Source organism: Macrotis lagotis, chromosome 5 (assembly GCF_037893015.1).
Source record: "Macrotis lagotis isolate mMagLag1 chromosome 5, bilby.v1.9.chrom.fasta, whole genome shotgun sequence".
NCBI lineage: Eukaryota > Metazoa > Chordata > Mammalia > Peramelemorphia > Peramelidae > Macrotis > Macrotis lagotis.
In genome coordinates this window covers 219549827-219694005 of record NC_133662.1, presented here as the reverse complement: position 1 = coordinate 219694005, position 144179 = coordinate 219549827, and the positions used below count along the sequence as shown (strand labels likewise).

Below are 144179 nucleotides of genomic sequence, written 5' to 3'. Positions count from 1 at the left end.
AAAAACATAAAAATTCTCTAAAGAACTCAAAGTATCTATCTAAAAGTAGATTTAAGGGGTAGCTAGGTGGCACAGTGGATAGAGCACTGGCCCTGGAGTCAGGAGTACCTGAGTTTAAATCCAGCCTTAGGCACTTAATAATAACCTAGTTGTATGACCTTGGGCAAGTCACTTAAGCCTTAAATAAAAAAAAAATTTAAGTAGATTTAGCCTAATAGAAAAGGCAATGCAAAAGTTCCTTGAGGAAAATTGTTTATTTTTTCACATTACTACAATAGACTTGTTGAAAAAGTAAACTTAATCCCCCCTTCCCCCACAAAGACAGAGAAACTTCAAGAAAAATAAAGTGAGAGGGGGAAAAAAAAGTGTGCTTTAGTCTGTATTCAGATACCATCAGTGCTGTCTTTGAGATGGATCTTTATCATAAGTTCATCAGAGAAATTGCTTCAATATATTTTTCCCACAGTTACTATTGCTAGCTGTATTTCCCTCCATCTTATTCCTCCATTCTACTCTCTCTTTCCTTTCACCCTGTCCCTCCTCAAAAGTGTGTGTATCTAATTATCCTCTTCCATGATCTTCCCTCTCTTCTATCACCTACACCCCCCCTCCTCTCCTCCCCCCCCCACCATCCCCTTTCTCCCATCTCTTTCTTCTCCTTTTTTCCTCTAGGGTAAGAGAGATTTCTAAACTCTATTGAGTATGTATGTTATTTCCTCTCTGAGTCACTTCTCATTCTTTAAGACTTTTGCAAGGCAATAGGGTTAAATGACTTGCCCAAAACCACACAGCTAGGTAATTATTAAGTACCTGAGGCCAGATTTAATCTCCTGACTCCAGGGATGGTGTTCTATCCACTGCACCACCCAGCTGCTCCTCTGAGTCACTTCTGATGAGAATGAGGATTCACTCATTCCCCCACACCTTCCAAAAATGAAATAACTTATCCCATTCTACCTTTCCTTTCCCTTCCTCCCAGTAAATTCCTTTCTCATCCATTAATGCCTTCTTTATCTATTATATATATAATATATATTATATATTATACCTTTATATTCAGCTCCCTTCTGTGCCTTGTCTATATATATATATATATATATATATATACTCTTTATATCCTTTATTTTTCTTAAGAATTTTTAGTCTGTCTTAATAGAATGACTCATGGGGAAATGTGTTTACATGAGTCCACATGTGTAACATGTCAAATTGCTTTCAAAATTTGAAAAATGTTAAAATTATTTTTACAGGTAATTAGGGAAAATAAAATATTTAGAAAAAATTAAAAATTAAAAACCTATCTCCTTCAGAGATTTATTTGTTTAACTTATCTGGATATGTATTATCAACTATTATTACTATTATTTATTGCATATATTCAATCAATCAATCAACAACTATTTAGTATGTGCCTAATATGCATTAGACACTGGGCAGGAGAAAAAAAAATGAAGTTGTTTCTGACCTAATGGAGTTTAAAATCTAGGTAGATGAGGCAATATGGGCATATGTAGTTATATACAAAACAGATACAAAGGATATTTGAGGGGAAAGTACTGGCAAGCCAGGAGGATCAGAAAAAGTTCTTGAAGGGTACATTTGAGATGAGATGAGCTTTACCAAAAACTAAAGATTCCAAGAAGAGGAGACATGGAGGGATGAGGGAGCAGCTAATACAAAGGACAGAGAGGTGGGAAATGGAATAGCACATATGAATGTCAAGAAGGAAAACCACTTTGCCTGGATTTTAGAATATATGAAAGGGAATAATGTATAAATATACTGAAAATGTAGGATAGGGCCAAATTGTAAAGGGTTTTAAATGCCAAACAGAATTTATATTTAGTTCTTGACAGATAACCATTAGAGTATTAGGAGAACTCTGATATATAAATGCTTCACATTTATAGAGTCTATTCTATTTGAAAATAATTCAAATTTTAAGCATTTCCTTATTCATGAGTTTAGTATACCAATGAAATCATGGATACAGTCCCTGTCATTATCCTTTTAGTGAAAATACAATTATATTTTGTAAAAATACAATAATTTTAGTAAAGATAATTATACACTACTTATGAAATTAATATTAAAATATAAAATTATATTTGTAATGTATCTAAAATATATATATATAAATATATAAAAAAGAAAATGTGAAAAATAGAAAAATAATTTGCCCACATAGCTTCCATTTCTGGGTAGCAAAATTTGTTCTCTGATCTTTAGTAGATGTCTTATTAAACTTTTACTGCTTTATATGACCTCTCTATTACTAGATATTACTTTTTTGGTTTAAAGACATGAGCACAGTATTAATTGTACTCATAGCAACTGGTATTACCACAACTCAGCAGCTAACATCCAATATGTTTATAATCTTGTGATAAATTATTAAAACCTTTCCCATCTTAATTTAGTGACTGCATAATACCTAGGTATATGTTCATAGAATTAAGTGCAATAACTAAATGAAACAGTCACCTGGCAAATGAAAATGTAGGAACTAAGGAATTATGTATTTGTATAATGGAGTTAACTTTTCCTTATTCTTCATCCCTACTTCATATACCAGACCCAGGAGAGTAGGGTCCCTATAGTGAATTTAGGCCAAACTGATCATGCTTTTCTGATCAATCCCTCTTGTGCCTATCAGACTGTAAAAGCACATTATAAAGCTGGTTAGTGTCAGACCTAAAAGGAAAGAACTCTTAGAGATGAAGTAAATCTCTAGAGGGTTGTGAAATATATTGCAAAGATAGAGACTTCAAATCAGGAAAAAGTTTCCTATAATTAGAACTTTCCCAAAATGTGATGGATGACTTCTGGAGATGGTGCATTCCTTTTCTCTGGAGACCTTAAAACCAAGTCTGGACATTCACTCTGACATAGGAGAGGATTCCTGTGCCAGCATAGATACATGAGTCTTTTCTGACTGACAGTCTGTGATTCTACAAGGCAAAAAAAGGGACTTTTATTGCTATGTTAGGGACAGATGGCATATAGAAGACAGAGTTATTTAACTCTGAATTGAGAGAGAGAGAGAGACAGAGAGACAGAGAGAGAGAGAGAGACAGAGACAGAGACAGAGACAGACACAGCGATAGAGAAAAGGATTTCTAAAGTGGAAGAAATAGGAAAAATGACTTACAGAGAATTGAAAGCCCATAGAGGCATTAAGGTAAAGTAGATAGAGACCAAGTGATTTTTTTTTAAATCACCAAGTGATTTTTTTAAGCTCTTAACTAAGCATCTGCTCTGGGCCAGGCACTGTGTTAAGCTCTTTGTAAATATTATCTCATTTGAACCTCAAACAATCTTATGATGCACTTAGAAAGGGATTATGTGATCACTATGAACCAACCTGGGTTCATTATGTACAAGTCATGCATGTCAGACTAATTTCATTTCCTTTTTGGTAGTCGGAATCAGGTGGACGCTGTAGAAATAGCATTTTGAAATTCTTGGTGTTTTGCAAGGAGTTTGACAAAGCATCTCACAATATGCTGTTAACAAAGAGGAATATATAATGAATGATAGGATAACTAGCTACCTGGACTCTGAACTGGTTGAATGACCAACTCCAAGGAATGCATTGAAGTCACACATTGTCCCCCCATCCCAAGAGAGATGTCTCTGCTGCAGTCCAAAGAATAGACTTTTTTTTTAAATCTCCCAACAAAGAGACATCTTTAGAAATTCCTTGATTGAAAGAACTAAAGAGATGGAATCATTTTATTGTCAAGTAGATGATCTGTGATGGGGCCAGGCATTCACTGATGCTTGTATTGATTGGGGAACAAAGTCCTGGAGAGGAGTGGTACTTTTATGTATGAAGAAGGGCTTAGTAAACTCTTCAATTAAAGATAAGATGACCATTTGATGGGGATATTGAGAATCCTTATTCAAAAATAGATTAATCTGAAATGGTCTTGATATAATAGATGACCTGTAGAATCTCAAAATCTGGTGATAGCTGAAAATTGGTCATCTAAACTACACTGGAATCATTCCAATGACAATCAATTTACAATCTTCCAAGGAAGCTCTAAATGCTCTAAGGTCTAGAGAGTTATTTCATACATTATACTAAAATCAACCTCTCAGAAACGTTTACTCATTTCCACATCTGTTTTCCAGGCCAAGCAGATCAAGACTGATCCTTTCCCTATGTAGCAATAGTAACATCCATCATCAAAGAGGTAAAATCCAGGTATGGAACTTATTTCCCCTGATGCAGATTGGCAACTCATCAGTAACTAAAGATTTGTTACTTGCATGACCTAGGTCAAGTTACTTAATTTCCATGGGCTTCAGTTTCACAAATTTATAGAATCTTGAACCATTAAAGAATTGCTTGAGAGCATTGAGTGACTTGTCCATGATCACAGATTAGGATATTTAATAATGCTTTATTAAATTGAATTAAAGAGGAGACTCAGAGTTCATCTATCCCTATCACTTCAGTTTTGAGGCAAGAAAACTGAAGGAGAAGTGTGTAATGAATAAAAACATTTGAGAGACAGAGTTTCTGTCCAAGACCAACAGGTTATTAATAAAAGGATAGGCATTTGGTTGTCTCTCTTAGATCAAAGACCATTATGGTGATGGGGCTCACAGTTTATATACCCTTCTTAAGAGTTGCTGCTTTTTGTCCTTCATTTTTGAAGAGCATTATGACAGTAGATAGGTGATGCCATGACAAGCAAGGGAATTGAATTTAAGTGAGAGAGAGCTGTGAAAAATCACCAGGCTCAATTTCTCTTCTGGAGGGATCTGGATCCAGTGGCCAGATATGGATCAAGATGACTGGAAATGAGGTGGCTAGGTGGCTAGGTGGCAAGGTGGCAAGGTGGATAGAGCACTGACCCTGAATTCGGGAGTACCTGAGTACAAATCTGGCCTCAGACACTTAATAATTACCTAGCTGTATAACCACAGGCAAGTCATTTAACCCTGTTGCCTTGTAAAAAACAAAAAGACAAATAAAAAAAATGACTGGAAATGACTCTGGATGCAGTAGAAGACCTTGATATTTTTAAGTTAAGGTCTTCAACAAGTCTCAGTTTGACTAAGAAAATGCCTATTCAGTGATTAGGCTAGGTAAGAAAAAAAATGAAGCAAGATTGGCCTGTTTATCTTTTTTTTTTAAGATTTTATTTTGAGTTTTACAATTTTTCCCCAATCTTACTTCTCTCCCCCCACACCCCACAGAAGGCAATTTGCCAGTCTTTACATTGTTTCCATGGTATACATTGATCCAAATTGAATGTGATGAGAAAGAAATCATATCCCTAAGAAAGAAACAAAATAAAAGAGATAGCAAGATCAGACAATAAGATATGTTTTTTCCCCCTATATCAAGGGGAATAGTCCTTGAACTTTGTTCAAACTCCACGGCTCTTTATCTGGATACAGATGGTATTCTCCATTGCAGACAGCCCCAAATTGTCCCAGATTGTTGCACTGATGGAATGAGCAAGTCTATCAAGGTTGATCATCGCCCTCATGTTGCTGTTAGGTGTACAGTATTTTCTGGTTCTGCTCATGTCACTCAGCATCAGTTCATGCAAAACTCTCCAGGCTTCCCTAAATTCCCATCCCTCCTGGTTTCTAATAGAACAATAGTGTTCTATGACATACATATACCACAGTTTGCTAAGCCATTCCCCAATTGAAAGACATTTACTTGATTTCCAATTCATTGCCTGTTTATCTTGTAAGAAAGAAAAAAAGGAGAGAGAGAGAGAGAGAGAGAAGAAGAAGAAGAAGAAGAAGAAGAAGAAGAAGAAGAAGAAGAAGAAGAAGAAGAAGGGAAGGAAGGAAGGAAGGAAGGAGGGAGGGAAAGAAAGAAAGAGAGAGAGAGAGAGAGAGAGAGAGAGAGAGAGAGAGAGAGAGGGAGAGAGAGATCATCAGTAAATTTAAATCAAATGTGGAGGTAAAATTGTGGGGTTCCTTCCCCATTAAGAAGTGAATTCAAATTTAAATCTAATTCTTTCAAATGAAAAGACCCCACCCGAATATTTGACCAAAAGTAATATGCTCAAAAAACCTCATATTATTGTGTGCAGTCATAATTACTTTCAGGACCTCATGAACAATTCTTTTCACTTCTTTTCACTAAAGTGTGGTAAAGAGAGTTATTTCACTTTCCCATAAAATAGTGGTTCTCTAAGTGTGAACTATGGGATTATCTCTTATAGTATTACTATTTGTAATATGTTAATGCTTATACTTTGGTTTCTTGCATGGTATAACTCACATATGATAATTAAAAACATTTTCATTGATATTTCCCAAAATCTCATTGGCATTTAACAAAAAAACTACATCAATCTTCACATTCATTCCAGTGAATGGTAGCTTTCTTTGTTAAAGTAACAATTGGAACTAGATGGCAAAAATAATCCTTGGGGATTTTGCCTCAATAAAATGGTTCATATTTCTGAAAAAATTTCAAGCACTATTATCCAAAAGTATATCAAACACTAAACTACTAAGAACAAGAAACCAGAAAAAAAAAAAGAACATAGATCTGGATTTAGAGGGCAATTAAATCCAAGACTAAAACAGAATGGCAAATTCTTCACCCTCTGCTTTTAACTATCAATCTGCCTTCAAAAAGAATGATTCTCATACTCTTTTCCACTTTCTGAACTTGGTGCATATAATCAAAGGTTGAATGTGAACAATAATCTACAATTTTAAGAATTATGTACTTTTGATCTGTAGGCAGATGATAGATCTTTTGACTCCAAAGACAATTCTACAAACAATAAAACATATACAGAAATTTTCCATTATTTCATAACTTCATCATATTTTCCTCTTTACATGACTAAACAAAAATTACAAGATCCAAAAGATCCTGAGGTCAAATTTTACCCTGAAAGGGAAATCAAATAAATGGAATTTTTTTTGGTCTCCAGAATCACAGCTCTCTCTTGATTTTGCTCATTTTTACTGACTCTTAAGATAGTCTACTTTTCTTACTTCTCCTTTGACCTGTAGCAACCGGACTGAGATGTCATCAGAGAATCACTTCTTGGTTCTTATTCTATATGTCACAATCAACTGTCTGAGGCCAGATTGGAATTCAGGTCCTCTTGATTCCAGGTCTGGTGCACTATCTACTCCTGCTCCAGATGTTTGATCTTGGCCAAGTCATTTAATCCTATTTGCCTGCCATCCAGAGCCATTTCCAGGCCTCCTGAATTCATATCTGGTTACTGGATCCAGTTGGCTCAAGAAGAAAGTGAGTCTAGTGACAGCACAGCGCTGTCCTAACTCAAAATTCACATACATGTCATGACATTACCTCCCTGATGTCAGGGTCTTCTTCCATAAATGAAGGATAAATATCACTGGGGACAAATTAATCAATCAGCAGGGTAAATCCTCTAATTATCTGCTTCAAAGTTCTACAGAGAAACCATCTCAGACCACCCTCAAACTTGGGTTAGCTAGACAAAATAATCTGTCTCCACCCAAGCTTGAGTAGAACACAATGGATTTCCCCACCTTAATTTAAATTCTTTTTAAGGTTGGGTAGGATCTGACCAAGCTCTGGAGAGTGAATGCAATCTAGCCATCAATAATGTCCTTCAGAAGACTAACTTTTTAAAATCAGGAATTTGGAAGAAGAGCTTCTGAGTCTCTCCAAGATATTAGTTACTAGTAATCATTTTTCTCAAGGGATTAAATGCAGGGAAAGGATTGGAACCTAGATCTTTGGATTCTGAACTACCAATACAGATCCTGGCATCAATGATGGCTACACTTTTTTGAAAAGCCTCTCTTCATTAGATAGTCTGGTTCTGTAAGGACAAACATCCACTCCATACCTGGTCTGATCCTTGAACTCTTACTAGATGAAAATGACTTTTATCAAAATCTGGGAACAGACAGCAACTGTCCTCCAGGATTCCCTCCTTCCAAATGGTCATGGAACATTAAAGGAAGATTTCTTTGTATTCATGTCACTTTGGGGAAGATCTTCAAACTTAAAAGATTTGATTTTCAATTTCTTTGAGTCATTAATCAATTAAATATGTATAACCTAAATGACTTAAAGTTTTTTTTTTAAGAATAGCCTCCACAAGGCGGCTAGGTGGCACAGTGGATAGAGCACCGGCCCTAGATTCAGGAGTATCTGAGTTCAAATCCAACCTCAGACGCTTAATAATTACCTAGCTGTGTGGCACCTGGGCAAGCCACTTAACCCCATTGCCTTGAAAAAAAACTAAAAAAAATAGCCTCCACAAAGACTTTTTATATCCTAATATTCCAGAAAACCTAAATTTGACACCGTTATGCTAAATGATAGGTTTTTCCTTTTTGTCTATTTTTTCTGATCCTTAATGTTGCCTGTTATATTGACACTTTAAATTTTACATTTTATTATACATATGCACATATGCACACACACACACACACACACACACACACACACACACACACACACACACACCCTCTTCTAAAGCTTTTATCCACAATATTAACTATGTAGCACTAATAAAATAACTTGACTTCATGCAGATGTAAATGAATGATGTCAAAGAGCAAGTTGTTTTGATTAATATAAAGGTTAGAAATATATTATTCAGGTAACATCAATTCAATATAATTAAGAGTTCTGAGACTGTAGGACATTAAGAACTCTGCCAGCAGGTCAATCATAGGTCAGAATATGGAAATGAAGAATGAGAGAGAACAGGAAAGAGATAAGAGCCTGGCATGACTGGAGTCTTAGAGGGAGAACTTTTGAAATTTGTCAAACCTAATAATATCCTATTATACCTAGGTTTTTAAAAGACCAGTGAGCTGAATTTTGTATCTACCAAAGTCAGAGGTGGATATAAGGCTTTTTTTTTCTTCCTGGAGTGGCTGCAGTGAAGGAGAGCACCATGAAGAAGCTGGTGTCAAATTTTGCATCAAACTCAACTTTATCCCATTTACATCCAGGATTCAGAGACTTCAGATATAGCTAGAGGAAGAAGTTTATTTCTAAGAATAAAGAACTTACAAGATAAATTCTACTGATTTCTTTGTATCATGAACCAGTCCTGCCCACCCTTTTTTCTTCCAAGGATAGATTCAAATTATCCTGACACAATCTACATACAGTTAGGAAGAGAAAAGGCAAAGGGTAAAATCACTTCCTTTAAACCTTCCATTTATATTATCTGGAGTGTAAAGGTATTCAGAGAAATGTGGTTCCTCTGGTATGAGGGCTTGCTGAGATGTTTTTCAGGGCTGTTCATCTACCTTTGGTATTCACCAGCCCCCCAACTCTTCCCTATGCCTTCAGCAATCTCACCCCAGGAAAGCTGTTGTGGATAACTGAGGGATCTTAAATACTTCAGTGAGTTATAGAGGGGTGTCTACCCCAAGCATGTGAAGTCTTCCTGATGGAATGGGCAGATGAGATCAATTCATTCCAATGGCCATGAAGGCAACTAAACCAGACACTGTGGAGCACTTAGAGCTTGATCAGACATCAGACAGCAAGGTCATCCACCACATCCTGAGCCATCTACAAGTTGTCTTGACTTTTGTCTCTTTATTGGACTGATGACTCTGGAAAAAAGCTAATGACTTGATGCAATCCTGCCGCACTTAAGTCCAATTTATGCATGAATCAAAATATATCACCCATACCATTTCACCATTTTTACCTATCTCAATATCCTGTGGCAACAGGCAAGTCACAAAGCAATAGGTGCAGATATATTGAGATATACTGTAGTCACAACTCTGCACACAAGTGACCCAGGCCATGGGGTCATCTTCTCACTGGACTGAAGCAACAGTGGGATGTGGTAGCCCCCTGAAGGTTTGAGGAGCATTTTTAAAGGATTTATAAAGGATCAATCTGCTTACCTTCTGCTTGTAAGGGCACCAGAAAAGTGCCCTAAAAATTGTCTGCTTCAGATAACCGAATCCTGATCTACTTTCTGGGGCAGGTAGGAATCCAACCATACAGTCAAAAAAACCCTACAAAAACTCTTGCAAAGATGATTTCATTCACCATTTCTGCACAGAATGTGCTCATGCGTATGGACACTACAAAATTCAGTAGATCTGAAAGATAAACATCTCTTGGTGCAAGAGAACTCAGTAGGTATTGCAATCAAAAAGCAGCCCTGTAGGAAGCAAGGTAGGCAAATGAAATCCAGTTTACCAAAGTTAGTGGTGGATATGGGCTTTTTTCCTGGAGTGGCCGCAGTGAAGGGGAGCACTGTGAAGCTGGTATAGGTTTCACAATCTAGTCAACATTTGTATGCCTCCCAAAAGGAGTGAACAGCAGGTTCAAGATAAGTACAGTCCAGTGCCCATGTCAGTTCAGTGCCCATGCCAGTATAGTGTCTGTGCCAACATCATCAGTACTAATGAGACCAAGGAAAAATTTATCAAGACCTGGAAACTCTCATCATCGTTGTACCAAAAGAGGACAAGTTTATAATTCTGAGTGACTTTATTGCAAGAGTAGACACAGACTGACAAATACGGCAGGGAGTTCTTGGAAGGAATGGAGTGGGTGTGTCATGAACTCATCACCAGCACTATCTTCCATTTACCTAATAGCAAGAAAACTTCATGGATGCACCTTTGCAGCAAACATTGGCACATAACAGACTACATCATCGTAAGAAGACGGACTGGATGGGAGAGTGATGAAGGCAATGTATGACACAGTGTTGAAGTGGATATAGACATCCTCTCTAAGCTAAATTTTCGAATTCAACAAAATCAGTGACCCCCAGGCAAAATGACTACCAAGACTACCAGATTTCCTTCTCTGTGAGTTAACAGACTATTTAGTTGGAGAGAAAGCTTGAGCCAACATAGGCTTGGCAACAGTGGAGCAGAAATATGGGCAGCTTATAGTGATTTGGTGTGCAGCTTTGCATTTACTCATTTGGGCCAAAAATACTCAAAAATTCAGGATTATTGGAACAAAAATATTGTGGAAATTCAGAAGCTGGTTTACCAGCAGAATGCTCGATCTGTCTCTAAGAAGGTAGCATTTAACTCCATCAAAAGCAAAATGCAAGAGAAACTTGCAAGAGAGGTGCAGGATTCGTGACTTGATAAGAAAGTAGATGAGATTCAGTTTTATGCAGAAAATAACACTCCAAAGAGTTTTTTGTGATACCTGGATCAAAGACCTCTAGTGCTTCTTAAATACCAGTACTGATGGAGCCACATTGATTAGGCTTGTGGATTAGGACTTGATCCTGGAGAGATCACTGAACACTTCTATAGCATGACCATAATCAATCTATGCTGAAGTCATTGACTATAACTTGGATTGAAGTCAGTCCTTCTATGGCCAAACTTCCAACTGAAGAGGTTTTGAAAACCATTAGGCTCCTTTCAAGCAGCAAAACACCTGATATTGATTCTATTCCAGCTGAGATTTACAGGGCAAAGGATACACTGTACATGCGAAAGCTGTCTAAAATCTTCCAGGTTATATGGCAAAAAGAGCTTATCCCCTAGGAGATCAAGGATGGCTCCATTGGCCTCTCTATAAAAGCAAAGGAAATGGGAAGAGGATGTCATGCTGACAAAATTCTTTTTTAATTTTTATTTTATTTTAAACAATGAAGCATTTCTATAACATAGCAGAATAGACTGTACACCAAACTGCAAATCTATTGTACACAACTTGCTATTTCTTTCAGCCATATAATAAAGTTATGTAAATTTTTTATTTTTTATTCCTTCCCCCCCATTCTTACTCTAGAGATGGCTACCATTAAATACATGTATATATGTTTCATGCATGTATGTGTGCATACATACATACATACTTCTGTTCTTCAGGTCTCTCTCTGAATACATAGTGTTTTCCTTCAAATGTTCTTTGTAGTTCATTTGGGCATTTGTAATAGTCAAAATGATTTAGTCACTCAAAATTGTTCTTAAAACAATATTGTAGTTACTGTACAATGTTCTCTTGGTTCTGCTCATTTTACTCTTCATTATTTCATACAAATCTATTCATGCTTTTTTGTCATAACCTATTTTATTTATCCTAATTCTATTAATGCATAAATTATCAATAAGATGAGAGACATTAATGGCAACACCACAGGTAAATACTAAATTAAACTTAATACTTTTTTTAGCTAATTAAATGATGGCTTCCTAGAAAACCCAGAGAAATCAGAAAAGAAACAAAGTAAAGTATTTGGATAAAAAATAAAAGTAAAATTCACAAAAAAAATCATCACTATTTCTCTATGTAACAATAACCAAATCCAGAAGGAACTTATCAAAGGGCATGTCTCATTCGAGGTAGTTGTGGCAGAATAGCTGCTATTCATGCTTTTAAAAAATTATTGAATGCATCATTTCCTATTGCACAGTAGTATTTCATCACAATCATGTATCAAACATTTTTCAGCCATTTCTCAATTGAAGGGCATGCCTACAATTTCCAATTGCCATCACAAAGAGAGCTACTATAAATATTTTAGAACATATAGATTCTTTTGACAGTTTGATAATTCTTTGGGCATAATTTCATATAGGTCTCAAAATGATTGAATAAGTTCATAACAGTGAATTAGTGTCCCCATATTTTCACATCCCTGTCAACATTTTCTGTTTCCCTTCAATCATTTAGATAATTTGATAGGTATAAAATGATATCAAGGTTGCTTTAATTTGTATATCTCTAATCTATGATTTAGTGCATTTTTCCATATGACCATAAATTGTTTTGATTTCTCCCTTAGAAAAATGTCTGTTTATATCCTTTGACCATTTATCAATGAGGGAATGACTCTTATTCTTATAGATTTGACAAAGTTCTTTATATATCTTAAACCTTTATCTAAGAATTTGTATATAAAATTTCCCCATAATTTTCTGCTTTCTTTCTGATCTTGGCTACCTTCTTGCCAGATTAAAATTAGATAAGCTTTATTAAGACAAGATTCTTACCAGAGTCCTCCTTAATAGGCTGATTCTTCACCAAGAAGGCAGTCATCTACCAGCCACCTTCAGAAAAGGCCAAGGAATGGTCAATATTGCTGCCCAACAACTCCAGGAGAAATGCCAGGAACAGAACAAGAGGTCTGTTGACAGTGCTGACTGATCTGACCAAGGCATTTGATATTGTCAGTCTTGAGGGCTTAAGGAAGATCATAGCAAAATTTGTAGGCCTAAGGAAGTTCGTCAATATTGTATACTAGTTATATGACAATTTGCTAACATAGGTTCTCGATAATGTTTTCTCAGTCACCAATGAAGTGAAGCAGGGATGTATGCTTGCTCCCATACTTTTTAGCATGATGTTTTCTTTCATTTTTCTTTTTAAACAATATTTTATTTTTTCAACAATATGCAAAGATAGTTTTCAACAATCATTTTTTGGTAAGGTTATGAGTTTCACATTTTTCTCCCTCCCTCCCTCTTTTCCTTCTCCACTCCCCCTTATAGAAATCAATCTAATATAGGTTATACAAAGAATGGTGTTTTCAGAGATATTGTAAGATGCTTTCATGAACCAAGTAGTATCAAAGTCAGCTACCACCCTGAAGGTAAATAATTTAACTTGAAAAAATTACAAACCAAAACTAAAGTGGAAAGTGAGTTAGTGCCACTTTGTGTTCTCAAATGATTGTGTACTCAATGCAGTTTCTGAGGCTTGAGATGCAACAAAATAGGAATCAATTCTCAATTGCTTATGCTAATTTGGGGCTGAAAATTAATACCAAGAAAACACATTCACCAACCAGCACCACAGCAAATGAAGAAATTTTTAATGCTGTGGATAAGTTCACTTACTTTGGCAGTGAACTTTCCCAGATAAAATATATGTATATATGATATATAAATAAATATATACATATATGAGATACATATATAGATGATGAGGTTGATACCTGCTAGAGTCAGCTCAGTGTTGAAGGAAAAGTGGGGGAAAGAAAAAGTATTGCACTGCCTACCAAACAGAAGGTCCACAGATCCATGTTTCTGATTTCATTGTTGCACACCAGCACCATGTCAGGAAACTGAATTACTTCCATCTGAATTGTCTTAGGAAGATTCTGATCACCTATCAAGATGAGGCACCAGACACCGAGGTCCTTTCTCAGCTAAACTGTCAAGTATTCAAAGCCTACTGAATAGAGAACAACTCCAGTGAAGTGGTCATGTTCAAATACAAAAAACACATTTGCCTAAGAGACCTCACTCAATAAAAGGCTCTAGGAAGATTAGAAAAATGGATTTAAGTATACTCTCAAAATCTCGCTGAAGGCCTTTGAAATTGTGAGCTATGGAAGACATAGAACCTTGAAATTAATTGTGAGATATGGAAGACAGGTCCACCATGCATAGTGAGCCTTCATCAAGGAAGGTGCTTTGTTCTATGAGTGAAGCAGAAGAGTAGCTCAAAAGAAACATGAGATGTACATATTTAAAGGCTATTTGTCCTGCCTGACCTTATGGCAGAGCCTTCCAAGCTCATATTGCTCTGATCAGCCACTGTACCTTGACCCAACATAGTGATGTCATTTTGGTTCTCAACACACAAAGGACAGTAACCATTACTGTATATATCATCTGGGTTATTTTTCACATATTCTGTCTCCCATTAAAATGTGAACTCCTTGAGGGACAGGACAGTATTTGTGTCTTTCTTTTTATTCTAATTGCATATCAATTCCTGGTGCCATGTAAATGTTTATTAAATGCTTGTTGACTGACTGATGTTTAGGATTTACTCAGAAGTTCATTCTCAGAACCAATAAAAGGGATGATTTAATCACTTCAAAATGGAAAATTCCTTCAGTGTTGGGCTATTTACCTAAGGTGGGTGAAGGATGAGCAATACATGGAGTAGATTTCAATCCAACCCCATTTTTTTAAATTCTTAAAAAAAATTTAATGTAATATTTTAAAATTCTGAACACAAAAAAATTTCTATATACAGAGGAGAAAAGAAATGCTAAATGAAGCAAGGAATCTCTATTTCATAACTGCTTTATATATTATATGATATATAATTATATACAATTATATAGAATCTAATTTGTACTTACATATATATTAATACAATTATTAAACAGATATACAATTATATACTATATATTTATAGAGATATATCATAAGTTCTACATATTGCTTCCAAAACTGTCCTGCTTGTTGTTTCCTTCTAAACTTCCTTCCATTCGCTCCCCATTAAAATGTTTTGTCTTTTGTTTTTTGACGTGACTGTCTGTTGAGTCACTTGTTTGTTCTCCTCAAGAATGTTAGCACTATATTATTTAGTCTCTTCCATGTTGCCCAAGTACATTTGCCTTTCTGAATTTGTATTTTAAATGCTTGAAAGTCAGTCTGCTGTGTGATTAAAGATCCATTTTTTTTTCTCTTGTAGATTTCTACTCAGGGCAAAACCCACCTCGTACCTTGTCACCCATGTTGGAGCTTTCTCAAGGGAGCCCTTCCCCCTTTCTGCCTCATCACTCTTCTCTCATTGAGTTGGTATTCTACATCACTTGAAAAGACCCCTTTTCCTTTCTTATGACGGGCTTCTGAATGACTATTTTTGTGCAGTTCTGGCATGGAAGATGTTATTTACTGTAGTTTCTCATTGAATTTCTTAATCATTTGGTCTGATGGAAACTTGAGGTTTTTTCTGGAGAGGGCTGTATGAGTGGCCCATCTTGTCTCTGATTTAGGCAGCCTTCTAGCCAGGAATTTCTTCCATCATCCTAGTTTTAAAAAAAAGTCAATAGCCTATCCACATGATCTATGGTTACAATTTGTACAAAAGAATAATGTTTAAAGAATTTAAAATTAAAATCACTCAGAAGACAATCAACAGGTGCAAGGCAGTGAGTAAGCTGCAAAGAAGTAGAGTGAACAATGATGTAATGGGAGTCTAGACTCCCATTACATCATTGTTCACTCTACTGCCAAACTATATTTTTAGCTAACCCGATGGGCAAAGCTGACTGGTGTTAAAAAAGATGGTGCTCAAACTGAAAAACCAATGGAGAAAAGAAGCTGTGTAGCAACCCAGGACCAGTAGATGGTAGCAAAGAGCAACTTTCAATGACATCTTAGAGCAAAGAGATAAAAGCAGCCACTCAGGGAACGTCATGTGCAGAAAAGCAGGTGGAGAACTTATTCAGTCAGTCATCAAATATTTATTAATTATCTTTTATTTACCAGGTACTAGATTAGGAGCTGGGGGGGAGTTACAAATATTAAAATAAAATAGGAATTTACATTTTACTAGGAAAAAACAGCATAGTTTATAGTTAAATGCAAGATAGCAGAATAAGGGTGGGAACTGAGACTGAGTCAATCAGTCAATCATCCCACCTCACCTAAAGTACCTGACTAGAGACATTGCCTCCATAGCTGTGTCAATGAATTGGTGGTGTAAATTAAACGCGAGTGAAGTCTATCTCTATCAAACAATTAAAGATTAACATTAGGTATTAAAAGTTCTTGATCAACTTAGAAGTCCACAAATGTAAACTGTTTGGCTTTTAAATTCCTTTATGATCTGTCCTTAACCCATTCTTCCAGTTTTATTATGGATTGCCACCCTATCTCCCTTTGTTGGTTGTCTTCCATGTCTCGAGTGCCATCCCTCCTCCCTTCTGCTTCTTAGAATGTCTTGCTTCCTTCCAACCTCAGACTTTTATGAACCTCCTAGGTGTCAGGAAGTAGCTAGGCAGCTCATGGATAGAACAATAGTTCTGGAGTCAGAAGATGTGAGTTCAAAAATGGCCTCTGACCCTGGGCAAGTCAATCAGCCTCTGCTCACCTTAATCCTCTAGAGAAGGAAATGGCAAACTACTCCAGTATCTTTGCCAAAACATCTCCATGAAAAGCTGGTCATGACTGAAAACAACTGAACAATAATTGTGTATGTATTTTGTTTTTATTTATATATGTCTGTCGCACAATTGAATGCCAGCTCCCGAAGGACCGAGACTATTTCATTTTTGTCTTTGTATCTCTGGTACATAACAGCACCTGGAAAATAATAGTTGATGAATAAAGGCTGGTTGATTGTTTTATTGGCATAAGTAGAGAGAAGGGGATAGAAGCAAGAGATATTGATGAGTTAGAATCAAAAAGACCTCCCAATGGATATGGTAATGTGGAGTGAATGAATGAGACTGTGAAGAGTTTAGGATAAAGGTTCCAAGGTAGTAAAGCAAACCTGAGTGAATGAACGAATAACCAATGGGAACAGACAAGGTAAAATGAGATGTGAATTTAGAGGGAAAGACAAAGTTCTGTTTTGCATATGATCATTTTGCTTATGATACACCCAGGTAGAGAAGTCAAGAAGGAACTAAAGATGTGGAATTGGAGTTCATGAAAAAGTCAAAGGTTCAGTCGATAGATGTTGGAGTTGTTTTTATAGAGATGATAGGGTAATCCATGGAAACTAGTTCTTGTCCTTTGTTATCAAAGAAGAGCAAAGGGGCATTATTATATTAGAGACAAATTAAAGTTTGTCCAATTGAGGCTGATCTGACAATACAAACTCAAACTGCTCTACCACAGGTCAGATACAAATAGTCAATGTAAACATCTAAACTTACTCTAAACTTATATCTCCCATTTCCCGTGAACTGCTTTCATTCTGCCTTGCTCATAGAGCTCAGCACCCTCTCTGATGAGGGCACACCATACTGAATCATCTCCCCATGGTATCTCCCATGCTGTCCAATTCTAAAATTCTGTGTCCCTAAATCACTGCTTCTAACCTGCTTGTGAGAACTTGCCCTGTGTTAGTTCTCCATAAAATGGTCTTTTTGGCAAGCACAAGTTTGGCATTCTAACAACATGGTCAGTCCGACATAGTTGTACTCTCTGTAGTAACAATTGGACGTTAGCAGTTCTGAGCAGACACAGGAAAAGAAAAGGGGAAGGATATGGATGATAAACCTGAAAAAGATTTAAAGAAGCATGATTTTGACAGATAAGAAAGAAATCACATCATTGTCAGGAAAACATAAAGGAGAAAGTATCTAGAACAAGGATTTCCATTAAGAACTTTGTGAGTCCCTTTGAAGTTTATGACCTGATCCACAGGTTTTGTGCTAAAAATGTAATTGCCCGGGGCAGCTAGGTGGCACAGTGGATAAAGCACAAGTCCTGGAGTCAGGAGGATCTGGGTTCAAATTTGATCTCAAACACTTAATAATTACCTAGCTGTGTGGCCTTGGGCAAGCCACTTAAACCCATTTTGCCTTGCAAAAAAAAAAAAATCTTAAAAAAAAGTAATTGCCCCATTATGACACATATTTTTCCTTCTATGACAGACATGTACATGTTTGAAGCATTTTAGGTTTGTTTCTGTAGTGATTCAAAACAGTCATGAACATTGCCACATTTTTTTATATTTGTGCAATGAATGCATCCAATTCTGATTCTTCTGTTTCTAAGTGCAATGTATTCTTAGAGTTTCCCACCTGTCATTGAGTTGTTTCCAAACTTACACAAGTATTTGACATTCACACATAAACCAATTCCCAACAGATTATCATATACATATACATTTATTTGCACACTACAATCCTCTCTGACCTAGTGATTTGTACTTAATTAGCTAAGTAATCATGTGACTAAGACGTTATGAATGCTTGTGTTTTTTACAGCACAAATGTCACTCTTTTTGAAAAAAACATGATTGCTGGGCACACACATGACCTTGCTTGCTTGAAATCATCATTGACCAATTACAAATGCTCTGCAGAAACATTCACAGTTGTCACTGCAGTATTGATTGTTTTCTGATTTAAACTGATTGTTTAGTCAATTAGTAGTGTCCTTGGCAACAAGGAAGTGGTTTGCCATTTCCTCCTCCAGTTCATTTTACAGATGAGAAACCTGAGAAAAACAGAGTTAAGTGACTTATCCAGGATCACACAGCTAGTAAATATCTGAGATCACATTTGAAATCAGATCCTCCTGACGCCATGGCTGGTAATTCTATCCATTTCTTCACCTGGTTGCTCCGATTTAAACTTATTTTTCATTTATTTTATTAGTCTATCTGAAAGATGTTCTGATTAACCATTTGGCAACACTGCTCAGTCTTTCAATAAGTTTCTCTAAGTAGCCAGAGTGCAAATGGTCAAAGAGAAGAAAGTCACTTCTAAAGAGATTTCTTTTTTGAATAGTATTTTGTTTTTCCAATGGCATGTAAAGACAGTTTTTAGCATTCATTTTAAAAGAAAATTTTGAGTTCCAAGTTTTCATTCTCCCTTTCTCCCCCACTTCCTCCTAAAACAGTAAGCAATTTGATTTGGGTTAAGATGATATAAAACATATTTCCATATTAGTCATGTTATGATAAAAGAAGCAGACCAAAAACCCCAGAAAAATAAAGTGAAAATAGTATGCTTCACTCTGCATTTGACCTCCATTAGTTCTTTCTCTGGATGTGGATAGTACTTTCCATCACAAATCCCTTGGAATTGCCTTAATCATTGTATTGCCAAGAAAAGATAAGTGATTCATAGTTGATCATCTCACAATGCTACTATCATTTTGTACAATGTTGAAGAGATTTTTTTCTTTACAAAGCTTTATGTCTAAGCATTGTTTTTAAAATGAAGTAATATATATGAAATTGTACTTTAAATACACATCATTTAATAGAGCAATTTAGCCAGAAGAAAACTAAATATTTTATTTCTTATCTAGTTATTCATTTTTGTGTGTGTGAATTTAGCTAAATTTTTTAAAAATGAATTTCTATCTCCTGTCATTTTCTACTATTTGTGTCAGTGAGCATTTTCACTTTATTCTGGTTGTAAATCAAAATATAGTAATCAATTTGATGCAAAATCTGATTTAAAACTGTGTTTATCTGGTCTTGAGACAAATATAAATATGTTCAACATCAAAATTAAGTTTACACATTTATCTACTTTATGTTCATTATAACCATATATTGTTTTTATATTATTTCATGTTAAATGTGTTCCAACTTGTAGTTTCTTTTATTAAAATTTATAAAATTTTCAAAATTCAAAAAATTTATAAAATAAATTTACTATGAAGTCTTGCAAATAATAGTAAACATAGGTCTTTTTGTACTATTTTTTATTCTTATAGAATATTCTAAATAAAATATAATTATTTTATACTTAGTTTCATGAATTTATATTAAAATTTTCAGGTAAAATAAAATTTCATATAATTATATGATGTCAAATTTAATTTGGTACTTTTGGTAGCAAAAGGTATCACTATTTTTTATAAGCACTTAATGAATAAATTTAAAAGAATATTATGAGTAGTATATTAAATCACTCGAAGATTCACAACACATTTTTTACAAACAGTTAATGGAACAAAAACCTTTGGGAACTACTCATTCAAGAGGAGTCTGTCAAAAGTATCAAGCTCTCGAGAATGATGAAGAGTTGGGGCTGTATTTTTAAGGCTTTTAAATTTAGGTCTTTAGTTATCCTGCAAAGTGTAAAATCCACTGAATGAAGAGGTTGGGAGTCAGACTGCATACCACTGGTGAGTAAGTGGCAGAAGTGAGAAAAAGTAGAAGCAACTAGCATAGATAGCTTTTTCTAGGAGTTTAATGGTGTGAGATATAACATGGTATCTTGAAGGTCTGATAGTTCAATTCACCATAGATTTGCAGGTTGGGGTTCTAGGATAGTTATATTCTCAGATTCAAGTCACACTGTGACCTGGGGGGAAAAAAGACTAGCTTTAACAGGCCAAGGTCTCCTACTGCATCCAGGGTCATCTGGACCCACATGACTCCAAAAGACCTTGCACCATATCTCCTCACTTAAATCCAATTCATGGCATCATCTCCTTGATGTCATGGTCTTCTTATAGAACAAAGGATAAACAACCACAAGCAGACATTTTACTCGAAGCACATTTTATTCATTGACTGCGAGGACATAAGGACAATTGAAAAACATTTTCTGCATAAACTTGGGGTACATTCCCTCACAAATACACATTTTATCTGTGGGAAGAGAAGACATATTTTGAGAGCACTGTTAATGAGGCACTCAAACTCTACTACAGAGAGTGTAACTGCAGTGGGTCAAATCTCTGCTTGCCAAAAAGACTGTTTTATGGAGAACTCACACAGGGTAAATGCTCACAGGGTAGTCAGAAAAACGTAATTCAAGGACACTCTCAAGGTCTCTCTCAAGAACTTTGGAATTGTGTGACACTGGCACAGGACCACTCAGCATGATGTGCCCTCATCAGAAAAGGTGCTATGCTCTTTGATAAAAGCAGAATTATACCAAAAGAAATATGAGAGGCACAAATTTGGAGAATCCACCCCAAATGTTCGTATTTCCTATTTATACCCAACCTGTGGCGGAGCCTCCCAAGCTAGTACTGATCTGATCAGCCAAAGTCAGATACACTAACTTGATTCTAGCATAATGTCATTCTGGTCCTCTTTGAGAAGGGTAACAACTAGTGAGGCACAAACATAGAATTGTACCCAAGACCATTCATGGTTCTGGCAGGGTCCTTATAGCCTTGCTCTTCTCATTATGTTCTACTGCTTGCTCTAGGTTCAGTATCCCTGTTCAGTGCAGCGCTCCCTAGATCTGCTCCTCTCTGAAACCCAATCCTTGACTTTCAGAGATATTTCCCTGTAGAATATACGATACAGTTAGCATTCTTTTCTACTACCAGAAGTCACACTCCTTGAAGCTGAATCCTACCCTTGACTTTAGATGTCTCTTCCTCTTTCTGCTTCCTGCTGAATGTGGTATGGCAAGGTTTCAGTAAGTCAATTGCCTTTCCAATCCCATGAAGGAAACAATATTTTGTAAAGGGGCAAAGATTCTTGGATTACCCTTCGTTTTAAAATATTAGCACCTCATCTCTCAGTTACCTGTCCTTTTCTATGAGTATATCAACTAGAAGAAGATACAGGAAATCAATCCTTCCTTTTCCCTCTATTACATTAGTCTCAAGTTTTTTATTTTGTTTTTAATTGTAACAGTTCTAGCAATGCTTGGGAATTTTACTTCTTCCCAACTTGAGAAGAGAGGAAGATAATTTTGGATCAGAACTAGAGAGAGGGGTTTTTCCTCAGCACAGAAAAATTTTTAGATTCTGCAGAGAAAGTTTTAAGAGGACAAAGAGGAGGAGATGCTATTAGTCATTGGACCCATTTTATTCTATTTTAATATCCCTTATTACCTCAAATAGTTGTTGGCTTCTAATTAGTCCATTCTAATTTTTAGGGAGTTTGTTGCTTGAGGAAAGTTTTGTCCCCTTTGTACCAAGCTGTTAATTCTCTTTCCATCTCTTTTTTTCCCCAATTTTTCTCCCCAAGCACTCTCATTCCATTTATGGAAACATTTTAAACTTCCTTTTTTAAACTCTTGCTTCCTCTCTTCCAAGAATTCTAGTTGAGTTTATGCCCAAGCTATGTTTTCTGCTAAGCATCATTTGTAGATGTTTTGGAGCCATTTTCTTCTGACTTTGTGTCTTGAGCATCCTGCCAATACAAAAGCTCACAATGGTGGGATTCTTTGGTTTTTCCTTTCTTCTAGTTTCCTTTCTGATTTGATGTTAAGCCAGGGTTCTATGGAACTTCTGGAGAAGAGTTCTAGTTGTTCCTATAGTTGCTTTTGACCAGTATTGAAGAGTATATTATTTCAGGAACCCTGGGACAAACAAGAAAATTACAAGTTTTCGATGCTCCCAAAGTGGTCTGATCTAGGGTAGTTTGTTGCCCTCCTGATTCTGAAAGTTCCTGACTTGGGGTTTAGGCATATAAAAGACTATTGATCTCCCATCAGTCACATGGGTTCACAGTGACAGAAGTGTAGGCTCTTTTTTTGTCTGGGATTCCTGCCATGGTTTTTCCTATGACAGACTGGGCTAGACACTGTGAGAACCCACTCAACCACCTGGGGTCTGAACCATATCACTATTGTTATTGGCTTCTGAACTTTTCTTCATATTCAGCCCAAAACCTCTCTACCCTGAGGAACAATTCTGCACAAGTCTCCTTGGGCCTACAAGCTAGAACTGGGTAGTGGTACCTACATATTTGCCATTTCACCCTGTTCCTGTCGAGTGACTTGGTATGGGTCTGGTGGTGTCCATATGGATCTGGGATCTCCTCATGCGTTAGTGCACAGACATTCCTTGGTTGCTGAGATGCTCCCAGCATGCTGTGCTCCTGGTCCAACCCTGTCTGCAGTGTCCAGACTTCTTGGCCAAGCTGGATGTGACAAGTAACTTGTGGGGTTTTTTCTGCTTTTCTCCCTTAAGATTTGATCTGGTCCATTTTCTAAATATGTTTGCAGGAGAGTGTGAAAAAACGGTCTTCTGTTTTCTATTACTCTGCCATCTCAACCATATCCCTACCCCCCTCTGTTCCCACATAATAAATTTGATATGCTCTTGCCCTGGTCCCCAGTCATGTGATTTATAGATTAGTAAATATTTTTCAAAATTTTGAAAAGTTGCAAGCAAATTAGCTGATTTATCACAATACACCATGACCAGTAAGTGCTCTTTCTTCACATAGGTCTTTTTATTTGAGAGGAAATTTTCTCTCAGGTCTTCAAAACAGTCTATATTTCCTGAACATTTTTATCTGAGAGTTTGTATTTCTTTTCAGGCTGATTTTATCAATATTCTTTCCACAAATTTTCTTTTGCTGCATCTTTCAGCAACCAAAATATCCTTTTATGAAAATATGAAAAGATAACACAAGGTGAGCTTGGAGTACCAGAAACGACTTCATTCAGAGGATGCTGTTTGAGTACCTTGAAAGAAACAATGGATTCTAAAAGGTAGAAGTGATAAGAACATTCCAGGGATGAGGGCAAGTCAATGAAAGAAGGAACATGGAATTATTAGGTGTGAAGAATAATAAAGTCAGTATTCTTTCCTATATGCTATGTGGAGGGAAGTAGTACATATTATGGTTGAGAAGGTAGGCAAGGATCATGCTAGGAAAAATCTTAATTGCCAAGAATTTTTATGGGAGGTGGTGATATGGTCAGATCTGCACTTTAGGAAAATTACTTTGGCAGTTGTGCAGAAGATAGATTGGAGAGGGAAAAGATGAGTCAAGAAAACCAATTGCAATGGTCCAGTCAAAAGGTGCTTATGTGAGTGGAGAGGATATGTCAGATGCTGTAAAGGCAGAAATTAAAACATTTGGCAACTGATTGGATATGTAGATTATTAGGTGAGGAATCAAAGATAACATCAAAGTTGTGAATCTGAATGACTAGAGTACCCTCATTATTATTAGAGAGGTTTAGAATAGGATTGTTTTGTGGAGAAAGATAAGTTGTTTTTGGCAAGTTGAATTCAAAATATCTATGGGACATACAGTTCAAAACATCCAACATTCAAAACATGAGATTGGAGTACAAAAGAGAGTCTAAGGGCTAAATGTACAGAAGTGGGAGTTATCTACAAGGATATGATCATCGAACCCATGCATATTAATGAAATCTACAGGTGAATGTGTAAAGAGAAGAGGGAACTAGAAACTTGGGGCCCTCCCATTATTAATGAATATTCATGGATGATGACTTGGCAAAGGAAATTTAACAGTCTTGATAGCGAGGAGAGAAATCAAGAGAGAACAATGTCAAGAAAATTTAAAGATAGAGGTATATCCAGAAGGAAAGCGTAGATGATGATATCAGCTACTGCAGAGCAATAAAGGATGATGTCTAAAAAAAAAAAAATCATGAAGTTAACAACTCAATAATAGTATATAAAATATTTTACTACTTATTTTGCAGTCTATTTGACTTTTACCTAGAGGCTTAGGCCTTCATCCCTACTGCTAAGAATATTATAATGGTCTCTTTTACTGGTCACTCTCCTCTCAACCTCTACCCTTTCTAATACATCTTCCACACAGCTAATAAGTTGAAATCCTTAAAATATAGATCTCTTTCCTCAACCCACTCAAATATCTTAAATGACTCCTTATTGCTTCTAAGCTAATTATTTAAAATTCTCAACCTGGAATTTAAAACTCCATACACTCTAGATTTCCACCTATCTTTCTAGGCAACATATCCAATAAATATTTCCTATTACTTTTCTTCACACATTCTCCATTCCAGACAAATTAGCTATTAGCTATTCTTTATGAACTACTGGCCATCCTTCCACTTTCAGTTCTATATACCAGTTCCCAGATCAGGTACTGATTATAACCTTACCTCTACCTTGACCCCAAGAAGAATGTCAGTCCTATAAGAGCAGAAATTTTCTTTTTTAAAAAAAAATTAAACTCTGAACTTAAGAAAGGATAGCTTTTCCATATGCACAGCACATCACAGAAGAAAGAATTCTGTGCGGAAGCAAGAATCTTTGTGGGCACTTTGCAAATATATACATATATGCTCATACACACACACACACACACACACACACACACACACACACACAAATACATGTTCCTTTCAGTACCATCCAATTTATTTACATTTCCTTCTGAACATTGTTCTGTTTTCTCCTGTGTATTTAAAAAATGTTAAGATGGCTTCTTTTGATAACATTGTCAATTTTCTTTTATTATTTTTTATTGATTTAACTATTAAAAAATTTAAATATCTCTTTCTGTACCTTATGTTCATGACCTTTCTGCCAGGACATAGTTAACAAAGGAAACAGTACATTGCATTGATCATTTTGTGTCTTTCAAAGTTGTTTTTCTTTACTTTGTTCCTGGGTCTGCTCATTCCACTGGGCCTCAGTTCATATTTTTCACATTTCTCTGAAATTGTCTTTCAACAAGCCTTATATCTCACAATAATGTTCTATTACATTCATAATTTATTCAGCCCTTCCCCAATTGGCTAAGAGGGATAGAAATACTGTAATGAGAATTGATGCTTAATACCAACACATGAAGCTAAAGTATCTTAGAAAGATATATTTGAACATTTGGAATGGGCTCTTTGATGAAATGGTGCTAATATTCTAATGTGGGGTCAAGGAACAACTATTTCTTCAGCAACTTAAAATCTTCAAAGGATCCTGAGGAAGTTAAACAAGGAAAGCAGTGGTTCTGTTGGCAGATTGGTTCTATTCTCAGAAATTTTAGAAATGGGGAGGCAATCTAAACATTCACTTCTTTTTCTTTTTTTTTTTTTTTTTAGGTTTTAGCAAGGCAAATGGGGTTAAGTGGCTTGCCCAAGGCCACACAGCTAGGTAATTATTAAGTGTCTGAGACCGGACTTGAACCCAGGTACTCATGACTCCAGGACCGGTGCTTTATCCACTAGGCCACCTAGCTGCCCCTCTTTTTTTTCTTTATCTTTTAATGTCCCTATCAGAATCTAATAGTTTGTTTTACCTGTGACTACTCCCTACCTAGTATTACTCTCCCTTCTCACCACCTCTGCCTGTTTCCTTATTGGGTTTGATACATCATTTTTCTTCTTCCCTAAAGTTATTAAGGATTATTCCGGGACAGCTAGGTGGCCTAGTGGATAAAGCACCGGCCCTGGAGTCAGGAGTACCTGGGTTCAAGTCCGGTCTCAGACACTTAATAATTACCTAGCTGTGTGGCCTTGGGCAAGCCACTTAACCCCATTTGCCTTGCAAAAAAAAAAAAAAAAAGGATTATTCCCTTTTCCCCCATTTTAATTTTCCTGCTTTAAGGAAGTCCAGGAAGTGTTTCTAAGTCTCCAAACACCCTGGGTTTTGAAATACCTAAGAATATCACTTAGAGTATTTTTGAGGCAGTAATTGACAAAATCAACATCCTTCTTCCCTTTAACACTAACATACCATGTTTGATTCTCCTTTTTTTTCCATCTATGAATTCTCATAATAGAGGCAATCTGCCAACAGGAACACTATTTTTCCTCTCAGTACCTTCTGAAGATTTTTAAGGTGCTGAAGCAACATGTGTTCTTTCTCTCTCCATTAGAATGTTAACATCAAACCATTGCAAATGCTCAAATTTACCTTTCTAGGATACTCTAAGGTCACATACTTATTTTAAGCATAGATTTTCAATATCTACACAGTACTTTGCATAGTACAAATGTCTGATATATGTTTGCATCCTCTCCTTGAGGGCTTAGGCTCTATAGTTTCAAGTGGGAGGATACCTATATCTACACCCACACCTTAAACCTGGGAGGCATGTTGGGGGAAGGTACCTGGGGTGTTACTTTGCTGCCCTTCTATATAGATGGCTAGATAGACAGACAGATAATAGACAAATACACACATATATGTATGTATACACACATTATATATAACTTCAATAATATTTTGTGATTTTCCATCTATTCATCATTTAACTATATTCTTGATTTATATCTTTTTCTAAGAAATTATATTCATTTTCCTCTATAGAATTTGAAATATAGTATTTCTTTTTGTTTGTTTGTTTTTTAGGTTTTTGCAAGGCAAATGGGGTTAAGTGGCTTGCCCAAGGCCACACAGCTAAGGTAATTTATTAAGTGTCTGAGACCAGATTTGAATCCAGGTACTCCTGACTCCAGGGCCAATGCTCTATCCACCGCGCCACCTAGCTGCCCCTGAAATATAGTATTTCTAAAACAATTTAAATGCAACTTCTGGATTTGCATGACTTTGGGGCAGCTAGATGGTGCAGCGGATAGAACACTGGACTTGGATTCATAAAGATTCATATTATTGAGTTCCTAGACATTTCAGCCTCTGACATCTCCTAGCTATGTGACTTCAACAAATCACTTAACTATGGTTACTGTATCATTGCTAAGAAAATTCCAAATAGACTCACAGTCAGATATGACTGAACAACAATATACCATCTTAATCCAATAACACAGTAGTATGGTACTGGACTATTTTATTTTCCTTACCAGAAAAAAAAATTTGTTTCCCCTTATGTAGTATAAATAAAAGTTTGGAATTTGTATAAAACTTCTTAAGCCTTTTTTGTAGTTTACATTTTGTACTATGTCTCATTTCCACACAATTTCTTGTTTTATAATTATTACCCAATCTTATGACAAAGATTCATGGTCATAGTAAACAGAGCATAGTTTTAGAACCTAGAAGATGTGGGTTCAAACCCTGTCCCTGGCTGTATTACTCTAGTTAAGTTACTTAAGTTGTCAGTGTTCCAAGCTATTCTTTTTTAAAAAATGTTTTATTTTTATTATGAATTTGACAAATATCAACAAACATGAGCAATTTCATGAAAAAACAACAAAGATTGCTTACGACCCTGTTTCTGTTATGTATAATTTTTAAAAGTAGAAGTTAAATTTAACATAGTAATTGTAAATTACAGAATCAGTAGATTAATAATATATTTTATTTTTAACATAGCTATTACTATTTAACATAATAATTCTAATACTTCTCTACTTTTTTTAATTCTGAATTTAATAACTCTAAATAAAACAAGCATTTCCCTCTATGAAATAACAGAAAAAGAGGATTGAACACAAAATGCTGTAACATAGAACTATATAATAAAGTCCTGGGTGGCTAATGTACAATAGGGACTCATAGATAGATTTGGAAGTATTTTTAGCACCTCTGGAAAAAAAGAGTGGATTTCCACTTTTGTGAAAAATAGAGGGGGCAGCTAGGTGGCGCGGTGGATAGAGCACCGGCCCTGGAGTCAGGAGTACCTGGGTTCAAATCTGGTCTCAGACACTTAATAATTACCTAGCTATGTGGCCTTGGGCAAGCCACTTAACCCCACTTGCCTTGCAAAAAAAAAAAAAGAAAGAAAGACAGAAAAGAAAAATATAAGTGGCTGGGCACTCTACTTCATTCTTCTCTTTTAAAGAAGATAAACAGACTTGAATTTATAAATTTCACAATGGATATCTGAAGTCTTGAGCAGCAGTTCTTTCAGGGTCAGGATAAAAGTCACTTTCCCTGATCACTAGGGTTAGTTCTACCCCAACCTTGGAGGTTAACAGTAAACACAATCTAGATTCTTCTTCCCAATAAGGTTTATTATATAGAAGACAAATCATCAGATAGTAAGCAAACATACATATCTTGCACACAAGAAGCCAGACAGATTAGTTTAGGTGAAATTAGAAGGATGTAATCTTGCTAAAAGATTTGAGAAATTAAGACAACTATTCACGTTTATATAAAGAGATCTTTCTTCATAAAAATTCTATGAAGTGGATAGTACAACAAGCATTGTTATAATCATTTTACAGATAAGGAAATTTCTGAAGCACAGGGTTTGGATGCTTTACCTATGATCATAGATTTGAACTTCAATCTTGACTTCAGTGTTCTTTTCATTACACAACATTGCCATCTATTAGTCATAGTTCATCCTGGGCTTGGGGAAGAGATTCAACTAGGTTAATGTGGAATGTCAGGAATGACCTGTATGCTTGCTTGTGTGTGTGTGTGTGTGTGTGTGTGTGTGTGTGTGTACACATATCTAAATCTCTATATCTATCTATCTATCTATCTATCTATCTAACTATTATACGTGTGTGTGCATATGTGTATCATAGAATCTTAGATCAAGACCTGGAAAGGATGTCAGAGTCCTTTCTCAGTCCAACCTTATTTTACAATTAAAGTTACAATTTCTCTCCCAATACTCAGGAGGGAAATTAAATGTCCAGTCCACATAGTGTCAAAGGCAGTTTTAATACTTAGTCCTCTGACTCCAGAGTGTTTTTTTTCCTCACTGGTTCATATGTTTTAAAATTAGAAGGAACTTTAGAGATCTTATAATCATGGATCTGGAGCTTGAAGAATCAAGGAAAATACAGAAAAGTTGCCCTAAGGTGGGATTTTAGCTGGACTTGAAAGCTAGGGGAAACTGAGGCATCAAAGCACTCCAAACAAGGGGCTGGCTAGTAAAAATGGAGTTTCTCATCTCAGATATATTGAGGAGGGAGTAGGCTACCAGGGCTGAGTTAAGAGGGTAACATATTCAGATATGTCCTTTAGGAAGATTACTGACAGAGGAATGGAGAATGGGCTAGAGTGGGGAGAGGTTTGAGCATGGTGGTGGTGTCTCAACAGATGATGAGTTCAGTTTTGATCCTGTTGCATTTTAATTGTTTAAGACATCAAGTTTAGGATATCTAATAGGCAGCAGTAGACAGGAACTAGAGATCAGAAGAAAGATTAGAGTTAGAAAAGTAGATTTGAGAATCACTGGAATAGATATGCTAATTAGAATTCTTGGAAGCTGATTATCAAGAGGGAGAAGAGAATTTAGAATTCTTGAATATATACAAAATTCTCTCAGAAATATCTAAAAAGAAAAATTACTTAGATTATTTTCACATAATTATATATACAGTAGGGATTATTTTTATATGTGTAAATATTATTTATATGAATTATTTATATATGCATATAAGAATCCTAAAAACCCATATAAAGTTATGTGAGAGATTTCTTTGTATGACTAAATAATCTTTCAACAATTAACACTGTAGAAATGCATAAAGTTTTTCCAGAATGCTATTCTCAAAAAGTTTAAATTAAATGTTGGACTGGCTTCACAGAGCCAATAAGAACTATTTATTTATGGTCAAAATGATTTCGTAGTAAAGTGTGAAACAAAAATCAACAGAAAATTGCTGTTAACAGTCTTCTAATAAAACATTTGACAACAATAATCTGAATCAAGATTATATTAATAGTTAACCTGTATTCAACAACTTGAATATAGTTACAACTTTTCAAGTAATATGGAATTATTTACACTGGAATTTAAAATGTAGCAGAGGAAAATTAAAGAAATGAATTTTTTTATGCAAATGCAAGTCATTTGAAACTTTGTCTATGTCTAGAAAACCTACAGCCTAAACAGAATTTATAAAGGATCCTCCCCCCAAAAATAAAATCTATAGCAACAAATTTGACATTATTTAACTACTTAGTTCTACTATCTAATTTTTAAGTAAATAACTTTTCTGCTTCCTTTATTTTTCTTTTCCTGTCCACTTTAGAAACTGCTGCCCAGCCATCTTCTTTCATCTTTCTTATAGCTGCAAATTTCAATGCTGATCCTGGAGTTGTTAAAGATAAAGGTCTATCATTCTAGAATAAAAATAAAATCAAAAAATGATTCTGTTTGATGAATAAGTTCAACTTTTAAAATTTGATTTCTGAATTAAAACTCATAATTTACCATCTTTGGTGTTGTGACACTTCGATGAGAAACTTGAGGATAGTTCTTGTGTGACTTTTGAAATTTCTCTTCATCTGAAACCATGCTCTTTAAGAAAAGATAATACAAAGGTAATCAAAGTTTTAAAAAAGTTTCTGTACTATCATAATCAATATTAAATTATTATATTATTAACATTTTATTATATTCACCACAGATTTCTTCTAATTTAAATACCCCCAAAATCATAAATCTCATATTTTCAAAACTTAAACCTTATTCAGTACATTCTAGAAAGGTTATATAATATAAAGAAAACTGCATTGTGTATTATATTTGTCCATTTATTTTATTAATTTCAGAGATGTAGTCTGTCCAAAATTTAAGATAAATTATAACATGAAACTAAAGCCATCAAAATGAGTTACCTAAGATGCTTTCCTACATTATACAAAATTTCTATATAAATTAGCAAATCTCTCCTCCTTCCCTTTGGTCACATAAAAGTTATTCCTACTAATTAAGGATAATCTCTCAATCTCCTTTTTTTCTTTTTCCCATAGCGTTTAAGGTTTACATTGCACATTTTAAAAAATTCAAAACTTAAAAACCAACTAGCATTTCCATTTATAGATAGAACAAAAAAAGAAGGTTTCACATGAAAATGGGAATCTTCATTATAGAATTAAATTTAGACATGGCCTGACAAGGATGACAATCCAAAGAACTGTCACCTCTCTTATTCTGAACACTATGCATCAATTGATATGTTTTATGCATATATGAGGTTTTTTAGCTGCCATGTTACATTTTTTTATTCATTTAAGTTTATGGCTCAATAAAACCTCCAAATCTTTTTTACATGCACAGTTGACTAGTTATATAGCTCTAATCTTGTACTTGATAAAGTGTTTTCTAAAAGTGAAAGATAAGATATTACATTTCTCTGTTAAATCATCTTTTTAAACACATCTTTTCAAAGTCTTTTCAGCTACAGATTCTGCTATAACATGCTATCATTCTGTGTCATCTATAAATCTATAAGCATATCACTAATGCATTCAACAAAATTATAAATAAAAATATTAAAATAAAAATGGACATATTCCTAGGTATTTCATTAGAGATCTCTCCCTAGATATCAACTCATTAAAATCTATTCTCTAATTTTAATTGTCAAACAAGGCCAGAATACAACTATTATTTAATCTAACCCTCATCTCTTCATCTTCATTTTTATAAGGATGGCATCGAAGAATTCATCCAATATAGGTTGAAATTTCTATAAACTTCCTATAGAATTCCCCTTATCTACTGGCCAGGAAGAATTTCCTCCTAAAGGGACAACCCAATCAGCTGGATTATTTCAGATTCATAGAATCTCAGTCAGAAATCTTCTAGACTAAATATACTTGCAAAGGAATCTTTTCTATAGCATCCATAAGTGAAATAAAGTCTTTACCTAAAGACCTTCAATAAGGGAGAATTTACTATCTCACTAAATATTTCATTTTTGATAGCTCTCTTAATAACCTTTTATGAGAGAATAAGGGTATCACCCATTTAGACTTATCACTTTTTAACAGACCTTTTTAAATTCAGTTTTATTTCAAGGGACACAATATCGCCAAATCTGAATATGGTGTGCATGGCTATGCCATATCCACGTTAGATCTGGATATGGCATATCCAAATCTGTGTAATAATGAAGCTCATTATACTAAGATTCAACAGATTTTCATTATAATAATGATAGCTGCTTCATTAAAATGCAATACATGCAAATAATTTAGAAAAAAATGCAGTACAAGAAACCCCATATCTAAATAATAATATGTTTACCAAAAGGTCAGCATGTGATTGATCTGAACTTTCTGAATTTGTATCAAACTCAAACAGCATTTTTCTTTTTCTAATTATTCCTTCCTTGTATGGATTCTTCTCTTCATTCTGCAGCATTTTCATTTTTGTTGGTGTCTTCACAGTATATGCCTTTAGAAAAGAAAAAAAATTTACAATGATAAGTATTTATGCGTGTGTATATATATATATATATATATATATATATATATATATAATTTATGAAAAGATTTAAAAGAATTTTCCAACAAGCAGTTTTTATTCTCTAATTAATTTAATTAATTAATTAATTAAAAATTCCTTTTGCAAACATTTATCTTTTTGTTTTAGGGTTTTTGTGAGGCAAATGGGGTTAAGTGGTTTGCCCAAGGCCACATAGCTAGGTAATTATTAAGCATCTGAGGTCAGATTTGAATTCAGGTACTCCTAACTCCAGGGCCTGTGCTCTTATCCACTGCACCACCTAGCCACCCCTACAAACATTTATCTTAAAAAAGAATTTTTAAATAAAAATTTTCTCTTGATAGGTTCAGCAATGCAAATTTTGAAAACTTCCTAACAAAAGTTATCTGTCAGTTAAGAAACATGTCCTGAAAAAAATTAAAAATTAAAATGAAGCTATCATTATAGAGTGACAAAGTAAGTCTAATAAACACATTAAATATAATATAAATAAATATTAAAAAGTTTCAGAATATGAACCAGAAGGTGACATGTGTTGCCATGATGAGAAAATGAACTTTCATCATATATTTTCTTTCTAAATTTTGTGAGTTTTCAATATTATGCAACTAATTCAAATACTAGGAAATATGGAAGCTATTATCTTCATATATTACCCCAATATTTTACAAAATAGGTTGAATTTTTTCACAGTTACTTCCTGTAAATTTGGCATATGGAGTTGTATTAATTCTTCCAAGTCATTAAAATGTCATTTAGTACCTGAAGGAATCAATGCTCTTCCCTTAGGATCTAATATAACCAGAAAAATAGATTAAGTAGAGAATAATAGATTACTAAGTGTTTCCCTAAAGATCTGAAAAGTATGAAAACTTGAATTGCTCTCAAGAAAAGTTTTAGGTACTGGTTTATAGTATAAAGGTAAGATTCCTCCTTTAATCCAATTAATCAATCAATCAACTTAATAAAACTTTAAATGTGTAATCAGAGCCTTTTGTTCCCTGTGTTCTCTTTAATTAAGACAAAAAATAAAGAGGTGTGACTAGCTGGGAGAATCAATTGTCCTCACTGAATCTACTCAAAAATGTCAGTCCATCAGTGAACTTAAAGCCAGAGGGGTCCATCCCAGAAATGAAAGATTTCACTCTCCCTTCCACTTATTATATCATTGAAGAGTAGGGACCAAAAGAAGACAAAACAACCAGTCTTGAGTAGAGATATGCCATAGCTGTTGTTTGTTCTTCCTTCTTAAAGACCATGACATCAGGGAGGTTATATCATGATATGCAAGTGAGTTGAATTTAAGGGAAGAAGTGCTGTGCAAAGTCACCAGCCTCACTTTCTTCTCCAGAGCCAACTGGGTCCAGTAGCCAGATCAGAATGACTGAAGATGGCCCTGGATGCAGTGCGAAATCTTGGGTTTTTTAAAGCTGGATCCTTCCTAGGTCACAGTTTGACTTGAGGTACCCATTCAATTAGTAAGGCTAGATAAGAGAGATGAGGCAAAGAAGAAGAAAAAAAATTGCTGGGAGGGTAAGAGATATATCAAGGACAAACACAGGTACATAAAAATCTGAAAGGGAGCAGAATAGCTTTCAGGCTTGTGGTCCCTTGAACCAGAAAAAAATAAAAGAGTTATTAATTTATTCTTTGATATCATGAGTTGCTTCATGACATGTGTGTCTCATCATCACTGTACTAGCCTTAAATCAATCTTCCTATGACGTTTGTGATTACTTGTGAGAGACTATGCCCGGGATTTTTGTAAAGCAATATTTTGTGCCAACTGATTGCCCTCTGCAAACCCAATTTGTCAATTAGTTGGGAGAATGTGTTTTTGGGTAGGGTTGTGTGTGTGTGTGTGTGTGTGTGTGTGTGTGTGCTGTATAGTAGTTTATTATGTAACATATAATATGTATTTAATACTATTCTTAATGATTCAAACAAATTTAAAAGTGAAGGATAGTTTTAATTACAGTTAAATTTCTGACATTAAAATTATGCTTGTTTTGCATACACTTAGCATTTCCAAATAATACCATATTGGACCAAATACAAGGTAAGAGTTATTAAAGAAAATTAAAATGATAAAATAAGACTTGCTTCCTACTACTGTGTAAATTGTGAACCTATGGAAGATTCTACGGCAGACAGATTCTAAGGCAGCTAGATCCTTTTGAGACAAGTGACACTTCAGTAACAGGTACTGCTTTTTCCCATTGTCAATTTCTATTGCATATATTTTATAAACAGTACTTCTCAAAAGTCCAAAGTACAATGTCATTAAGGAAAGATCAGAGAGATGGACTAAATAGGTATAAAGAAATCCCCATAAATCTCTGTTGCTATAATCCTATAAAATATTTTTTTCTTGTTTTAGAAGAAAAGTAATAGAGGCAGCTAGGTGGTACAGTGGATAGAGCACACACCCTGGAGTCAGGAGGACCTGAGTTTAAATCCAGTCTCAGACATTTAATAATTACTAGTTATGTGATCTTGAGCAAGTCACTTAACCCCACTGCCTTGCAAAAATCAGAGAGACAGAGGAAAAGTAATATGGAAAGAGTATTAGAATGGATTTCAAGTTCAGAGATTCAGGTTCAAATCTCAACTCATTTGCAGATGTTGACATTATGGTGACAATAAACAAATCATTCAACCTATTTGAGATTTATTTGAAAGATAAGAATATTACTTAGGCTCATGAGGAACAACTAAGATACAGCATGTAAACTGTTCGGGACTCTATAAATGTAAAGTACCACCTTTATTTAGAAAACTAAATGTAAGCATCTTAACTCCAGGTCACATGTTTTGTAAATAAGCCCATTTTATCCATGTTGATATAAGGCACAGTAATCAATGATATCTAATGCTTCATGTGACAGAATGCATTTTTGTAATTAAAAAAATTTTCTTGAAACATGTTACCTTATTGTCAGGTTTATCTTATATTTAGACCAATGCAAACAAATTGAATCTGAGACCCTAATCAATGTGTTTTACTAATTTTCATAAATACAATGAATTAATATTACATGCAGACTTATGCAGACATTATATGATTTGTCTAATATGTAAGAACAAGCAAATATTAAAAAATAGGAACCAAAATGCCAATTCTTAAATATCTTTCAATAAATAATAGCTACACAGATATTGCAATGATATTAATCTTACCAACACCATAGGGTTTTTAAAATTATATAACATCTATAATGTTGATATCCTTTTGAAAAATTAAGCAACTAACCTTTAATGATGATATAGGTAAGGATTTTTTGGCAGGTGTCCAAAAAGATTCTTCTTTGTCTTTTGATTGGACATGATCAACTGTTTTGAAATTTAATGATGCATTTTGTGAAGCATCAATTTTAGAATCAACTTTCCAGTTTCTAGTTTCAGGAGTTGCCAAAACAGATGTTTGTATTTTCTACATTGAATACAAAAACATTTAAAATAATCAGTAAAATCATTTTTTAAATGTATTTAATTAAAAAGAGACAATTACTGTAAAGAATAATGTGTTAGCACCCAAGAAGACTGATTTCTAGCTTGTATTCTATTATTGGCTTTTAGATTATGAGCAAATAACATTCAATCTCAAGGGGAGCAAAGGATAAGAAGATTGGAGAGGTAGGATGGGGCCAGATTATGAATATCTACAATCTAAAATATGTTCATTTTGCTCACAAATCAGTCAAGAAAGGAAAGAAATAAACCAGATAATTTGAAGATTGTAGATAGTTGGGCAGTCTTGTAAAGGAAAAACAAATAGGAATAAAGGGGAGAAATGGCTGCAAATAATGGTGTATAAAAATTTAAAAATTAGATTGTACTTAAATAATTAAGCACCTTCTACAGGCAAGGCACAGTGACAGTCACTATGATACAAAACCAAAAATAAAAGTCATTGTTCACAAGGAGATAACAACATACATATGGACAAGTATAATACAAGCTAAAAGAGGCAAAAGAAAAATATCAGAGAAAATAATATAGGTGATTAGCATAGAGGTTGGGGAAGCATAGGTAGATTTGAGAATCAAAATCGTAGAGATGGTAATTAAATCCATAGTATCCGATGAGATGATTAAGTGAAGTAGTATAAAGGGAGGAGAGAACAGGGACCAGGACCCTATGAGACCCCTACAGGTAGAGCATGACCTGGAGGAAGATCTAGCAAGGAGACTGAGAAGTAGCAGTGGATTAGGTAAAAGGAGAACCAGGAGATTGATATCCCAAAACCAAAGAAAATAGCATCTCAAGGAAAGAGTGATCAAAAAGGTCAAGGAGAATGAGGATTGAGAAAAGGTCCAAGAATTTGGCAGTTAAGAAAACAAGAATGACTTTAGAGAGAGTATCAGTGGAATGGTGAGGTTGGGAACTGGATTGTAAGGGGTTAAGAGAGAGTAAGGGGGCAGCTAAGTGGCCTAGTAGATAGAGCACCCATCCTGAGTCAGGAGTACTGGAGTTCAAATCCAGCCTCAGACCTTAATACTTAATGACTCTGAACAAATCATTTAATCCCATTACCTTGCAAAAATTGAGACACCTATTATAGAAAGATTTCTCAAGGAATTTAGCCACAAGGGGTGATAAAGAGATAAAAGATAATTGGTAATAGGGATAGAAGAATTAGGTGGGTTTTTTGGTGGATGGGGGAGATCTGGACATGTTTGTAGGCAGTAGGGAATGAGCCAGTAGACCAGGAGAGAATGAAGATAAGTGACAGAATGGGGTCGAGAGGGGGTAATTTGTTGGAGAAGACAGGACAAAATAGGATTGTTTGACCTTGATAAAGAGCAGGGTCACTTCTTCATGTGAGAAGAGGAGAAAGAGGCAGAAGGCATCTGAGTGGTGTAAGATGAGGAAAAGGGGCAAAAACAGGAAGCTCAAAGAAAATGCTGGGATCAGCTAGATGGTACAGTTGAGTACCGGGGTCCACAGGAGGACCTGAGTTCAAATCCAGTATCAGATACATAATACTTACCCAGCTGTGTGACCTTAGGCAAGTCACTTAACTCCACTGCCTCACAAAACCCAAAGAAAATAGCTTTATTTTTATTTTAATTTTTAAAAAAAAATTTCTGTAAAATATGAGGCAAGCTTAGAAGATGGAGAAAGAGAAGCTATGGGAAATTTGAGGAGGGATGAATAGGTTTGGAAGAATCATTGAAAAGCGTATGGGATCTGTATCCAGATAAAGAACCATGGAGTTTGAAAAAAGTTCAAGGACTATTCCCTTTAATTTAGGGGAAAAAAACTGAAATCTTATTGTCTGATCTTGTTATCTTCAAACTTTATGTTTCTTCAGTAAGGATATGATTTCTCTCTCATCACACTTAATTTGGATCAATGTACAACATGGAAACGATGTAAAGACTGACAAATTGCTTTTTGTGGGGGGAGGGAAGTAAGATTGGGGGGAAAATGGTAAAACAAAATAAATAAAATCTTTAATTTAAAAAAAAAGAGTATGGGAAATGTAGGAGTTGCAGAACACAAATTTGTAGTGGACCCAGTCAAAATGGTTTCATGATTTTTTTTCAATTTTGTTCAAGAGCACATATTTCGATGGTGGTGAACAGTGGAAGTCATTGGAGACTGAGCTTAGCAGGGAACAATCAGATATATAAAAAGAGAGGCAGGAACTCAAGAGGACAGTGAAAAGTTAAACCAGATCACCAAGGGATCAAGATGAGGAAAAGGAGAGAGGAGATAGAGCCATGATAATGGCTTGGAAGAGATTTGAAGATCAAGGCATTAGACATCTAATGATAATAAGGTCTGTTGGAGAAAGGCAGAAGGAGAAGCAGAAAGTCATTAGTTTATGGTCAAATAATAGGACTTCAGGATTCTTGAACATAAAAGTGGTACACTTGTGAAGGGTAATGAGATTAAATTTTATAGTCATCTTTGTGCACAATTGAAGTTTGGTACAGAAGTAGATCATAGGAAATGATGGGGTTGAAGAACTGAGTGATGAGGGTGTTTGAAAGAGTCAATATACATGACAAAGAATTCTAATGTGAGGGCAAGAATTAGGAATGGCCACACGGAGGAAGACCAGATATGTTTTGTTTGATTGCAGAGGGAAGAACCAGAATAATGTTTCTTTGCAGAAGTTGCAAAGGGGGGAAATTTAGGCTTGATGTCAGGAAAAATTTAGCTCTAAAATCATCCCTCACTGGAAATCTTCAGAGACTGGATGACCACCAGTTGTTGGGAATATTATAATGGGGATTTTTATTTAGAATTTGGATTATTAGGTAGCTGATCCTTCCAATTCTAAAATTTTGCAAGTCTGAAATGCCTTACTGAAATCTAGGCACATTATACCATCTCTATAGCTGATTTACCAGTACAGGAAGAGGAAAAAGCCCTTCCTGTCAAGAACAACACTTTTACTTGTACCCTTGACCATATTCCCTACCCCTCTGCTCCAAGAATTCACCTCTAAAAACATTTCCTCCTTCCCTTTAATAATCTTAAAATGTTTCCTACTTACTGGCTTCCTCTCTAATACTTAAAATATGTCTAGATTCTCACCCACTCCCAAAATATTCATTCCACTCTGCCACTCCCTTAAGCAACTGTGCTATATCTCTCTCTTCTACCTTTTATAGTCAAGTTCCTAGAAAAGATTATTTATATGGGGAGGCTAGGTGGCACACTGGATAGAGCACTGGTCTTGGAGTCAGGAGTACCCGAGTTCAAATCCAGCCTCAAACACACCTAGCTGTGTGGCATTGGGCAAGCCACTTAACCCCATTTGCCTTGCAAAAACCTAAAAAAGGTAATTATTTATATTAGCCTGTCTTTTGTTAGCCCTTTGGCCCCTTGAAATAATTTCATCATTTAACTGCTTTCTTCAAAATTATTAATGATTTCTTAACTTGCAAATTGATGGCCTCTTCTCAGCCCTCATCCTTCTTAATCTAATTGTAGCATTTTATCATGTTAACCAACCACTCTCCTTCAGGATAATCTCTTTGGGTTTTGGTGACATTGTTCTCTTTTGAGCCTTATTTTGTCCATGTGGCTACTCCTTGGTTTCTTGTCCTGAATCAATATCCATATACCAACCCCTAAAATGTAGTTTTACCCAAAATCTGTTTTGTTTTCTTTTTCTTTTCTCTCTTGTCTTAAGATCTTAATTCAAATTTGACTTTGGACACTTAACTGCTGTGTGTCCCAGGTAGGTTACTTAACCTCTGTTTGCCTCAATTTACTTATTTGTGAAATGGAGAGAATAATAATTATACATACCTCACAGGGATTTTGTGAAGATAAAAATTAGATAATATTTGTAAAGAACTTTGCAAACATTAAAAATATGATATAAATGCTAGCTACAATTATAATAATTATTATTACCTCATAAGCTTCCATAGGTTCAACAATCATTGATCGGCACACAACTTCCAAATTTATATTATCTACCTCTAGCATCTTTCCTGAGTTGTAGTTCCACATCACTAACTGCTCATTGGAATTTTCAAATTGATGTCCCATAAATATCTCAAATTCAACATGTCCAAAATGGAAACCATTATTTTTTTGCCCAAAACTCTTTCTAGTTTCTCTATTTTTGTCAAGATGACAGCAGTCACACAAAGTCTCAATCTTGGAATCAGCTTTGATGCTTTGCTCTTCCTCAGCCTCAAATCTAATCAATCAGCAAGTTTTAAAAATTCTGGATGAATTATGGCATATAATAGAGTACTAATCTGTTGAAGAAATGATGAAATTAGACAATTTCAGAAAAAAATTGAGGTTTTTCTAAATTTATGCAGAATCCAATCAGAAAAACCAACAGAATGATTTCTACAACAATTTTTGTTATAAATATTTTTTTAGATTTTTCAAGGCAATGGGGTTAAGTGGCTTGCCCAAGGCCACATGGCTAGGTAATTACTAAGTGTCTGAGGCTGGATTTGAACCCAGGTACTCCTGACTCCAAGGCCAGTGCTCTATTCACTGCACCACCTAGCTGCCCTACAACAATTTTTGTAAAGATGAACAACTTTAAAACAGGCCAAACCAAGATTCCAGAAAAGTAATGCAGCAATAATATCCAATTTCCACAAAAGTTATTGGTCTCAGGGTGCCAAATGAGACACATATTTTTGGACATAGCCAGTGTAGGAATGATTTTTGTTTGACTCTGCATTTTTATTTTGAATTATTTTTTTTCCATAGGGTTAGCTAGAGGGGAAGGAAAGAAACTGAAAAAGATGAAAATTAAATTTTAAAAGTAATAGTGTTTTATATGATTTCACATGTATAATAGATATCATATTACTTATCTTTCTCAATGAATGAGGGAGGGGCTTAAATGAAGGAGAAAATTTGGAACTCAAAATTTTTTAAATGAATATAAAAAAATAAATATGATTCAGGGAAAAAAAGGATAGTTTGTATTATCTAAAATTCTAGGTATTTGTCCAAAAACCTCAGAAGATAGATTGGTTATGAAAACAATTATGAAAATAGAGAATTTTACCTTATCCTTTTTCTCCTTGAGCAAGGCCATTTTCTCCTTTGCTTGTCTTAAAAGTCTTTCCTATAAGAATATACATAATAAGAATTCTATTTGTATCTTTTCAGTTTGAATAATTCTATTGTTATAATCACTACCACCATAATCATATAGAATTTATCAAACACCCTCATATGAATATTATATTATAAAGCTATTTGTAACTTCTAGAAACTTGTAACACAATGAAAGTGAAAAAAACTGACATTTCTTTCTATTCAAAAACAAAAGAAATGGACACACCACAGCACTGTCTCTCAACAATTTTTCCTTTCAAAAAGGTACATGTCAATAGAAGTTGTGCAAAATCTGGAAAATAATTCAATCAAATAATAGGCACTGCTTTTAAGCTGCTCAGCACTATATAATTATTGCTTTATTTTTCATCTTAAAAGTCAGATTGAGGCAAAGCACAGTTTTGCCAAACTTACCTAATAATACCTATGGGTCTAAATTTCAATCATGGAATAAAATTCATCAAAATATAAAATAAAATCATTTTAACTTGCTTTTGTTCAAAAGTGCACATTAACAGTGCTCAAGGAGAAAAAGGATAAGGTAAAACTGTATTTTTATAATTGTTTTCATAACCAATCTATCTTCTGAGGTTTTTGGATAAATAACTGTAATTTTAGATAATACAAACTTTCATTTTTTATCAAATCATATTTATTTTACATTCATTTTAAAAATTTTGAGTTCCAAATTCTCTCCTTCATTTTTTGTTTTTGCAAGGCAATGGGGTTAAGTAGCTTGCCTAAGGCCACACAGCTATGTAATTATTAAGTGTCTGAGGCTGGATTTGAACTCAGGTACTCCTGACTCCAGGGCCTGTGCTCTAGCCATTGCACCACCTAGCCGCCCCTCTCTCCTTTACTTAAGCCCCTCCCTCATTCATTGAGAAAGATAAGCAATATGATATCTATTATATATGTAAAATCATATAAAACACTATTAATGTGCACTTTTGAACAAAAGCAATATTGTCTTTGGGTTAGAAACACCATACCCCCACAGGAACAAATCTTGGAAAGAAAAGAGTCACTTCCATATTCTCTTCCCAATTCAGACAGTAATAATAGACAGGAGTATACTAGAACCACATGAGAAAATCTTTCAGTTTGAACATTTATACCTTAGTGAAAAACTGATTTGTTTTGTTGATTGTCTAGACTTAAAAAAGCAATGGGAAAAATGCTTAACTTAAAATGAGTCTAGCATAATTTTTCTTCTAGACAGATGACTGTTAAAACATTTACCAGCACACTGCTGATCATAGACTAAAAGATTTTACAACATATAAAAGCCAGTTTAAGCTCATTTGATTAATTGAATTTTCTACCATTGTGTTAGGCAAACCATTCATGTATGGTTATAAGTAGATAATATTACTGTACCTAGTTATGATTTATATGATTTATATTTTTCTCATTTGCCTTTTTTTACTATGACAGATCTCAAACCTTGTTTGCTTCTGAGGATCTTATGAGAAATAAAAGACCTCAGAATACAACCACAAGGGTTATCTTTTCCATTGTATAGAAGGGGAACAGTTGAGTTTACCTCTACTCTATTACATAATCACTATCCTGGACATTATTTCTGAAACACATTCACAAATGGAAGCATACACAGAAATGCACACACACAAATATACATGCACACACAAACTAGATAGCTTATATTCTTCTTTTTATGTGCAGATTATACTGAAACTAATATCCTATTTCTTCTGACCCATTTGCCCTTGACAGTCATGGTATTTATTCTTTATTAGAGGATTTTACAGGAAGAAAAAAGTCAAAAATAAGTTACATTAAAATGCAAAGATGATTAATCTGTGAATTCTCCCTATATAATAACAAAAACTTACTTTCTCCTCACTTTCTGTTTTAAGCTGAGTTTCAACAGATGAAAGTTTGTTTTTGAGGTTTGATACTTCAATTTCCTGAAGAAAACAGAGAGGAAGATAGTTAATATTTCAACACAATGTTAAACATCTCAAAACCATGCAAATAAATTTCCATTTTATGCAGAAACACGTTCATCTGTAAAACATACTGCTAATTAACCATAATTCTGAAATCTTTGTAAAGGAATTTTTTTTGCAAATATCTATAAGAAAAAAGTATAAAGATATTAGTAATAATATACCTTCTTTGGGATAGAAATCTTCCCATGGCATTATTTGCTTTGCTGCTCTTTTCCCCACTACTCTGTGCTATGTACATTTTCTGTTGTTCTGTTTTCTTGCTTACTCTCTTTAATCTGCTACCCAACTACCTATTAGTCTCACGATCCAGAACAAATTCTCCTACTCTGTTTCATTTTTAGTATCTTTAAAAATACAAAAAAATTTATTCTCCTTATTCTCCTTTTCTGATATGAGTATATCTGAATATCTCTTAAACATTATCCTTCTCTCATTCTTTGCCAATTTTTATTTTCTGTTTTGTCTCTGTTCTCTTTGGAATTTTCTCTGGACTGTCTATAAAGGTGAGCAACAAAATTTTTGCTGTTATAAAGGATTGTTTCCCTATTATTTTTGTATCTTTCAGTCTAATACATTAAGTGGCACAGTAGTTACATAATAAAACACTATTTGACTTGTTGATTGATTGAAGACAGATGTCAAGGAATTAAAGACTGAGCACTAAAGAAGTAAAGTCAGAGTACAAATTATTTTTATTAGGTGCAGGGCACTAAAGATAAAGAGAGCAAAAAATGTGATAGTGGATGGAAGGGTGGGTAGATGGAGGGTTGTAGGACTGAAAAGAAAAAAAATTTGTGGGCATATAAAAAAGAACCCATAAAGCTTATATTTTGTAGAAAACCAAATTAGCATAGGTTCATAATTGCTATTATAATTTCCTGTCAACAAATTGATGGGAGATTAGAACTTTAAGAATCTATTTCTATTCCTTAAAATGTCATATAAATTTTTTTCTAGATCCTTTATCATTATAGGGAACATAGACTGAAGAAATATCTTTTATCAATTCAGATTTTAAATTGATCTGTTGTCTTAGTGAGCTGTCTGAGACATTAAGAGGGAGTTATATGCCCACTATTATGAGACTATTATGTTTGAAAAGCAAGTATAGAACTCACATTGAGGCTATCTGTCTATCCACAATGCCATATTGCATTTTTTTCTACTCTGTACCTTTACCACCCTAAAGAACTCACTTAACTCAGCATAACTACTAGGCAATTCATCAAAAATGAATAATTAAATACAATCAAATAAAGAAGAAGCAAAAAATAAATTTGTATAAGAGTTATGGTGGAACACCTAGGTGGTATAGAGCACCTGGAGTCAGGAGGACCTGAGTTCAAATCCAGCCTCGGCTACTTAAGTGCCTAGCTATATGACCTTGGGCATGTTACTTAACCCCATTGTCTTAAATAAAATACATTTTTTAAAAAGTATATGGCTATAAAAAGCAATGATAAGAATTATATAGATTTAAAAATTAATTAATCAAATAACTACTGATTTTTCTCTTTTCAAGCAAATATTTTGGCATTATTAAACATATATATATATATATATAGAGAGAGAGAGAGAGAGTGAGTTTACCAAAGATATTTTCTTCATTGACTGCTCTTGTTCTTTGCTCTTATACAGTGCTAATTCTGTGTCTCTTTCTTCAACAATTTTATCATATTGATCCTATACAAAACAGAAAAGTCATATATGTTCTGAAAAAAAATCAAAATCTAACATATTTTATTTGCTAGGCCTTAGGTAACAAATGAAAGTTAACACTTGTAGATCATATTGCTTTAAAATTTCATAGACAAATGTTATTGTCTTTTAAAAAATTTTCACAAAAATTCCCAGATTTCTGGTTTATATGGTTCCCATATTGCCAATCCAAAATACACTAAAGAGTAAGTCATGGCCAACTCATATTGAAACTGAACAAAAAATTAAGAACAAATAATTCTTTTATATAGAACAACAATTAAAAGATGTAATTTAGAATCAAATTAGTTTTTGTTCTATTGCATACCAGAGTAAATTCCTAACTGTAAATGGGTGGTGTTTGTCCTTCATTCTCAAAGACCATATCATGAAAGGAAGTGATGTCATGACAAACACGTGAACTGGATTTGAGTGAGGGCTGCTGTGCTAAGTCACTAGCCTCACTTTCTCCTCCAGAGCCATCAGGGATGAATAGCCAGATATAAATCAGGACAACTGGAGATGACCCTGGATGTGAGGCAATCACAGTTAAGTGACTTGTCCAAAATCACACACTAGTAAGTGTTCATTGTCTGAGGCTGGATTCAAACTCCTGTCCTCCTAACTCCAAGGCCAGTGTTCTATCCACTGTGACACCTAGTTGCCCCAACTATAAATAGGTAAAGAGAGGCAGTTGGTGGCACAGTGGATACAGCATTGGCCCTGGAGTCAGGAGGACCTGAGTTCAAATCCAACCTCAGATACTTCATAATTTTCTAGCTGTGTGACTTGGGCAAGGCTCTTAAACCCATTGTCTTGCAAAAACCAAAAAGTAAACAAAGTCAAACCAAAAGAAAACCTTAATGGTTATTATAGAATAGCTGAATTAACTTTTAAAAGATTACTAATTGAAAATAATACTAAAATATGATATAAAAAAGAACTGTTGCATGGATATGGTAATTCTCATACAAGTATTTTCACTCTTCTTAATGCTACAAATTAGTACTAGCTTGGTCCACAATTTGAGACCTTTAAGGTTCTTCATGTAGGTTCTACACTGTCTCTATTGAATGAATTAATTAGAACCCTCTGTATATAATGTTTCTCTGAGATTCACCTGACACTACTAGACTGTTCTTCAAGTTTATTATGGTATAAGAAAGAGATATAGGAATAGATAGGAAGTAGCAGCTAGTTGGTACAGTAGATAGAGCACCCGTCCTAGAGTCAGGAGGCCCTGGGTTCAAATATGACATAAGACATCACCTACATAACAAATTCAAATTTAAAATCAAGACAGTCAAGAAGATAAGAAAATTCATTAACTCTGCCATGTTCCTACTTTTATTATGAAGTTCAATTATTTGCTTGAGGTAGGTTTTACTTTCATTAGTTATTATTATATAAGTAAAACAGAAACAGGAGTAGATAGGGAGCAGCAGCTGCTAGCACAGGCCATGAGTTCAAATATAATTTAAGACATTTAATACTAGCTATGTGACTTTGGCAAGTCCCTTAAGCCCGACTGCCTTGAAACCAGGACTATCTCCAGTTGTCTTGATTCATATCTGGTCACTGGATCCAGATGGTTCCAGAGGAGAAAATAAGGCACAGCATTGCTTCACTCAAATTCAATTCACTTGCTTGTCATGGCATCAACCCTCGATGTCATGGTTTTTTGAGAACAAAGAACAAAACATCATCAATGTCATATATTTTAAACAAGTATCTCAAAAGACAAATCTAAATAAATCTAAACAAAAAAATTACCTTATGTTTTTCCATAAGTGCTACCATTTCAGCAATTTTATGCTGACATCTTATATCAATTTCTTTTTGTAGTTTCACAGCTTCATCAGCTACTGCCTTTGCTTTTTCAACCTATCAATTAAAATGTATAAGCAATAGATAAATTTTATTTGAGCAAAACCACACAATAATACATGTGTTCTATCTTCTACATCACAAATTTAAAGTCAAGGCAATCAAGATTAGAAAATTCATTTATTTGCCCTGCTTCCATTTTTATTATGAAGTTCAATTATTTGTTTAAGGTAGTTCTTACTTTCATTAGTTTAAGTAATTATGTATTTGTATTTTCACTGAAAAACAAGATTCAAAGGTCAACTGACATTTTCGATATAACAGTGTCTATCAATGCTTCATAAATGAATTATAAAAAGTACCTCTTTTCATGAATTTACTAATAGTCCTTCAGAGTACATAATAGTTTTAATATGCTAGCCATTAAATATATTATTGCTATATAACATTTAAGGTTAAAATTGGAGTTCTTTTTTTTACAATTTGAATTCACAGTGCTTGGGTTTTGAGAAAAACCACACTTGTTATTATAAACCAACCTATTAATTGAGCATATTTAAAAATGATTTAATTTACCTAGGTTAACAATAGGATACTATGAGTAGCCCTTTGAAAAAGAAGTACTACAATTTAATTTCTATACAAAAATCAGGTCACAAATGATAGAAGTTATACTTTCAATTACTATAAAACTATCACTTAATAGCCCCAAGGAACTACCTTATTAAATTTAATATTAAATTTATAAATTATTTCTATTATCAGTTTCTCACTTTTATTAAGAATAAACTGAATCCTTTCCATTGAGAGCAGGAAGAAATTACATCATCTTAAGATTTTTTTTCACACATTTAGTTTTTTCCTACCTCTCCCAAAAGATTTTCTTCTGATATGTTTTTGTTAGCAATTTCTTTTTGATAGTTGTCAGTCATTTCTTCAAATTTTTTGCTAGCATCATCTAGCTCTGATTTTAATTTATTCACCTTATAACAAGAAAGAAAATTTCTATTGATAAGTGTTACACATGCCTTCTTTGGTGAGAGTTCACTTTTTTTGGGTTTTTTTATGAATTTTGTTTTAAAATTAATTAATAGATAATTGCTAAAAATTTTTAGTCTTCATAGTCTATGAAAACTATCATAATTTCCATTCCTACAAAAATTTGTATTTCCCATATGCTATTATTTAATATTATATAAAATCCATCTTTTAAAAACTATATATTTATCTGAGCAATTTTTGTTTTCCCCTTCTCTGAAGATGGTATCATAGAATTTAAGTTACTCAGTTTCAGCCTAATATAATTCAACTATTCTAGTTGAAAAGGACACTGTGTGGCACAATAAAAAAGAAAAATCTAAATGATTTTAATTTGCTGTCAAATAATTTTCATTTGTATTTTGCTTTATGGACATAAATCATTTGGGGTATATTATTTCTTTTGATGCTTATAATACTATCAGATACTTAGTTTACAGAGGGAGAAAAATGATCCTTTAAAAAGTTAAAGGTTTGCCTTTAACCAAAAAATTACAAAGTTGAACCAGCAGCACAAGCTCACTACGTTTCCCATTAATTTATGTTGTATTGCCATGATTTCTCAAATAATGTCAGGATTTCTATATATATATACCCTTAATATAATAATTATAATTTTGTTTTCTGGAAGACATGATACATTGTGATTAAAAGGCTTAATATGATTGATTAGGATTAAAGGTTTCCCCTAGTTCCAAAATAAAATTTTCTTTGAAAGATAGGTAGCGGAGCAGCTAGGTGGCGCAGTGGATAGAGCACCAGCCCTGGAGTCAGGAGTCCTTGAGTTCAAATCCAACTCAGACACTTAATAATTACCTAGCTGTGTGGCCTTGGGCAAGCTACTTAACCCCATTGCCTTGCAAAAAAAAAAAAAAGGATAGGTAGCAATATTATGAAATATTGGTCAGAAACCGTATTTCCCCATGTATAAGATGCATCCTTTTTTGAAAAATTTGGGGTCTAAAAATTGGGAGCATCTTATACAGTGGTTGTAGAATTTTTTGTTTGCATTTTCCACTTTTTTGCACTTGTCTTTACATTCATTGTTTTGCATTTGTTACCAATATGTTAGGTTACATTTTGCCTCTTTCTGCCCAGAAACAGCTCAGAAAGTATTTTTGTACAGCGCTGAATTCAAGTTCAAAGTGATCCAGTTTGCAAAAGTGAATGGAAATTGTGCTGCTGAACATCAGTTTAGTCCCTCTCCAACTGCGAAAATGATCCGAGACTAGCTACAGGAAGAAGAAACCCAACTGAAATATGGCAGAAGGCCATGAGAGGCAAGTCAGTCAAATAGCCTCAGAGAGGGAACTGAAGAGATGGATTGAAGAGCAAAGGGTCATTGGAATTCATGTGTCCACAAAGATGGTTCAGCAGGAGAAAAGAATTGCTTATGAAAAAGAAGTGACTTATTTCAAAGGACACAATTTGTGCTTCAAGTTCATGAAGCAGAATTGATCGAGCATGTGTCCATTCACCAGACTTGCCTGGAAAGTGCTTGTAGTCAACCACAGACCACAGCACAGGCAGGAGAGCAAGACAGTGATTCATCATCAAACACAGATAAGAACAAGCTCATGGATGGGAGTTTTGACAGTGATGAGGAGTTGTATGAATTTTATGATGACGAAAATTTGAGTTCAATAACTTTATGCAATATATTTTTTTAAAGTTTCAGTCCTCAAAATTAGAATGCATCTTATACATGGGAGCATCTCACACATGGGGAAATATGGTATGTGATTCCATTGTGGAAACTCTCTTCAATGAGGCAAAGCAAAAATTCTCTACAACCAATTCTTTTATAGCTGCCTGGGGTACTGAAAGGGTAAAGTAACTTGTCCCTTCATGAATCTTAGGTTTCTCTGACTCCAAATGTCTATTCATAATAACAAGTATAAAATATTAATTATTTTAAAAGATAAAAAATTTTTAAATGTAATATGAAAACCCCAAATACCTTTATCTCATAGGCACTCAACTGTTTGCACTCTGCTATACTTTTCTTTTTTAAGGTTTTGTTCTGGAAAATGTTAAAAATAATAAACAAGGTTATGTTTACTGATGTCATTATTTTATACTATCCTAAAAATCATGGGAAATAAAATATTATTTTTAAGAGTTTGTGATAATATTTAAATTTCTAAACTGCCTATAAATTGAGCATACCTCTTGCTGTAGTTCTTCGAAGGATTTGTTTTTAATTTCCATTTGTTTTTTTAGATTGTTAAACTAAAAACAAAAAGACATTTTAGAGTTATTTTCTATCTTTATTATTTATTACTTTCTAGACAATTACTCTATTTTGTTTTTTCTGTATGAAACACTGGTTAAAATATATATCTCAAAGAATTCCTTTAGATAACATGAAAAATTAATTTCAAACATCAACTTTACAAGTACAGGATTAGGGAATGTGTGTATGTTAACACATATTTTTATAAAATTATGTAAATACATGTATGATATAGTATTGCTGTTCAGCTATTTTAATTGTGTCTAATTTTTCATGACCCCATTTGGGGTTTTCATGGTAAAATGTGGTGTGCCATTTGTTTTTCCAGATCAATTTACACATGAGAAAACTAAGGAAAACTGGGTTAAATGACTTTCCCTGAGTCACATAGCTACTAAGTGTCAGGTCAGATATAAATTCATGAGTTGTCCTAACTGCAGGCTTAGCACTCTATTCTACCACCTAGCTATCCTAGACACAAATATTATATGTAACATATACATTTTATATGCATATATAATATATAATATGCATACATAAGTGTGTATATGTATATACATATGAAATACTAATTACCAGTTGCCTTCCTGCTACAGTATGTACAATATGTATTTTTCATTCACATCATTTTTCTAATATGAATATTTAGGTTGATATCTTTTGAATTACACTGAGTTTCTCCTAAGGAGGTTCTTTAGTATTCTGAGTATACATGTAATCAGTACAACATTTCCATCAAAAAAACATATTTGGAGAATGTTACCATCAATAGGGACTCCTATTTGGAAGCATATGTCTTATGTAAACATATATATGTCTCCTTGCTTTATATTTCACTTTTATTTGATAAGAAGTCACTAGGTGAATAGTTATCTCCATTTAACAAACGTGAAAGAATATTATATTTAAAATTTTAATATGTAAAAGATACATTATTTGAATATAGCTTCCAAGACTGCATTTTGTTTTACCTAGGAAAAATATTTTTATACATAAAAACAAACTCTGTTATATTATATTCTCTAAAACTCAGCCTAATTTGTAAGTATGAAGATATGGACTGCTATAGAAGATCATCTGCAAAAGCCTGCCTGTTCAACCCTCATTTTCCACAAAGGAGACTTTCAAGAGAATACTAAGATTTTATAGATTTTATAGAAATGAAAAATTGGGGGGGGGGGTGGAATCAAGATGGTGGTGTGAAGACAAGAATTCCAGAGGCTCTTTCCCAAAAAACTACATGTCGTAAAATTATGACTCTAACTAAATACTAGAGGGGCAGAACCCACAGAAAGATTGAGTGAAATAATTTTCCAGCCCAAGACAACTAGGCAGACCCATGGAAAAGGTCTATTACACTGGAATTGGGTTGGAAAGAGCCACAGTATAGCCCAGGCCACAGGCCAGAGCAAACCAGCTCCAGCCTCCTAGGAATAGCCTGCAGGTGCCTGGTTCTCTACGGCACCTGAGTCCATGGCAGTGGGAATGGTTTCCAGACCTTTTGACCCATGGATTGCTGAGGACAGCTTGGAGGATCAATTGGAGAAGTCTGCTATACCGAAATGAGCATGGAGCACAGGCCAGCATCAGCCTCAGGGCAGCCCTATGAACCAATGGAGCCACGCAGCAGCTGCTTCCAGAGCACTCAGTCCACAGATGGTAAGGGGGTGGGGAGAGAGTGCAGAGGTCTCTCTGCTATCCCTGGGGTCAGGACTCTGTTGCTTTGCCCATATTCAGATCCAGGTCACAATCTGGGCCCCCATACCACCATAGAGGAGCAGGGACCCTCCTCACAGCTCCAGGGCAGAGGGGAGAGCCTGCGGTCATCCATAGACCAGAGTACAAGACAAGAGAGCAGTCAGAGTCTCTCAGCAGACTTTGAAGGAAGTAATGTCCCTGGGGGATGTATCAAAAACCCTCAAAAGCTTTGGAAGTATAGTAAATCAGGTCATAGGCTGAGGAAATGAGTAAATAAAAAAAAGAATCTGACCATAGAAAATTACTTTGGTCCCATGAAGGATCAAAATATACACTCAGAAGATGACAAAGTCAAAGCTTCTGTAACCAAAGCCTCCAAGAAAAATAGGAATTGGTCTCAGGCTATTAAAGAGCTCAAAAAAAACTTTGAAAGAAAAATAAATAAATAAAAATAAATTAATAAATAAAATAAAAAATACAACTTTGAAAAGCAAGTAAAGGCAGTAGAGGAAAAATTGTGAAGAGGGATAAGAGTGATGTAGAAAAATCATGAAAACCAAGTCAGACTTTGGTGAAGGAGATACTGAAAAATACTGAAGAAAAAATAACATGTTAAAAACCAGTTTAGATAAAATGGAACAAAGTAGTACAAAAGGCCAATGAGGAGGAGGAGAATGTCTTTAAAAAGCAGAATTGGCCAGTTGGAAAAGGAGATAAAAAAGCTCTCTGAAGAAAATAACTCCTTCAAATGTAGAGTGGAGCTAAAGGAAGCTGATGGTTGTGAGAAATCAAAAAACAACAAAACAATGAAAAATTACTAGAAAATATCAAATATCTCATTGAAAAAACAACTAATCTGGAAAAGAGATCCAGAAGAGATCATTTAAAAATTATTGGGCTACCTGAAAGTCATGACCAGGAAAAGAGCCTAGACTTCATTTTTCAAGAAATAATGCAGAAAAATTGCCCTGAAATCCTAGGATCAGAGGATAAAATAGGAATTGAGGGAATCTACTGATCACCCCCAGACCAAGATCCCCCATAAAAACCTCCAGAACACCCAAATCAGAGAGAAAACAAAAGTAGTCAGAAAGAAATAATTCGATTGCTGTGGTGCTAACAGTCAGGATCACACAGGATTTGGCAGCATCTATATTAAGGTATCCTGGGGCTTGGAATATGATACTCTGGAAGGCAAAAGAACCAGAATGCAACCAAGAATCAACTATCCAGAAAAACTAAACATCCTCTTTCAGGAGAAAAGATGGACATTCAATGAAATAGGGAACTTTCAAACTTTCCAATTGAAACAACCAGCATTGAGGAGCAGCTAGGTGGTGCAGTGGATAGAGCACTGGCCCTGGAGTCAGTAGCACCTGAGTTCAAATCTGGCCTCAGATACTTATTAATTACCTAGCTGTGTGGCCTTGGGCAAGTCACTTAATCCCATTGCCTTGCAAAAAAATAAAATAAAAAATAAAAATAAACAACCAGCATTGAACAGAAAGTATGATCTCCAAGTATAGGACTTAGGTGAAGTATACAGAAGGTGGACAGGAAGGTCAAATTCTGATTTAATAGAGTTGAATTTCATGTATTTCTGCATAGGAAGAAGATACTGATAACTCATATGAACCTTCACATTTAGAAGAACAGTTAGAAAGAGCATATATAGACAAGGCACAGGAGGGAGTTGAATATAATGGCATACATAATATAGGGGGAAAGGGAAAGCAGAAGTAGAATGGACAAAGATATTTCAGGTAAAAGAGTCAAGAAAAAGTTTTTGTGACGGAGTGGAAGGGGGAAGGTGAGGGGGAATAAATGAACCTTTATTCTCATCAGAAATGACTCAGAGAGGAAATAACATATACACTTAATAGGGTATAGAAATCTGTTTTACCCTAGAGGAAAGGGATGGGAGAAGGGGATAAGAGGAGAGGAGGAGGGAGTGTAGGTGATAGAAGAGAGGGAAAATTGTGGGAGAGGGTAGTCAGATATTGTGGGAGAGGGTAGTCAGATACAACACCCTTCTGAGGGTGACAGGGTGAAAGGAGAGAGTGAATAGAATAAATGGCACTGGGGAGGAACTGAATGGAGGGAATACAGTTAACAATAGCAACTGTAGGGGAAAAAATATTGAAGTAACTTCTCTGATGGACTTATGGTAAAGAATGCAAACCATCCCAGAAACAGAGTCAATGGTATCTGAACACAGACTAAGAGTATACATTTTTTTCTCACTTCATTTCTCTTGAGGTTTCTTTTAGGGGGGAAGGGGTTTTATGCTTATTTTCACAATAATATTATTGAAGTAATGTGAAAATAAATCATTAAAAAAAGAAATGAAAAATTAGCATATGGGTCACAATGAGCAAATATGTTAAACATAAATATACATGTACAACTTTTACCAGATTGTTTACCACCATGGGAAGGGGAGAGGGAAGGAAGGGTGGTAGAAAAATATGGAACTCATAAATTTGGATAAATGTTGAAAACTACCATTGTATGTAATTGGAAAAATAAAATAAAATTTCAAAGAAAAAAATGAATCACATAAGTGATTCCATTATTTGGAATCTTCTTCTTGAAAAATTAATGAATCTTCAAATGTCTTTAAAATTGAGAAAAATATAGAAGTTGGGAAATTATATGATTTTTTTAAAATCAGTTTTATGTGGAAGGTATTGTGCTAAGCACTAGAAAATAAAAATTGAAGCAAGTTTGACAGTCCTTGACCTCAAAGAATCTACATTCAAATAAGGGAAGATCACACATAAAGTACATAAAATAGAGGGGAAGAGAAGGTATTTGTACAGGAAAAAGATGAGAAGACTGCAGGATTCAAGAAAGATTGATTCCTCACAAAATATGGCAAAAAAGATTCACCTATAAGAACAGAAAAAGCCAGGGATGGAGTTCAAATTTCTCAGAGTAGAAATTGACTAAGAATAGATCTATGGCAAAGAGACTGAGTGAAATTTCTTTCTTTTAATACCCAATTCAATGACATAGCTATTCTGACTAAGCTAAATAAGTTGTCCTATGTCAGTTTTTTTTAATGTAATAATTCAAAGAATTGTACTGTTGTTTCCACAGATGAGTCTTTCAAGGAGTAAAGTCTGAGACAGATTTTCTTTTAATACAGAATACTCCAGAGGAAGAGAAAATAATTCAGATCTTAGTCCTTGCATTTCAGCAGAAAATATCTGGGACTATGGGGATGGACATAGGCTCTCTGTTTCTGTTTAATCATTTAGTTTAGCCGGGGGGGGGGGGTGGCAATGGTCAGAGAGGATGAATAGTCTTCTCTTGCCCAAGAGCAATATCCTTCCTGTCCTATACTGGCAAACTATAAACATTCTCTTTTGTCCCATGTAATACTGTAATGCTAAAATTAATTATTCTTCAAAATAATAATTTTATTTTTAATTTCCCAAATATTTAATGGAATAATTAGAAATTCTTGAAAAGGTTTAAAACTTTAAAATGATAATAGACTCTATTCTCTAAAATCATACCTTGTTTTCTAATATCTTTATTTGCTTATCTTTTTTCAAAATTTCACTTTCAATGCTTCTGGCCTGAAAAAAAAAGTTATAGTGTTATTAAGTATAGGTTAGCACACTTTAGTAAAAGACATTTTTCTATTTGCAGCTTCTGACTTCTAGTTTATATAATCTCAGTTCAATATTCAACTTTATTCCATCAATTTTCCCATTTTTCTTTCTATATCCTTTAAAAAAACTTTCCCTCAAATTTTTTCATGTTCCTTGAATAAATTATCTTTTAAAAATTTTGCTATTTAATTCAGTCAGAAAAATTAAATTTTTATGATACTGTATGAAAAAACAACCACTTTCTTATTATTAGAACTCCTCTCTTATTATTACATATATTTAAAGTATTACTTTGATTTTATAAAACTGAAATAAGATTCTGGAAACCTCTTCTGAGAAGACTTCTAAAGAACAGAGAAATTCTCTTCATCAAAGACAATCTAAAAAATAAGGGGTGCTGATTTGTAACAATCTGAAACCAAAAAGCAACCATTAGGTTCAAAACCTTTCAGTCAATTATTAAAAAAATAAATTGGGATACTTCAGACTGCAAAGCAGGACCTAATTAAAAGTCCAATAGGTTATGGGAGCTTTAAAACAGGAAGAGATTTGTCCTTTAGAGGTAAGCATCAAAAAGTAGATAGATTTTAAGGAATGGGGATCAATATGGCATGTTGTACTAGGTCAAATAAAGAAAGATATCAACCTAGGGAAAACGATGATAGAGAAGTACTCATAAAATCTTGCTAGCTTCAGGCATATTATTTAACAGCATAGAGAGAGTCAGAATGTACCTTCCTAAAACAGATACCCCGATCAAGAAACAAAACAGGATCTAAAAGAAGCCGAAAATCCTAGTAACTTTGAAAACCTAAATCTAATAATGATAATTACTATCAACTAGCATGTCTATATCATTTTAAGATTTGAAAATCATTTTTTAAAAAATCTCATTCCGGGCAGCTAGGTGGCACAGTGGATAAAGCACTGGCCCTGGAGTCCGGAGTACCTGGGTTCAAATCCGGTCTCAGACACTTAATAATTACCTAGCTGTGTGGCCTTGGGCAAGCCACTTAACCCCATTTGCCTTGCAAAAAAAAAAAAACAACTAAAAAAAATCTCATTTCATATTTCCAGTTCTGCAAAGTAGGTGCTACTATTTTTATCATATTGCCCATAAGGAAACTGAGATTCAAAAGTTAAATTATTTATTCAAAGTGATAGAATCTGCTAAAAGTGGCATCCAGACCAAGTAAGATTGAGCCAGCTAACTCCAGAGACACCAACAAAAGTGACAATGGGTCACAGAAAAAAGATATCCCAAAAAGATCAAGACCTAGTTCCCTTTATATTTCACTAAAAACTAAGACTACTTATTTAAGTTTTTGAAATCTCTTGTAATTTACTCCTTCTGTTTATCTGCAGATTTTGGTTGTAATTTAGAAACCAAATGAATCATTGCCTTATTTCTGAGCACAGGTAATCTAGACAAAAGGAATAATGGGCAGAAAGGATAATAGTAGTAAGATAAAAAGCAGCAGGAAAAAATAGGGCAAAGGGAGCTAACCAAAGACCAAGTAGTATTTCCAGTATTTTAACACTGATGAGAAATCATGTAAACATTGCAAAACTGAAAAAACTTTAAAAAACTTAGGCTACATGCAGGACAACATAATGGATCTAGAAGATTGGACAATAAGTCCAACTTATGTTAATCAGAATTCCAGAAGTCAAAGAAAAAAAGTGGAATTCTCAAGGAGAATTTTTGAACCACAGAATTAGAAAAATCTGAATTGCATGTATCCAAGGATTCTGTTAAATTTCAAATTATGAAGAAAAAAGTTTTTAAAAAGAAAAAAGTAATTACATGTCAGTACTAATTACTACTGTACCATATATGTTTTGAAATCAGAGAACCTGGGTCCAAATCTTGTCTATCATTTACCATCTGTGTAACTTTGGGCAAGTCACATAACATCAATGGGTCTCAGTTTTCTTATTTGTAAAATGGAAAATTGAATTAGATGGCCTCTTTTATCCTTATAATGGAGATACCAAAGAAGTATTTGAATGTATCCATTGCTCTACCCTCCATGTTTGACTCATTTAATTTTTATTATTTATTTCTCCAGTATTCTTTTTATCACTCTTGTGCAATTTTTAAAATTTATGTGTTGCAGTCAACTCCTGCCTACCATGAGTTTCATTGCTCTCTGATTACCATTCAACTTCAGATACCATAGTATTATATGATTTACAGTCATACTTGAATCACCAGAATAATATTAATATTAAAAAAGGGGCCTTGACAGCTAATGGTGTTGAATAAAAACTGAAGCAGACTTTGTTTTAAACTTTGTGGGTTTTTTGGGGGGGGGCTGTTTTCTTTTACATTACTATTATTAAAATGTTCTTCATAACTACACATTTTTAACTTATATCATCAAACTACTTGCTTTCTCAATGAGGAGGTGTAGGGTAGGAAGAAGGGAGAGAAATCAGAACTCAAAAGTTTTAAAAATGAATGTTTTAACATGTAACTAGAGAAAAATAAAATGATAAAAAAAATTATGGACATTTCAGGAAGTTTAGAGTCTTTCAGAGAACTTTTAAATTTCCTCAAACAAAATATGCAGTTTCCTTCTCCTGTTTAATCTTAGGCCCTGAGTACTGTTCAAGATATAGATGAGTTTTTCTTGTTAAGAGTCAGTCTAGGGGCAGCTAGGTGGCACAGTGGATGGAGCACTGGCCCTAGAGTCAGGAGTACCTGAGTTCAAATCTGACCTCAGACAATTAATAATTACCTAGCTGTGTGGCCTCAGGCAAACCACTTAACCCTATTTGCCTTACAAAAATCTTTAAAAAAAAAAAAGTCAGTCTAAAGAGTTTTTGGATTGAGGGCAGCTAGATGGCACAGTAGACAGAGCACCAGCCCTGGAATCAGGAGGATCTGAGTTCAAATTTGACCTCAAACAATTAATACTTACTTAGCTATGTGACCTTGGGCAAGTGAACTTAACCTCATTACATTGCAAAAAGCAAAAAAAAAAAAAAAAAACAGTTTATGGATCTCATTTAGAAAGCTCTCGGTATAGAGAGCGGAGGAATAAATGGACTGTTCCTTAGAATAATTAGCAGTATCTATCTGAAACCATCAACAAGTATTATATTCAATGGGGAGAGGCTAGAGGCATTCCCAATAAGATCAGGGGTGAAACAAGGGTGCCCATTATCATCACTACTATTCAATGTTGTATTAGAAATTTTAGCTTCAGAAATTAGAGAAGAAAAAAGAAATTGAAGGAATTAGAATTGAGAAGGAAGAGACAAAACTCTCACTCTTTGCAGATGACATGATGGTATACCTAGAGAATCCCAAGAAATCATCCAAAAAACTACTGGAAACAATTAGCAATTTTAGCAAAGTTGTAGGATATAAAATAAACCTTCATAAACCCTCAACTTTTCTATATATGACTAGCAAGATACAGCAGGAAGAGCTAGAAAGAGAAATCCCATTCAAAGTAACCTCAGACAATATAAAATACCTGGGAGTCTATTTGCCAAGGCAGACTCAGAAACTTTTTTGAAAACAATTATAAAACACTTCTCACACAAATTAAACCAGATTTAAATAACTGGGCAAATATCAACTGCTCATAGATAGGTAGAGTTAATACAATAAAAATGACAATTCTACCAAAACTAAACTACCTGGTTTAGTGCTCTACCAATCAAAATTCCAAAAAATTAATGAGTTAGAAAAGGTTGTAAATAAATTCAAATGGAGAAATAAAAAGTCAAGAATTTCCAGGGATTTAATGGAAAAAAGTACAAAAGAAGGGAGCTTAGCTCTACCTGATCTAAAATTATATTACAAAGCATCAGTCATCAAAAGTGTCTGGTATTGGCTAAGAAATAGAGTGGTGGACCCGTGGAATAGACTAGGTGCAATAGCAGGAAATGATTATAGTAATCTGCTGTTTGATAAATCCCAAACATCCAGTTATTGGGATAAAAATTCTCTCTTTGATAAAAACTGCTGGGAAAATTGGAAGTTAGTATGGAAGAAACTTAGGTTAGACCAACACCTCATACCCTATACCAAGATAAGATCCAAATGGATACAGGATTTAGACATAAAAAACAATACTATAAGCAAATTAAAAGATCAAGGACTAGTTTACCTGTCAGATCTATGGAAAGGGAAGCAGTTTATGACTAAGGAAGAGATGGAGAACATCACTAAAAACAAACTAGATGATTTCAATTACATTAAATTAAAAAGCTTTTGCACAGATAAAACCACTGTAACCAAGATCAAAAGAAATGTAGTAAACTGGGAAACAATCTTTACAGATAAGGATTCTGACAAAGGACTCATTTCTAAAATATACAGAGAATTGAGTCACATTTAAAAAAAAGCCATTCCCCAGTTGACAAATGGCCAAAGGATAGGGAAAGGCAATTTACAGATGAGGAGATCAAAGCAATCCATAGTCATATGAAAAATTGCTCTAAATCATTAATTATTAGAGAAATGCAAATTAAAGCTTCTCTGAGGTACCACCTCACACCTCTCAGACTGGCCAATATGACCAGAAGGGACAATAATAAATGTTGGAAGGGATGGGGGAAATCTGGGACACTATTACACTGTTGGTGGAGCTGTGAATTCATCCAACCTTTCTGGAGAGAAACTCGGAACTAATCCCATTTTGATCTGGCAATAATACCACTACTGGGTCTATACCCTGAAGAGATGATGAAAAAGGGTAAAAGCATCACTTGTTCAAAAATATTCATAGAAGCCCTGTTTGTGGTGGCAAAGAATTGGAAATTAAGTAAACAACCTTCAATTGGGGAATGGCTTAGCAAACTGTGGTACATGTAGTACATGCATGTCATGGAACACTTGTTTTATTAGAAACCAGGAGGGATGGGAATTCAGGGAAGCCTGGAGGGATTTGCATGAACTGATGCTGAGTGAGATGAGCAGAACCAGAAAAACACTACTAACAGCAACATGGGGGGTGATGATCAACTTTGATGGACTTGTTCATTTCATCAGTGCAACAATCAGGCACAATTTTGGGCTATCTGCAATGGAGAATACCATCTGTATCCAGATAAAGAAAGGTGGAGTTTGAACAAAGTTCAAGGACTATTCCCTTTAATTTAGAAAAAAGAAACCTGATATCTTATTGTCTTATCTTGTTATGTCTTATACTTTGTTTCTTCCTTAAGTATATGATTTCTCTCTTATCACACTCAATTTGGATCAATGTACAACATGGAAACAATGTAAAGACTGACAAATTGCTTTCAGTGGGGGGAGGGAAGTAAGATTGGGGGGAAAATTGTAAAACTCAAATTAAATAAAATCTTTAATTAAAAAAAGAAAGCTCTAGGTATGAAATAATCAATACACTATCACTTATAAAACGGGAGCATCTATAAGATCTCATCATCCCCTTTCAACTTGGACTCTGGCTGACTCACCACCATGATAAAAGCAAACACCTTTAACAAACCTATGTATCTCCATGTTTTAGCCTACATTTAATAATCAGGGGAAGGTTAAACAAAACTCTAATATTCTATCTTTCAAGTTTTCTTGTATAATTTTGGCATCTGCATGGAAAAAAAACCTTGACTGAGAAAAACCTTTATTGTTTTGTTCTATTAAATCAAATGCTTTTTTCCACAGTCAACAAATAGTAAGCACAATGAAATTGTATAGTATGTCTTTCAGTCAAAGGTATAAAAGTAAAGATATCTAATTTGAAATATCTGCAAAAGCCTTCCTGTTCCCTTCTAATGCTTTCATCAAGGATGTCCCAGCTAGATGACACAGTGGATAGAGCACTGGTCCTGGAGTCAGGAAGACATGAGTTCAAATCCAGCCACAAGACACTTAATAAATGTGTGACCTCAGGCAAGTCACTTAACCCCATTGCCTTAAATAAAATTTCAAAAACAATGTCTTTAATGTATGAGCAAATTTCCATTAATTTTTATATACACATATATAAAAGTATATGAGTATATACTTATATATATATATACATATATACTTTTTCCCATATGAAAGTAGCCATATGATTTGAGTAGTTATTGATGTTCTCTTAATTGCCTTTGTTTGGTAATAATGTCTGATAATTTTTCCATATATATATATATATATATATATATATATATATATATATATATATACTCTCATCGTCCTTATAATTTGAGATTCAATCTTGTCAGCACAAAAATCCTTCACCTAGCAGTTTACCTTTTTTCTTCTGTGTCATTTCTAACTAGTCAAGAAGCACATCTGAAACTATAATGTTAGATTTCAAAGGTTGCGGCTCCACTACTGTTCAAAGTATAAAAAATCTGCAGTGAAAACCTTTAAGGATATTCTCCCTTTTTTATTTGTCAGCATTCTTTCAGTTTCATCCTTAAATCCCCTTGATTAATAACTTTGCTTTGAGTCTTTGGTCACATCTTTTAAAGACTGATTTTGTTCTAATATGCTTCTGTTTTATGAGGCAATGTTTTTCATAAACTCCTTCCTCCTTCTTTTGGAAAGGTAATTGCCTATTTGCTGACTTAAGTACTCTTTTAGGGTATGGTTTAGACCAAGTGTGTCCAACTGCATGTCACATTCATGCAGCATTACTATATTTTATTATTATTATTATATTCATTACTACTATGGGTTATATTGTTGTCATTAATATTAAATTCTATAGACAGCCTTCACAAGTTTTTGTTAGGTAATGTAGCCCAGAAGAGCTAAAAGGTTGGACATCCATGGTTTAGACTATATCACTACTGAGGCACCTTCTAATTATGAAATTCTGAGATTCTATGATCCAAGAACTATATGCACACAAGAACCAAAACTATATGTATTTGTATATAAAAAAAGAAGAAAAGAGGAGTGATGCTCAACAAGAGAGGGATTCAAAAAGATAAAAGAGATTCAAAACTAGAGAAGGTATAAGAGAAGAGAAAAAAATGATCAGTCTCACTTGGACCTGGAAAGAGACCTGCAGGCCATTCAACCTATGTAATCCTAAAGGGGGGAGAAAAGGCAGAGAAACATGTGTATCTCAGGAATAACCTTTTGCAGTATCCAGAGGGAAAAAACATGACCTTGTAGAGGGAAAGGTTGCTACATCCTTTTGGAAAGTACAGGAGAAATATATTGACTATCAAAGGATTCAGTTTAAAATCTTGTTGGGTTGAACCTATCTTCTGTCTCATTTTTTAGTTTTAATGTTAGCAAAGGAACTAAGAGTTCCTGAGACAAGTACTGATTTTCTAAGTGGAAACTCTGTCTGACGACAAAAGACAAATATTTTTACTTGAAAAGGGCCCCCAAAGTGAGCCCAGTCTATCATGTCATGGGCTAGGCACCAATTGACACAAATATTACAATTGTAACATACATTTTCTTCACTCTCGTTCAATTTACTTTCAACTTCTTCATTTTTTTGTTTTAACTGCTCTTTCATAGTTTCCAGTTCCTTCCTGTAGAAATGAAAAGATAAAATTGCAATCAGAATTCAATTTACTATATTAATAGGATTCTTTACTTGTTTGTTTTGGTTTTATTGGTTTTGTTTTGCCTAAAAATCAGGCTTGATGGAAAAGTTTACTTTTATTTTAAATTAGATTACATTAATTTTTTTCTTCTATTATGTCAAATTGAAAAGCTAAAAAAAAAGAAAGCATTCTTCCAGGAAAAAAAAAGATGAGCATCATTCTCTCTTATTTTCATTCAAAATTAGTTATTATTTTAAAAACATGATTATAAGTTCATGATTTCATAGGAATGAATTAGGATTGATTACTAATGACTTTAAAGTATCATCTCTTGACAGTAAAGATGCTATTGACGGAAAGATGTACACTCAAAACTATTGTTTCAAAATCACAACAGACTATAGTGAGCCTCTATCCTTTTCTTTGTACTACAATTCTCTTACCCAGTCAATATGGTCAACATATTTAATTAGCCACTAATTTATCTTGTCATAATAGATTTTTTATTTCTCAAGGTCATTCGTCACTGTCAAGAATACTAAATAGGTGAGTTGTCCAAAGGCAACTGGCCACCAATATGAAGATTAAAGTTGTAGCCTTGGCAACAATAGTGCTGCCCTCTAACCAAATGAACATCCATGCTTTTAAAATGGTGATGTTTCTATTTCAAAAAATATTTTATGTATTTTTGCTTTCTGAAATTCTTTTTAAATGTTTTTTGAAATATTTTTTCTTTCTCATTTTTTCCCTTTGTTCTGATTCTTCTTTTATAACATGACTAATATGGAAATATATCTATCATGTCTATACAAGTATAACCTACATCAGATTATTCACTGTAATGGGGAGGGAAAAGAAAGGGAGAGAGGGAGAAAAATGTGGAACTCAAAATCTTACAAAAAATGAATGTTGAAAACTATATGTATAATTGAAAAACATAAAATACAAATAATTTAAATATATTTATATCAAATTACTTATTTAGCTAAACATTATTTGGATATGAAAAAAAGAACTGGAAGAATATAATTCAAATTATTCCAAGTGAAAAAACAAAGAACAATGCTATAAATTAACTATAGAATTTAAAATCTATTTTCATATATGAAAGAAAACTGCAAATTACATACTCTATAATTTCAATTAATCCATGTTATGTGTAGTATCAGTAAACAATACTGGAGTTTTACTGTTTTTTAGAATAACAGTCATTTCCAATGATATACTGAAAGATTTAGGGTTTCCAAAATTCTCATTTTGAAATGGATTAGAAGGATTCAGGTAATTCTAAAATAACCTACATAATTATATGTCTAAGGTCATAATCCTTTATACACAAATAATAAAACAAATATTTTACTTGGAGAACAGGTTTCTATGAAAAATAATTTTATTTCTGAATTTTTTTAACATTAAACCGTACCTCAGTCTTACTCCAAATGCATCATTGTAGTCATCATTGTAGTCTTAAATGACAGAAAAGCATGACATCTGACCAGAATGAGCTCCAATGAAAATCTGATTTTTTTTAAAGTGTTGAAGTATATTTCATATAAAATTAAAACAAACTAACTGCAGTATATTAACACAAGTTATGTTAACTTACTATATTAAAAGATAATAATAATAGACCCAAAATATTTAATTAACCACTCATTTTCCTTGCCTCAATAGCCCTTTTGTTTCTTCTAGATTTTCAATTTGTTTCATCATCTTTTCTTCTTGCTTTTTGTAATCCTAAACAAATAAATAATTGATGTCATTCAAATAAGTTCACATAAAATTATAATATAAAAGTTAAAAAAATCAACATTAAAATCAGTCTTATTTGGTATAAAATGAACCAAATTCAGGTCTATATCAATCTCCCTTTTTAACTTGTTCTTATTTCCTCTACCACCCTGCTAATTCCCTGAAACTCTACCTATCTGTTAAAATCTCTTCCAACATTTCAAATGCTACCCCAATTTGCCTGGAAAGTGGAAAAGGAAGAAAGTAACATAATATTCAAAAGACTGGGTGCTGTCAAATTTTAAAGAATCTTTAACATCAAGGAATGGAATCTAAACTTTATTCTGTAGATCTACTAAAAATTTTGAACAAAGGCACAGAATGGCCCAATCTATGTATAAAACAGATGACTGTCATAGTGGTATGAAGAATAATTTGAAGGAGGAAGGAGCTAGAAGCATAAAGACCTGTTGGGAGGCAATTACAATAGTCCTAGGGGACAGTAATAAGGACTTAAACTAGAATTGTTGTAGTAGAAATGAGGTAGGTATGAATAAAAGAGATAATGTGAAATGAAATCAGCATGACTTAATTAGTCATTAATTCAATAAGCATATCAAGTGCCTGCAATACACCAGACATTATACTAGGTACCAGGTATATAAATATATAATCTATTCTGGAGTATGAAAAACAGTCTCTGCCCTCAAGGAGCTTACTTTTTTTTGAGGAGAATCATGCGCACAGGTAAATAAATACAGGGGGCGGCTAGGTGGCGCAGTGAATAGAGCACCGGCCTTGGAGTCAGGAGTACCTGGGTTCAAATCCAACCACAGACAAAATTACCTAGCCATGTGGCCTTGGGCAAGCCACCCATTGCCATGAAAAATCTAAATAAATAAACAAACAAACAAACAAATAAATAGATAGATACAAAAAAAATTTAATGATTTCCATGGGAGAGCACACTAATAACTAGAGATAAACAGGACAGACAGGCTTCCTATAGGAGGAAGCACTTGAGCTGAGACATGAAGGAAGCAAGAGAATTTACAAGATGGAAGTGAGGATTGCACACCTGATGTGCAGATCATGTGATATCACAGAAATAGGGGATAGAAATATCCCATACTGCAAACATCAAAAAGGTCAGTATGACCAGATCTTTCAATATATGAAGGAAACTAAGATGCAATAAGTATAGAAACATAGACTAGTCAGATCATGAAAGACTTGAAATACCCTTCAAATGTGATCTTTGTGGAAGCAACGTGAGAGGGAAAGATGAGGGAAGAGTCAAAGAAAATCTTAAGGTTATGAACAGGGGCAACAAGAATGAATAATGGTGTCATAGAAAGATGTAGTGAAATTAGAAGAAGGAAAAATTTAATAGTGTTTTCTCTCTGTTAATTCTATCCAATTTCTCCCATACACAATTGTTTGCATGATGTCTTTCCTATTATACTGAACTCCTTGAGAAAAGGGATTGTCTTTTACCTTTTTTTGTATCCCAACTGTTTAGAGCCTGTCACATACTAATGTTTAATAAATGATGACTGACTTTTACAATTAGATTAGAGATAAAGCAGAGCAGAATGGAGAGAATACTGAACTTGGTCTCAGCAAGTACTAGTCTTAATTCTTGCCTCTAAAACTCACTGACTATAGGATTCCAGACACCTAATGCAGTTCACTATGACTTTTATTAAATCTTAGATGAATTTAGATCTGTGGTTAGGGTTTCTCAAGAAAACTTAGATCCCTGATCTATTAATGTAAAATTAAATTTATCTTATCTGTAGATTTCACCCAAATTTTTTGCCTATTACCAATGCCAATCCTAAAAGTATATAAGTATATATGTTCAAGGTTTTTATAAGTATATAAGAATTTTTAGGAGAGATCTTAGAAATAATCTACAACTCCATCTTTAAGATGAGAAAGTAACTTTTACTTATCAACTTACATGAATATCTTCTTGCTGTTTCTTGGATTCTAGAGCTGTAGCCATTCTTTCTTGTGCCATTTGTTTGTTTTCTAGTGAGAGCTTATTGAAATTCACAGTTAATTCAATACATTTTAGCCTATTGAAACATAAAATGAATTAAATGTATTATGTACTTTTATTTTCCTACAATTTATTTTTTCACCCAATTAAAAAAACTAAATAAAAACAAGTTTTTCTCTCCCATGTAATTTTCACTCACTAGCCTATTTTACATTTAATTTTTATCTCAATTAGATATATTAATTTTCATTTTTTTTAAATTGTGGCTTCCCAGTTCTCTCCATCCCTCTTTCTTCTTTGTCCCTGAAAAGGCAATCAATTTGATATACAGAGAGAATACATTTGCAGTCATGTAAAACATTTCCATAATACCCATGTTGCAAAAAAATATCAAACAATAATAATAATAATAATAATAATAATAATAATAAAGGTTTAAAAATGATGTTTCGATCTACATTCAGACTCCATCATTTCTTTCTTTGGAGGTAGATGGCATTTTTCACCGTAAGTCCCTCAGAATCATTTTGAATCATTGCATTACTGAGAATAGCTAAATCATTCATAGTTGATCATCATACAATATTGCTGTTACTCTGTACAATGTTCTTCTGATTCTAATTATTTCACTTAGCAACGGTTCATATAAATTTTCTCAGGTTTTTCTGAAAGCAAGTCCCTTTCCTTGATTCTACAAGTTCCCCAAATTATCACCTCAAGAAAGAACAGTTTGCATTTAATTCAAGTTTTATATAACTCTAAAAACTCAGTATCTCAGGTTCAATGTGGATATTTGGGAGTAATCAATTATGAGCTCATAATCTAATCCTCAATTCAGTATATTCTGTTTTGTCATATCACAAAAAGATGGATTTATCTAATCATAATTTAATTAAGATGTAAAAGAAATGAAAAGAAAGAAGAAAGTAATAAAGTCATTTTCTGATCTCACACACAAATGATTGCTATCTCCTATATTTTTCCATTTAGACAAAGGATATAAGAAAACTGTGGAAAAATTATAGACAGGAAAACTGGTGTGCAATCAATTGAGCTCTGATCTTCTCTCAACATACTATCAAACAGAACTGATAAATGCTAATTTCTCAAGGAGAAAGGATAGAATCTAGAGAAATACCTTGGTTTGGCTATGGGGGTCATAAGGTTTCTACCTGGATTGTTCTCCATCCTTCCTCAATCCCCACAGCTCTGACTGTCTCTAACTCTTTTTACTTTTATCTCTAAGTCCTATTCTCTTCTAATAGCTTCTCTTGAATGCTCTGGACTTCCACAAATGCTTGGGTCAGTTGCCTATTCTCTCTATTCTCCAAGTATACCTTTTCTTCCCTTTCTAAGTCTTCCATCATGGTACAAGGGGGAAAACAACACAAAACAAAACCTTGAACTTGGTATCACAGGATCCAAATCTGAATCCCAGGTCTGCTACCTGTCTGAATGTGGTATTGTCATTTAATCTCTTTGAGTCAAATTTCTCTATCTGTAAAATAATAATAATAGTTACATTTACATAGAGCTTAGTATTGTCAGATAATGTGCTAAGCACTTTACACTTATTTTTCACTTGATCCTTAGAACAACTCTTGGATCTGGGTGCTATTTACTATCTCCATTTTACAGACAAGGACACTAAGACACAGAGCTGAAGTGACTTCCCCAGGATAAAATAGCTAAGAAGAGTCTGAGTCTTGATATGAATTCAGGACTTGAAGTCTAATACTCCAGGTAGCTAGATGATGCAGGTGATAGAGTCTGGGTTTATAGTTAGGAAGATCTGAATTTAAATCCAGCCTCAGACACTTAATAGCTTTGTGAAACAGTTATTTATTTCACTTCTCTCCGTCTCAGGTAATTGTCTCTGAACTAATCCTGACAATGGGATTTTGTATTACTTTGATTGTTCAATCATTTCCCAATTGTTGAGCATCCCTTTGATTTCCAATTCTTAGAAACAACAAAAAGGGCTGCTATAAATAGTTGTTTAAAACAAAAAAGAATAAAGCTAATTTTTCTTTTGTGAATTCTAACAAACAAGGATATCCAAGACCAAGAGTCCCAGGTTTAAAAACAAAAAAAACAAACAAAAAAACTCTTCAGTGGATCCAGGCAAATACAAAGGAACCACAGACTATTTCAGATGAGTCTTCACAGTGCAGCACTCATTCTAGGACTATTTCTCCCAGGACCATTTGCATTGGTGGGTCAGGTCCCCAGATGCAGATAATTGTTTTTCATCAGTATTCGAGGGATATACTAAAGGGACTAGAGTTTCTAGTACTGATATTTATGGGCTTTAATGAGAATAACTGCCATTGATAGTAATTTTACAAGTATTTTATTAAGTACCTACTATGTGTATTGCAAGCACTAGGAATACTAAAGCAATGACAATAATTGCCTTCAAGAACCACATACTCTCTTGGGGGAGAGTCAATACCTTCAATTATATTTTGGAAAGAGTATTTACTGAAAAAGTATAACGTGAAAATAGGAGTTGTTTTTTTCCTTTCTTTTTTAAATATTTTATTAGTTTTCCAATTATATACAATAATAGTTTCTACCTATCATTTATGTAAGGTTTTGAATTTTACAATTTTCCCCTCCCCCATCCCCACAGAAGGCAGTCTGATAATCTTCACATTGTTTCCATGCTATATATTGATCTAAATTGAATGCGTTGAGAGAAAAATCATATCTATGAGGAAAAAAATATAAGAGATAGCAAAATTATGTAGTACATAAGACACTTAAAAAATTGAAGGTAATAGACTTTGGTCTTAATTTATACCCCACAGTTCTTTTTCTGAATACAGATGGTATTCTCCATTGCAGGTACCCTAAAATTGTTCCTGATTATTACATTAATAGAATGACCAAGTCCATTAAGGTTGATCATCAGCCCCCTGTGTGGCTATTAGGGTATACAATGTTCTTCTGGTTCTGCTATCAGTTTGTTCAAGTCTATGAATAGTAGATTTAAAAAGCTATTCTTCCCCAAAATAGGGAGAGACTTTGTCTTTCATATATAAGGTCCCTGGGTTAGAGTGGGCTCAATATTAGAATGCAACAATAATAAAAGACAATTTTATAAGCAAACTAGGACATCAAGGAATAGTTTACCTGTCAAATCTATGGAAAAGAAAGCAGTTTATGACCAAGGAAGAGATGAAGAACATCATTAAAAGCAAGCTAGATCATTTTGATTATATTAAATTAAAAAGCTTTTGCATAGACGAAAGCACTGTAACCAAGAACAAAAGACAATTTTTACAACTAGTATTTCTGACAAAGAATTCATTTCTAAAATAGAGAACTAAGTCAAATTTATAAAAACAAAACAAAAACAAAAACAAGCCATTCCCCAATTGACAAATGGTCAAAGGATATAGAAAGGCAATTTACAGATGAGAAAATCAAAGCAATCCATAGTCATATAAAAAATTGCTCTAAATCATTACTGAATAGAGAAATGGAAATTAAAGCATATCTGAGGTACCACTCATACCTCTCAGACTGGCTAATATGACCAGATAAGACAATGATCAATGTTGGAAGGGATGTGGGAAATCTGGGACACTAATACATTGTTGATGGATCTGTGAACTCATTCAGCCTTTCTGGAGAACAATTTGGAATTACACCCAAAGGACAATAAAAATGTGTATGCCCTTTGATCCAGCAATAGGATTACTGGATATATAGACCCCCGAAGAGATCATGAAAAAAGGGTAAAAACCTCACTTGTACAAAAATATTCATAGCAGCCCTATTTGTGGTAGCAAAGAATTGGAAATTGAGTGAATGTTCATCATTTGGGGAATGGCTGAACAAATTGTGATATCTGTATGATATGGAACACTGCTGCTCTATTAGAAACTAGGAGGGATAAGAATTCAGAGAAGCCTGGAAGGATTTGCATGAACTGGGGTTGAGTGAGATGAGCAGAAAAAATTGTGGACTTTAAACAAAGACCAAAGACTATTACCTTTAATTTTTTTTAAAAAAAAAAGTTATCTTGGGGGTGGCTAGGTGGCACAGTGGATGAAGCACCGGCCCTGGAGTCAGGAGTACCTGGGTTCAAATCCGGTCTCAGACACTTAATAATTACCTAGCTGTGTGGCCTTGGGCAAGCCACTGAACCCCACTGCCTAGCAAAAACCTGAAAAAAAGTTATCTTATTATGTAATTTTGCTATCTCTTATATTTTATTTTTTCCTTAAGGATATGATTTCTCTCTCTCAGCACATTCAATTTTGATCAATGTATAGCATGGAAACAATGTAAAGACTATCAGACTGCCATCTGGGGGGAGGGAAGAGAGATTATGGGGAAAATTATAAAATTCAAGAAACAACAAAAAAATTTTAAAAAAGAATGCAACAGTAATGAGGCACATATGGAAAGAATATATGACCAAAGGATAAACTCACAACTCCTGGTTATTGGAAGTTCTTTTTTCCCTTTCTGGAGTCCTCATGAAGTTCTTTTTAGTTATAATTCTCTACTGGAGAATTACTGTCCTTATTCTTTTTTTTTTTTAGGATTTTTTGCAAGGCAAATGGGGTTAAGTGGCTTGCCCAAGGCCACACAGCTAGGTAATTATTAAGTGTCTGAGCCCGGATTTGAACCCAGATACTCCTGACTCCAGGGCCGATGCTTTAGCCACTGCATCACCTAGCCACCCCCTTATTATTTTTTAAAATTATTTTTTTAAGAAAGATTTTATTTATTTTGAGTTTTACAATTTTTCCTCCATTCTTGTTTCCCCTCCCCCCCCACCCTGCACAGAAGGTATTCTGTTAGTCTTTACAATGTTTCCATGGTATACATTGATTTCAGTTTAATGTGATGACAGAGAAATCATATCCTTAAGAAAAATAAAGTATGAGATAGTAAAATTACATAATAATATAATGAGTTTTTTTCTAATTTGAAGGTAATAGTCTTTGGTCTTTGTTCAAAGTTCATAATTCTTTCTCTGGATACAGATGGTATTCTCCATTGTAAATAACCCAAAATCGTCCTTGGTTGTTGCACTGATGGAATGAGCAAGTCCATCAAGGTTGATCATTGCCCCATGTTGCTGTTGGGGTGTACAATGTTTTTCTGGTTCTGCTCATCTCCCTCACCATCAGTTCATGCAAATCCTTCCAGGTTTCCCTGAATTCCCATCCCTTTTGGTTTATAACAGAACAATGGTGTTCCATGACATACATATACCACAGTTTGTTAAGCCATTCACCAATGAAGGACATTTACTTAATTTCCAATTCTTTGCCACCACAAACAGGACTGCTATGAATATTTTTTGTACAAGATGTTTTTACCCTTTTTCATCATCTCTTCAGGCTATAGACCCAGTAGTGGTATTGCTGGATCAAGGGTATGCACATTTTTGTTGCCTTGTGAGCATAATTCCAAATTGCTCTCCAGAAAGTTTGGATGAGTTCACAGCTCCACCAACAATATATTAGTGTCCCAGATTTCCCCCATCCCTTCCAACATTTATTATTGTCCCTTCTGGTCATATTGGCCAGTCTGAGAGGTATGAGGTGACGCCTCAGAGATGTTTTAATTTGCATTTCTCTAATAATTAGTGATTTAGAGCAAACTTTCATTATGATTATGGATTGTTTTTCCAGCATCTATTGATATAATCATATGATATCTGATAGGTATGCTATTAATACCATTATACTAACAGTTTTCCTAATATTGAACCAACCCTGCATTCCTGGGATAAATCCTACTTGATCATAATGTATTATCCTAGTGATAAGTTGTTGTAATCGTTTTGCTAAGATTTTATTTAAGATTTTTGCATCTATATTCATCAGGGAGACAGGTCTATAATTTTCTTTCTCTGTTTTAACTCTTCCTGGTTTAGGTATCAGCACCATATTGGTGTCATAGAGAGAGTTAGGCAGAGTTCCATCTTTACCTATTTTTCCAAAGAGTTTATATAGAATTGGAACCAATTGTTCCTTAAATGTTTGCTAGAATTCACTTGTGAATCCATCTGGCCCTGGAGATTTTAGGGAGTTCAATAATGGCTTGTTGAATTTCTTTTTTCTGAAATAGGGTCATATTTAGGTTTTTAATTTCCTCTTCATTCAATCCATTCTTTAAAATGAGGTTATATTAGTTCAATTAGTTCTGGATCTATAGCTCCCTGGCCCAGTATTACATATGATTTTTACTGAATTATGATCTGAGAAACTATATTCACTATTTCTGCCTTTCTGCAAATGATTATTAGGTTTTTATGTCCTACTACACGGTCAGTTTTTGTTTAAGTGCCATGTACTGCAGGCAAAAAAGCATATTCCTTTCTATCCCCATTCAATTTCTTCCATAGGTCTATCATATCTAAGTTTTCTAACAATCTATTTACCTCTTTAACTTCCTTCTTGTTTATTTTATGATTAGATTTTATTGTCCTTATTCTTGTCCTTCATTATCAAAGAGGATCAAAATGACATCACTATATTAGAGACAAATTCCAGTGTGCCTGATTGTGGTTGATCAGATCAATACAAGCTTGGCAGGCTCTACCACAAACAATCCATGTGAAACAAAAGAATAACACAAAAATTCGTGAAGCATTCTCTTTAGCTATGAAAGATTGTCTTTCCACATCTGACCTCAGGCATTCCTTCTATTATGGCTCTAATGGCTACTGTTATCTCCTCCAGTAACTCTGGGGATCTCTTATGTTTCTGATGACTGTCCCAAGTTCACACAATCATTCTCTTCTCCTCCCCATGCAATTTTTCTCTTAAGTTCTTAATTAGAGTTCCTTCCCCTATAAGACTGGCATATTTGAAATCCCAAACTGGCTTACTATTTTTTAGAGAAGACTAAAGGTATGTATCAAATTCTTTCAGCCAATGAAAAATATTTCTTGTATAACTATCCAATAATCAAAGCACTTTATTCTTCCAAAATTGATTAAGAACTTGGTTGCAATTAATTTATACTTTTTATTTCAATTGTGTTGTCTAGGCTTTCTATGACTTCCTATGAGAAGTGCAGAGTTCCACTTTTTCCTTGCAAGGCAATGAGGTTAAGTGACTTGCCCAAGGTCATACACCTAGGTAATTATTAAGTGTCTGAGACTGGATTTGAACTCAGGTCCTCCTGACTCCAGGGCCAGTGCTCCATCCACTACACCACCTAGCTGCCCCAGAGTTCCATTTTAAAATATTCTCATTTTGAATTTAAAGTCTTCTAGAATCTAGTTCCATATTATGTACCTAGTTATTACCTTTCTTTTGATAAAATTGTGTAATAAACATTTCCATAATGTAAAAAAGATGATTGTATATGAAACTACAAATCTATCATCTACAACTTGCTATTCCTTTTAATGTATAATAAAATTATCATGTAAATTTATCTTTCCCCTTTACCTCTACCCAACCCCTCTTGCCCCAGAGATGTTTACATTTATACATAGATATATATATACACACATGTTTATAGACATATAAATATATATATACATATACACACAGATGTAAAATTCTTATATATATGTATAAAATATTTTTTTCTTTAATAGGTCTTTCTCTAGATGCAGATAGTGTCTTTCTTCATATGTCCATTTTAGTTAATTTGGGGATTTATAATAGTCAAAATGACTTATTCACTCAAAGTCATTCCTAAAATAATATTTTGTCCCTGTATACAAGGTTCTCTTAGTTGTGTTCACTTTACTCTTCATTATTTCATCAAGTCTTTCCATATTATTCTAGGATGACTGAATTCATGATTTTTTATAGTACAGAAGTACTCCATCACAATCATTATAACACACATTATTCAGCAATTCCCCAACTGACAGGCAATCCCCTACAGTTTCCTGTTCCTGTTCATCACAAAGAGAGCTGCTGGAAATATTTCAGAACATATAGCTTCTTTTCCTTTTTCCCTAATCATCTTGGGAAACAAACCTAGCAGTGCCAATGCCTGGTTCAAGAATATAGACAGTTTAATAACTCTTTGAATATAATTCCAGATTGGTCTCCAAAATGATTTAATCAGTTCACAATTCTACCAACAATTGCTGTCCCAATTTTTCCACATCCTCTGCAACATTTGTAACCCTCCCCTTTAATCATTTTAGCCAATCTGGTAGATGTAAAATGACATCTCAAGATTATTTTAATTTGTATTTCTCTAATCAATAATGACTTGTAACATTTTTTTCATAAGATTTGTTTTGATTGATTCATTGGAAAATTGTCTGTTCACACATCCTTTGACCATTTATCAGTTGGGGAATGACTCATTCTTATAGATTAGACAAAACTCTATATATTTGAGATATAAGACCTTTATCTCAGACACTGTCTATAAACCCCCCCCCCAATTTTCTGTTTTCCTTCTAATTTTGGTTATATTTGTTTTATTTATACAAAAACCTTTTAATATAATCAAAATAATCCACTTTACCTATATTCTCTACCTCTTGTTTATGCATAAATTTTACTCCTAACTATAAGTCTAATAAGTAATATGTTCCATATTCTTCTAATTTTCTTGTAATATTTCTCTTTATAAGTCATGCATCATTTTTTACTTTATTTTGGTAAATGGTGAAAGATATTTGTCTATCCTATATTGCTTTCAGTTTTCCCAATAATTTTTTTTATCAAATAATGAATTCTTACAAGTTTATCCCATTTACATTCAGTTGTAAACAAAATTTGTGAATTTCCTTGATCCTATTCTTACTCATGTTTTCCCTCTCAGTCTCCCTTTTGACCTTATCCGTTATCTTCTCTCCTTATGCTCCTATTCCTTATTTTACCTACGCCTCTAAAAGTTCCATCCTTCTACCTACCATCTGCCTAATCTTAATTTTAAAAGCCTTCTAAAAGTCCCTCACCCACTCTGTCCCCAGTTTTGTCACCTCTCAACAACTTCAGAAAACATCTACACCTCTTCAGATATACATACTGTTCCCTTTTCAACCCAGTTGAGAATAAGGTTCCAACATTACCAGCCATCTACCTGCTTCTTCTGTATTAGTTTATCCTTTCAAGTTCCATATTTAGGAAATAATTGCCATTTTTTAACCTTTTACTACCAAATTTTGTTTTTTGGAATCATGCCATCATACACCACTCAATACTAAACTTTCTTTCAAACTATCAAATAATATTCCCTTTCTTTTTAAAAATTTTTAAATTTAATGTTATTTCATTTTTTCCAATTACATACAAAGATAGTTTTGAACACTCATCTTTTTCTAAGTTTTTCAATTCCATATTTTTCTACCACCCTTCTTTCTTTCCCCTCTCTCCATGGCAGCAAGCAATCTGATATACACTGTACATGTACATGACACTATTCCCTTTCAAACATTTTCTATTATAAGCAAATTAGATTACTCAGAATTCTTACTTTTCATCCTGTTCTTTTCTACTTCTGTATCTTTGTTCATACTATCCCCAGTGTCTAGAATGTATTCTCTATCTTTCCTCAGTTCCAACATTCATCTACTAAAATTCTTCCCTTCCTTTACCATCAAATGCCATCTGCAACGTGAAGCTCTCCCTAATTCCTCTGACTGATATCTCCTCTTTCAGATTTTATATTTACATGAACCTTTCCTTTGCTATTATTTTCTATTTGCTATTATTTTCTAATTTATATTATAAATTTTTCTGTGCATATATTCCCTACTAGATTGTAGACTTTATAGAACAAATAACTAAGTTAGATTTCTTCGTTTAATTCCCAGTACTTAGCAGTCTCATAACACATATTAAGTGTTTAATACAAAGCTTTTATCAAAATGGAACTGAATTTAAATGAACTGAAAATCTCTGTTGAAAAGCTAATAGAAAAATTATTAACTGCAATTCGCCTCTCTTCAGCTGCTCTTAAAATAAAAGATTGTAAAACTACATAAAAAGTCTGTTAGTGTTAGGAAAAGCAGCATGGTTTCATGTGCTAGGTTAGAGTGAATTTAAGGGCACCTATCTCCTCCTATACTTGTAGGAAGTATCTTAACGATCACTGTCCTTGTAGCATAAGGAAATAGTTGTGGGTAATTGAGATGTTTCATTACTTAAATGAGAAGAAAAAAATATATATATATATATAGCTCAGTATTCATTTAAATATATATTATTGTAAGTTTAACAAGATTGCAATTTACAAGAGCTATCAGAAAAGAGTGGAAATATAGCCTTGGAGTCAGGAAGACCTTCATTCAAAGCATATCTCTGACCTATTCTAGATAAATGACCCTAGGCAAGTCACCTACCCTTTCAGTGCCTCAAACAATTATCTAAGATGATAAGTTGCAAGGTAGGTACACATATGCATTCATAAAGTTTTTTTTCACCCCAAATTCATAATGAACAAAATCACAGGTCCAATTCCTCCAAATTTGGGAGAGAATAATCCATTTGATTTATAAGTGAAAAACATACCTCTCTTGTTCAAGCTCATTTTTAAGTTCTGCAACCTGCTGTAAATTATTTTGTTCATTTTCAACAGCTTCATTAAATTTTATTTCCAAATCATGTAGTTCTTTCTGAAAAAGAAAAAGTATATAAATGTGATATGTTTTAAAATTTTTTTCAACAATAAAAAATTATTATCCAAGCAATACAATGCAACCTCATCTGATTAGTAGTGACATCACTTCAGTTCTTCAAAGCCATACAATGCATTTAGAATAGGTATTTCCCTCCACTGATACACATCGCAATCCCTCTATACCTCAGCATATTATCATTATGGTTGTGGCAGATACATTAAATCAGTTTCTAACTAAGCTGACAATTAGTTTCTTTAAAAATTATTTGTACTCTATTTGAAGAAGTATCCATGACAGCCATTCTCACTTTTCTCCTGATTCTCTGGATTTTTACACCTCCTCTTCCCACACTCTCATTCCAAATTTTTAGCTGCCTTTACATGCTGTCTTTTCCTCTAAATTCCTTGAGGGTAAGGACTGTTTATTCTTTGTAACTCATTTTTATGTTACCAGCACTTAGCACAATGTCTGATATATAATAAGAATTTAATAAATGCATTATCTATTCACTTGGGCTGGTCTTTGGACCACCCACATATAATTCATCACTAGGCCATGCTCAAACACCTTCTAGCTTTGCACCATCTCCCAGAGATTGTGCTAATTTAGAACAATATACAAACAGTTTATGCTTCATCCTATAAGGCAGTGTCGTCAGTATAAGTTGTGGATATTGTAGAGTTGTCATATGAGATTTTATAACTATCTTAAAATTATAACTTTGAAGAATATATTTATGCAAGGTTACTTTCACTGAACTGAGCTGGTCAGTGCTCTACCAGTACAAATAACAATTTCATTCATGTCTTTCTTTATGCAGTTCAAATCTCTTGCCAAATATCTTTCATATAAGATCTTCTCAACATACTGTTAACTTTCCTGAGTTCTAAGATTAAAAGACTGAAAATGATGCACATGAAGAAAAAGGAAATAAAGGGTAACATAAAGAGGAAATCAAATGACATATTTCAACCACTATATAGGCATTAGAGATACCATAACTTAAGTGAAAACAGTCCCCACCCTAAAGAGTCGATATACTATTGGGGAAAAACATAAATGAATATAAAATAAATCCCCCCAAAATTTTAATGATAGAGAAGGCACTAGAGATTAGTGTGAAAGATTTCATGTCGAAGGTAGCACTTCAACTGTGCTTTAAAGGAAATTAGGGAGTCTAAGAAGTAGAAATGAAGGATTTTCAAGTATATGAGTCATTCCCTTTAGATTATGATCTCCTGTTTGTGGGTTTACAGTGTAACGATTATATATATATATATTATCCCTGGAATACTGCAAAAACCTTTTAAATGATATCCAAAATAATTCAAAACATTCTGACCCAACTATTCAACTGGAAAAAACAATTGAATTAAGAACCTATTGTTGAAACTAGGATAAGGGGGAAAGCTATAGTGTTTATCCAACAAAATATTAATTTTGGACAGGAACTAAGGATGTACAATGAATGAGGTTCACAGTTGAACAGAAGGAAAAGAATTGGGAAATCATGTAGTGTTTTTAATGATACAAAATCTCTCCCTAAAACAAAGGACCATAATCTTTAATATCAATATTCTTTTTGGTGATTCTATATGGCTATGAAATAAATAGTAAATACACAAACCTCTTTGATTTGAAGAGTCCCATTTAATTCTATTTCTGTTGTCTGTAGTTTTTCAATAATCATCTCTAAATGTTTCTTTTCATTTAAAAGTCTTTGATTTGCCTCCTAATTAAGAATATAGAAAAAAGTCATGAATTCCAAAGTACAAATATTCAAAAATTAAGAAATCTACAAATAAAAGTTGTGAACAGAACTATAATTTCAATAAAGATGCTTCCCTTTTAACTACAAAATACCTATAAAATACATCTTTATTCAATAAATAAATAGATAGATAGATAAATAAATAGGAAATGAGGAATAATTAAAAGGATTGGAGAAGGAGTCAAGAAAACCTAGGCTCTAGGTGTTAGCTACACTGTTAACTAGAATTGTGGACTTAAGCATATCTCTAAGTCCTTTTCTGAATTTAATTTTCTTCCATGTAAAAGGAGTGATTGAACAAAATTATTTTGTAAGATTCCTTCTAGATCAAAAATTTTATGATTCCTTGAGATTATTTCTAAGTGCCCTTCTATTTCTACAGATTTGATTCTGTGAAAAATTATCAATTGTTAAAACAAAGAAAATGAAATTAAGTTTGTATACATTACAGTTTCATGTGCTACAAAGATCATACATGGAAAGGAAAGTTTAGGAAATCTCATTTTAACAAAACCATTATAATTTCTGAACCTATATAACAAAAGGCTCATGCTCATGATCATGATAGGTATATTTTGATGAATCAAGTTTAAAAAATTATTTATAACTAATAAATATCATTACTAATTCTTATCCACATAGGAATCAATCTCTATAATAAAAAATACTTTAGTATTTACCATTTGTTATATATATATATATATATATATATACACATATATATATACACACATATATGACAGATATGCTATCCTTAAATTTTAACAGGTTTCACCAAAGGGTGTGGTTGCAGTTTTCAGTGAAGGCATAAGTAAATAGGAGATTGAAGATCTGATGGTTCTCAAAGTGATGATAAAAAACAAATAAGGATGGAATAGGTCCTGGGCCACAGTTTTCTATCAGACATTTTTTAAAAAATCAATTTTCTGAACCTACAAATAATATCATCTATATACCATAAAACTTAAAACCACAAGCAAATAATTATATCTTTAAAAGTTCATTGGGGATGGCTAGGTGGCGCAGTGGATAGAGTCTGGCTTTGGAGTCAGGAGGACCTAAGTTCAAATCCGGCCTCAGACATTTACTAATTACCTAGCCCAGTGGCTGTGGGCAAGCCACTTAACCCCACTGCCTTGAAAAAAAAAACTTTAAAAAAAGTTCATTAAAATGGAATTAGACACAATAAACCTATATATTACTTTCCTTTGTAAATATTCATATACTAAAAGAATGAATATAATTTCCAAAGGAGTCTTATTTACAACCATAAAATGTCACATTCAAATTAATATAAGATCATAGTTTTAGAACTGAAGAGATTTTTGAAGGCATCTATTCCCATTCTGTCATGAGAGATGAAGAAATTTAAGCCAAATAATATTAGATGACTTGCCCAAGGCAAGCTTTAAATTTATAATTAGTTTTTCTGATCTCATAATCAGTATTCTTTCCATTGTACCATGGTAAAAATTATCGATAGATACATATGACAGTAAGTTGGACAATTGTGTAATTAACTCTTTTTAAAAAAGAATTCTAAACAAATTAAATTTTTTTTATCCATTAAGAACTGATGAATTAAAATAATATAGGCAAATATGAAAAAGCAGGATTATACATAATTATTACAATGTAAATGGAAAGAACAACAACAAAGACTTCACACCTGAGCACTGTATAATTATAATCAAGTTTGGTGCTAAGAAAAGAGTAGAATAATAAATAACATCAGACTTAGCTTATGTATTCATTAATTTTCCTGAAATGCTTTTTTTTCCTCTCTCTTTTTCATTTTTTCTTTTAAGAGATGATTATAGAGAATAGAAACAGAAGGAAAATCTTTGACAAAGCAAAGGTATAGATTTTGTGGGGGGGTGGAATAGGACCTAAAACAAGTATTGTTAAATTCTAAAAGTCATAATAAATGCTAGACAAAAGCAACCTGCTAATATATATATATATATTTACCAAGATTCTTTTTAATTCTTCAAGTTGTATTTCTTTCTCCTTTTTACATAACTTCATATCTTCTAAAATAAAAAACATAAATATATTAAAAGTAATTCCAAAATAATGAGGATGGAAAAGAAGTAAGTGTATTTGACTAGTAAAAGATAAGCTTGGTAGCACAGTGAATACAGCCCCAGACTTGTAGTTAGAAGACTTGAGTTCACTTGGTGATTACATGAGCTACTATGGATTAAATTATCATCTCTATGATGAAAATTATCAGATCTATTTTTCCAATCCTAACTCCTTACTCCAGACTCTCCCAACTCCATACTCTCCTCCAGCTGTCTATTGAACATCTCAAACTGGGCATTCTTAAACTCAACATGTCCAATATTGAACTCATCTTTCCCCAAAACCTTCTCCCTTCTAAAATTCCTTATTATTGTCAATGACACTAGCATTCTCCCAGGCAACAAGACTCAAATAAGACTTAGGTGCCATTCTCAACTACTAACTCCTTCTAACCTTCCCCCCTCATATTAAATCTATTAATTCCTTTCTCTCCTCTGATAATGTCACCACTCTGGGGCAGGGTCTCATCACCTCATATCTTGGCTACTACAATTCATGTATTCTGTTGGTTTGTCTACTTGCACAAGTCTCTCCTTATTTTAGCCCATCCTCCATTCATCTGCTAATGTGATTTCTCTAAAGCTTTGATCCAACTGTGTCCCATATACCCCTTATTCAATAAACTCCAATGGCTTCTCTAAGTTCAAAATAAAATCTTCTGTTTAGCATACAAAGTCCTTCATTATTAATTCCCTCTGCTATCTTCCCAGTCTTTTTACATCTTTGTAAGAATGAAACATTCTTTTTATCTCCAGTGGGGAACACTGTGTCTAGTAACATAATAGAATACTTAATAAATGTTTAATGAATGACCTTAAACCTCCCCACAGTACTGGTCCCTGGTAACAAAACTCTGGAAATTTTCACTGGCCATCTCCCATGCCTCCTTCCTTTAAATCTTACCTGAAATCCCATCTTCTACAAGAAAACTTTCCCAGTCCTTCTTAATTCTTTACCTGTTGTCTACTTCATAAAGGGTTATCTCCCCCTGCTCCTTGAGGGAGAGGACTACCCTCTCACCTTTCTTTGAATCCCCAAGACTGAGTACACTACCTGCCACAAAGCAGACCCTTAATAAATGCTAAATGGTCAACTGACTAATGATCCCAAGGGAAAACCAGTATAAGGGTACAAGCCAGAAGTAGTAATTTGTTAAGAGGCCCTCAAGAAAACCTATTACCATGTAATTCAGAGCCTTTGGCTTTTGGTCATAAATTAAAGATGAAGTCACTTTTGGATGTGTAGTCTGAGGTGCCAACAACTTATCCAAATGGAGGTATCCAGGAGATAATTGGAAATTTAGGATTAGAGCTAAAGATAGATTTTTGGAGCTCTCTGTATGGATATGTTAATTACAAGAATGAGTGGAATGCCTTGACATATGTAGAAAAAAAAAGGGAAAAGGGTTCAGGAAAGTAAAAAATAGCCACCACTACAATTCTGTGAAGTAGATGCTAGAGATGTTATTATTCAAATCTTTCTGACAAGGTTAAGTAATTTGCTGGTGGTCAAGCAACTTGTAAGTATTAAAAGTACTTAAGGGGCAGCTAGGTGGTGTAGTGGATAAAGCACCGGCCTTGGAGTCAGGAGTACCTGGGTTCAAATCCAGTCTCAGACACTGAATAATTACCTAGCTGTGTGGCCTTGGGCAAGCCACTTAACCCCATTTGCCTTGAAAAAAAAAAACCTAAAAAAAAAAGCACTTATCACTTTCTAATTACAAATGTTATACCTGAAACCAAACAATGAAGCCACTATACAACAATAAATTGGGCATATTCAAACTCAGCAGTTAAGAGAAATAAATATCAAATATGGTAAGATAAATAAAGGTGAAAAGTAGAAATTCCATTAGGAAAGACAGATCAAAGAAGACAGGACAGGAGAGATTATAAAGAAAGGGAGGAACATCTACAGCATTAAACTACAATAAGCTACAAAAAAAAATTCTAGATTGATGAGTGTGATGAGTATTAGATTTAACACTGTTATTAGAGCAGCTTCAGTAGAATGGTATAGATAGAAGCCAGTTTATAGGTGGTAAGGAAGTAAAGATAGTGAATATAGAATCCTCAATAGAAGCTTAGCAGTGAAAGTGAATGGAAAGATAAAGATGCTGATATTTTTGTCCTTTGTTCTTGAAGAAGACCATGACATCAGGGAGGTGATGTCATAACAAGCACATGAATTGGATTTGAGTGGGAAGGGGGGAAATCTGTCACTTGTCTCACTTTTTTCTCCAGAGCCATCTGGGTCCAGTGACCAGATATGAATCAGGATGACTGGAGATGGCCCTTGGATGCGAGGCAGTCAGGGTTATAAGTGACCTGCCCAAAGTCACATAGCTAGTAAGTGTCATGTATCTGAGGTTGAATTTGAACTCCCATCCTCCTGACTCCAAGGCCAATGCTCTATCTACTGGGCCATCTAGCTGTCCATAATGGAAAGATAGGGCATTGGCCAAAGAATACAGCAGAATGAAAGGGGAAAATACTGGGTTTTTTGTTTGTGTTTTATAAATGATAAAAAAAAGAATTAAAAATGTTTCTACACAGAAGGAAAGAAGCCAGTAGAAAGAGAAAGATTTAAAATTCAGAGCACGAGGGCAAGGCATGATGTATCAAAATCCTGTAGGACTTTGCGATAAAATAGAGCACAAATTTAGGTAATTTGGGCAAGAAGCATCCTTTGAAAAATAGAGGAAAGGAAGAAAGTACAGGGAAGATATACAAAAGTTTTGAGGTCTCAAGAAGATAAAACATGAAGCATGTAGTTTAGTCTCAATTTTCTCATAAAGCAGAAGACACAATAGCCTAAAAAGGAAATAAGAGGTAAACTACATTTGAGATGAGGATCATGTTTGCAACAGAAGCTGTGAAAATGTAGAAAGGAATTAATTTTAGAAAGCAGTGAAAATTCAGTTAAAGTCTGATATCATAGTTGTTAATTACATATAAGATTATATGTGGCATATATTTTAAAACTTAAATTTTTCCTACATTAGTTAATTCTCCAGAATTTCTAAAGTATGAAATATGCATATGAGTTATAAAACAACTGATATTTCTAACAATAAAAACTTTTAAGAATCCTGAAGTCAGGAATCTAGGTCTCCATGACCCCTTTCAGATCCCCTTACAATTAAAGAAGTCCATGAATTGGAAGATTTGATTTTAAGATTTTCCTATTTCTTTAAAGCTACACAAAATGATAAAAAAAAAGAGAAATTATATAGTAGTTAGCCTATTTCTTTTTGAAATAATGCTTAAATTAATTATTAGAAGCATATTTGCTATTCTTTAAAAACTTACCCAGTTCACTTGACTTCTTCTGTAGCTCCAAGGTAAGCATTTTCAACTGATCTTCATTTTGTTCCAGTCTTTTATAACATATATTAAAATGTAAAATGTCAACTACAAATATATTTAAGTAAGCAACTCAGTTATCTAAGGTCACATTATATAAAAAGTGATCAGAATTTAATTAATATATTTACTCACCTACCTCATTTTAGTGCAAAAGTCCCTTTGAAATCAATAGGGATTTTATATTAATAGATTATCTATTCTTAAAAACATTTGTCTTCAAATCGTGATATTGATCAATAAAAATAAATGACTATCCTATTTTGCCTTTATAGAAAAATTTAAGTCATATGATTATAATCTTGTTTCTTAAATTTTTACTTCAAACTGAGTATATTTAGGAAGAAATTCATAGATCAGCATTTAATATACTTGTGTTTTATATATATATATATATATATATATATATATATATATATATATATATATATGATGCACTTTGGTATAAAATGTAACCTATTAAAAAAGAAGATACATTTGAAATAGCTATATAACTTGGACAATTCATTTAACCCCATCACAGCTTATTTCCCTCAACAGTAAAAATGAAGGATTTATCCTTGATCACCAAGGTCCTTCCCAATTATAAAATTCTATTATTCTATGATCACAAAAATGATATTGAATAATTTCTCTTTGTTACATATTAAGATATTACCATGTTTTCAGGATAGCAGATGGGCACAGTAGCCAGGGCAAGTAGGACAGTGATAGAGAAGATAAAAAAGATTAGTTTCCATCCCTTCTCCACTGCCCCTAGACTAATGAGTTTAAGTCAGATGTGGAATAAGGGAAAAACATGAAGAATAAGCTGCAACATTAAGCTACAACAGGTACAGCTAGGTGCTGCAATGGACAGAGCAACAGCCCTGGAGTCAGGAGGACCTGAGTTCAAATGTGACTTCAGACATTTAATACCTAGCTGTATGACCTTGGGCAGGTCACTTAACCCCACTGCCTTACAAAAACAATTTAAAAAACTACTACAGCTTTACCAGAGTCCCTGGAGTGAAACCTGTAATTGTACCCTGGCTTAGTTCCCCCTTGATAGTAGCTAAAGATAAATTGAGAAGCTAGTTGTAATGAAATGAAAAATAGTCTTTTTTTCCCCCTACAAGCCAGGGATTACTGACTTCCAAACTCTAAAAATATTATTAAAGCATCAAGAATTACTTGAGAATATCATAAGCATTTTCAGGATAGCAGATGGACAGAGTAGCCAGGGCTACAGAAATGCTGTAGCTACAGAAATATTAAGTCAAGTCAATAGGATTTATTACATATTTTATGTTAAAAGCACAAAGATAAATTGGAAATAGGCAAAAAGATAGTCCCTTACCTCAAGGAGCTTACACATATTTCTCAGTTCTGCTAATAAGCACATACTAATTACAGGGGATTCAAAGATGCAAAAGTCTGTTCTCAATGAGCTCACAATCTATTCAAAGAACTATATAAAAACCAGATACATACTAGGTTAATGGAAGATAATCTCAAAGGGAAGGCACTATAAAAGAATGGAAAAGGCTTTTTACAGAAGGGCAAAATTTAGGTGAGACTTGAAGAAAGTCAGGGATTATAATAAAGTCCATGAGAGTTGTATTCAAGGAAGACTAGTACCTTTGGTGTGTGGGCTGCCAAGTCCTTTTCAGGGCTGTTTTCCACCTTTGAGGTCCACCTGAACCACCTAACTCACCTGTGGCTCCAAGAAGCTGTAGCATACATAGCGGTCACACCCCAGGAAACCATTTTGGCAGGGTGGGGGGGGGGGTTAAATCAAGTTGAAGGTAACTGAGGGAGTCTCAAACTCATCAGTGAGTTGTGGAGGGTGTCCACCCCAAGCACATGAAGTCTTTCACTGGTGGAATGGGCAGATGAGAACACTTCATTACAACAGCAAGGTTCCCACTGCATCTAGAGCCAGTTGTCTTGACTCTATCTTGTTATGTTGGATCGTGATGACTTTGGAACAGAGTGAGACAGATGACTTCATGAAGCTCTACCACACTTCAATACAATTTATGCATGCAGCAAAAGATATCACCCATACTTTATCATTCCCCTGTGGCAATAGGCAAGTGATGAAGTAGCAGGTACAAATCCACTGGGAGTTGTAGTCACAGCCTGGCACATATGCAGCACAGGACTATAGGGTCCATTCCTCAATAAAAGCAGAGTGAGATTCAGCAGCCCCTGGGGTGACTGGGCAGCCCTCTTAAGAATCACACTGCTGACCTGATGTGAGGAAGAGTTTAGAAAAGATGCCTTAAAAATTGTCTGCTTATCTATCCCTGGTCTGATTATCACAGCATGTGCAAATCCCACAGTGCAGATGAGACAAAAAAATCTACAAAAACTTCTTCAAAGAATATTCCACTCACCATCAGTGCATAGAACGTACACACACTCACAGACAACACAAAATCCAAATGAGCTCTTGTTGTAAGAGAACTCAGCAAGTATGCTATCCAAATAGCAGCCCTCAGTGAAAGAAGGCTGGCAAATGAAGGTCAGCTTACTGAAGTTAGCGCTGGATATACATTTTTCTGGAGTGGCCACAGAGAAGGGGAACATGGTGAAGCTGGGGTTGATTTTGCAATCAAACTAAGCTAGTCAACATTCTTGAATGCCTACCAAAAGGAATGACTGACAGGCTTATGACAATGAGATTGCCACTTCCAGGAAAACACCATGCCACCCTCCATCAGTACCTATGCTCCCAACATGATGAAACCTGATGAAGTTAAAGAAAAATTTTAAGAAGACCTGGAGATCCTTATCATCAATGTATCGAAAGAGGTCAAGTTTATAATTCTGGGTGACTTTAATGCTAGAGTAGGCTCAGATTACCAGACATGGCAGGGTATGGAGTTGGAAACAGCAAATAGCAATAGTCACCTTCTACTGAAGACTGGTACATCTCATCACAAACACTGTCTTCCACTTACCCAAACATAATAAAACTTCCTGGTTGAATCCATGTTGCAAACATTAGCATCTAATAAGACTACATGATGGTAAGGAGGAGAGAGACAGGATGTGAGTGACAAAGGCAATGTGTGGTGTAGAGTGCTGGACTGATCACAGACCCATCCTCTCCAAGTTAAATATTAACATTCAAAGTAATGGCCCCAAGGCAAAATGAATATTAGAAGAATTAATGTCAAGAGATTAGAGTGCCTCTCTGAGTGGGAACAGTTTGTTGCTAACTTGGAAAACTGAGCCAACATACAGTTGGCAACAGTGAAGCAGAAAAAGAATGGGAAGCTTTCAGAATCTGGTGTAAAGCACTGTATCTGCTCATCTGGGCCAGAACACTCACAAACACCAAGACTGGTTTGATGAAAATGATGGGGAAATACAGAAGCTGCTTAAATGAATAACGAGAACTCCACAGGGTTTGCCAGCAGAATAGCTCATTCATTTCTAAGAAGGCAACATTTAATTCCATCAAAAATAAAGATGTACAACATGGAAACAATGTAAAGACTGACAAATTGCTTTCTGTGGGGGGTTGAAGAGGGAAGTAAGATTGGGGGAAAAATTGTAAAACTCAAAACAAATAAAATCTTTAAAAAAGGAATAAAAAAATACAAGCAAAGCTAAGAGAGATATAGGACTCTTGGCTAAGAAGGCAGATGAAATTCAATTTTATGCAGACAGTAACATGATGCCTTGAAGGCTATTTATGAGCCAAAGACATATGGTGCATATTAAGTGGAATATTCCCTCTTAAGAGTTAATATTCCTAGTGAAGTCCTCTCAGGGTTAAAAATCATTTAAACAAAGACAGACTGTTACCCTTAGGCTATTCTTAGAAGAGGAAGAGAGGCCTTGCATTCCCAGTCAAACATCCTCCCAATTCTATAAGGAGGGAAACAGTGAACTATTTCCAGAAAGACCTTGCATTCCCAACCAGACACCCTCCTAATTTTGTTAGGGAGGGAAATAATGGAATGCTTCCAGAGAAGAGACCTTGCATTCTTAGTTAGCCACCTATTTGGTGATAGACTGGGAGAACAGTAGACTGCCTTCTCTTGTTTGATGATAAGTACTAAGGAGACCTTGCATACTCAGACATTAATTCATTTAGATAGACAACAAAAGGTCATTAGAAATCTTCTGAAACCCTCACCATCTGGATGGTGAGGTAATGTTCCATGAAAACATTTTATTCTTCTCTTTGTTACCGGGTAGATTTTTCACATAAAGATTGTAACTCTGAAAACCTTAACCAATCAGGTTGGAAGAGAGGGGACTAGGGTGGGTGGGGGGATCCTGCTAGGCCATATAATCTTGCTTGACTCTCACCTCAAGGCTGCTCCTTGATCTTCACTACCTTTGTGAGACTTGGAGTGTGCCCTTTTCTCGAGAAAAGCCAAAATAAACTTTTTTTTTTGCTCAGACTAGTCTCCATATTTTTGTTTAAGTGGATTTTTATCCCACACAATCTCAACTAATCAGTGCTGATAGATCAACATTGATTAATAATAGGGACATGATCCTAGAGAGATGGGTTGAACACTTTCTTAGTGTTCTTTTTTTATTTTATTTTATTTTTAATAGTTATTCTCATTTTGTACAAATTTTTTTATAATTAATAAAATATTCTTAAGAGTAAAAAAAATACCCCCTCCCTCAAAAAAATATAGGCTCACTTGAACGATAAAGGGGAGAAAAAAAATTTAAATTTAAAAAATAATAGTAATAATTGTAGGTATGGCCAGGTGGCGCAGTGGACCGAGCACCAGCCCTGGAGCCAGAAGCAACCAAGCCCAAATCCAGCCCCATACACCCATCAATCACCCAGCTGTGTGACATGCAAGCCACCCCAACCCCACTGCCCTGCATAAAACAAAAGAAGGAAAACAAAAGACCCAAAATAAATTAAATAGTAATAATAGTAGGGGTGGCCAGGTGGCAGACAGAACACTGGCCCTTGAGCCAGGTGCACCCGGGTCCGAATCCGGCCTTAGACACCCAATGATCACCCTGCTATGTAGCCCCAAACAGGCCACCCAGCCCCATTTGCCCTCTACCTCCCCCAAAATAATAATAACAAAAAATGTGCTTCAGTCTGTGTTCCAACACCACCAGCTCTGTTGCGGGTGGATCACATTCTTTATGTTAAGTCCATCACAAAAGTTACTTCCACATTTTTCCACCATTGCCATTGTTGATCACAACTCCCTCCTTTCACATTTCTCCACTACCATGTACTATATTTTCTCTCTCCTTTCACTCTGACTCTGCTGTAGGGTAGCTGAGTGGTGCAGTAGATAGATCCCTGGCCCTGGGGCCAAGAGGTCCCAAGACCCCATACTACCCCTTAGGCCTAGCATCCACCTGGGCTTTTGGTACCAGACAGGCCATTAAATCCCAGACCCTTGCAAGAAGTAAAAAAGAAAATGTGTTATACCTGAACACTCTCCCCACATGGTCCATCCTCTCCTCCATCATTCACATCCCACCCCTTCTCCCTGTCCCCCTTCTCTCCTTACTACAGATGTCTATACCCCATTGAGTATATATGCTATTTCCTCTCCTAGATACCTCTAATGAGAGTGAAGATTCCCTCATTCCCCCTTGTCTTCCCCCCATCCATATCATTGCAATAGCTCATTGTAATAAAGAAAAATCTTATTATATGAAATGTCTTGGCCTATTCCCCCTCTCCTTTTTCTTTCTCCCATTACATTTCTCTTTTTCTATTGACTCCATTTTTACACCATATTTTATCTTCAAATTCAGCTTTCTCCTGTGCTTCATCTATAAAAGCTCCTTCTACCTGCTCTGTTAATTGAGAAGGTTCATATGAGTATTATCAGTGTCATTTTTCTATGCAGGAATACATGCAATATATCATCATTAAGTCTCTCATATTTTCCCCTTCTCTTCCAATCTCTATGCTTCACCTGAGTCCTGTATTTGAAGATCAAACCTTCTGTTCAGCTCTGGTCATTCCAACAGGAACATTTGAAATTCCCCTGGCTCATTGAAAATCCATCTTTTTCCCTGGAAGAGGACATTCAGTTTTGCTGGGTAGTTGATTCTCAGTTGCATTTTAAGCTCTTTTGCCTTCTGGTATATTATATTCCAAGCCCTACAAGCTTTTATTGTAGTTGCTGCTAAGTCCTGTGAGATCCTGATTGCAGCTCCACGGTATTTGAATTGTGTCCTTCTGGCTGCTTGTAATATTTTCTCTTTGACTTGGGAGTTCTGGAACTTGGCTATAATATTACTGGGGGTTGGTTTTTTTGGGGATCTCTTTCTTGGAGAGATTTTGCCCTCTGCTTCTAGGATATCAGGGCAATTTCCTGTAGTAATTCTTTCAAAATGATGTCAAGGCTCTTTTCCTGATCATGACTTTCAGGTATTCCAATAATTTTTAATTATCTTTCCTAAGTCTGTTTTCCATATCAGTTGTTTTTTCAATGAGATGTTTCACATTTTCTTCTAATTTTTCATTCTTTTGGTTTTGAAATATTGATTCCTGATTTCTACTAAATTCAGCATCTCCCTGAGTTCTATTCTTTGTCTGAAGGATTTGTTTTCCTCAGAGAGCTTTCTTATCTCTTTTTCCATCTGCCCCATTCTGCTTTTTAAAGCATTCTTCACCTCAATAACTTTTTGAACTATTTTATCCATTTAACCTAAGCCGTTTTTTAGCATGCTATTTTCTTCAGCATTTTTTTGGATTTACTTGACTAAGCTGCTGACTTCATTTCCATGTTTTTCCTGTATCTCTCTCATTTCTTTTCCCAGTTTTTCTTCTAACTCCTTCATTTGATTTTCAAAGTCTTTTTTGAGCTCTGTCATAGCCTGAGCCCAATTTCTGTTTTTCTTGGAGTCTTTAGATGCAGGAGCTTGTGCTTCTTCATCTTCAGACTGAGTGTTTTGATCCTTCTTGGGCTCACAGACAAAGTAATTCTCAATGGTATTCCTCTTTTTTCTCTGCTTACTTTTTCCCAGCCTGCGCCTGGTTTTGGGGTGCTTCCTGAGCTTTTGGGACACTCCCACAAGGGTCTCAGTATGTGAGGCTCTGTCCTCCCTCCTGGTCTGTGAATGACCATAAGCGGCCCCCTCTGCCATGGGGCTGAGGTAGGGGGTCCCTGCTGTTTTATGGAGGGGCCTAGACTGGGATCAGGATCTGAATGTGGTCAGAACCCCAGAGTCCTGTTCCAGGGACAGAGGAAAGAGCCGGGCAGTCTCTCTCCGCTCCTTCCCTAAGCTGCGCACTCATGCCCTGGGGGCTCCTGCTTACTGGCTTCTGCCTCCTGTTCCTGGATGTGGACTGCTTCGGCCAAGCTGCTCTCTGTGTGCCCTGAGGGCTAGCCTTCACATGCTCGCTCTGGCTGAGGTCCTCCACTGTTCCCCCAAGTTGTGCCCAGTGCTCCCTGGGGTGTAGATCAGGAAACTCCCCTGCTGCTGTGAGCCGGGGCTCCCAGTGCCCTGGGACTGCGTCCAGGAGGCTGAAGTTCTTTCGCTCTAGTGGGTCACCCCTTTGTAGGACTGCCCCTCCAACCCCAGGGAGCAGAGCCTTTCTGCTCTTTTCCAGGTTACCTTGAGAAGGAAAACTGCCTCACTGGGTCCCTCTGTGGGTTCTGTCTCTCGAAAATATAGTTAGAGTCCTTAGTTTATAAGTGTTATGAGAGAGCACCTAAGAGGCAATCATCTCTTGTCACCATCTTGGCTCCACCACCCCACCTTAGTGCTCTCAAAAGACCATCATCAATAAACGCACAAGCCATTGTTTACCTCAAACTTAAGTAAATCAGTCCTTAACTGAAGTTCCAACTGAAGAAGAGGTTTTGAATGCCATTAGGGTCCTTGCAAGTGGCAAAACATTTGTTGTTGACTCTATTCCAGCTGAGATCTACAAAGTGGGGGATCCATTTCTCATCCAAAGACTGACTGAAATTTTTCAGGTTATATGGCATGAAGAGGGTATCCCCCAAGAATTTAAGAATGCCTCTGTTGTCCATCTCAATAAAGGTAGATTGTCCTGTGACAATCCCAGGGGTATTTCTCTTATAGTCATCATTGATAAGATGATAAGCCTTCTCAACAGGTTGATCCTTCACCTGGAAGCTGGTCAGCTTCCTGAGAGCCAGTATGGTTTCAGAAAGAGAAACAGTCACTATGATGTTTGCTACCTGATAACTCCAGGGAAAAAATGCCAGAATACAAGAGGTCTGTATATAACATTTGTAGATCTGACCAAGGTCTTTGATACCATCAGTCATGAGGGTTTATGGAAAATTATGTCAAAATTTGATTGCCAGGAGAAGTTCATCAGAATTGTACATCAGTTCCATGATAGCATGCATGCCCAAGTTGTAGATATTGGATAACACTCTTGAGGATCTCCCAGTCACCAATGGAGTGAAACAAGATATTGATATTTTCAGCTTTCACTGAGGATGAATACAATATCAAGATCAGCTATTGCACTGATGGCAAATTCTTTAACTTGGAAAGGTTACAAGTCAAGACTAAAGTGGAGGGAATGTTGATGCATGATGATCTGTTTGCAGATGGCTGTGCTCTCAAAGCAGCTTCTGAACTTGAGATGCTACAAAGTATGGATCGCTTCTCTGCTGTTTGTGCTCATTTTGGTCTAACAATGAACACCAAGAAAACCCAGGTGCTCCATCAGCCAGTACCACACCATCTATATGTGGAACTATCAAATTGCAGCAAACAGAGAGGTTTTGAGGGCTGTGGACAATTTAACTTACCTCCTTACCTTGCAGTGTCCTTTCCAAGGAGGTACACATTGACAATAAGGTACACATATGCATTGCTAGCTCAGTTTGGGAGGCTCCAAAAGAAAGTATGGGAGAGAATAGTGTATTAGACTGACACCAAACTGAAGATCTACAGAGCTCTTGTGTTTACATCATTGTTATAGGCCTATGAAACCTGGACAATCTACCAGTGCCATATTAAGAAACTAAATCGCTTCCATTTAAATTGTCTTAGGAAGATTCTGAAGATCACCTGGCAGGAGAAGATACCAGACATTAGGGTCCTTTCTTGAGCTTAAACTGCCTAGCATTCCAACATTCCAACATGAGTACAACTACAATGGGCTGGCCACATTGTTAGAATGTCAGACATGTGCTTGCCAAAAAGACTATTCTATGGAGAATTCACACAGGATAGGTACTCACAAGGGACTCGGAAGAAGCTATGCTGAGACACCCTGAAGGTCTCTCTTAAGAACTTTGGAATTGGGGCGGCTAGGTAGCTCAGTGGATAGAGCACTGACCGTGGATTCAGGAGTCCCTGAGTTCAAATCCAGCCTCAGATACTTAATGATTACCTAGCTGTGTGGCCTTGGACAAGCTACTTAACCCCATTTGCCTTGCAAAAACCTTAAAAAAAATAAAAACTTTGGAATTGATTGTATAGCATAGGACACACTGGCACAGGACCACCCAGAATGGTGTGCCCTCATCAGTGAGGGTGTTGTACTCTATAAGAAGGGCAAAAGTGAAGCAGCTCAAAGGAAACATGACATACATAAGTTTACCACACCCAAGGTGTCCTCATGGACTATTTGTACCCAACCTGTGGTAGAACATTCCAAGCTTATATTGGGCTTATCAGCTACAGTCAGACATACTGTAATTTGTCTCAAACACAGTAATGTCATTTTGGTCTTCTTTGACAACAAAGAACAAAGAAAGCAAGGGATAAGAGAACTCAAGGCCAAGTTTTGGGAAATACTGACAGTTCATTGTGCATAAGTTCTACAATCCTCTATGAAAAACAATTTTTTACATAATGCAAATTTGCCATTACCCACCAACTTTATTTAGCCTTTATACAAGTTATAAAATGTACAAAAACATAGACATTAAATACTGTACCATGATTAATACACAGGGCAGCTAGGTGGCACAGTGGATAGAGCAATGGCCTTGAAATCAGGAGGACAAGACTTGATGTTTGATAACTGTATGACCTTGGGCAAGTCACTTAACCCTGATTGCCTCTCCTCCAGGGTCTTCTCCAATCATTCTAATCTATATCTGGCCACTGGACCCAGATGGTTCTGGAGGAAAAGTGAGGTTGGTGACTTAGCACAGACCCCCCCTCACTCAAATCCAAAAATCACCATGCCATGGTTGTCTCTGAGAACCATCATGAGAATATCATGTTATATGACAATATATAATAAACAGAATTATGAAATGAAAGGTAAAGTAAATGCATAATACTATAAAGTTCACATAATTATGCAATGTGTTGCCCTTCTCCATCAACTCTACTCCACCACCTAGATGTCCCATGCTTTAAGGTTAGTGAAATAATGCTCAAATAATGTTGCTTTGCTGATTCTTTTCAATGCTCTGGGATTTTCTGAGTGGTGCCCAAGAACAAGCTTTAATTTGCAAGTCCCAAATGCATTTCCTCCAAGCAAAAGAGTTTTATGCCCCAGATAGTTTTTCCCTCCATCAACATGTAGGTTCAAGATGATATTCTTTGATAAAATAGGATTATTTAGTGTATGGTAGGGGAAAATATGAATGTAGGGAGCTGCAATCAGCAATGGCAACAGTGGAAAACTATGGAAGGAGGTTTTGTGATGGACTCATCATAAAGAATGTGATCCATCTGCGACAGACCTGGTGGTGTTGGAACACAGACTGAAGCACATTTTATTATTATTATTTTTTGGGAGGGGGGGTTGCAGGGCAGATGGGGTTAGATGGCTTGCCCAGGGCCACACAGCTGGGTGACTGTTTGGGTATCTGAGGCTGGATTCGAACCCGGGTGCTCCTGACTCTGGGGACGGTGCTCTGTCCACTGCGCCACCCGGTCACCCCTATTATTATTTTTTTATTTATTTTAGTTTAGTTTAGTTTGGTTTTTGTTTTTTGTTTTTTTCAGGGTAATGGGGTTGGGGTGGCTTGCCCAGGGTTGCACAGCTGGGTGATTGTTGGGTGTCTGGGGCCGATTTGGGCTCAGGTGCTCCTGACTCCAGGGCCAGTGCTCCGTTCACTGTGCCATCTAGCTGCCCCTATTATTATTTTTTTTTCTCTTTCCTTTATTGCTTATAAGGGTCATTTTGGGGGGAGGGGGTATTATGTTTACTCTTAAGCAAGAATATTTTAGTAATGTATAAAAAACATCATTTGTACAAAATAAAATAAGAAAATAGGATTGTTTTATCTACATTAAAGGCTTGCTCTAGGAAATAGGATCCTTCATCTATTACATTTTGCAAAAATTCTGAGAACCTCTTTGCTGCTTCAGTATCTGTACTAGCACCTTCTCTGCATGTTATGAAATCCTGAATGATTATTAAATTATGCAATCAAGCCACTGCTTGCCTCAAATATCTGTTTTCCTTCAGGGTACTTTACCCTTAAATCTTCAAAGTGACTTTGAGCTTTGGTTTAAATTGTCACCAAGTTTAAAGGAATATTCTTTTAAGTTTGGTCTTCTGTTTATTTGGTTAATAGTTTCTCCATCTCTAGAATAACACCTTTTTGTTTTGACAGGTAAGTCAATTTCATGCAAGTACTGCCTTTGGTGTGCTCCATTTTCCAGGCACATCCTTCACTACAGTGTTTACAATTGAGATTACAAAACTGAGTTCATGTGCTACTGATGACCATTTTTCTCCTCCATCATATTTTCATTTTCATTTCCACTTCAACTGTCTTCCACTTACTTTTCATTTTTCCCCTTGACCATATTTGCCTCCAGTTATTGTAAAAATATGAAGGATCACTATTGAATGCAGTCAGAGGCAGAATCACTTAATACCTACAGACACCTGGGAACTTATTTAGCTTCCCACCCATTTATACTGCCCACATCAAGCAGTGTCTTTATTGTATTGGTTCTTGTCCTTCATTATCAAAGAAGACCAATATGACATCACTGTGTTTGAGACAAATTACAATGTGTCAGATTGTGGCTGATCAGACCAATAAAAGCCCGGAATGTTCTACCACAAGTTGGGCACAAATAGTCCATATGAATACCTAGGGTGTTCTTACAGAAGACTTCTCTCCTTTGAGCTGCTTCAATTCTGCCTTCCTCACAGAGTCCAGCACCCTCACTGTTGAAGGCATGACATGCTGGGAGGTCCTGTACCAGTGTCTCCCAAGTTGTACATTCAATTCTAAAGTTCTTCAATGAGAACTTCAGGGTGACTTGGTATCACTTCTTCTGACCTCCTTATGAGCACTTGCCCTGTGTCAGATCTCCATAAAATAGCTATTTCAGCAAGCATACATCTAGTATTCTAACAATGTGTCCAGCCCATCATAGTTGCACTCTTTGTAGTAATGTTGGAATGCTAGGCAGTTTAGCTCAAAAAAGGACCTCAGTGTCTGATGTCTTCACCTGCCAGGTGACATCAGAATCTTGCTACGACAATTTAAATGAAAGTGATTCAGTTTCCTGAGGTGGCACTGGTATATTCTCCAGGTTTCACAGGAATAGGGCAATGAGGTCAGCATAACAGCTCTGTAGATGTTCAGTTTGGTAGTCAGAGTAATATCTCTTCTTTCCCATATTTTCTTTCAGAATCTTATTGTATACTATCCTGCTTGGTATAATAAATTTTGGGAATTTGGGAGGGGAATTTGGATTTCTTTCAGAATTCTTTACATAAAATTGAATTTGCATATTGTAAATTGATGTAAATCAAGAACTGTCTGTACCCACAGTAGTAGCCCTGATCTGGTAAAGATCCAGCCAAAGAAAGTTAGAAGAGCTACAAGAAAGCAGTATGGCAAAAATCTAGAGAGAAGAGAAGGTAATTTAACAGTGCAAAAAGCTGCAGAGATGTCAAGAAGAATGAGGATTGAGAAAAGGCTATTAGAATGGTCAATTAAGTGGCAGCTGGGTGGTGCAATTGGATAGAGTACCAGTCTGGAGTCAGGAGGACCTGAGTTCAAATTTGACCTCAGATACTTAATAATTGCTTAACTGTGTAACCCTGGGCAAGTCACTTAACCCCATTGCCTTAAATAAATTTACAAAATTTTTTTTGAAGATTGTGAGCTCCTTGACACTGTTTTTTATCCTCAAGCATAGTGTCTAGCACTTTTCTCACCTGGCTACCATACTTCAAGAGTTCTCTGATTTCTCTACTATATGCCAGGGAAGTTCATTATTGGGAAAACTTCATTACCCTGCAAGAACTCATCATCCTTGGGATTCTACCTCATCCCTTACCACTGTCCCTCATATTGGAGGGTGAAGCAATGAACTCCAAAACCTCCATTTAAAGAGGGAGCTCAGGTCAAAGTCCTCATTTCTCATCAGGCTACATTATTTTTGGGGACTTGTCTAATTTTTTCCACCATGCTCTTGCAATTTGTAGCTTCCTTGACTATACCCCTTTCCCAGTTTTTCATCTTCTTTTTATGTGTGATCTCTCCCCCCCCCCATTAAATTGCAAATTCCTTATAGGTAATGACTTTTTTCATATTTCACAGGGACTGGTATATAGTAGGCAGTTAATAAATGCATATTTAGTGATATAGCAGGTGTTTAATAAATATTTATTTATTGACTGATTTTGGAAAGAGAAGTTTCTGTTGAATGATGAGTTTGGAAATCAGACTGCAGAAATTTCAGGAAAAGAAGTGGAAGCCTTGATTTGTAGAGGCTTCCTCTAAGGATTTAGCTATGAAATGGAGGCAATATTTAGGCTAATGGCTAATAGGGATTAATGGATAAAATAAAATTAAGGACTGCGAAGATAGGAACATATTTATAGGTAGCAGAGAAACAGCCAACAGAAAAAGAGTGAAAGACAGGGGCAGCTAGGTGGCAGTGAATAGAGCACTGACCTTGGAGTCAGGAGGAATTGAGTCCAAATCCAGTCTCAGACACTTAATAATTACCTAGCAGTGTGACCTTAAGTAAGTCATTTAACCCCACTGCCTTACCAAAAAGAAAATGTTAGTGAGACAGTGAGAATTCTAGAAGAATAAATATACTGAAGAAAATGAGTCAGAATGGCATAATGCATAAATATAGAAGAGTTTGCCACTGGCAAAGAGAAAGGTCACCTCTTCTTGCAGGATAATGGTTAAGAATATAGTGAAAAGCATCTAAATGATGTGAGATGAGGGGAAGTGAGGAGCTCTCAATAAATAACCTTAATTTTTTAGTAAAATATGAAGCAAGACTATAAAGTTTCTAAGAAAATGTGAATAAAGTGAATAATGGGTGCTTTGAGAACTGAGAAAAGTTACTATAAAACTTAGGATAGTCAAATAATAAAATATAAAAGAAACTGCCTTGCTATAGTGAGGCTCTCTTTAATCTCTTGATTCCAAAGTATGCTTTTCAATTTTTAGTGTCCTCCTCTGTGATTACCTTTATAAAAAAAGGTCACTCAGTATTTAACAAAGATGATAGACAGAAACAGTCGATGATGTGGCTGAAGGAAGCTCCATTGTTAAGTAAACATATAGTTAGTGGAACTATGAATTCATTCAACAATTCCATAAAACAATTTGGAATTATGTGAGAAAATGAATCAATGAATAAAAATATTTCTCTAGTGCTTACTATGTACCAAACACTGCACTGAATATCAGGATACAAATGCAAAGCAACACAGTTCCAGTCTTCATAAGACATATACTAGTTGGGGAAGATAATACACATGTAGTATTCGCTGTGTGTTCAGTCTCATAACTAAAACTGGACTCTCAGGTTGGATTCTGAAGAGGCCTCAAGTAAAGTCTATCTGTAAATTCCTAAAATACCTCCTTGTCTAGGATAAGTCTTTAAAAATTAGGATAATTCCCATAAAACACAAGGGGAATAAATTATAACTACTACAAAATTAGGTTCACATGGCAATTAGTAGAAAATACTCAAAGTATAACAAAAGTAGATGAATTTTCATTATGCTAAATCTAAGTCTTATTTTATATTTGTTTTACCTGTGCTGTTCTGTTGTCAATAGTTCCTTCAAGTTGGAAATAGTAGTTTCAAATTCAGCAACAGCTGATGAATGTGTAACCTTAGTTTCACGAATTTCTTCCATCTGAGCTTCTTTTTCTCTGGTAAGTTGAATTATTGTTTTCCCCGCAGTCTGTAATTCTTCCTCTAATATCTTTTGAGAACTCTAAAATGAACAAAGAATAAACCAATCTTCTCCATTTCAATCTAGGACAATTTGCTCCTCCTCAGGTTTCCTGGTGGCCTCCACTCCTGGGGTCTCACCATAATGGTAGGAGACCTAGTGTAGAGATCCAATAAGCTTAGCCCTTCTACATCTCAGAACTCTTGAACTAAAGAAATATTCTAGCCTTGGCCTATAGGCATGCATAACCACATCTAGCAAAAGAAGAGCTTTCAGCTTAACTGGATAAATGTATGTTCCAGTCTCTGAAATTTGCTTCCATGTGTGACATCCCTTATATCTATTAACTGTGGTAAGGTTTGAGAACTGACTGACAGTTCTTTGGATTTGTAGTTCATAAGATCAAGACAGAATTCCCTGCTTAAGATCAATTTGGTATTATTGTGATCTTTGAGTCAGAAGAGTTATTATATTGCCCTTAGGGTTAAAAAAATGGACTAACTGTTGTACCAGGTTATAAATGATTAATTTCCAAAGACAAAGTAAAGGTAGGGAGGAAAGAGAGTTGATAACTATTGATATTAACCTTCACACTCCACATTCCTTTGGCATTATATTAGGAGTGTAATAAATGTTGAGCTCTCCATGGTGTCTTTCCTTCAAAGTCCAGCTGAAATCCTTTCTCTGATGAAACACCTGTCTAAACTACTCCAACCCACAATGATCTCTTGCTTCTCTAAATTCCTATCACATTTTTACTTAAACCGACATTTATTAAGGCCTGACTATATTCAGGGTCCTACTAGAAACAATGTAGGAGAAACGAAGATTAAATGAAACATGATCCTTGAATTCACTGAGTTTGCAATTTGACCAGGAAACAAGATATGACACATATTCCAAAAATTATAGCACCAAATGATACATAAATAATTCACTTGTTGTCTATATAACTTAGTTGACACAGATATAACTTTCTTTTAGTGTTTTAATTCATAATATAGGACGTGAGACACAGGCACTTAATTAATAAATGTGACTACTCATTTATGATTACCTTTTTTAGATATCTACTAAATTCTGAACTCTTTGAGATCAAGTATGATGTCTTATATCTCCTTAGTTTTCTCCATATCATACACAAAGTAGTATTCAAAAATGTCTGTTCACTTTGCCCTATAAAAAATATTTAAAATGACACAAAACATACCTCATTTTTTTGCAAAGACATTTTAATTTCTTCTAATTCTGACATCAATTGATCCTGCTGGTCTTTTGATTCTTTTAAGTTTTCATTCTGCCTTTCTAAAAGAACAATTTTTACATAAAGAAATATTAAAGGAGAAAAGATATGCTAAGAGAATAAATTTACTCTATTTCTTTAATACTTCAAGGACCTTTAGGGTTGACATTCTCTTTACTGAAATGAATCATAACCCCTCTACAAGATAGTTTATGACTGATCAAGTAATGAGCATCATTGAACTTATCAATGAAGATTGTCTCTCTTAGAGAAAATATCAGCAACTGAAGGGGCCTAGAAGTCAGTGTTATCTAGAGCAGTCAATTCCCTTGATTAGAGTATATACCACTAGAAGTACCTCAGAATTGATACCTATAAATACAGTTAGTGTGTTTCATGCAAAGAAAGAAATCTGCTATAGACAATTTTGTTACCTTGACCTGCCCTTTCACAAATGGATATCACTGGTCCTATATAAGAATGTATGGCTGGCTCAGCACTAACCCATCATCATCACTACTAAAATATTTTTTAATTTTTTTTTCCAATTACATGTAAACGTAGTTTTCAATGTTCATTTCCAGGAAGATTTTGAAGTTCCTCATTTTTCTCCCTCCCTTCCCTGCTCCCTCTTTATGACAGCAAGTAACTTAATATAGGTTACAAATAATGTTGAACATATTTCCATATTAGTCAAATGATGTGAAAGAAGAATCAGAACAAAAGGGGGGAAAACACAAGAAAGAATAGTCAAATGATGTGAAAGAAGAATCAGAACAGAAGGGGGGGAACCACAAGAAATAAAAAACATAAAACAAATTTTTAAAAGTGAAAATAGTATGCTTTGGCCTTCATTCAGACTCCATGGTTCTCCCTCTGGATGTGGAAAATAGTATATTCTTCTTACATTGAAGACATAACCTATAATGATCCATAAATCAAAGTTTTTTTATACACCTACTAGAACAGAACCAAGAACTGTTCTAGATGCTGAAGACATAATTAAAGAATTAACAGTTAAACAATCTTCCTGTTCGAGGTGATTATTTCTAAAAGGGGAGGAAACAATTTTACATTAAGTAAAAACAAAATAAATATGAAGGGCACAATACAACATAGCTAAATTCAGGTAGTTTGAGAAAAGAAGCACTAGTAGTTGATAGGGATGAATCAGAAAAGACTCCATAAGTCGTATTTGAGCTGAGTCTTGAAGAAAGAGAGAAAGAGTCTATGAGGTAGTTAAAGAGGCACATTATGTATGAAGGTCTTTAAAAGCTAGAGCATTTTGTATTTAATCTAGGGTTTACTCAATAGGGAAATGACATGATCCAATCAGTACCTAAGGAAAATCACTTTGGCAGCATTGTATACAATGAACTGGAATGGGAGAGACTTGAGACAAGACCACCAATTAGTAGTAAGTACAATAATATAGTTGAGAAATTATCAGATATGATAGAGAGAAGGGGGCTGATGTGAAACATTGTGAAGGTAGAAATGGGGCAGATTTAAACATATTGTGAAAGTAGAAGTGGCAGGGTTTGGTAACTGAAAATGTGAGGTAAATGAAAGTTAAGGTGTCAAGGATAATATCAAGATTATAAAACTCAAAGACTAGAAAAATGCTTTTGTGATCAACAGAAACAGGCATTTGGAAGAAACATGAGTTTGGGAGGGAAAGACTTAAATCCTTTTTTGGACATGTGAAATTTAAGATGTCTCCAGAATATCCAATTTGAAATATCTAAAAGACAATTAAGGCTATAATATTTGTGAAGCTCAGGGTAGAATATGGAGGCTAGACATACAGAACTGAAACTCATTTGCATAGAGATGAAAATTAAATCCATTAGAGTTGATCAGATCACCAAAGAGTGAGTCTAGAGAAAAGAAAAGAGGGCTCAGGACAAGCCCTGGGGAAGCACTCACAGTAGAGTGGATGTAGATAATGTGGATGATAAGAAAGCATAAGAGTCTGAGAACAAGTGAATAGACAGGTAGGAGAAAATTATGAAAAAGAAAATCAAGAGGGTAATGACATAAAAAGAGCAGAAGGGAGAGCATCCAAGAAGAAATGATATAATCAACAATATCAAATGAAGAAAATGGATAGAGAAGAATAAGAACTGAGAAAAATAATCACTTAATTTGCAATTAAAAGATAATTGGATGAGGTCTCCCAAATTCCCCACCAAGCAATGTTAAAATAAAACCTCGAATCAATTACCAACATAACAAAACCAACAAAAGGTCAGGGTGTAACAATTTTCCAGCCTAGGCCACCTCAGGACATTGACAGGAAAGGTCTGTTTCAACTCAAGTGGTTAACAGGAAAGGTCTTTTTCATCAGGGTGATAGTCAGACCCAGAGCTCAGAGTAGGCCATGAAGGGCAGGCACAAAGATGCTAACAGTTGGCCTTGGAGACAGCTGCATCAGTGAAAGCAGCAGTAATTTTCAGAGTTCTCAATCCACAGACAGTAAGGGCACTGGTCTGATCAGAAGGAGATTATGGGAATCCTTCAGTGGCATTGGTACAGACTCTTGCCATTTCTCATACTTAGTTCCAGTTTCCTGTCACAAAGACAAGAAGGAGCACTAATTCCTTGGCACTTACAGGAGTGCAGGGACCTTGTCACAAAGTGGAGAAAAGTGCTTACAGTGGATCATATATCACAGCACAAGACAGGAAAGCTACCACACCTCTCCTTAGATCAAACCAACTTTTAAGAACCAAAAACTTACAGACTAACTGTAACTAACTGAACTGGCTCTGAAAATAGCAGCATGAAAAAAAAATGAAGATTAGAACAGTATCCTCTTTATTCAAGAGCAGAGCCTAACTTTAACACAAAGTTAGAAGTCAAGAAATAGGCTGGAAAATGAACACAAAAAACAAATCACAAAAATTAATAATGGAGACAGGGGAGGATTAAAACACAAACTCAGAAGAAGATAGTGAAATTAAAGCAGCTACATGCAAAGTCTCTAAGAAAAAATAAGAATTAAATGCAAGACCAAAAAGAATTCCTAGAAGAACTTAAAAAGAATTTTTTTTACAAGGCAAATGGGGTTAAGTGGTTTGCCCAAGGTCACACAGCTAGATAATTATTTAGTGTCTGAGACCAGATTTGAACCCAGGTACTCCTGACTTCAGGGCTGGTGCTTTATCCACTGCACCACCTAGCCACCCCTAAAAAGAAGTTTTTAAATGGAATAAGAAAGGTGGGGGAAATTGGGAACAGAAATTAAAGAAAATTATGAAAAAGAGAATCAAGAGTTTTGAAAGAAAGGTACCAAAAATACTAAAAAAAAAAAAACCTTAAAAAAATAGAATTGTCTAAATGGTAAAAGAGGCACAAAAATTCATTAAAGATAGGAACTACTTAAAAAACAGAATTAGTCAAATAGAAAAAGAAAATAATTTCTTAAAAAATAGAATTGAGCATATATGGTTCCTTAAAACATTCCCAAAACAATAAAGCATCTCATCAAAAATTTCTCATCAGAAAGACAAATGACCTGGAAAACAGATGGAGGAGAAATGTTTTAAGAATTATTGGATGCGGGCAGCTAGGTGGCGCAGTGGATAGAGCACCAGCCCTGGAGTCAGGAGTACCTGAGTTCAAATCCGGCCTCAGACACTTAATAATTACCTAGCTGTGTGGCAAGCCACTTAACCCCATTTGCCTTCCAAAAATATTAAAAAAAAAAAAAGAATTATTGGACAACCTGAAAGTCATCAAAAAATAATAAAAGGACAAGACATCATATTTCAAGAATTATATAAGAAAACTGCCTCGATAACAGGTTAAAATAAAAAGTGAAAGAATATATACTAATCACCTCCTCAAAAGAGTTCCCGAAATGAAAACTTCCAGGAAAATTATAGTCAAAATCCAAGGCTATCAGATCAAGGAGAAAATATTACAAGTAGATCAAAAGAAACAATTTCAATATCATGAAGCCAGAGTCAGGATAACACAAGATTTAGCAGCTTCTATATTAAAAGATAAGAAGGTTTGGAATATAAAAAGGGCAAGGGAACCAGGGTTACATCCCAGAAAAACTGATTATAATCCTTCAGGGGGAAAAATGAAATTCATTGAACCTTCAAGCATTCCTTAAAGGAACAGAAAATTAGACTTCCAAATGAAAGGAAATCATAAGCTATTCAGTAAGGTTAAACTGTATACATTCCTACATGGGAAAGTTGTACTAACTCCCAAGAACTTCTGCCTTTATTAGGGCAGTTACGAGTATACGTAAAAGACACTGATGTGAGTTGACTATAATGGGATGATTTTTAAAAAATTAAGGGGTAAGAAAGAGGGATACATTGGGAGAAAAGAAGGAAGAGGTAGAATAAGGTAAATTATCTCACATTAAAAAGGAGGATAAGGCAGAGCTTTTACAGTAGAGAGGAAAATGAAGTGGGGAAGATGATAAGGTAACACATGAAGCTTATTCTCACAGAAAAACAGGAAGATAAGAGCAAGGGAACAGGTAGGAAGTAGTGTTAAGAAGTAAAACAGATTTTTGAAGAGGGATGGGTAAAAGGGGAGAAAAGGATAAATGGGGGGCTGTAGGAAGAAATAAAATGGAAGAAATACATACAATCATAACTGTAAATATGAATTGGATGAACCCATCCATAAAAACAGAGGCAGATAGCAGAGTGGACTAAAAAAAACAGAAATTTGACAATATGTTATTTCTAAGAAGCACATGTGTAGCAGACACACACACACACACACACACACACACACACACCGGGTAAAGCTTGAAGATGGTGCTCTTAAATATCACACACAGTTTTTATTTTCAATCTTAGCATTTTCAAGAAATGTCTCCACAAACAGAAAACTAAAGCAATTATCCCCAAAGTCAATGGAAAAACATAGCAAATATTCCTGGAAGTTTATCTTCAGAAAGTAGTTGTATTGGGGTGGCTGGGTGGCACAGTGGATAAAGCACTGGCCCTGGAGTCAGGAGTACCTGGGTTCAAATCCAGTCTCAGACACTTAATAATTACCTAGCTGTGTGGCCTTGGGCAAGCCACTTAACCCCATTGCCTAGCAAAAAAAAAAACCTAAAAAAAAAGTAGCTATGTCTGTTAACTTCTTAAGAAATATGGGGGGAAAGGGGGAGAGGGGAGGGGGGAAGATGAAAATTCTTTAAAACAAAATTAATGGTGAATTGTAACAATACAGTCCATTAAAACATTTGATAGACAGTAAATTCTAATATCTTCCTATGCAATGATTATAAAAATCTAACAAAAAAACTAGATATTTAATAACCTTGTAACTACTTAGATATTCAACCTCCTGTTTGTAATTTCACAACTTTGTTAAAGGAGACATAACTGAAAGAGAAACTATAAAAATATACCCTGAAATCTCAGACTACCAAAAGCAAAACCAGTCAAGACCAAGTATTTGTTGGTCTCTGAAAAAAAAAGAAAGTTATACAAACATATATTTAATAATGTCTCTCTACAGTAAGAAATAATCTAAATCACACCCTATGTCTTGTCTCCTATGTATGATACAAGTTACCAATTCCTTAGTCAAGACAATCCCAACTCCTCTCCAATTTCCTAAAAGAATTAATACAAAGCAAGAGCTCACATGGAAGTCAGAAGAAGAAATACAAGAACACTCTTAAAGATTTCTCTAAGAAACTTTGGAATGAACTGTGAAACGCGGGAAACACTGATACAGGACTGTCCAGCATGGTAAGCCTACATCAAAAAAGACACTACACTCTAAGAGCAAAACAGAATTGCAGTAGCTCAAAAGAAAAGGGAGATGCACAAATTTAAAGACATCCCCAAATTCAAACGTTCCCAAGAACTATTTCTGCCTGACCTGTGGTAGAGCCTTCCAATATCTAATCAGCCACAGTCAAATACATTATACCTTGACCCCAAATATGCCAACCATTTTCATCAGGAAAACTATACTGAGTTTCTCTCAAACTCTGAAAAAGTAAAAAAGTGAATGTTCTTAGAAAAGTAACAAGATTCAATGGAAAGGGCACTGAATTTACCAAGAACCCAGGTACATACCCTGATATTTATTCAATTACTTCATAGCTCTGAGCATTACCTTATCTATAATGTGGGGAATAATAAAACTTACACTACCTACCACAAAGAATTATTTTTTGTGAGGAAGATATTTTATACAGCTTAAAGGGCCAAAGAAGTATCCTGTTATTCTAGAAAATATCCAAAACAACACACCAAAAAAGTACAATAATCATTTATAGGACAGGTAGTCTGTCAGCATAAAAGAGAAACAAAACCTAGCAAACTCACTTCATACTTTACAGGGGGGAAAAAATGAAACCATTCACCAAGAGCTACCCTTTTCCCCCTCTACATTTCACATCATTAAGACATCTCTTTCCTCTAAAAGTCAATGTATTTTTACCTTTCTTTGAATCTCCAGTGTCTGGAACATGGTGGATACTTAATAAATGCTTTTTAACTGACATTATTCTGTAGTGATATTCTTAACTAATATATGCAAAGAGACCCAAGCTAAGAATTTATAATTGAATACTTTTCTATAATCAATGCCATAAATTCCTAGTGATTTTACTAAAATTTAATTTCATTTAGAATTAAATTATTTGTTATTTCTTATAAAAATAATCTAATGTAAAGAAATATATTTTAAGGAGTTCCTACAATAAATTAATTTGATTTACAGTAATATTGAATGTGGTCAAACAATCCATTTTCAGGAATCGTAGGTTTGTAGCATTTCTTAAGACTATAGCAGATTTTGAAAAATTTGGTATAATTCCTACTGAAGGTTAGTTAATAATCCATGGATCTGTCTTGAATACAAAAATTAAAAAGTCTTATACTAGTTATGAATTGTATATAATATATTATAAAATTTCAATTATCAAAATTCTTACTTATTTTTCCTTGAAAATGATTAATTTTATCATTGCATTCTTGTAGCAGCAATTTCAAATCTTTAATTTTCATTTCCTGCTCATCATTCTGCATCAATAATAGTGATACCTAATGAAATAAAAATTCTATGTATCAATATTTTAACATAAAATTATTTTTAAATCTTTAAAACCTTAAAAGTGAAATTAATTCTTATGTAAAGTCATCAAATATTTAAAAGTTTATTTTTTAAAAATTTTATTTCTTTAAAGCAATGAGGTTAAGTGACTTGCCCAAGGTCATACAGCTGAGGCTGGATTTGAACTCAGGTCCTCCTGATTTCAGGCCAGTGCTATCCATAAAAAAAGACTATTTTTAAAGAGAACCAAAATAAAACGAAGTTAAAGTAATTCAAATTTTTTTTTAGGTTTTTTTGCAAGGCAAATGGGGTTAAGTGGCTTGCCCAAGGCCACACAGCTAGGTAATTATTAAGTCTCTGAGCCCGGATTTGAACCCAGGTACTACTGACTCCAGGGCTGGTGCTTTATCCACTGCACCACCTATCCACCCCAGGTAATTCAAATTTTAACACAATCACATTCATTTTGAATTTTCAGATATAGTTGATTATAGAGGTGAGCCAATACTAATGAAATTAAATATTTAACATTTTTCTATGAAATTATGAATTCTACAGGTAAGTCACTATATTTGTGTGTGTATATATATATACACACACACACACACAAAATAGTTTATACACACATTAAAAAAACAATCAGAAAAGAAATAGGTTCTAAAATGTCATCTATTACAAAAACCTAGACAACCAAAAACACATAAACTTCTTTCAATGAAGCCAGATGAATGCCAAAAAGGAAAAATACTATACAAATTTTTTAAATAGCCTGTCTCCTCTTTATTTTAGGGAATAATAATTATCTAGCTAAAGAAATAAAAAACACACTTCCAGCTGAGATGTGGAAGAAAGAGTACAGGACTTGGAATCAAAAGTGGTAGATTCAGTTTCTTAATTATATCATTTATTCGCTGTGTGACCATGACTAACTTATTTCACCACTTTAAATCTGTTCCTCCATCTATTAAATAATAGACTTAGATTAAGATCTCTTCTATTTTTAATAATTATAATTCCATAGTACCTCAGGGATAAAGGATTAATAAACAAGCCCAAGTTCCTAGTACATTCAGTGATTTTTCTTAATCTTCAGTCATTCTCAGTCATGGCCAACTCTTCATGATCCTTTGGAAGTTTTCTTGACAGAGATAGATAGGGGTATGGTTTGCCATTTCCTTCTATAGCTCATTTGACAAATGAGAAAACTGAGGCAAATAGAGTTTTACATGTCTGAGTAAGATTTTAAACTCAGAAAGATGAATCTTTCTTTCTCTAGGCCAGGTATTCTATCCACCTTGCTGCCCATTGATGATGTGATCACAAAGTGATGAAACTACTTAAATAGTGACATGTATATAGATATAGAACTAGATATGTAGATATAAAATCTCAATTACCCAAAGTTGACTATTTGTGAATATTTAGAAAGACTTGCTAAAGATTACAAAGTTTTGAACTGTAAAGAAAAGAGGGGACCAGGTTTTCATAACTGCTAACCAATTAAAGGCAAGCAATACAGAAGAGAAAAACTGGTGTGAAAGAATGAGCAATACAAATTGTACTTAAGAAGAAAATTATATTGGAGAAAATGGGATTTGGATTTCTGAACCATTGCTAAAAATGTGGGAATGAGAAACTTCTAGACAGGGTTGAAGTATATCTAACTAAAGCTGATAAAAATGTATTTGAACAGTGAAACGATTTGGTTAAAAATCAATGGAATGAGAAAGTGATTTTTTTAGAACCACTTTGACAGAGAGAGAAAAAGAGAGGTTTTCCAAATAAATTATAATCCTGGCATGAAAGCATGGTATAGTAGCAATGTAGATCTGCAATTACCTAGACAACTGCTAGAGTGTGCTCTCTAGTCAAAAGTGGAGCAGTTAATCTTATACTTTTCTTAATTCAGTTTTCAAGGAAATGTAAGTTGTAGGATAATCTAGTTTTTTCTGCAGACAATGTCTTAATATCTCATTACTAGTAGAAGATAGCCAAAGGCAAATTATGAAAGCACTATTAAATAAACTTAATGGAAATTTCCTAAGTACATGAACATTTGTGGAACAACAGTTCAAAGTTCAAAAAATATTCTAATTCTTCATTCTATCAAACTTTCTCCCTTAAACCAAATTCAATAATTGGAAGATAAATTCCAAGTGATTTTGAGCAGGGGAAAGTGGGGAGTAGTTCACATTTCACCCAGAGACTTGGCATATGTACAAACATATAGAGAGAATATAGTTTTTTAAAAAAAAAACAAAAACACAAACCTTCTTTTCCTTATCATGTACTTCTTTTATGTGTTCTTTTTCAAGTTGTTGAATTTTTTCACATGCTTCCTTTACTTTAGAGAAAAAAATAACATCTACTCAAGATATAAAATTAAAATGTTCTTCAAAGACAAAATACTTGGATTACTTTCCATTATAATTATAAAGTTCACAGGTTTTGGTTTTATATTAAATATCCAAAATTGATAATCAGTTAAAATTGTTACTGTTAGCCTGAATAATAACTACTCATATTGACATAATACATTAAGATTTATAATTCTTCATTGGTCAATAATGACCTTCCCTGTGCTCTCTACATTCATCTTTTACTTACATATCTTATAATACTTATCATGCATCAACTTATGCTAGATGCTACAAAAATATAATATTGTTAAATATTACAATAAATGTTTATTGAAGTGAAAATAGAAATAACAGCTACTTTAGAAAATGACATAATTATCTTGGTAACACACATTTTAAAAAATAAATTTTATTCTTTTCAAAAAACTTTTTAATCAAGCAAAACAGTATAACTAATTCTGCCATAGAAAGCTTTATTTGAATGTATATATGTTGCTAATTTGCATATTTTAATTATTAACAATAATGATCAGAAAACATTTTTAATTTAGTAAGAAGCATGTTGCACTGAAAGACAATAAAAAATTCAAACATTAAAAATTATTCATATTATCAGTTGATAATCTGCAACCTCTAAATTGAAATTCATCAAATATTCTTTCTTATTGTTATAACTGTTATAAAGATGAACATCAAATATTAAACAAAGTCCTTACACTTAAAATGCATTTCCTGTCTGCAACTTTCAGCTCCTACTCGTAGTTCTTCAAAAGCTTGTACCATTTTCTGCAATACAAAAAATGACTTTTAAAGATTATACTTGATATCTCGAAATATGATACTTTGGAGAAAAATTACCAAAATTTAAATATGAAAACAAATAAACACAATATATACTTAATAGTGATCATATAAACAAAATGTTAGAAGCCTTTAGACATGATAAGGACAAAATTTTTTAAATCTTATTTGGACCAGGTATTTTTATAAAACAAATAAAAGAACAAAGTTTTAACTTTAGTATTCATGTCTCCCCCCTTTAAAAAAAAAAAACTTCACTTTATCTTATTACCATCCCTACAAAGTATCATCCTCTATTTTTCTTTCTCTTCTAAGCTAAAATCCTTGAAAAACATATTTATACTTAAGTGTCTCACAAAAGTGGCACCTTCAGCATTTTCTAATCCCTTCCATATTCTGGTACATTCCCTTACTCCCAATCACCTTGTTTCCATATTTTATAAATATTTTTATGTACCTATTTGTGGATACATTGCTTTCCTCCACATCCATTAAACTCTAAGTCTTGAGAGTAAGAATTGTTTTATTTTTGACTTTTGTATTTCCAATATATAAGCATAGTGGAGGCACTTAACAGGTATTAAACTGAGAAATTGATATCTTAAAAAGTCATAGAAATTTTGATCAAAATAACATTTTTGGAAATACATTTACCCAAAAAATGATGATATGAACTAAATATTATATGATAATGAACTAAATTTTTAAATAATTATCCACATGTTCTTGATAACCAATCTGTTTCATATTAGCAAGTCTCTATTGAGTTTTAAAAATAAAATTCTTAAGTTTTTTTACCACTTACCTCAAGATTATTATTTAGATCTGAATATAGTTGTCTAGTTTCTTCCCTTTCATACTCATCTATTATTAATATAAAATTAAGTTTAAAAAATGAATACAAATGTAGTAAGAATAAAGTCACAAAGAACATCTTAAAACATTAAACTGGGTCAAATCAATAGATGAATATGGTATACTATCTCTGAGAGAAGACTAAAGGGTCATTTTTGAATAAGTACTTTCACTCTGCCTATGTCAGCTTAAAAATATTAAATATTCCAAATGACCAAAATTCTGGTCCCTGATGTGACTTACTATTACTACTACTATTTTAAGCATAATATTTTATTTTTGAGCTTGAGTTTCCTCAAATGTGAAACAAGCAAAAAAAATGGCCTATATTATGTTTCCTTCCAACAGTAGCTAATATTCTTCAATCCCTAAATTTAGTTAAACATTTAATTCAATTATTTACTACTAAATACTACATAATAGGCTTTGTGCTAGTGCTTGTTCCTTTAATAATAATCTGATGTGTATTTTTATTCATAAACTTATCTAAACCATCTTGACTGCATTTCAATTGTCTGTATGACCTCTTGAGGTTTAAAACCCAATATATAAAATAACATCTCTATCTTGAAAATATATCTTTCAAACTTGAAGGAGTAGCTTTTTTAGTTCTACTATATAAAGAACTGGTAAATAAATCCATATTCAATTAACTCACATTTTTCATGATTTTTTAAAGTTCAGTCAAATCCTTTCTTTATTATCTGACTTTCCAGGAAGACTTTCTTAGTCTATTCTCTATCTTCATAAGAAACATTCAAAGGAAGACTAGAAAAACACCAAAATAACAGTACAATATTCTTCCTCCTAGTGAATTCCAAACTTCTTCCCTATATATAAAACCCTATAACAATTTCCAAAACAAAACAAAATGAAAAAGGCAAAAAGAAAAATTTTTAAATCAATGAAAAATATTATTTTTTAAAATAGATTCAATTATCAAAAGTACAACACAGATTAGCAGGAACAAGAAGACAAGTCCAATGGTAGAAACTCTAAACCAACTAATAGACAAATGTAAATTAAGTCACAATTAGTACTTTCAAAGAGATAAAAGAAAATTCCTACAAAAAAATGAACATATTACACCAATATAATCATTTGAGACCTAGAATCGTAAGATTCACTGTGAGATTTTAGAGTTCAACTCCTTTATTTTATTAATGAAAAAAGGCTTTGATAGCAACAGTAAACACACTAAACATATTATCATAGACTTAAAACTAAAAGAACTTAAAATCCATTGAATCCTTCCTTTTACAGATTAAGGAAACTAAGGTACATAGAAACTAAATGACTTGCCTAGAGTACATGCCTGAGTCAGGAGTTAAACTCAGGTCTTCCTGACTATAGGTCCATTGTCCTATCAACTACATTATGGTCTCTCTCATAATGGATACCTTAAAGAGCAGGATTAATGAGAAAGAACAAAGAATCACTGGTTCTTAAAAAAAAAAAAAACCTAGCCTGCAAATCCAAATGCAATAAATAGTTCATTCATTTAGTTATTCATATTCTACTTCCAAAACAAAGTGTTAACTTGCAGTACAAATGGGATGGGGCATGCTATAAATGACCACTAGATGGGAGGTGAAAGCCAAGGACAGTCCCATAGGAGCTGATAAACTATCCAGAGCCAAGATTAGAAGATATTACACCAATTCCCACCAGGCCTGGGGAAAAGTCCAGATCTAGTTCAAATTGTCTAAACCAGAAGATAGTACAGATACTTTGTTCAAGTCTTCCACTTTTATACTATCCTAGCACTCTTTGTGGATAGTTTTCAGATTTAAAACAGGAAGGGAGGTCAGAGGCTATCTAAAACAACTTCCTCCTTTCATAGTTGTGAAAACTAAGGCCTAGAGACTTTATGACTTGCCTAACTTTAGTTAGGCATCAATTGCTCTTTTTATTATACCATGCTCCCTCTCAGTATAAATATGAGTAGTTCAAAACCAAAGGTCAATGACAGAAATAACAATGCAAAGCTACAAAGTATAAGTAAGCTGTAGCATAATATTAAAAAGAAAATTAAATTGACATAAAGACACTGTAAAGAACATATATTACTCTTGCCAGTATGGAATAAAAGCTCTTGAAAATGGATAAGCATATAAGAAAATCACAAAGAAACTTCCAGAATATTATTAATTAAATCTTCTAGAAGTCATACATAGAAATACATGACAAAAATCATCTGCACTAGAATTCATGAACTTTACTCCTAAATCCCTATTAGGATACTTCTCATCATAAGAGGAAGTCATGAAACCACACAGACTGAGCCTATTACAAATTCACATTATCTCATGTAGTTCATCACTACTAAAAAGAGATTTTTTTAATTCATCTTTTATTTACTCTACCCTACTTTTCACAATAGCTGTTCCAAATCATCTTTATCCACAAATCTTCAAATGTTCCTTCTCAACATATTATCTTATCTACAAGCTATAAAATTTACTAAGAAAACTGAGGTCATGATTGTGAAGATAAAGTTAAATAAAGCTATGGGTCATTCAAGAATCTGTGTAGGGTGTTCCACAAAATTCATAGCAGACCTTTCTGTAGTGGCAAAGAATTGGAAATTGAGGGGATGCCCATCAACTGGGGAATGGCTAAACAAGTTATAGTATATGAATACTATGGAATATTATTGTTCTATAAGAAACAATTAATGGTCGGACTCCAGGGAAGCATGGAATGACTTGCAGGATCTGATGCTGAGTGAAAGGAGTAGAGCCAAGAAAACAATGAATACATCAACAGTATTATGAGATGAACAACCTTGATGGAAGCAACCCCTCTCGGCAGTCCAGAGAGCTAGGACAACCACATATTTGACAGATTATGGACTATATTATCGCCAAACAGAGGAAGAAAAACAAAACAGACAGAAAAAAAATATTCCTACCGAGTCTGATGAACACTTTCTAAAAATTATCTCTTATGTATCTCTTTCCCTTAATCCTAATTCCTCATGCCAAAAATGATTTGTAAATATGTTTAACAAAATATAAATGTAAAATTCTAGCCTGACTGTTCCCAACTGAGGGGAGGGGGGTGGGGTGGGAAGGGAGGGTAGAAGGAAACTTTCTAACTTGGAAATATACATGTACAAACAGATGAAAATAAATAAATTTTAAAAACTGAAAATTTTTTAAATTTTAAAAAAGAATCTACTATGTAGGAGCAACTAGGTGGTACAGTGGATAGAGTACTGGCCCTGGAGTCAGGAGAACCTGAGTTCAAATCAGAAATCAGACACTTAATAATTACCTAGCTTGTGTGACCTTGGGCAAGTCACTTAAACCTATTGCCTTAAATAAAAAAATTTAAAAAAAAAAAGAAATCTTTGTAGTCATCAATCAAGTTTCCCCAGACCTAAAAAAAAAAAAAGAACTGACATTTTCATGAAAACTCAGCATAAGATAAGAATATAATTAAGACAGGGGCAGCTAGGTGGCACAGTGGATAGACACTTAATAATTACCTAGCTGTGTGATCTTGGGCAAGTCACTTAACCCCATTGTCTTAATTAAATAAAAAAAATTTAAGGGGGTGGTTAGATGGTGCAGTGGATAGAGCACCAGCCCTGGAGTCAGGAGTACCTGAGTTCAAATCCAGCCTGAGAGACTTCATAATTACCTAGTTGTGTAGCCTTGGGCAAGCCACTTAACCCCATTGCCTTGCAAAAACTAAAATAATAATAATAATAATTTTAAAAAAGAAATTAATAAGATACTCAAAAAGGTGATTCAAATTTTTGGTTGAATTAAGGAACTACCTCTTCCCTTCTCTTCCCCCAAAAGCAAATGTAAGCACCTTGAAGGGAGGAATTGTTTTTATTTTTGGTTTTGATCCACAGAATTCAACAAAAGCCCTGGTAGTGCTTAATAATTGTACATTTGATTTGATTGTCTTTTGTTTGTTTGATTTATGGTCCCAGTAAAACAAAATTTCAATATTATACTCTATCCATTGTGCCACCTAGCTGCCTATGAGAACTAGAAATACAATTTTAAAAGGGGAAAACTGACCTCTCCAAAGACAACATTACATTTTTAGAATCATTAAGGAAAATTAATGTCTTACACACACACACACACACACACACACACACACACACACACATCTGCTATCCTGGGTTTTATGGAAAAGTAAAATTTGGAGAAGGCAAGAAGAAAAGAAAACAATAAAGAAAAACAAATAGAAAAATGAAAACTGAACAACAAAAGGTTAGAAGAGGGTTATCACTGAAGTGGGTGTAAGGGGAAGTCTCAAAATATATTTGGAAAGGAAGCCCTTTTAAGCTGAGTAGATTATGCCATAAATAAAGTTCTTCTAAGGAGGTACTACTCAGCTCCAATTGGCCTATAGTGACAAGAACAGCTGAGGATGCTATGAGTGCATGCAATGGGATACATCAGCAGAGAGTCCAACTATCTTTTGACACCAACATTCCAGATTTCTTGTTCTATGCTTTCTTTAGGAAATCACTATAGTATGATATGGGAAATTGCACATCCAGTATAGGAGCCTCACATAAGTCTACTCCAGTCTCACTGATGTTAATGACTAAGGCATAGAAATCAAAATTCACTGGAGGAGGGGGCAGCTAGGTGGCTCAGTGAATAAAGCACTGGTCCTGGAAGTCAGGAGGACCCAAATTCGAATCCACCTTCAGACAATAATTGCCTAGCTGTGGGATCCTGCTTATAAATAACTATAGCCAGAGGTGTAGTACTGATAAATTTTTAACAACTGACTTGTGGAAGAAAAAAAAAGTAGAATACTTTTCTACTAAATTTAATCAGAAATACTTTTATTTTCTCCTTTACTTTCTTAAGCTTAACCCAGGATTGTACAAAATAGTCCCACAGGGCAATTTTATGCAGCCTGCTTGTGGATTTACTAAATACTTTAGTAAAGGAAAGAGCTCTCACTAAAATGGTAAATCAAAATATATTGTCTATTTTTTCAATAAAAGCTTTTAAATGTTAAGGTTGGATAGCCCTAGTCTAAACAATCAATAAAACAAAGACTTGATTTGTAACATTTGTCTATTACAAAAGTGTAAATGCTTACATTGAAATTTTAACAATTTCTTGACAATACCTGGGCTGGTTAACTCTCTTTTAAAAGCTCTTTGCTTTGGCTACTATCTTTCTATACGTACACACTTCTACCAGTGCATATTTTTCATACATTGCATAGTGTTTCATTCTCAGTTTGCTTTCCCAGTTTAGGACCACATAGGGAAAAAAAAGACCACATAGAAGGTTATTTTGAAGGGTAAGTTTCTATTTTGATAAAGATTAAGGCATGCACACATTTTTTTAAAAATCTATGGAGTAAAATGGGACATAATTAATATTTACACAATGAAAAAGTCAGAGGAATATATAATTTGATCAAATCATATTGGTGTCTAAAAGAGAAAAAAGTGCTTCTGAGGAAAGATAATAAAACTGTATACTGACAAAGGTCAAATAAAACAAGAAAGATATTTACATTTCTTTGACTTTTCTGCTGACCAGGCACAGGTTTCTTTGAGTAAATTACACAAATGTCTTGTGGCTTTGTTCCTTTAAAAAAAAAATTCTTTGTTAAGAGTATGTTCTGCCTAAAAATTTCAATTTCTATTTTAAGAACTTGCTTTTATTGATGAGTTAATTTTTTTATGAAAAATTCTAAATATGTGGAATGTTTGAAGCATACCACATCTTTCAGAGATAGAAGCTCAAAAACAGAGGAAAGAGATCTGTATGTATGTATGTACACATGAAAAAAGATGCTTTCCATGATAAGAGCCTATCTAGCAGAAGAGCCCAAAGCAAGGTCACAAAACCAATGGATCAATAAGTATTTATTACATGCTTATTATATATTCAATGCTGTGGAGAATACAAAAGATTGAAACCTTGCTCCTGTCTCAAAGTATTTACAATCACATTAAAAAAGAAGACAAACATAAGAAATAATAGCTCAAAACACAAAATCATATAATTAAATGAGAAATATAGTACAATCTACAAATATTTTAGGAGTTCAGAGGAAAGAGGTTAGTTAGTAAGAACTAAATTCTGCGAAAATATCATGGGAGAAATAGGACTTTGGTTTCAAAGAATAGAGAAATTTTGATTGAACATGATAACAAACCATATATTTTTGAAATCTAAGTTAGCATATTATCTAATCAAAAGAATTGAATCAAAATGTAGAACATAAGAAAAATTAGTTTGACAAGAACAATTAGAAGGGAGAGAGATTAGAATCAAAGAGTATACCTAGGAACTGTTTTAATATTCCATGCAGAAAAGATGAAAACATAGGATGTGGGGATAATAGAAAGCAAGATTTAATAAATGATTATAATGGAGGAATGAAGGAAAAGTTTAAGCCAATTAAAATGATTCTATTGATAGAAGCAAGAAAGAAGAGTTTAGTTTACAGTTTCACTGAGCAATGGCTCCTAATCTAACATTTTTATGTCATGTTCATAATAAATGTAGAAAAAAGTGTATTATGGTCAAAGAGACTGCTAAGTAAAAAAGATGCCAAGTGGTTGAAAAAGAAAGATTTTCCTTTTTCCATAGCACTCAACAATATAAGATTTATACGTTAATATTTAAGGTATTACTTACTCTTTTTGCAAGTCTTTATTTTCTTGAATTCCTTCTTCTACTTTCAAACTTACTTTCTCATTTTCAAACTAGTTTACAAAAGAATTAAATAATTCTTTACATTTAGTTTATTGAAATACACTTAAAGATAATAATCAGATAGCATTTTCTAGTATTGTTGTAAAGATGTTTTACAATAAAACCTTTCCCTCACTAACACAAATTTCCCTTTCAGGCATGCTCTATGGACCTCACAGAGAATAGCAATTTCCTTTAATTTAAATAAGCTCTTCTGAATCATTTCTACACACAACAAAATGAAATGAGTCTTTTCCCACCTCAATATTTTAATTCCTCTTAATTTTTTTCAAACATCCTAGAAAAAAAATTGTCTTCTAATTTGAGTTGCATTTCTGAAATATTTCTTTTTGTCTTTATATGAATATTTTGATCATTTATATAGTTTCATCTTTGAAGTTTCAGCTGTCATCTAATTTTGTCAATAATTACTTTACAAAACTAAAAAATGATTTCTTACAAATATAAAATTCTTAAAATAATCCTCTAAAAATGTACAGTAATTTATTTAATTATATGGTCAAAATAAGCTATACTTTGTCACCTGTGCCTTATTCCTAAAAATAAAATTAGATTAACAATCAAATGCATAAAAACTCAAAATAATATTTTCTTCAAAATCCATGCCATGGGACAAATTTATACAATACTGACCAATTTTATTTTATTTTATTTTTTAGGTTTTTGCAAGGCAAACGGGGTTAAATGGCTTGCCCAAGGCCACACAGCTAGGTAATTATTAAGTGTCTGAGACGGGATTTGAACCCAGGTACTCCTGACTCCAGGGCCAGTGCTTTATCCACTACACCACCTAGCCACCCCTAATACTGATCAATTTTAAACTGCTCTGGTGTCAACTGAGTCATAGTAAGAGTTTAGCAGACTAATCCCTAATTTTCCATCTAGTCTCTACTTTAAAAAAAATTACATTTACAAAAGGTAACAATATACCTGTAACTCCTGAATGGCTTTTCGCTGTACTTCAATAACCTTTCTATTTTCCTGTAACTTTTTCTCCTTCTCGTTCAGTTCAAATTCTATATTCACCTTCCACTTCTTAATCTTTTCAGCTTCCTTATAAAGGTTCGAATAAACCTTGTTTATTGGCTCCGAAGTCTATTGAAAAAGTTATTGAAAAGTTCTGTAAGTTAGTTGTCATATGCTGAATATTTTTAAAACAAAAAATATTAGTAGCTCCTAAAAGTTTTATTGTTTAATTATGGCACAAACCTATGGGTCCATTAGTGGAAACTCCTTCCACTAATACAAATGGTAGTTCATCTGAATCAGTCAGAGTGTAGTAAACAGAGTACTGAATTTAGAGCCAGGAAGACCAAAGTTTGACATTTAATATTGTGTGACTCTGAGCAAATTACTTGACTCTTTCAGATTCTATTATCTCTTCTGTAAAATAGGGATAATAATAATAATATAGCACCTACCTCAGAGAGTTGTAAGCATCTATTAAGATATTAAAACTAAACTATAAAAAAACCTATAAAGCACTAAATCAATATTGTTGCTTTAGTTTAAGTTATAACTGTAACTACTTTGCTTCAATATTCTTTAGTACAATGTTATCATTTACCCTGTTATTGTACCCTACAGGACTGAATGAATTAATAAAGGCATCTCCAAAAGCTACTTAATTCAGAAACTTAAGCCCTGAGAAAATCTGGTTAATCAAAATGCTTCAAGTAAATGAGATGTTAAATAAAATTAAAAAATCTTTTGGAAAAACTTAAAATATGTTTCAGTTAAAAATTGGGGGTTGGGGAAAGAAAATTAGGACTATTTGAAGAAATTATATTAAAGAGAAATAATAAGATGCTAGTTTCATCAAGATTCGAGTTCTATTTGGAGTTTTTTCACTTTTTCAGTCTTTTCTTTCCAAAAATTCATGATATAAGATCAGCTCCACAAAAGCATACAACACCTGCTCTTCTTAACTTTTTAAATCATAATGTATTGTTACTTAAATTTGTTCTACAATTACTATACCATAAGCCATTATTTCTTATCAAGCCACTGGTCTTCAAAATCTAATTATCATTAATAAAAATCTTTCTTTGTTCTAAAATCGTATATACTCCAAAAGAATTTTCTTTTAACTACCTCACAATACAATACAATAATCATCCACAAACTAATAAACTTTCTTTGAAAACATTCAGAAGCTTGATTCCTATTCCTTTCCACACCCAGCATTCACCTATGCTCTTCTGTTCTTGGCAACCAAACTAGATAAAAAACAAAATTATCTCTAAACAGTCACTAAACAAAAATTAGATTCATTTGTACCAAAGGAAAAAGAAAACTAAGATATTTAAACAACCCCAAAAGAGAGAAAATACTTTTTAAAACATATTAAAACATTAAGAATGTCAATTACAAATGTCATTGATGCTATTATGAGAAGATAATAAAAACAATAAATAACTTTAATTCAATATAGGAACTCCTAACCTCAATCTGAGAGTTCTTTAGTTCTTCCAAGATGTTAGAATGCTCAGTACCAACCTGGAAAGTGAAAAATGTGTTCCATAAGAAGATAAAGTTGCTAATGGGTGTCAAAGAGTAATAATATTAGCTCAAAAGTAACCTAATATCTTGGAGCTGATTTTCTTATTTACAAATAAGCAATTTAACAATGATATAGTACAGTACAATAAAGAGTCAATATTTTTAACTGACCTCTTCAATTGCAGGCAAAAATTTAACTTTTTGCAAAGCTGGATCTGAAAGATAAATTATTATTGGTATTTAAAGACCTAATTTCATATCTATGTTGTACTATTTAATAACAAGGACAGCTATCAACATTTGTGTTTTATTTTTCTAATACTTAATTTGAAATCAGCTATATTTCTCCCACCTGCATCAATCTTTTCACTACGTTTAGATGGTTTAGTTATTCCAAAAGGCAAACCAAAATCATCTTCAACACTCTTGCTAAAACCCTAAAAAAAACAAGCAAAATACTCTTAAATGAACAAAGCTTCAATACATATATAGTATTACAAATATATAAACATATTTATATCATATATAAACTAATACTTCAAGGATATGTTTATCAATGCAGTTTATTCCATTTTAAAGACACAGATTACAACTCATTTATGCTAAAGTTAGGCCTTTACTAGATTCTGCTGCCAAAAATTCTATTGCTGACTTGGATTGGTTTACTTAATTCTCCAATAAGACCTAAAAGCCATCACTGGGTTTGTACTTGAAATATTTTCAGCTTGTCATGACCTCCCAAAAATTGGGGTTTGCCAAAATATCTTTAGAAAACACAGTGTCACCTCTACTATTTAATGAGGCATACAGTTTTAATGACGATCATAAAATATGTATTTGATAAAAAGAATATTTACATGATTTTATTATAAATCTAATCTTATTAACTTTAATATTTCAAGAGGACTATGATTTCATTGCTATGGATTTTGTCCACTGATGAAAATCATTGCTCTTTCTCTATAATTCTATGGATGTTCTTCAGTTGTGTTGATGGTTGAAAAAAAAAATTCATTCTATGGACAACCTGGTAATAAGCATCTGTAAATTTAGCTGTGCTGGTCAGAACATACAAATCTATATACTATGAGTGTGATTATGGAAAGAGATCTACAATTTTATTTCTATAAGGAAATTCTAAAGGAAAACTTCACCCAATGTAGATATGCAACTGCTCTGAAACTTAGGGTCTGAGAATTTGCTCAGAGTACTAAAAGTTGAAGTGACTTGCCAAAAAGTTACATAACCAGTATGCATTAAAAAGTAAAATTTTATCCCAGGTCTTTCTGATGTTGATACCAGCTCTGTGCCACGCTACCCCTCAAGTTTAGAAGTTTAAAATTCACTTAAGTACATAAGATTTTTTTTTTCCACCAGCACAAGAAGTTGATAGAGTTGGTAGTTTTGGGCCTTAAAGTCTCATCTTTCTCAGTTCAAATCTGGCCTCAGACACTTATACTGGCAATGAGACCCTGAGCAAGTCATTTAATTCTGCCTCAATTTTCTCATTTATAAAATGAACCAAAGAACAAGATGGCAACTCTTTCCAGAATTTTTTGCCAAGAAAATCTTAAAATAGGGCTACATGATTTAAAAAATGACTCAACACAAAGCATATAGATTTTACATACAAAGACTGTAAAGGCTATCATTCAAGAAACACATGATTTAGAAAATGATGTAGGCAGTTATGAGTCAAGAACAGAGGATAGCTGAAGTTTCCATACTGGGCAGAGAGGATTTATGGAAAAGATCCAAAACAATTAAAGTAGTGAATAGATTTTTTATAATGTGTTTAACATAGTATTTTAACAGTGTTAAAATTTCCAAGGCTTCATAAGAGGGCAATAGCTGAAGTTTCTATACTGGGTAAAGAGAATTTATGGAAAAGATCCAATACAATTAAAGTAGTGAATAGATTTCTTATAATGTACTTAACATAGTATTTTAACAGTGTTAAAATTGCCAAGGCTTCATAAGGGGGTGATATTTTGATTCACTTGGAAGTGAAATATATGGTAGTAGTAAATAGAATTTACTAATTAGTCTAAAAGCAACATGTATTAATTATTATTATATTATTTATATAAGAGTGTTAAGAACATTGGAAAAAATGCATGTTGGACACACATATATATAGTATTCAAAGTCTTCCATTCTTGAAGGGAAAAAAAGTTTAGATAAATATTGAGATCAACACATCCTAAATCTCATTATTCTTCATCCAGAAATATAAAATCCACAGAAGTATAAACATATTTACCTTGAAAATGTCTCCTCCTACAGTCTGAGGTTTAACTGCTGACACTTGACTGCAACTTAGTCTTGGTGGGACAAACAATTTGAACTTTTCCTTTTGCATTTTCTTCTAATCAGAAACTATTACAATGAAAATGTTGTACATTGTTTCTGACAATACACAACATATGATTCATGAAAAAGTACATACAAACTCTTAAACTTCTAGGAAAAGAGCTTAGTAAAACTGTATAAATTAGCAACTATCTAGTAAAAAAAAAAAAACTACCCAAAAATCACAGGATCCTGGTCCTAGGAATAGTCATTTTTCTGTTATACTTAGTTTTAGGTTTTTGCAAGGCAAATGGGGTTAAGTGGCTTGCCCAAGGCCACATAACTAGGTAATTATTAAGTGTCTGAGGCCCCATTTGAACTCAGGTCCTCCTGACTCCAGGGCCGGTGCTCTATCCACTATACTTAGTTTTCAAAACATTCAAATTTACAAAATTCTTATTGATGCTTGCAGCTTTTAAGTTAAACTGTGATCCCATGCCATGAAATTCTGACAAATTCAACTCTTCCCCTCCACTATAAATTTGAGAGATAGAACATGAGCCAGTTTCTTGCACTTATTTCGATGTATGCTGGAGACACATTATATTTATATATATTTGCATATATAATTTATATAATTATAATTAAGTGGAATTAAACTTGAGGGAAAAGAGTTGTAAAATACCAACTAAGTCATTTTACCTCCTTGCCCTATTTTGAAAGTAACCTCCATGGTCTGGGGAAAAGTCATGGCCCAGTTTCCAAGCACCACGGTGGGAAGTGCCCGAGGTGTCCCTGCAGCACGCGCCGCTGCTGGTATACAGTGGGTGCTTACTAAACGGGCAAGCGGGACTGGGGCCGGGATTTGCCCGAATTGGGAGCCAGAGTGGTAATGGGGGAAGCCAGGCCTGAGGCTCTGGAAATCTGGGCGTCCCCGTGGAAAATCTCGGTTGCACCTGAGCCATACCGCTCGCCCCCTGCTGGGTCCCGGCTCTAGGCCTCAGTTTCTCCATTTTAAAATAGCAGGAGCCGCGGGGGGGGGGGGGGGGGCAATGTTTAAACCTCTTTCCTTTATTTCTATATTCTCCGATTTAGACTGTCCGCACCCCAACTTCCTGCTCTTCCCCGTGGGGGAGGGGATCCAGGTGGGGGAGGGGCGGTGATCCAGGTGGGGGCGGGGCGGAGGGGCGGTGGGGGAGGGGATCCAGGTGGGGGAGGGGCTGGAGACTAAGGGTGGGCTCGATGCCCACCGGCGACCGAGGGCTGCCTTTTTTGGGAATGATTAAAAAAAAGGACGAAAAGCCACCTCGAGTTTCAGAAAAGGCGGGAACTCGTCGAGTCAGGACGACCGTTAGAGGCTTCCAACCGTCAACCGCTCCCAACCGTCACCGGCGCGCGTCTGGGGCGGGGCCCGGCAGGCAACCAGAGGGAATGCTGGGAAATCACGTCTCGCGAGAGAGGGGGGCGGGGCCTCAGAGCCTGGAAGCCACGTGCTATCGGCTCCCTCCTCACAGCCGGCGGAGCTTTCCTCGCGTCCTCGCACTAGCCCAAGTTGCATCATTTAATGACAATCCCAACAATGACACACATATAGCAATTTGTGGTTTAAAACGTACGTGTCTTCCATAAAAAATTCTGTATCTATGAAAGTTCTTTATACATTACTAAAATATTCTTAAGAGTAAACATAATACCCCCTCCTCCCCCCAAAAAAATATAGACCCGCATGAGCGATAAAGAGGAAAAAATTAAAATTGAAAATAATCAATTCTTTATATTGGCTCTTTGTAAAAGTTCAACAAGTGTTATTCCTGAGAATGATGACTATTTTCCCACTAATTTTCAATATTTTGTTTTTATTTATGCCCAGTCTTGGAAGCACTCTTACCACAGTAGAACTCATTGGTTCCCAAGGCCAAAGGCCTCACAATTTTTGACACATTTGAATAACTCTTTTTGTGCTTTGAGAACAATATTATTTTTTACAAAAGCTGTGAAAAGCATACAAAAATATTAGCTGCAAGGGTTAAAAGTAGAATTGAGCTAATTTTCCCCACTTTTGTATTAAAAATTTAACGGGGATGGTTTATCATAAAGTTTCAATATTTGTACATCACTCATTAAACTCTCAAAACTGGGTTTGTAATAGATCACCTTCACTGATGTGAATTGGGTATTAGCATACATAATATAGTACAATATGAAGTCAAAATACAGTATAAAAATGTGATCAAAATCTAGCATATTTTACCACTTTATCAAAAATACCACACCCTAAAAAAATGTATTACAGGAAGAAGCCACAATTTTTTTTTAATTAAAAGTTTTGGAGAAGAGAAATAAAGAAAAACAAAGTAATTATACCTTTAATAAAAATGTAAGATTTAAACAAAGGCAAAGGTATGACAACTAGAATGCCCCTACCACCTATTTCCTCTTATATCACTTACAAAGTGTTATAATAGGAATATATTTTAAATTTTCCAGGTATTATCTTTTTTTAATGTGTTATTAAACACTGAACTATAGTAATCATGTTGTGAAACTACTGCCACAAACTCCCTGAGAGATAGAACATTATAAAAGATAAGAGTGGCAAAAGGTTATCTCACTTACTAGTTTTATTATGAGTATTGAACCATTTAAGCCCATCAATCCTAGATTTTTTTTAATCTATAAAATGAGGATAATAATACCTTTAAATATGCTTCTATGGGTTGCTATGAGCAACAAATGAGATCATGGATGTAATAAGCTTTGCCTATCTTAAAGCTCCCATGTAATATATATTAGCTGTAAGCCTCTCTGGTTTTTCATCTGTTAAGTTGATAATAAACATATAAAATGTGAGCTTTTCTCTACAACTATTTGCACCAGGTAGTATTTTTTCCTTCTTCATTTTGCCTAGCAATTGTCTACAGCACCAAAAATTATTTGAGGATAGGTATACTTATCAATTTAACAGAAATAGAAAGCTTGAAAGACTTTGATAGTGATTATTGTAGCCCAGGGCAATCCTTAATTTCCTTCAGGATCATTAAAAGAACCAATCAGCAACAATGCTATGTAAAGACTTTTGTGCCTCCAACTAGGGGTAGTATTAGATATCCCTCCACTGGTGTAATTATTTGTGCTGCAAAATAAGACAAGCATTGATACTTTTTTTTCTTGCTAATATTGGGTTTTTCACAGTTATCCAATTAATGTTTATTCATTCATCCTCTGTTTTAAATGCTGAGGTACATCAAAAAGAAGAAAGCAAAACCAAGAAAATAATATATAGTGACTAAGTTAATGTAAATAATAACAAAACTTTAAAAAAATCATTGTTAGGACCTATCTTGCTCTTAGAAAACTCATAATAAAATATACATTCTCCCTCAGTCAGCCAGTCAAATAGCCAGGCACTTTGCTAAGGGCTAAGGATAGATCATCCCTATAATTTTGCTCAGTCTAATAAGGGAGACAATGCAGAAACTGCTATGTATAAACAGGCTCTATTGAAGGATAAATTGAAGATTATCTCAGAGAGAAGGCACTAAGATTAGGAGGACTGGGAAAGGTTTCTAATGGAAGGTGAAACTTTATCTGAGTTTTAAAGGAAATCAGGGAAACTAGAAGGAGAGAGAGATAAGAAAGGAGAGAAGCAGGGATAAGGGACATGAAATACACATAAAAAGTCTAAATTGCCAGTGTCTGTTTTCTGTTATAGGGTAGGAAAGGAAGGAAGAGGAAGGAGTGGCTAAAGGAAAATGACTTTACTTTAAAAATACAAGACACAAAATAAAACTTTTTAGAAAATAAATGAATAACATGTGTTTCAAGAAATTTAAGGGGAAAAAATGGTGTAATCTCAGCAATATTAGTAGCTATTCAGTGCATATCCCAAATCTCACAAAGTAAACTATTAAGTTTGGGGTCCTTGGATTTCCAAGTGATCAAAACTTCTGAATGGTTGTGATTCAATGTTCTGAGCTCAGTAAGTCTTCCTATGAGACGAGCAAAATGTTGAGGATCTTCTGGATGATATATTTTTGAATATTTATACAAAATTCCTAAAAGTGGTTCCTGTAGTTTTTCCACATGTTGCTTATTTTTAAGTAGTGGACGGTCTGAAAAACAATACCATATTTATCTTAATATTTTCCATGAACACAAAGAACAAGAATAAAGTCTAGACTTTAAAGGAAATTATATTTCTAAGAAATAAGCCACACAGTAACTGTGTAAGCACTCAAAACACAAAATGGCACAAGATAAACAATCTTTGGGGAATGAAAGGGTAAGTATCTGAACCTGGAATTTCATCTCTGTGGAGAACTCCCTCTATAAGATGCAGCCCGAAGGTTTGTATCTTGCCTAGCTATGATCATACAACTATTATATGTCAGAAACAGAATTGATATTCAGGTCCATTAAGCCACATTATCTCTCTTTTAATTCACAATTTCATAGGCTTCCATTTCCAAGTTAAGTGTTAGGAATGTATTCTTTACTAATCTTCTATAATTGATTTTACCTGAAAAATACACAGTTGTTGCTGCAAGAAGAGCATATTCAGTTTCAGTAACATTAAGTTCTCCCATGCTTCTGTAGAAGTAAAAGAGCGCAGTAATAAATTCTTCAGTGATACCTTTAAAAAAGTAAAAGTAAAAATATTTCAATAAAATTCAGTGCTGAATCAGACATTGTAATTGTCATTTCTCAAAACAATTTAATAACAGAATTTTAGATCAGAAGACACCTCAGAAATCATCTAACTTACTGTATTCCTGAATAAGAATCCCTCTACAATATACCTACATACTTGTTTTTGAATAATCAATAAATTTGTATTAACAATCTTCTATGTGCACACACCATGCTAATATCTCTAAGGATGAGAAAGTTCTTCTTATATTCTAAACCTGTTTGCTACTTCTATTAATCATTCCTTTTTCTGCTCTCTATAGTAAAGCAGAATAAGCCTAGCTGCTCTTCTATATGATATGCATCAAATACTTGAAGTTGTCATGTCCTCTTACATTTTTTTTCTCCAGTTCCTCAAATCAATATTCCTGCAGCATGTTCTCAAAACTCCATCCTGTTTGGCCACTTTCCAGATTATCAATGGTCGGATGTGAAAAGGACAAGAAACCTAGTCCTGAATACCATACCACTCTCAATGTAGACTAAGATTGTATTCCCCTTTAAGGCAATCTAAGATTGATTTCCCCCTCATCTGAGGTCTTTAAGGATCCTTTAATAGTCCATATAGAGAGAATTCTTTTTAAAGTGAAGGTTAGGATACAGGACCTTTAAAGGTTCCTTCCAAATTTGATATTTTATGGTTCTGTGCATTAGACTTTTTTGATTACTATATCATACTGTTGATTCATAAAGAGCTTGCAGACTATGAAATCCCAAAGGTGATTATTTTTTAAGATGAATGCTCTTCCATCTAAATTTTATACTTAAATGAAGTTTTTTCTGTACATATATATAAGATAAAATATATTCCAATTAAATTTCATCTCACTAGATTTGGTCCATTGTTCTAATCTGTCTGGATTGTTTTGATCATGGCATTCAGATCTAAAAGGCACATTAGAGAACAACTAGTTCAATCTTCTCCTTTTATAGATGAAGAAAGTGAGGTAGAATTTACTGGTAATAAATGGTGGATCTAAGATTTGACTCAGATTTATTAACTCAAAATCCCGATTTGTCATATAACATAATAGCTATTCTTCTTAGTTTTTACATCATACAAATGTGATACACACAAGATCGCTGCCTGAATCTAAATCCCTTGATAAAAATATCAAACAGAAAGAACTATTTCTTCCAATGTTAGTCAAGATTTATAATGCTCATTTTACCAGATGTTGTAGTAGAAGTTGGACTCTCTTCATTGTGAGGTGTTTCCATAGAATAAATAACACTTCGATCAGCATTCTGATTGTGATAATTTAGTGAGTGATCAGAAAACCTTACAGCATCTGATAAGAGAGGAAAACATGAAACTCTGATTTTTTTAAATTTGTTATTCAGGTAATTCTGTTCTGTCTCTTTCATAGTTAAATGACCAAAATAGTATATTTGTTGGGTATGTAAAGGTTTTAATAATTATTTGTTAATTATTATTTTTACTTATAATTAAAATGTCACTGAAGATCAAGGAATGTTTAATGAATTCTATTCATATAACAAATAGAGAACAATTCTTCAAAGTTTCTCCATGATGCTTAAAATGCAGAATGACTTCCTTAAAAGCCATTTTTTTAAAAAAGTCATAAAAAATAGTTTCAAAAGTTTTTAGAAATAGCTTTTAAGCAACTGGTACAGAATAGATGGGTTTCATTATTGCTAACTAATGGTAAAAGAAAAACATTTGTGGAAGTAAAAATACTTGATGGCCATAATTAGTAGCTAAATTTAGCAGCATCTATCAATGTTAGAATTGTCAATTTATAGAAATCAATCAATCAACAAAATTTTTTTAAGTGCTTACTATATCTAGGTACTGTAACAAAAACAAAGAAACAAATCCCTACTTGAAGGAACTTACATTAAAATGGGGTGGGGGGTAGAGGGAGACAAAAATATTTGTGTAATATGCATTTATAATCATGTATAAATAAAAATATTTTTAAAATGCAAAGTAATTAAATATAAAGCAGTTATGGGAATCAGGAAAGTTTGAAAATGGAAGGTGGTAATTGAGCTGTGTCTTTAAGGAAGAAAGAATTCTCTGAAGGGAAGTTGAGGAGGGAGTCAATTCAAGCATGGGAAATGACCAATGTAAAGGCTCAAAGATGGTAGATCAAGAGTAGTGTGTGAAGAACAGAGAAAGGCAATTTGATCTCAGAGTGCAGAAGGGGAATAATGTATAATCAGGCTGAAAAAGGAGTTTGGGGTGAGATTAAGGTTTTTAAAAGCTAATCCCAGGGGCAGCTAGGTGGTGTAGTGGATAAAGCACCGGCCCTGGAGTCAGGAGTACCTGGGTTCAAATCCAGTCTCAGACACTTAATAATTACCTAGCTGTGTGGCCTAGGGCAAGTCACTTAACCCCATTTGTCTTGCAAAAAAAAAAGCTAATCATAGGAAGTGAGAGTTTATCTAAGGCAGTAATGAACCATTAGGGTTCACTTGAGTACAGGATTCAAATCTGTGCTTAAGATAAATCTCTTTGATAGGTTTGTGAAGTATGGACAACAGTGGAAAGACTTGAGAAACTAAAGATTAAGAGACTGTTTCAATAATTGATTAGTGATGATGAAGGCATAATAAGGTTGTACCTCTGTAAAAAGAGAAAATTCATATGTGAAAGATATTGTAGAGAGAGAAATGGCAAAATTTAGCAACTGTGATTGTTTATGTGGGGTTAGGAAGAGTAAGGAATATGAAAAAATACTTAAAGATCCAAAAAACCAGAAGAATGGAGAGATTTTTAATAACAATAATAACATTTATATAACACATTAGGACTTAACATTATCACTTCACATCTATTATCTTATTTGTCCCTCATAATAATTCTTAGGGGTGGGTGCTATTATTAACTCCATTAACTCCATTAACTTAACTAAGATTGAGAAGAGTTAACAGTTAAATCCAAAGTCATATAACTTCCAGACAAAAAGGGAAATTTGGAAGAGGAATAGTCTTGGATGGGATATTAAATTCTATTTCGGACAAGTTGAGTTTGAAATGCCTCCAAGAATCCAGTTTAAAATATTCAAAAAGAAGTTGATGCAGGATTGACACTAAGGAAGAAAGACATTATGCAGGATATATAGCTGAAGAGAATATAAAGAAGGAAGAGAAGAGGGTTCAGGACAGAACCTTAGGGAACATTCACAGTTAGTTAAATGATGAGTCAGTAAAGTGGAGAAAGGACAGTAAAACACCAAGGAAAGAACCAGGAAGTTTAAAACCAGGTTTTAAACCAGGTCATTAAAATCCACAAAGGGAAGAGAACCCAGAAGGTGGTGAATAGTGTTAGATGCAATATAGGTCGAGAAGGAAGAAGTCCAAGAAAAGATTATCATATTTACTTTCACTAATTGATGAAAGATACCCATTAACTTTATGATTATAGATTTGAGCTGAACGAAGAAACATTGCTTCAACTGTTGATCCCTTCAGCAATGCGATCTGATCCTCATTGGTCAAACTTTCAAATCCTGTAAGAAAAGATATCTTCAGTTATTGAGAGAAAATTTTCAACTATGGATTGAATCCAACAAACAATAGCACAGTTTAACTCTAAAGGTGAATAAAATGCTTTTATTCATATTTGTGGTTTTTAAAAAATGCTTTTGTTTATATTGCCTGGTTAATAAGGCTTTACTACAACAAATACCAAAATGAATATGGATGATATTCAAAGTACTCATTTTGCAATATGTTGACTGGATGATTTTTTCTTTTTATCCATTAAAGTAGTAGTCTGATTTTCTTTTATTGTGAATTTTTTCCTTTGTTTACTTCAGATTTTATTGACAAAAATAACTCAAATACACACATAAAAAGTAGAGTTATTTGACCTACTTAATTATCAAGTTATCAAGTCACTCAAAAAACAATTTTGACTTATCATTTTTACTATCCTGATCAATTAAATCAGTCAAAATATTTTGGAGGATAATTATTTCAGTGGAAAGCATGCTGAATTTGGAGTCAGGCCGTTTAGGTTTGAATTCCTACCTAGATGGGTTAGTAGGAAAATTACTCTCAGTTTGTCAGTGGAAAATATACTGAATCTGGAGTCAAATGACCCAAATTTAAACACATTTTGCAGTTCACTACCTGTATTACCTTAGACAAATCACTTCAATTTTGTTTCCTTTGTTGTTCAAAAGGGGCATGAATGCTATTACTTTTAAGGTCCATTCTAGTTTTAAACTAATTCTATAACTCAGAGCTTCATTTTTCTCACCTCTAAAAACAATTTCCACCTCACATGACTGTTAGGAGGAAGATACTTTTCAGACCTTAAAATGCTACATAAACATGAGTTGTTGTTGTTATTATGTTGACATATATGTAGAAATAGTCTGAATGGAAAGAAATTTGTAGGGATGTTAATTTTAAATGACTTTGGCATCAGGCTTTTTCCTCCCAACTTTAAAATCTTTAATATTTTGAAAGAACTGAAGGTTTTCTTTTGATTTAAATTACTCTCCTTAAAATGAAGGAATAAAATGAATCTGTTATTTAGTGATTTTTTTAAAACTCTTCAAAGAAAACTACCTGGAAGTCTTTTTGTAAAATCCACCAACACCTGAACATGGAGTACTGCTGTCTCTGAAAGCCGCAAGAAACTTTCCTCAGGATTTGCATATTCTTGTAGCTAACACATACAGAAATAGAATTTAAAAATTAACTTTATAAAAAATAAATGTAAAGATTCTATATTATGATTATGATGATGATATTTTGATTACTCATTATTTCTTATAAATAATGCCCACATACTAATTTCTTTGCTTCCTCTGGTGGAATTGTGTATCTTTGATGAGCAGCTACAATGTGATCGATGAGCTGATGTTCCACTGGAGTTAGCTCTACTCTGTCCTGTAGCTTTTAGAAAATATAAGAGGAAAAAATCATGTATATAGTTTATGCCAAAACAAATAAAGAAGCAAGAAATTAATTTAGTAAGGAGTAAAGTGCTTACCACTTTTCTAGATTTAGTTGTAGATGACACTCGCTTATTGTCTATTCCTTCTTCTTCCACCTTGATGTTACAAAGAAAGCTATTCTGCTTGAAATTCTTTCGAAGTCGTTTGGATTTACACTGTACTTCTGTTAACAAACCTATAATATTTCAAATTCATATTTATAATGTGAACATGAACCTTTGCTGAGGCAGCAAGGATGCCAGCAAGGATGCCAGTTTTGTACCTTCCTCCTTCATTGCTTCTGGATGGGACAAAACTCAGAAAAATAAATGAAAGGGATATAAGAGTTTAGCCCCAATTGGAAAAACTCAACAAAAGGTATAGTGGAGTAGGTTGGAGGGAGATGATACCATAGTCTGTACCAAAAGGCTTGAAAGGGGTCAATGAAAATTTAAATTTTCTTTCTCTAATTCAGTTAGAAATCAATATTTTATTGAGAAGTTTAGAACGGGAAATATTTAGATCTGCCTAAGATGCATTTCTTTTGTACAGCACATAGACTGCAAAAGCTAACCAAAAATAGATCGACAAATGGTGCCATGTACATACAGGCACTTAATTGAGTCAATGACCAGCCCCAAGATGTGCTGGCCTAAGGGCTCTCATTCAAAAAGTGGGCTGACAGTTCTTTGAAGAAGCAAAATTAGTGGTGACTAACAACAGTGGAAAACAATTTTGGCTGCACAGATAAAATGTGATAGCAGGAGTAAGGGAAAGTAATCACAAGCGGACACAAATAGAAAACAAAACAATGGGAAGAGGATAGCAAAGAACTTCTTAGAAAACAGTACTGAGCTACAGAACAAGGAACAATGAGGGACAAGGTCGCAATGCAGAGAAACATTATAAGACCTTGTTCTTCATTGAAACTGTATATCATGAAAATTGTGTAGGTCCTGAAAAAGGGGGAAACTTTCCAAGGGGTGGACTGGTGGACTATCAAGTAAAACTTTTTTTTTCCTCTTTTGGGAAACTGCCTAGGCACCTATGAGAGGTAAGGTTCACTGGAGGGGAAACTTTCTTTAACTATTTATGAATTCTGTTAACAGTCCTTTTTGTATTTTTTTTTTTGTCATTTATTATTAAACTTTTCTATGTCTCATGTATTGCTAACCTGGTACTAGTAAAGGAACTAGAGATATCAAGACAAAAACTAAGAAAACCAAATATTTATTGATGTTTCCAGGGAAAGTCATGTGTGTGTGTGAAGAAGTTAGAAAAAAAATAAGAATACTCTAAAGGGGTGGCTAGGTGGCGCAGTGGGTAGAGCACCGGCCTTGGAGTCAGGAATACCTGGGTTCAAATCCGACCTTGGACACTTAATAATTACCTAGACGTGTGGCCTTGGGCAAGCCACTTAACCCCATTGCCTTGAAAAAAATCTAAAAAAAAAAGACTCCAAGATTGAATTTGATCTGCATAGGCACATATCTTCAAATCTAAGCTATAGGTTTCATATAAAATTATTCCTAGAAATTCAAGCAATAATATTACAGTAGTTCATTTTGTATATATGTTGTATATATATGAAATATATATTTTATATATTCATATATTATGAATATGAAATACTGTCATGTTGCTCAGATTTCTAGGTCACATAAAAATGTATATGTATATATAAAGCACTTCTACAAATTATTATCCTTATGGATCAGTAATATATATATACATGAATTAGATTTTTTATTTGTCAGTTCTTTCTCTCCTTTGTTCCCTCATGATTCTTCCAGTCATGTTTAGTTGTGAACCATGAATTTAATCTAGTGGTTCATAGGAACTAGAAATTCTAATTATTCTGCTCTGAGACACACTATCAGGTTAGTTCTATGTTGGCAGCAACATATCTACCAATTGATTTCTAAGGGTAGACAATGTGTACAATGGTCAAATAAGGTTATCTGTGTGTGAGACTGAAATTTGGCTTTATGTCATAGTATCATGAGGATGTCTCATGAAGATGAAAATGAGCAGTCTCTTTTTGTCTTTACAAACAAAAAAGGACAAGTAACACTTTTGTTAAGTAGAAAAATTTTATATTTACATAGTTTTAATATTTTAAAATATTTCATTTGTTTTTCCAGCTACATCCAATGGTAGTTTTTACCAGTCGTTTTTTTAAACAAGGTTTTGAGTTGTACAATTTTTCTCCCTCCTTCCTTTCCCTCCCCACTCCCCCTGACAGAAAGCAATATGATATATCTTAATTTTTTTTTGCAAGGCAGTGGGGTTAAGTGGCTTGCCCAAGGCCACACAGCTAGATAATTATTAAGTGTCTGATGCCAGATTTGAACTCAGATACTCCTGACTCCAGGGCCAATGCTCTATCCACTGCACCACCTAGCTGCCCCTGTCTTAAATTTTTTTAACCTAAATAGGGCCACTTTTTGAACTGTACTGGTCTAACCCAAATGAGGAAAGGCATTATCCTATTTTTAATATTGAATTATAAAGTCATTCAAGGACATTTCTTATTTACTTATCACAAGCAAAGTAATTTCTTAGGTATTATTTGTGATTCTCTATACTCAGTTCCTTCTTCATCATGGCAAAGAGGCATTCCTCAGTTCTGAAAGGCTGAGCTAATAAAGAACAAGAGTTGGCAGATCTTATCCTGACAGAATGGCTTTGAATAGTGGTTAGGTGATAGACTATATGTTGACCAGTCTATTACATGCAAAAAGCTTCAGTACTAAACTGGACACAAAGCCATATGAATTTCTCAACTATGACAAACTTAAAGTTGTAAAATGTTATATAAGTGGGGAATTTCTTAAGTATGAGGAAGACAGTGGAAAGAGACCAGTATCTGGAATCAAAGGACCTGAGTTTGAATCCAACTTCTGCCACTACTATGTGACCTTGGGCAAGTCATTTCTTCCGATTACAGTTTCTTCTTCTTTCAAATGAAAGGGTTGGACTCAATGATCCCTAAGGTTCTAGGATCCTATGTTGGGGAGGAAAAATAGAAGATAGCTTCTGTCCTCTAACAGCTTATCTTTTAGGCAAAAAAACATATATTCTATAAAAACATATTCTGGATAATATTATTTAAGGGCACTTGAAAAGCAATATGTTAGAAGTAAAAATAGAACATTTCTACATGACTATAAATTCTAAAAGTATTTATAGAGTTATTTCAGTCAGGTAAAGTTAATCAGGGAAAATTTCTTGGGAAAAGTGAGTTTAGTCAGGTTTTTAATGGTAGGAGGATTACTAGTAAAGAAACTGAAAGCTTCACAAATGAAAGAAAAGTATCAGATCAGAAGGAAGGGCATAAGTAAATTGTGTGGGAGTGATGGGTAGCAATTACATTGGCGAATCAAGGAAACCTAATAAATTAATGGGAAACTATGAAAGTCAAGCTTTCACATGTGACCTCTACAAACTGAGCAACAGAAACACATTGTGCTTTTTTAAGTAAGAGAGTGACAAGATGAAAATAGTCCTAGAGGAAGATTACAATTATAAGTAGCACAGATTACAAGGAATGATAATGGAAGTAATAAGACCAACCTGGAGGCTGAGGTGAAGGGAATTCAGCCTAGTGTGCTAACTGGAAATAAAAAAGGGATGGACAGCTCTGGGAGTTGACACATAAAATGAATTGAGAAGATGTGACAAGGTATAAGAGGTTAAAGGGAGAAAAGAGTTGGAAATTAGCCTCCAAGACTATGACTCTACTGGTTGATTAGCTTGGTTTTTATACATTAAGTTTTAGGTATCAGCAGAACCTCTAAATGAAACCATCCTCTTAGTGTCTATAGATGCAGAATTTTAAAAAAAATTATTATTTTAAAACCATTCAATCTAGATGCATTGATTTAACATTAAGGAAACTAATATCAATAATTTATTCAATGATAATGAATTTGATAGTGACTTCATTGAATAAAGAAACAAAGAATTATAATCAGAAACAAAATCTAAATGATGAAGGTGTTTGTGCAAAAAATAGGTATTACAGATAGTAAAAATCATTCTCTAAATTTGGGGATTAACCCTAATTTTAGTAGTTGCTAAAGAATTAATAAAAGTTCTGCCAAACATAAATAAAGAACCCACCTTTTGAAAAGTGGCATTTAATTCTCAATAGGAAAAAATAGTAATTGAAAATTATGTTCAGGCAGCTAAGTGATGCAGTAGATAGAGAACCACCACTGGAGTGAGGAGAACTGATTTCAAATCTGGCCTCAGCCCCAGTCAAGTCATTTAACCCTGATTTCCTCAAAAAAAGGAGAAGGAAAAGGAGGAAGAGGAGGAGGAGGAAGAAAGAAGAAGAAGAAGAAGAAGAAGAAGAAGAAAGAAGGAAGAAGAAGAAGGAAGAAGAAGAAGGAAGAAGAAGAAAAAGGAAGAAGGAAGAAACAGAAACATTCAAAAAGAAATTATTAAAATAGATATGGAAAATAGGTTACTTACATTCTGCTAACATTCCCATTGCCTTACACTTTTTCAGACGGCATTCTTGACATTTTCTGCGCATGTACATGTCCATTTCACAGTGCCCACCATTCTTACATCTGTATACTGCATTCTTGGTGATGCTACGTCGAAAAAAACCTAAAGAATATTTCAAAAACATTCTCATTTTTATTTCGCTACTGAGTATTTGTGATCAATTAATATCACATTTAATTTTAATATTAATATTTAGAAATATTAGGGTTCAGCCAAAGTCCTGACTCTTTACATATACTGACTGTATGATCCTGGGTAAGCCACTTAAATTTTCTGCCTTCCCCCTTCCCCAAGCCAGGCAACTCTCTTAAGACTGTCAACTGTAGAATATTTGTTTATGTGAAGAAGGCGTTTCCTCTTTGAGAGCCCCTCTACACTGATTAAATCACAGATTCAGACCTAAAAAGCTAATATCCCTTTATCAAATGGTTTAATAATAGACTTGATTTTCATTTATAGAAAATAAGGAAGTGACATCCTTCCCCATGAATGTTTTTTAGTTTAAAACTGAATTTTCTTGGTCTTCTTCTGCATGGAAAAACCTATTTGATCCAAACTTATTTTGTCCCATACATTCATTAAATACCTCTAGCAGCTAGGACAGCTAGATGATGCAGTGGATAGAGTGCTGAACCTGGAGTCAAAGACTCATTTTTCCTGATTTCAGATCTGGTTTCAGAGACTTACTGTGTGACCCAGGGCAAGTCACTTAACCCTGTTTACCTTGGTTTTCTCATATATAAAATAAGTTGGAGAAGGAAATACCAAACCACTCTGTGTCTTTACCAAGAAAACCCCAAACAGGGTCACAAAGAGTTGAACACAACTAAAAAAATCAACTGAACAGCTTTCAACAGCCAAAATCAAACCTTTCTTTTATTGTGTTGATTAAGCATCATTTAAATCAATATTGTGATGTGTTCCTGTTTTTTCCTAGGGTTCCTGAGAGTGTCCATTTGCATTTCCAAAAATAATCAGAGCACCAAGTGAAACCCTTTATAACTGCTCTGTAGTCTTAATGAGTTATTCTAAGGTCCTAAGCATTTATATGACTGGCCTTATACCTGTGGCTAATAAGTCAAAGGCAGGAGCTAAATGAAATTTTTTATGATTTACTATGGAGCATTTTACATCACTTCCCATGGATGGTAAACATTTCAACTTCCTTTGGAAATAAAAAAAAACATTAAAGAGATTTTACAACCTCAAAAATCTTAAATGTTCAATTTTTCATACTTTCAAGATTCTTAATTCAATTTGTCATATTCAATATCAGGCCTCTGATCAACTTTCAGAGAACTTTAGATTTGGAAAGGATACTAGAATTCACTTAGCTCAAACACCCACCAGATTCAAGAATCATTCAGTCCAATATGAAGATGTATATTAGATTAGCTAAACCAGGTGTCAGATGACATAGCAGTTTCTAGTATGACCTCAGACTCAATTAAAAAGTGGTAATTTACCATTTGAATATCAAATAGTTTATTTAAATGTTAAATTTCTGAAACAAAAGAAATGAGAAACTGGGTCTCTTCCTCACAGTTGATTCCTTTCAATAGATTTGATCCCCTTTAAATATTTCTCTATTTCTGAAACCTATTAATGTCACCTTTCATGACTATTAAGTATACTAATGATTAATTACCACTTAAAAAAGGAAAAAATAGTCATGTTATTCTACATGCATAAAATTTCAGTTTTATTCTGATTTTCCTTACCTTTGCAACCTTCACAGGTAAGTGCATTATAATGATATCCTGAAGCTTTATCACCACAAACTACACAAAGTTCTTCTTGTCCTTTAATTCTCATAGAATGATTTAGTTTAGATCTTTTTATTCCTGGATAGCCATACTCAGCATCATGAGTAACCATACAAGCAGGTTTATTTAATTCACTGGTGCTGAGTATGTATTGCCCATCATTATACTGTGAATCCAGACTGTATGTATTGTAATGACTATGAGAAGGTGGAGACTGTAAAGCTGGAGAAAATTGGACAGTTGAATACTGACAGTAAGGTGGTGCCACTTGGTAATCAGGATCCTGCAGCTGATAATTGATCTGTTCTGGCAATACATCTATATTTCATAAAACAAAACCAAAAAAGAATAATCATATAGCTGCTTTTAAATTATACAATATTTGCTATCAGTCATTGTTCTTTGTAAATTTTTCACCCATTTCTAGAGGCAAACCCATGTTCAGCTCAATCATCCCCTGAACCAAAAATGGATCTTTTCCTTTCCTCTCTTCATTTCCTTGATAGCCCACTGAAATTGCATTCTGTGGCCCGAACAGTGGAGAATAGAAGCAAAAAAATTATCTCTATGATGTATCTTTTAAACAACACATTCTAAGTTTACTGCATACTTCAAAGTAAGATTTTTGAATTTGATTTGACCCTACTTGTGTTAGGGTCAAATACCTCAAATTATCTTGTATTTACCTATCTGTGTATATGTTATAAACCCTCAGTAGAATGTGCCAATTCCTTTAATATCAAATATGTTTCTATCTTTATAACCCTAGGGCTTATTGTGTCTTACATTTAACAGGAAACACTGAAATTTATTGAGAGCTAGGAAGAGAATAACATGATCAGACCCGGGTTTTAGGTAAATCACTTTGGCAATTCAGCAAGGATTGGAATGAGTAGAGACTTGAGGCAAGGAGACCAAGTAGGAGATTATTGCAATGGTCCAGAAGTGAGGTGGTTGGGATTTGCCTCAGTATGGAGCTGTGTGAGTGAGGTAAAGAGGACATACAAGAACTGAACGAATATGTTGGGGGAGAATAAGGAGTCATGGATTAGCTAAGACTGAGGGCATCGAGAATAGGAGGATGGGAAGGGGTATTTGACAGTAGCAGGAAAGTTCAGAAGAAGGAAATGCTGAGATAGGGAAAATATAATGAATTAGTAAAGTAATATAGGTGTAAGAGGTGTTCAGGAAATACATCTAGAGAAATATTATCAAGGTGCTCATGAAAGTGATAACGATAAATCCATTTTGAATAAATGACAAAAGTCTGACTTTTTATTTCCTCTGAAGTTTATGTTTGCTTTAAATGAACATTAGATTTGATACTATGATATAAAATTAGGTAAATCAGATTTAACACTCTCACTAAAAACCAATACTAACTATAGTCCTCTGGCAGGATTTGACAGGTGAAATGTATAGATAACATTATCCACTATTGTGATTTTTATACCACAGTAAGAAATAATTCAGTCTCTCATATTCCCTTTTCTCATATATTTCCTTTAATATATGAAGACCAATATATTCTGTTTAATTCACCTATTTTTGATCACCTACTGTCAGTTTTATTTGCTTAAAAAAAGACACATATTAGCTTTACTTTCATGAGTAGGTGGTTCATTAAAATTATTCTTAATTTTTATATTTTTGTACAATATATTCTAAATTTTATATATTTTCCTCATTAGATTTGATTTGTCTTATCTATATATTTGCTCATTTTTGGTATATTTGTAAGTTTCTTGACTATTTGAGGTATATGTGTAAAGTTCCAAAGAAATTTTTGATATATATATGCTATATATATATATATTATATATATATATAATATATATATATATTCTACAGGGGATAAAAGTTTAATTTTAATTTTTATTATTGGAAGATATTGTTACATACCATAATATTGTATAGGTTCAGCAAGACAGTACCCATCAGATACTGTCACATAAGTATTTGCCATATTCTGGTCCAATTCCCACTGCTTCATTCACTTCAGTAAATGATGGGCTTTTATGAATAAAACCTAAGAGAAACAAATTCTTTTTATGATTTCAAAATCTAATATAAATTTATAAAAGAAAGATAATCAAGGGGCATCTAGGTGGCACAGTGAATAGAGCACCGACCCTGGAAACAGGACAACCTGAATTCAAATCAGGCCTCAAATACTTAATAATTACCTAGCTGTGTGACCTTGGGCAAGTCACTTAACCCCATTGCCTTGGAAAAAAACAAAAAAAGATAATCCTTTCAAAAGATTAAAGAAAAGAATGTAGTTTACAAAGAACAGTACTTAGTAGGTAAAGAAATATTTACACACACACACACACACACACACACACACACACACACACAGACACTTTGGTAGAAAGGTCTTGACAATAACTATAAAGACCAAGTCAATTGAAAATGAATTCTATCAGTTTCTCAATATGCTGTTCCTTGAACTGAATTTTTATGAATGTTGATTCTAGTTCATGATGTTTTCTGATAGTTTTAAATAAGATAATTCAGGGAGGACAATCAGAAATACAGTTGGAAATATTTAGAGCTGGAAAAAACAATCTTAGGAAGCTGTCTTTCTCTTCCAAGTGTTTTATAGTTTATATTTTAATACTTTGAAATATCTGAGATTTCATCATTGTATAAATTCCCACCACTGATATGTATGTATTGGATTTATATACACATATACATATACTGATATGTATATTATATATAAACATATGGTCTTTAAGTTCCCTTTTAACTCCAAACCCTTTTATTACAACTTTTCTACATTTCATGAATTGTTATGGTTTCAACATTCATATTCTGATGGCCAACTGTCTAATAGTGATACTAACTCAAAGGATTTTCAGTTTGTTAGGACCTATCTGAGTCTAACCTCTACTAACATAGCTTTCCAAAATCCAGGGGCACCTCCTCAGGATGAGGCATTAAAGTTGTGTTGGATTTTGGGGGGATGAAGTTGTAGATTTGTTATTGTTGAGTCTGATTCCTGAAAACCCCATCCAAAATTTTCTTAGCAAGGATATTGGAGAGGTTTGCTGTTTTTAAAGCTTCATTTTACACTGAGGAAACTGAGATAAACAGGGTTAAGTGACTTACCCAGAGTTACATAGCTAGGAAGTGTCTGAGGACAAATTTGAATTTAGGAAGATGAGTCTTTCTGACTCCAATCCTACCACTACCACTCTCTATCTGTTGCATCACCTAGATTTTCACTGATTAGTTTTACAATATCCTGAATTGGTAACTGTCTCAAGAAAAGTTTCAAGTTGCCAAATAATGATTACATGGAATTTTTAAGTACTTTCTACTCATAAAATATTTGGCTTGCTAGGAAAGGAAGTATCAAAAATTTAAGTCTAAAACTGATAGAGAAAAATGAATAGAACAAAGAGAATACTATGCAATGATAGCAACAATGTAAATGAAAAGTTCATTAAAAGGAAGTTACATTCTGAGTAATGGGGAAATCATTGAAAGTCTCAGAGAAAAAATGCCCAAACACACCTGCTCCCTCATGGCAAAGAGACAGGAAACTGCTACGATAGATATTGTATATAGTGTAAGAATAGGTTTCTGTACTGCGTGACTTTGCTTAATTGTTGTTCTTTCACAAGGGGAGCTTCAATTCAGAGGAGATGAGCTGAGAAATGGCTGCATTGTAAAGACAAAAATATCAGCAAAATGTGGCTGGGTTTGGTGGGGTTAAGGCTGCACTTAAGGGGAAACAAACTACTTGATTACCAAGGAGGGAATTCTAAGAACAATGGAGTAACTTCAAAAACAATTGCGAGGGCAAGACAAAACTTTGAATCACATTCTGAGAAGAGGTAGCTAGGAATGAATTTATTATGTCTGATTTATTGGTATTTTATTTGAGGAAGGGTAATAAGAGGTACAGTATTCATTACACTATAGTGCCCTTAGACCTGTTATTTCAAAAGACAATCCTAGCAAGATGCTTCTTTGAACTATTTCTAGGAGTTCCTGCTCTTAGTAGTTATGGATGTGCTAGCAGCTATTCCCCTCCCTTGTCCATAAATGATAAATAATTATGAAAGATAAATAATTCAGAAGTCTACATCTCTAAAAGTTGTTGAAACATTTAGATCTTGTATGCTATATGACATGTTGAGTGGTAAGGGTTTTTTAATGATACAGGGCATTTCTGCTGCCTGTCATCTTCATTCAAAGTTGTTAAAATTAGTTATAGTAAAATTTCATTATTTTCACTATTTAAGGATAATGCCTTATCTATATATATAAAGGATAGGACAAATGAAATGATTTTTTTAAAAATCAGGATACTCAAATTAATTTCTACAAACACCTTAATTTCCATGAACACGATTATAGTTTAATCATTGACTTGTGCTGCTACTCATTAGATAGGCACAGGAAATGAAAAAGTGTTTTTTATTAGGATTATTCAGGTAGTAAGGCATCTTGGTCTTTAGTTCCTTCATCATCTATCAAATCCTAGATCTTTGTTACAGCAATCAAACCTTACAGTAAGTTAAGAT

General features: G+C 34.2%; 1 protein-coding gene across 3 annotated transcripts; it reads right to left on the bottom strand.

Moving 5' to 3' along the window:
- Nucleotides 1–28355: 28355 nt before the first annotated feature.
- On the bottom strand, nucleotides 28356–127622 carry SYCP1 (synaptonemal complex protein 1). 3 transcript variants are annotated; one of them, XM_074188507.1, is made up of 33 exons: nucleotides 124449–124784; nucleotides 123718–123833; nucleotides 121807–121891; nucleotides 121626–121669; nucleotides 121398–121451; nucleotides 119883–120047; nucleotides 118875–118942; nucleotides 117742–117815; nucleotides 112178–112236; nucleotides 111288–111357; nucleotides 110482–110555; nucleotides 108093–108201; nucleotides 101126–101220; nucleotides 99773–99957; nucleotides 84786–84853; nucleotides 81358–81416; nucleotides 79243–79347; nucleotides 77506–77609; nucleotides 66998–67115; nucleotides 64967–65037; nucleotides 63204–63285; nucleotides 55717–55779; nucleotides 50428–50490; nucleotides 50219–50281; nucleotides 48087–48203; nucleotides 47167–47277; nucleotides 45286–45378; nucleotides 43576–43650; nucleotides 41667–41726; nucleotides 36411–36590; nucleotides 32957–33106; nucleotides 31136–31222; nucleotides 28356–31044 (listed from the first exon to the last, which is right to left on the bottom strand). In XM_074188507.1, exons 2-33 carry the CDS (start codon nucleotides 123814–123816, stop codon nucleotides 30901–30903), a joined length of 2994 nt encoding a protein of 997 aa, XP_074044608.1. In that variant the 5' UTR covers nucleotides 123817–123833; nucleotides 124449–124784; the 3' UTR covers nucleotides 28356–30900. The 3 variants fall into 3 exon arrangements, with proteins under 3 accessions (XP_074044608.1, XP_074044607.1, XP_074044605.1); XM_074188506.1 differs by lacking the exon at nucleotides 124449–124784 and adding an exon at nucleotides 125053–127622 and having other exon boundaries at nucleotides 28357–31044; nucleotides 81358–81419; XM_074188504.1 differs by having other exon boundaries at nucleotides 28357–31044; nucleotides 81358–81419.
- Nucleotides 127623–144179: the final 16557 nt, after the last annotated feature.

Excerpts from the sequence above, each read along its gene's own strand:
- SYCP1 (XM_074188506.1), bottom strand. The coding sequence starts at position 123,816 with ATGCAAAAGGAAAAGTTCAAATTGTTTGTCCCACCAAGACTAAGTTGC. Across the intron at positions 99,958-101,125 it reads TGTCTTTGCAAAAAAATGAG|AGTTCTCAAAAGATATTAGA; the intron begins GTATGTTTTGTG and ends TGTTCATTTTAG. Across the intron at positions 50,491-55,716 it reads TAAAGATATTAGAAAACAAG|TTTAACAATCTAAAAAAACA; the intron begins GTATGATTTTAG and ends TTTTGTTTTTAG.